General features: G+C 40.0%; 10 protein-coding genes across 15 annotated transcripts; 4 read left to right on the plus strand and 6 right to left on the minus strand.

The window, feature by feature from the left end:
- The first annotated feature begins 19,876 nt into the window (after positions 1 to 19,876).
- On the plus strand, positions 19,877 to 20,592 carry LOC108012145 (uncharacterized). The gene is made up of 4 exons (XM_070995555.1): positions 19,877 to 19,897; positions 19,992 to 20,147; positions 20,211 to 20,378; positions 20,437 to 20,592. The coding sequence occupies exons 1-4, from the start codon at positions 19,877 to 19,879 to the stop codon at positions 20,590 to 20,592; spliced, it is 501 nt and encodes a 166-aa protein (XP_070851656.1).
- A 4,423-nt stretch (positions 20,593 to 25,015) lies between these two features.
- Positions 25,016 to 33,769, plus strand: CanA1 (Calcineurin A1). Of its 6 annotated transcripts, none has more exons than XM_036819641.3 (13): positions 25,017 to 25,248; positions 25,576 to 25,933; positions 27,310 to 27,641; positions 27,730 to 27,841; positions 28,204 to 28,349; positions 28,419 to 28,636; positions 28,767 to 28,860; positions 29,117 to 29,242; positions 29,378 to 29,459; positions 29,698 to 29,772; positions 30,051 to 30,135; positions 30,204 to 30,301; positions 32,957 to 33,769. In XM_036819641.3, the coding sequence occupies exons 2-13, from the start codon at positions 25,765 to 25,767 to the stop codon at positions 33,307 to 33,309; spliced, it is 1,890 nt and encodes a 629-aa protein (XP_036675536.2). In that variant the 5' UTR covers positions 25,017 to 25,248; positions 25,576 to 25,764; the 3' UTR covers positions 33,310 to 33,769. The 6 variants fall into 6 exon arrangements, 5 of the variants coding, with proteins under 5 accessions (XP_070852399.1, XP_036675536.2, XP_036675537.2 ...); XM_036819642.3 differs by having other exon boundaries at positions 25,618 to 25,933; XM_036819640.3 differs by having other exon boundaries at positions 25,017 to 25,933.
- Positions 33,770 to 35,502: 1,733 nt separating this feature from the next.
- On the plus strand, positions 35,503 to 39,252 carry Alp4 (Alkaline phosphatase 4). The gene is made up of 4 exons (XM_017077454.4): positions 35,503 to 35,875; positions 37,344 to 37,585; positions 37,666 to 38,629; positions 38,691 to 39,252. Exons 1-4 carry the CDS (start codon positions 35,719 to 35,721, stop codon positions 39,116 to 39,118), a joined length of 1,791 nt encoding a protein of 596 aa, XP_016932943.4. The 5' UTR covers positions 35,503 to 35,718; the 3' UTR covers positions 39,119 to 39,252.
- Positions 39,253 to 39,307: 55 nt separating this feature from the next.
- Chchd3 (Coiled-coil-helix-coiled-coil-helix domain containing 3) lies at positions 39,308 to 40,670 on the minus strand. The gene is made up of 3 exons (XM_017077455.4): positions 40,613 to 40,670; positions 40,360 to 40,524; positions 39,308 to 39,968 (listed from the first exon to the last, which is right to left on the minus strand). The coding sequence occupies exons 2-3, from the start codon at positions 40,484 to 40,486 to the stop codon at positions 39,424 to 39,426; spliced, it is 672 nt and encodes a 223-aa protein (XP_016932944.3). The 5' UTR covers positions 40,487 to 40,524; positions 40,613 to 40,670; the 3' UTR covers positions 39,308 to 39,423.
- Positions 40,671 to 41,011: 341 nt separating this feature from the next.
- dco (discs overgrown) lies at positions 41,012 to 48,075 on the minus strand. The gene is made up of 4 exons (XM_017077438.4): positions 47,925 to 48,075; positions 47,234 to 47,331; positions 45,424 to 45,509; positions 41,012 to 44,809 (listed from the first exon to the last, which is right to left on the minus strand). The coding sequence occupies exon 4, from the start codon at positions 44,739 to 44,741 to the stop codon at positions 43,425 to 43,427; it is 1,317 nt and encodes a 438-aa protein (XP_016932927.2). The 5' UTR covers positions 44,742 to 44,809; positions 45,424 to 45,509; positions 47,234 to 47,331; positions 47,925 to 48,075; the 3' UTR covers positions 41,012 to 43,424.
- A 6,387-nt stretch (positions 48,076 to 54,462) lies between these two features.
- Positions 54,463 to 67,690, plus strand: Sox100B. Its single transcript, XM_017080104.4, has 3 exons — positions 54,463 to 54,833; positions 65,135 to 65,281; positions 66,344 to 67,690. Exons 1-3 carry the CDS (start codon positions 54,634 to 54,636, stop codon positions 67,593 to 67,595), a joined length of 1,599 nt encoding a protein of 532 aa, XP_016935593.4. The 5' UTR covers positions 54,463 to 54,633; the 3' UTR covers positions 67,596 to 67,690.
- On the minus strand, positions 59,565 to 61,232 carry LOC139353163 (uncharacterized). The gene is made up of 4 exons (XM_070996590.1): positions 61,173 to 61,232; positions 60,965 to 61,120; positions 60,747 to 60,914; positions 59,565 to 60,692 (listed from the first exon to the last, which is right to left on the minus strand). The coding sequence occupies exons 1-4, from the start codon at positions 61,230 to 61,232 to the stop codon at positions 60,537 to 60,539; spliced, it is 540 nt and encodes a 179-aa protein (XP_070852691.1). The 3' UTR covers positions 59,565 to 60,536.
- Positions 67,691 to 75,660: 7,970 nt separating the features above from the next.
- LOC118878128 (uncharacterized) lies at positions 75,661 to 83,102 on the minus strand. The gene is made up of 4 exons (XM_036819686.3): positions 82,736 to 83,102; positions 77,274 to 77,771; positions 76,647 to 76,734; positions 75,661 to 76,537 (listed from the first exon to the last, which is right to left on the minus strand). The coding sequence occupies exons 1-4, from the start codon at positions 82,848 to 82,850 to the stop codon at positions 76,342 to 76,344; spliced, it is 897 nt and encodes a 298-aa protein (XP_036675581.3). The 5' UTR covers positions 82,851 to 83,102; the 3' UTR covers positions 75,661 to 76,341.
- Positions 83,103 to 84,936: 1,834 nt separating this feature from the next.
- LOC108017084 (probable peptidoglycan muropeptide transporter SLC46) lies at positions 84,937 to 87,413 on the minus strand. Its single transcript, XM_017084043.4, has 10 exons — positions 87,197 to 87,413; positions 87,023 to 87,132; positions 86,819 to 86,969; positions 86,579 to 86,762; positions 85,893 to 86,350; positions 85,697 to 85,833; positions 85,448 to 85,637; positions 85,344 to 85,391; positions 85,179 to 85,287; positions 84,937 to 85,117 (listed from the first exon to the last, which is right to left on the minus strand). The coding sequence occupies exons 1-10, from the start codon at positions 87,309 to 87,311 to the stop codon at positions 85,060 to 85,062; spliced, it is 1,560 nt and encodes a 519-aa protein (XP_016939532.4). The 5' UTR covers positions 87,312 to 87,413; the 3' UTR covers positions 84,937 to 85,059.
- Positions 87,414 to 93,611: 6,198 nt separating this feature from the next.
- On the minus strand, positions 93,612 to 96,392 carry Mayo (mayo). The gene is made up of 2 exons (XM_017084044.4): positions 95,066 to 96,392; positions 93,612 to 95,010 (listed from the first exon to the last, which is right to left on the minus strand). The coding sequence occupies exons 1-2, from the start codon at positions 96,282 to 96,284 to the stop codon at positions 93,821 to 93,823; spliced, it is 2,409 nt and encodes an 802-aa protein (XP_016939533.4). The 5' UTR covers positions 96,285 to 96,392; the 3' UTR covers positions 93,612 to 93,820.
- Between the last annotated feature and the right edge of the window lie 7,822 nt (positions 96,393 to 104,214).

Consider the following 104,214-nt stretch of genomic DNA (forward strand, 5'->3'; position numbering starts at 1 on the left):
CCCTTTGAAAAGGAGAACGAGAACGCCGAGAAGTCGACTGAGGAATGTTGAAGTGAATTTATTGTTTGGCTAATAGCTGATGACTGCTAGATATTTCGCATTCAGAGTGCCCTAGGAAAGTGTCGAGTAATTTGTGGAAATGGTCAAGGCTAAATGTGCGGGTAGTGGGGCTTTCTGGCCGTTTTCTGACCGCATTTATCACTTCTGGGCTTCTCGGCTTTTTTCAACGACCTGATAATGCCACGTCAATCGCGTAAGTTACTGGCGATGGGCTGTCAGTCGCCGCCACTCCCTCTTCACCTGTTTCCCACTTCCCAACTCTGGAATTATTGTGAAACAATGATTGATCCGATGAAGAAAATCAGGAAAAATCAGAAACCAACGCCGCAAAGGAAGCACTGACAGATAGAGACAAAACAAATTCGCAACTCAACTGGAAAAGAATCATAAATAAAATATGCGCGCCAAGCAAACACATCAACCAGCTCCCAATCGGATCCCAATCGGAATTCCAGGGGCGGGGGGCGTGGGCGGTGTGCTGAGGAGAATCCAATTTGATTTATGATAAATACGCCATGATTTATGCCCTTTGTCCAGGCCTAAGCCGCCGATACGCATCAGTTCAGCGACCGCAAAATCATCGCTTTTCGCCGAGCGTTTTTCAATTTTTTATTTCGCTAAAACTCTTTTGGGGTTTCCAGATGCTCATCTCGTTTTTGGGTATATCATGTGAAGGATAAAGAGGGGGAGTAAATATAAAAGTTTGTGTATTTATAAAGAAAAATAATACGAGTATTGCAAGTTTCTTTAAGTATTTAGTATGTCATAATGGTAATTTAATTCTATAAAAAGTGTTTTTATTTAATGGGTTTATTTTTAAAGCAAGATTTAAAATATTTTATATTACCCTAGTTAAATTCTATAAAAAATGTCGTTATATAATGGGTTTATTTTTAAAGCAAGATTTAAAATATTTTATATTACCCTAGTTTAAATAGGTGTCATCTATTCGAATCCACCACACTCGCAGCCTCTGTAACCGAGGACTTTGTATTCAATTCATTGTTGATTCGTTTCAATTCGGTTTATTTTTTCGTGCATATAAATTGGCTGCGTCAGGAGTTTAAAATTTTGTTGCATACTTTTGCGGGCTCGAGTTTGTGTTTGCGCTGGTATATATTTGCATTCGAGTTTGCGGTTCGCCGTCTGTTTGTTGCTTATTTATTTAGTTGTAAGCGTGTGCGAAACAAATACGAAGGTAGACCCGTTCGACGCCCATTTCGTGTTCGAGAAACGCCCGCTTTCACCCAACTTGGGCCATATTTCTGAATGATAAATGTGCTGGCGGCTGGCAAATTGTATTGATAATCGCTGCCAGAACTTTTGGCGCCTCTAAATCGCTAATGGTGCTCAAATTTATGCACGTAGTTATGGTTTATGGTGGTGAGTCTTCGCCGAAACCAATTTAATGTTTGCCATCCCACAGTCTGCCAACTATCGGAGAGTCACGCACTCGGCAAGCCGAAAGAAAAACAGAAACAAAATTCAATTAACTTCTGCCTTTGAGGGGATATAAGGTCCAGAATCCAGCATCCAGAATCCAGGCGGCTTATAAATAGGTTCGGTGCGTGGCACTAGCTTAAAAACCCCTAAGCCTCACCCTTATCACATCCTTCTTGCGGGCCTAATTAAACGGACATTTCGACAGCTTGACATGTGTGTAGGTTTCGGGGGAGTGCTTTAATCCCCCGATCCCGACGGTTTTAATTCGGTTTAAACCGGGGGGTCGCATCAAACTGACAATGTTAATTGAAACTGGGGAAATAAAAACCGGGAAACCTTTGAAAACCCCCCAAAAAACGGCGCTGCAAACGCAAAAAGCTGACGGGCAATAAAAGCCCACTTCGACATCTCGTATACGCAACGTGTAACGCAGGGGACGGCGAGAATAAAACTTTATTGCTAATTTATTTGATTAAATTTCACACCGCCACTGCTGCTGCCATCTAAAATGTATTTTGTTTTGTTTTGCCGGATCTTTGACATTTGCTGACACCTGAGTGTCCCGACCTGAGATTCCCTGCCAATTGATAAGAGAAACACTCGCTCGACTGATTATCAGGCGGCCGAGATCAAAGCAGGTGCTTTCCCTCGAAGATTAAACTCCGGCTGAGCCTGCCGTTGACCTGGCCTCAAAGCCGTCAGAGCCGTCAAAGCAATTCAATTAGAGCCCCGTCAGACAACGTGGCGTGTGATTAACATTTGGCGCGCCGCTCAAAAGTATGCAACAAAAAGCAGAAAGAAAGCGAAATGCAAATGTCGAGCACACAGAGGCAATAAATGAAAAATAAATGAACGGAATGCATAAATAAGGAGCACAAAAAGGCAAGTGGCAAATGTAAAAAGGTATTATGACACCCACACACACACGCACACACATGAGGCAGACAATTAAAGCAGGTGAAAGGGAGAAATAGGAGAGAAAGTAAGGGAGAAAGGGAGCTAAGCCAAAACCATTGCGAGTTTCCGCAACGCTGACATTTCCATTTAAATGCGTTACACACTCGCACTTTGAAGAAGAGCGCGCCGGGAAATGGAAAAGTGTGGAAAAGCGGGGGCTGAAAGTAATAATGTCCTTAATTTGAATGACGCTTTTTATGCGTTCAACCTTCATTTGGCTGCCTTTGCAATTTCGCCGCCTGCCGTAAAAACTTTCCCTCAGAGAAAGTAAACTTGGAGTCGAGCGGCACTTGTTAATATCCAGCGAATCTAGTTTCCCGCAGCATTTCCCCCAGAATTCCGACATGACCAGCAGCATTTCGTGGGCGTGCTAAAAAAAACGTAACGCAGGGCTGCGAAATTGCGAATCTAATAAAAATATATAACTACATACAACAAGGAGGAAAATACAACTAATCACATTGGGCGGCAGCTACACGGAGAACAATTTGGTTATTAAATTATCGATTGGAATTGAAATTAAGAAATCTACCTATTTCCAGTTTTCTCTACGAGAAAGTAAGGTATTTTGGATTTATAATTTCTATTGACTTTTTCGAAATATTTAAAATAAAATGAATCACAATTTATTAAACATTTTATATTAATTAAGCCTTAAATGTGTTTTAAATCAGCGATTACAATTAAAATATTATCTTAGGTGATAAATTTACTAAGCACAAATTTGTATTAACAACTGAAACGTATATAAATCGAAACAATTTTTACCACAAATATATCCCTTACACATTTTTATGAGTGTTCCAATTCGCATACCATTGAACCGCAAGAAAAATCGTCGGGCAATGAAACACTTTGCCAAGGCTAATGCGCTGCTACCAACAATTTGATCGCCCCAGTATATAACCAATACCGAGGCAATAAAAAACTGTAACTAAACAGGCAAAGAAAAACACAAATTGCAGCGACCACGGGCAGATTGAATTTCCACGCATCAGTGGCGGAAAAGTCGGTGGCAGAAAAGAAGCGGCCATAATAGGCATCGTCCAAATGGCCAACGGCATTGGTATGTGTGCTTGTGCATGTGTGGGTGAGTGTGGGTGGCCACAGGCAAATCGAATTGACATAAATTGAGGGTATTTATGGCCATTTTAGATGAAAAAGGCCCGGCAAATAATTTAATGCTGGAATTTGCATGCAAATTTAAGAGTCAAAATACATAAAATATAAATCCTACTCATAAACAGCTTCATTTTCTTTCCAAAATAATGACAAATTGTCCTCGTTTTCATTGCAGGTGTTATGCTAAGTAGCCCCTAATCAGCCACTTAGTCTGCAAATCGCTGACTCTGTTTCCAGACAATTGAATGCGAGTGTCCGCTCAAAAAGAAGCAAAATGCAGATAATTGAATTGGAGAAAATCAACATGATTTGCGAGCAGCAGCATAAATTGGCTCGATTTTCCAGGCCGAGATAGAGCCAAAATCGCCATGAATTATGACACCCACATATGCAAGCCATGTCTGTGCGCTCAGCAATTCCCCTGGCATCCCCGACATCGGAGTGCTGGAAGAATTTCCCGGCCATGTAGATGAAAAATTCCAATTTAAATGTTGTTTTTCTAGCCACGAACAGCTGTAGCTGCAGCTCGCTTTATTAGCCAAGAATGAAATGTGGAACGAGAATGAGCTGGGTGGAAAGCGGTTAAAGGATGATAATCCAGCAGTCAATTATGTGCCATGAATGCAAGATGCATTAGTGGGATAAAAGAGCGTTCAAAGACCATCATAATCAATATTAATTAAGTGACCTTTCCACCGAGCAGTTTGCCTTAATTAAAAGACACCCAAAGGGGGTGGCTCACGGATAGAAAGTTAAACTGACACACAAATTGAAACTGCTGGGCCACATGGCAAATCAATTCGAATGCAATAAATAGTCGTTTATATTTACTTGCCAATGCAACAAGCAAATGGGAATGGAATTGGAAATGCAAATGTGAATGCAGATACTGCGTATACGACGTGTTGGCCCAGAAACCAGAAGAGCAAACCTGGCTGCCTGGCTGCCAAGTGACAAATCGTAGTTCGTGTCCCATTCCAGCTGTAAAATTTGATTACTTTTGCGGCTGATGCCCAGTGTTTGCACAATGGCTTCGACTTTGGGCCGAAATCCAGGTGAAATCTTGCATTGCCCCACTTTTGTGTGCACTGCGCTTTTGCAGCACTGTGCAAATAATAAAGACCTCGCCTTAAAATTGCATTCATGGGACCTAGGCCAATATTTGCCTAACTTTACTGGGGACACCCGAGACTTTTGCTCAAATCAAACTGCCTATTTAATTAGTTTTGCAACGAAAGGTCGTCCGGCCTAACTAAATATTTACAAAAATCAGGTCCCAGCTCAGAAACTTTTCCTCACATCCCCCAAAAGAGGACAGCTCCCCCATCTTTTCTGTAAACACATGTCCGACTTGTAGTTAATTAAGTATACGCACTGAGGCCTACGCAATTTAGCATTCGCTTAGTTTCTGCTGACTTTGCATAATGTGCCAGACGCTTTTTTGGCTTTCTGGCCGGTCATCCAGTAAATATCTAAAGTTAAACATGACCAGAGTACTTGCTCCAAGCTCCGTATGCAAATTACATTTAAAGGAATTTTTATATGTACACAAGTCGGTTGCCTGAAGTTTTCCTATTTAAATATTCACCACCCTCGTTTGTGAGCTTGTTTTTTGTACTTAATTGGAATTCCAGTTAACTTAAACATGTGTGAAGTTATCTAAACTCAAAGTGCTACTAAATAAATACTCGGATCATTGGAAAGAGAGCACTCCTTTTTATTATGTGGAAATAATTTAAAGAATGTTTTCTGAATTGAAGTAAAGTAATGATAAAATAGATCTATTTAGGACACATGTAAAAATCCTTCAGAAATTTCCTATTGTACCTGGCTCTATGAATACAATAGAAACTTGGTCACACGCATCGATCAATAAATGCTTTCACTATTTATAGACCATCGTAGTGGTAACTTTCCCATTATGTATTTCTTTCAAGGACTGCAACATATGCTCAACAAAATCGGAAACGGATACTCGCTGGCAACAAATGTTTGAACATTTAATGTTATATCAGAGCACATAAAATCAAAGCCATATTATCATAATTAAAATAAACAATTTTAATGAAAACCAGATGAATAATTTATCCTTTGAAGAACTCAATGAAAGGATGACCACCATTTAAATGAAAATCATTTGGCTGGCGGACGAAAACTTTTCAATTTCGAGGAACCAGCTGTTGGTACACAGTCGAATATCTCTATAAGTTGCCAACAAAGTGAAACAAACGCTCTAATTAATCTTGAAAGTATTTATAACTTTTGTTTCACCAATTTCAAACAATTGTAAATAATTAATGCACCATTATACTCAATTACCGAAAAACCTGCATACAAAATCCCCAAAGGAGTGAAAACCAGAGTCAAAAGTTTCACAAGTTGCAGCTGTTGAGGGAACTTTTCCGGCTGGAAAAGGAGACGGGGTCAGGGGTCACCAAGTGGAAACTAAACTCACTCTGAATTTAAGCATTTACCCGTGCTGCGGTTGGTGAGACATTAAAGTTGCATCACAGACAGGGCCATGTTCATTTTTTTGAACTTTGTGCTTAAATCTGAAGGGCCACTAGCTAGTGGGGTCAAAAACGCAAAGTGCTGTAAAAGAGTTCGCCAAACTGTGTTTTTCTAGTAGTACGAGAGTAAAAATGCTCTAGAATCAAATTACTTTGAAATAAAAAGTGAATAGCTAGCTTAAAAAATGTTCTAGTACAAGCTATGTCTATTCAATGTTAACGTTTGTTAAAGGTTGAATAAAAACATCGAAATTACCCACTTAATTTAATATTATTAATTTTTTATTAAGCCAGAAATGAAGTAAATGCAATAAAATGGGTAATACTTCAACTTTCCACTGCTGTACTTTGTTTTGCTAGTTTATGTTATGCAATTATACTTGCTAATTATTAAGCTTGGCTTAATGTAATGCTTGTGAATGGCCAAATTTCTTTGCTGAATCCAGAATTCCATTTAGCTTTTTCCTCCGCTTCGCCTTAACTTCCTCAGCTGAAATATTCGCCGGAAAAGGACAAAATGCAAATGCCTTAAGTTACAATTTGGTGTGGCATTGCGGGCGGGGCAATCAACTACAATTTGCATTATTGCAGCTCCGCGCGGATGCCGCCAACAGAGCTGCCCCAAAAGCCCCGAAGCCGACCGCAAATGCTTGCAGCAGCAGCAACAATAACTTGCAACAAAAAGTTGCAACAACCATTGCAACAACAATGCCGGAGGGCGAGGGCGGGGACAACTATGCGACTCATTCCCGGCGACATTGTATAAACAACAATTTTAGCGGATATTAAAAACAATGTTGCTGCTCTCGGCGGGCTTCCTCTTATTTCTGCTGGGGGAAAATCGGGGGAGGTGGAAAAGCGGGAAATGGCGAGCTAACGGCACCCCTGACTTTCCTGAACGTCAAATTTCAAGTCGTGTTTTGTCATTTTCCATTCAACTGTCTGCGGCTGTTTTGCTTTGTTTTGCTTCCTTTTATTTCGGCTTCTGGCATTCTGGTGTTCTGGTATTGGCCCTGTTTGTTGTTATTGTTCCCCTGAATTGTATTTTCCATTGAATGGCGGCCGGATATCCGCTTGTCGCACTTAAACACAGTCAGTCCGCCAAGTGTCCTCCGTTGGCGGAAGCACCACTGACTCGGACTCTTTTCGGCTTAATTAAGCCTTTGAAGGCGTCGCCATTCGACTTGATTAAAATTTCATTGGCATCACATTTCGCTAATGCGTCAACCGAGGAGAAAGGCGGGCGCTTGGAAACTTTCACAGCTCGAGTGAATGGCTGCTCAGTTCCTGTTCATTGAGGTTTTCAGAGGCTTTTCTTTGATTTATTAAAGTTTTAAGGAAAATTTAAACTACGTTTCGGTGTGTGTTTAAACCGCTGAAGTGTAAGGGTTACCCTTAAAGGTGTTTTAAAGTATGCAGTGGAAAAACGATATGTAGTCATCCGTACTTAAAATATTGTGTTGCACCTTAAGAAATAAAAATTGACTAATATCACTGTAAAAGTTAAATAATACTCACTTGACAATTTCTATAAATGTTAAAATAATCTTATTTTACGATTTTCCTGGTCTCTCTTTTACTGTTATTGTTTTTGCATTTTATTATATTGGCTTCTGGCCATGAACACGGTTAGATAACCTTTTTCGCTTACCCACCTGACAGGTCAAATATTGACTAATTAATTTGCAATGTTTGCTCGCTTGGTTGGTGACAATAATTAGGTGTGAATGGGAAAACATTAGCAGTACAATCAGCACTCCAATCAAGCCAATCGGCCGGCTTGTTAATTAAATGCTATTAATTTGAATTTAAACGGCTAGGGAGCTGAAGGGTCCGCAGAGATTTGTCTAAATTTAGGCAGTCGATGGGTCGACAGAATTTGGCGCAATTACCTGGCAATGGGATCGCTGGTTTCAGGTGCTTTGCAGCTCTAATTGGCACGTGTTATCGCGTGTCTGCGCCCCTCGGATATCGACAGCTAATCAGAGGCCAACAATCCCCACAGCCTGCCTTTGTGCGGTGTCAGTGACATTTGGCCAAGTCAATTCGAGCCAAGTCAAGTCAAGTCAAGTCGAACGTGGCCCAAACGTTTGTCTATCATTAGCCGCTCGTTCGGCAATTTGTGCAACTCGGCCACAGCCACAGCCACATAAAAGCTGTCACTCGCACGCACGGCCTTTATGCGCTTTTGAGTGGGCCAGCATGGCTTAATCAACTTACGACTAAACAAAAGCCCATATAAATTATTTAATTAATCCTTTGGGATTTCCCAGCGAGTCCATATGTGTGTGTGCCTGCGCCCAAGTGTGCGTGCGGGCAATCAATGTCATAAACGCACACGTGTAGGTGTGAACAGTCTGCCATGATTGTGATTTCCAATTAATTTTTGTTGCCTACTTTAGGGGATTCCAGGGAACTTTGGAACTTTCGGCATCAAATTTTGGGTGGGTTAACTTGGGGTTTGTGGGCTACGGTTATGGCACATCACTTTCGGGAAAAATGTGTTGGGCTAAGAAAAGCGAAAGGGTTAAGGAGGCGATGGCACTAGCACACTTTAAATGCCATCCACTAAATTATTAAGTTGAGTGATGATATTTTAAAATCCATAAAAAGAATACATTGCAGTATAATCAGATCAGAGGTGTCTAAAAGTATGCAAGAATATATTTTATATTCGTGATATCATTTCGTAAGACGACTTTCTTTTCTTGTTGCACATCTTTAGACCCCTTTATTATTATATTAAATATTATGTTAAGATTAAGTTTCTAGCAAATACATTTCTAAATAGACCCAATATTATATCCCCCCAAATAAACGGTAATGGCTTTCTAATCCCCAGATAATATTTTACGAATACAATATCCCCTTTAAAATGTCAGGTTTGTCAGCCCAAAATACCCTTGCTAAATGGTTCAATGCCAAGAGCGATACACCTGGTCCCATTTCTCCAGCCGCCCAAAACACACTCATGGATTTCCTGGATATTCAGGAGCCATAAATATTCATTGCCTGGCCAACGGCATGGGCTTAAACTCGCAACCGAATTGGCAAAAGATGTTTCTGGTAAGAATATCACAGGAATATCACTGTGTCTGCCCCCCGGAAAAGTCCAACAATACATCTGCAGACAATCCAAGTTCATGCCGACACGCACTAAATCTTTGCTTTCATGTTTGCGTTTTTGTTTGGAAACGAAAACGAACGAAAAACTAACCCTTTCTATGAGGCCGGGCCAAGTTTTCCCCAGCACCAGCAAACACACACACAGGGGGCACAGGGGAAAAGAGCCGAAAAACCTATATTGTAGTGGATATAAATCCCTGCCACATGCCTTTATGCAAAGTTTGGATTAAGTTTTTGGCGAGGCAAGAGGTCCTGGCCTTCCCAGGACCAAGGACCAAGGACCAAGGACCGCCCGCTTCTGCATGACTGCCCAAATTTGTAAACAATCAGAAAATGTGTCAACTTATTTTTTCAGCCAAATGCGAGCAGGCTGAACAACAATGGCAACACAATCTGATGCCTGATGCCTTAAGTAAATACATAGTTGGGAAATTTGTTCTGTGTGTTTTGTGCGTTGTCGCCAGTTGGAAAATTCGAAAATTCAGTTAAGCCGCTTACTGAAACTCGCCCCAACAATAATAGCATCATAATAGGAAGCGATTTCAACTTTTAAACGCTAAACGCATTTAAATTGCACAGGAACAACAAGCTCGGTGGCTCGAATTTGCATAAGTTTGTTGGACTTTGAGGGCATGGCCAAATGCTTTTTGGCCAATTGTAGTTGGCAGAGCGTAAAATGAAGTCCCAGTGCAGTTTTCAGTTTTCGGTTTTCAATTGGGAAAGAAAAGCAATGGCAGACGGATACACATGCAGGCAATTGATATTGATCCCTTCAGCAGGACAATTGTCAGGCGAATAAATTGGATTTTGTGTTATTTGACAGAGCGATTTGTCTTTTGTCTGAAACATTTAATTTGGCATCTACTCGGTTGGCCCTAACCGCCTCCTCGAGACAAAAGCCTTTCCAAATCGATTGACCAGACGGAGTCGAGCAAACAATTAGTAAACCAATACCGATTCAGCTCCCATTTCAAAGCCATTTAAATCAATCGATCGGCAACACTTTTCCTGCTTTCAGATAACCGAATCGAATCGAATCCATGGCAGCCACACAATAGCGAAAATTATTGCGGGTAATCATATCTGTTTTCCATCTGCATATATCCCGCAACAAAGACTCTTTAAACAGCGCTATGTCGCTCGTTTGACAAACAAGCAGATGGGTTTTGAGGGGTTTATGCAGGGAGATATATCCGAAATATTTCCCTGACCCTATATTCAGTAATGAAGCTTTTTGGTACGCCATAATTATATTATTATAACTAAAATGTAATGACTAAAAATGTATTTCCAAAAATCTTATTGTTTTTAAAATAATTTGCACAGTTAATATACAATTTATAAATAACTTGATATAACTCTTTAAAAAGTCTTTAAAATAGTACCTATTATATACATTAAGGATATTATAGTTGTTCCCTTTTTAGTTTTCCTAATACAACTTTAAAGCCTTTATAGTTTAACAAACTGCACTTGAACCACAGCACAAAAAATAAGTTTTAGATAAATTTCCTCAAATTAGCTATTTGTTTAAAAAGTTTTCACCTTAAATTTAAGAGTGCCAGCTACTTTCCCACATGATCCCGATTGGCCAACACCAAATCTGAGATCCAGGCCATCCCTAAGCTTATTTTATTGCAGTCACTAAACTTTTGCGAGTTTTCGAAAAGTTACTCTACTTCATGATATTCCGCTGGCATAAACTTTGGAGCCCTGATTCAGGATGTGAGGCTATAAATAAACTGCCAAATGTGTAAAGTTGCTCCACTCCGAAAAGGCAAACACGGACCGGAAATGCGAAGGGGTGAGTTTTGAATATGTTTGTCATTGTTAGGAGCAGCAATGCGGCAAGCGATACCGTTGTACTCGCATCACGAGCACGTGTGCCAGGACATTCCCAATCCACAATCCCGAAACCCCCGAGCCCCCGAAAAATGATTCGCTCTCGAACAGGACGAAATTTCCCCAGTGACTGACGGACAAATTTCACATTTTGTGTCAAAATGCCGCTGCCAGGAATCGCAGGAGTCGCAGGAGCAGCATCAGCAGCAATAACAGGACACATTCAATTGCGGCAACCGCAATACAGACACTCACTGAGTTTGGGGTTTCCAAGGATACGGCGGGGAATGTGCTGCTCCACCAAAATATGTGTACCCATTACTGGAATTGAAGGCATTTTATTTTCTTCAAAAAGAAATAATCATAAGCTTATTAAAGGTAATTAAGGGTCTGCATTTTTTTCGCTAAGTATCCTCAGTCAAAGAATCACTTTAACCACAAGCTTTCACTTTTCACAACCAAATTCTTCCAGGAAACACAATATAATAAACTTAAAGACTTTTTAATTTAAAAATAATTTAATACTTTAATCTTCAGTGCCATTGCATTTTCAGATTCCATTTTATAGTTACTTTTGAAATACATAATGAAGAAAATTTGCAAAAAGTTTATACTGATTCTGTTAGTAATACAACGACGGTAGGACTTTTATATTTTCCTATGGGTCCTCAAAAATGTTAAACTGTTCCCTAAAACACAGTTAGGAATTTGAACCCCGAGAATGGGTAAATAGAAATCGGTACGCTCATCCACAGAGCACCAGCATATTTTGCATATATTGGGAAACAATAAATTTTGCAGTAAGAGCTCCGCCGTGTGGGTGTCACTCGATTTGGGCAAATGTGAGCCCACGTCCAACGGCAGCTGACCTTCGACACGGCTGGGGAAAAGCGGAGGGAAATCCAAAGACAAAGGACCCCAAATCGCCAGACTGTGACAGCTGCGGGGCTCGGATAACTTAAATGGGTTAAAAGGATATGTTTCCCTGGTCCAGGCTTCCCGTTCTCTCGATTCCAATATCGAAGGCAGAAAGGAAAAGCTTATTAAACGCATGAGTTGCCGAAATTGAATTTTCCTGACCGAGAAGAGAACTATGTGAAATCAGAATTGAGTACTCTCCCCATGCAGTTTATATCTGCCACTCCCATGAATCCAAGTCCAGAGGGATTTGTGGGAATAACTTCAAATGTCGACTTTGGAAAACAATTTACAATTATAATGATAATCAATTTTATACTTCGCTTTTCTCTTTTTTGCAATGCAAATTGTTTCCTTCATCAGGCAAAAAGTAATGCCCAAGTATTTTAATGCGCGAGCGAAGAAATAAATGGAAAGTAAACCAACATTAGTGACTTGGCAGCAAAAAACTTTATCCTCGACTAGCTTTCTCTTTTGTACGGGTATAAGAGCAATTTTTTCATTAAAAATCGAGTGCCAAACTTTCGGCTCAAAACAATTTTAATAAACATTCAAAAAAATGTAATTATATGCATGGGCATATCGCTGATGATCGAGGAAATAGAGCCATCCAGCGGGGCGCCAAAGCAAACATGGCGAGATGGAAGGCCGGAGATAACTCGCACAGGAAAAACAGGAAGGAACCGAAGGAACAGGACCTTTAACCCGGCTGCTAAGCCGAAATTTAATATTGGAAGGCAATGAGCCAGCGCGCAATAAAAGCCAAAACCCCAATGGATTGGGATTGCAGAGTGGTAATGGGCGAGTGGGGGTTAAGGGAGCGGGCCTCTAGGGCAACTAGGGGGTTAAGGGCGGTGCTTTAGGGGCCATCGGCCCCTCATGTGCCGCATTCAAATGGGGACTCCTCCCGACTTCTTGTCTATTTCAGTGCCTCTTTGGTAGCAGCCAATAAAATACGCTTGTAGCCAAGATACTACCAATACACTGAAAGTTTAATTTATTTAAAAACAGAAATATATTATCACAAGAAGTAGATCACTTCCCTTGCTTAAATCTATTTGATTCTGTTGAAGTAAAGCTTATATTAGAAATAATAAAAAAAAAACATTTAAGAACTACATTTTTAGCATTTAATGAAGACTTGATATGGGAATTTTAGTTCTCGAAAACATTTTGTACTGGAAAATGATAGATAAAAAGTCAAAATAAATTCCCTTAAAACTGTTTTAATATTAAATGTAGATATATTTCCCCCAGTGCACCACTAGTCCGTGAGTCGATCGACAGGAACTTGGGGCGTGGGATGGGCAAAACGATGGAGTCGTTGGCGGTAAGCGTTCTGTTCAGTTCTGGGCTTTGTTACATAATAGGTGAAGTTTTATTGTCGAAAGCTATTAAACTTTTCCCATCAAAAGTGTACGATGTTGCCACATGGAGAAGGTGTAGAGCATTAAAGTTGCGCCAGTCGGAAAGTGGAAAAGCAGTCTGAGAATCGGAGAAGCAGAACTTTAGTTTGGAGAACACTCCGATGGTGATGATGATTTTGAGATGCCATAATACGGGGTTTTATACTACGCAAACAATCGAAGCACAACGTAATCAATTAAAGTTGATAATTTACTAATTTTTATGGATTTCGTTCGAGTTAAAAGTTTTAATTGCAATTGGTCCCTTGGTTATTCAGACGAATTGAGTTGAAAAGCAACCAGCTGTAGACCACTACCCTTGTTTTTTTAGCTGTTGAAGTAAAGCTTTTATAAAGAAATATTTTATAAAATCATCAACTATGATAACATTTCCTAACACAACTGAGATAAGTGATTAAACTTACTACATTACTTCAAGCAATGAAACCAAAATGAAGCGTTAAACTTGGAAGTTCCTTTGCGTTGGGTTAAATTTGTGGAATCATCGGATGACAATAATATTCTGGCCCAAGGGACTGAAAAACAATTGACTCTTTGCGTAGGGCAAGGAAAATCGCCCTTGTTTTTCCGTTTTTGTTGCCGATTGTTGGCATTCCACTCCATCTTCGATTTGTGTTTTTCCTGCCATGCAGTCGTGGCACGCATTGCGCATAAAATAGCTGCCACAGGGGGATTTCGAGGGGGGCTCGAAAGGGGTTTTGTGGCCCCCAGAAGTTCCACTTCATTTGGGCCATTCGCTTCGGGTGCGGTTGATGTCTACATTTTCAGCATGTTGGCTGAGCACTCCAGTAAGTTTGCTTGTTTTTCCGGTTTTCCGGTTCCACCGCTTCCGCCATGATTTTTTTCCGTTTTGGCCCCGCTGAAATTGAAAAAGTTTATGAGCAATTTTAAAAGTGAGTTTCCGACTTAACCGGACGACTCGTCCACCGAGATTGGGTTAATTCGGATTTTGTGTCGAATGGTGCTAATGAATTGGCTCGTTTGCACATGTGGTTGCACCCCCACACTTGACCTCCGACCCCAGACCCCGCCCTCAAGCACTTGAAATGCAATTAATCAGTGTACGAAGATGGCAAAAAGTGTTTGGCCAAAAACGATAACATGGGCCACACCGCAAAAGAAACCTCAAAGCCAACAAACATTTGTGAACTCATGCATGTATCTGTGGATATTAGAGTGGATACTCGTTTTCGAAGTAAAAGTCAATCTTTTAGGTAGGTATCCTTTGATTAAAAGGACATTTTGTTTTCACAATTCTTCCTTTACCAAAATTTTTATATAAAATCTCTACGGTCATAAAACTATTTTACGGGTGCCTGAAGATCCATTCAATTGGAAAAACAAGGTGGATATATTTATTGCATACACCTAGACACCTGTACAAGCGATTGACCTAAATCTAAAAGGTTCTTATATTTCCAAAGACAACAAGAACACGATTTGTATTCCCAATATAGTTGAGTCTAAATATGCAATAATGTGGCTGTAGACAATAAAATGGCTTTGAACTACAGATATTGGTCGGCTTTAATTGCTCTCCAATACGAACCATTAAAGTTAGTGAGAGTTATGGGTTCTAATTGTCGTTGGTACATGTGTTATGTTTCACCCTAATTCAAATTGTAAACATGCACCCATACCCGTGTATAATATGGCGCCCTCCCACGCACACCACTGCACTTTCGGAGGGGAAGAAATAATGTTGGTGCAATAACATGCAACTTTGACACCATCACAAGTGCAGGGGCCAAAGGACTTCCGGTGTGTGTGTCTGTGTCTGTGAGAGTTACATGCACTTAACGTTGATTTGTGCATCGACCGTAGGATCTCAAGCCAGCTCAGAGGCACTTGCGAGTCCTGCTTACCCCCCTTTTCGGCTCACAGGACCTCCCAGGACTCACAGGACTCCTCCACTTCCACTTCAGCTTACTTCGGCTGAGCGCAGCTAAGTTTCATTTGCAATTTTCATCTGCAGCTGTTGCAGGATTGTACGGCGTACAAGCCCAAAACACAGAAATATCTTTCCAGTGAGGCTGGGGGAAAATGGAATTGGAAAAGCAAGCTAAATTCGTAATTGAAATGCCAGGAGTCCCGCATGCTCTCACCCAAAATTTGATACTTATGAGGGCACGAAACGGACTGATATGGATAAAGAATGACCTTTGGCTTGGCATCCAATAGTCCCTAAGAAAAGGTCCTGGGGGATGCCTTTTACGTAATTAAATCAAAATGTTTGAAGACACATCCCTCACTTCTGAAATTAATTCATTTTATTTCTGGTTCAGATACATAGAAATATAGATACAACTTTCTGCAATACCTACAAATTGTACAATTTAAAATTTTTTTAAAATTAATTTGAGTATGTTTTGTTAAAACAATGTTTTGCTAAGTATATATATTTGAGATTTTACTTACTTACTTACTTAAAGTAAAACTAAAGGTATGATTCCGAGGAAAGGGTAACATAATAATAGGGGCCTTAACTTTCAGATGCAATAATGTTTGTTAGACAGACCACAGCTGCCGGCTGCCTTTCCGAGCGATTCCTTGGCCTCTCCACCTGGCCAATGCAATTAGAACTAATAAATAAATATGATTTGCACACTAATAGAAGACGCGAGACACGCCACAGGAAAACCCAAGCGGTATGGCTATTAAATTTGTCGGAGCCAAGAAGTGGAAACGGAATTATTACAACGCGCTATTAAATTACTTTTAATTGGCCGCCCGCAAGCAAAGCTCAGCGGGAAATTGAATCAAAATGCTGAAAACCACTCACTCAACCAAGGTCAGAGTTCGTAATTACATACATCGGATGTATTTGCGCTTGTGGCCATCCTTTATGGCACATTAAGTGCGGGGAGCAAGGATCTCGGCCTTTTAAACTGGTTGAAGCCACAACTTCATTGGGCCCAATGTCCAAGCAGTTGAACTTGAGCGATGGGACTGGTAATTATGACAACCGCAGTCGCCGGATTGGCCACTCAAAGGGCGTTCACAGGACCAACAATGAAGGTCCTAATGGTTAATTAATTGATGTGTTGACAGTTCAAAAACCACAAGAACTCCCCAAGCTGGTGGCTATTAAGTTTCAGACACATTTAATTGAACCTAAACGGCTTTTGTGTAATACAATTGGATGTGGTTTGCGAGAACAACTGTATCAGTTCTAAAAATTAAACTTAGGTAGATTGTTTTATTAATCCTGTACAATGTAATTATATAATAAATGAAAATTAAAAGAAATTAAGGATCAATGCTTTTATCGTAAATAAGCACTATGAAAATGCCTCCCTCATAAAACATGAATTGTACAACCAACTTGTCAAACCCTCCACAAATCGCTACAGTAATGGAAAACTAATAAATTAATCTTTCAAAGTTCCAGGACTCATAAATTTATTTTTATCATCAACAGTTCCACCCCATAAATCATAATCGGGGGAACTTTGGCACCTGCAAAAAATGGTGGAAAAAAAGCGTTCTTGGTGGAAATGAGAAGCAATAAAAATTATATTGCCTGTCAAGAAAAGCCAAGGACGAGCAGGGAAATCAATTAAATGCATTTTCCAAAGTCTCATCTCATTCTCGCTTCCGCTTCTTTACTCCTCTTATCATTTTATCTATTTTCCGGCTTTGCCTCGTTTACCTAAGCTTTAAGTTGTTATAATTTATGGCGGCTATAATTGCAGCAATTTGTGCGATGCTCCAGGTAGGCACCTGCCCTCAACCCCTTATACCTCGCCCCACTTAGACGTGCTCGTATTTGAGATGGGACTTATATACAACATGCTACACATGACCCCATGAACCATGATGTGACGCACTGAAAGAAATTGATACTAATTGATGGTCAATCTGGAATTTTTCTAATATATACATATTTATAAATTTTAAAAATAGATTGTAATGTAAAGATATCTTAAATCATTTTAAAAGGTGCTTAAAAGTATGCAGTAAAAATGTGTGCTTGTAGAGTTGATATAATAAATTATAATAGAGATATAGACTTTTTTTTCGTCCTCTAAGCATTTTTCGAATCGATTTCGAGTAATGGGATAACTTTAAAAAAACTTCCATCCTTAAGTAAATTAAATTTAGTTCCTATAACTCTAAATTAAAAGTATTAGGATTTGTTGCATGAATATCTCCGTGTATTTTTGCGGTGTGGAAATTGCTTTCCTTGCCTTCATCTATTTTTGTCGTCTCCGTTGCAGGCAAAATGTCAGCTTCGTTCAGGACCTGGTGCCCTATCGACCCCTCCCCCTGTGGCCCCCCGCCCCTGCTTTCTTTCTGCGGTCCGGGCTGCTGCTTGATTGCACTTTTAATTAACTTTTTTGCGAGCTTCACAGCTTTGGATCCTTCGGATCCTGCTCCTGTTTCAGCTGCTGCCAATTGTCGGCACTTTGTGCTTTATACTTTCGCCTCGTCATTAACAAAAGGCAAACAAGTCGCGTTTGGGGGCCATAAATAATGGCAATGGCGCCCACCACCCACGGCTCACTCGCAATATTATTTGTAGACAGTTTAAGCCATATCCAGAGCTCCCAGCCACCGGCACTCAGCTTCCGTAATTCCGCCCGGCGGCCAATATGTTAATTCAATTCACCGCATTGTAATCAGCGGCAGCCAAATTGTGAGTGCCGCAAATGTTTACGGATTCCCTCGCCTCGCCGGATTTCCAGATGCCAGATATATTTTCCCCGGCAGGTGAGTATTGGCAGTGCAGGCACGCGTAATGTTATGATTGGAAAATGAAAATCATTTACGTGAGCAACCAATTTGCAGCTCATATAAGGCAAATCTAGCGGCAAGCTGCATTACCCGCCCAACTTCAGGGGAACCGGTGGGTTTGTCGATGGGTTATCATGTGTGCAAATTAATGCGCTCCACGTGATGAGCATAACGAGCGATCCCAGTTCGTAGATATTGACCCGAGGCCCAAAACTGGTCAAACTGGCTGCCAGAACAAGATAAACGATTGAGAGGTTACCGAGCTTCAGCTAAACTCTTCAACTGCCTAAGCTGATATTAATATTTTATTTAATGTTTCCCAAATATTTAAGTATACCATTTTTGGTGCAAATATAAAATACCAATTTCACTGAATACGATAATACCTTTAACATATGTATTGCGGAATATATAATTCGTTTTTAATTGTTCACAATTCATTTCCACGATAGTGAATATCAATACTAATATTGGCCTGACGATTTTAGTATTTGTTAAATAACGAAGGTATCAAGATGTGCACTAGGGTTTTTTTTCTTGTCATAATTTTTTTGCTAGTCTATTTAGTCCTTCAGGTATTTTAACAATTCAATCAATTTCAGTTTAGTTAATTTAATATACTATTTAGATTGAATCACGATTTGAGTTTACGAATTTTATCTGCGAGTCCTTGAATAAAAACTTTGGTGAATTCGAGTATTGCTACCTAAAGTCTGTAAACCGTACATACAAATATATTTCCGGAAAATTTAATCCAAAGAAACTTCCTATAACTCAACTCAGGGTAAGTTCAGCTTCAAGTCCGTCATAAGATATTAATATTTTTTAATTTATTCAAGGCGAATGTGGCTCTGTGGAAACGATATAATGGATACAAGCCATTTATGTATAATATTACATTGGATCTTTGTTTTTTCCTGAACAATCAAAATTCGAATCCCGTACTAAAGTATCTTTACGACTCATTCTCTAATTACTCAAATATAAACCATTGTCCACTAACAGTACGTATTCCCTTATATGTTCCGGATGATATTCTGAATGATCTTATTTAAGCACGGTATTATATTGGATAAGCTTCCCATCGACTTTGTAAATCACCGAATCACTGACGTTCTTCCTTTTCCGGATGGTAAATATCTTTTTAGAATGTACTGGCTGATTGGTAACAATAGAACTGCCTTAGCCGAAGTTTATGGAACTCTTTCATAAATGGTGAAGGTTGATTTGTTTCTAGCGCTATTTATTCTATTCTATTAAAAAAAAAAATTTAAAAACTATACAAATTCGAAAGACCGTTAACAACACACCCAAAAATTTACTTACTTTAAGATTTTTGGGTGCGTTGTTAACGGTCTTTCGATGTTGTTTGTTATCATTCAGAATTATTAATTTAAGGGGAAAACTTTATAGTTCACTATACTTTTTTTTCTGAATTTAAAAAAAAAAACGGCATTTGTATATCTTATATTCTGAAACATACGAAATGTTGGCGCGTTTTAAATATGTAGAATGTAGAAGGCATATAATATAATAATATTATTTTGAAATTATTTATATGTGGTAATGGATTAGTATACACTTAATAGAATTCATCAAATTGCAATTTTTAAACTCTAAGCTTCTTTTAATTGTTTATTGCCGATGCTGATTTCAATTTTTTGTCAGTAATTTAGGTTAAAAGTGCTAGCTATCAAAAGCAAAGTTAGTATTGAGTTTTCCAGCAGCTGCAAGATGAGCACGAAAAAGATTTTCGTATTCTTTATTATTTTTGTTATTTATACAGTGGATAAAGTATGTACTATTTGCAGGATTTTAAATATATTGAAATATTTTATTTTAATACCAGATTAACTCCGACTTTAAGTTTACAAACTTTAACTGCACATCCTTTGATAAAAAAGTTGGAGAGTTTGAGTACTGCTACCTGAAGTCGATAAACCGCAGCTACAAATATATTTCCGGAAAATATAAGTTGTACCAAATCCCCTTTGAGAACATACAGGTAATCAGGGCTATTATTTAATTGATGATGATAGGTTAACAATAATTATTTAAAAACTTATAGGTGCACTTCATAATGTGGAAGCGTTTAAACGGATACAAGCCATTCCTCTACAATATAACGACGGATGTCTGCAAATTTCTTAGGAATCCGAAGTCAAACCCAGTTATGAAATACATTTTTGAATCGTTCATCGAATACTCCAATATAAACCATTCGTGTCCCTACAGAGTGAGTACAATGAAGTACCTTTTTTAATTATTTAAATATTGTTCATAATTTTAACCAGAACGACCTAATTTTGGAAAAACTTCCCATTGAATTTGTGAATCATCGGGTGACAAAAATTCTTCCCGTCCCTGAGGGAGATTACTTATTTGAATTTCGTTGGTTTTATCATAAATCTTGTATTGTAGTAATTAAAGTATATTGTACTATTTCATAGCAATTTTAATTATGTACATAAATAAAATCTATAAAATGTGATCAAAAAATAATTACGTCCACAGTGCCCTATTTTAAATTGTTTTTGCTCAATTACGATCAATGTTCTGGTTTAAAGTGATCTCACTGACGAATAATCCATTAGTGGCTTGAAGTAAATCAGTGGTACAAAATGTTTCTAAAGCGAAGTTGGCTAGTTCTTATTCTTTTAGTTATACAATCAGCCGAGGAAGTAAGTCCACTATAGCTTTTTCATTTTCAGTGTTCACTAAATTTTTTAAATGTATTTTTAAGATTGACTCCCGAGTCGAATTTACAAACGTTGTTTGCACATGTTATAATAAAACATATTGTGAATACGATTACTGCTTTTTGAAGTCTGTCAATCGCAGCTATAAATATACTTCGATGAAATTAAGGCTATATCAACTTCCCATCTCCAAAGCCGTAGTAAGTATTTAAGCAACATTAAAAGTTAATTTGAATTTTTATACAAAAAATACCAGATAAATTTCGCTATTTGGAAACGATACAGTGGGTATAAACCCTTTATGTACAACATCACGGTGGACGCCTGTAAGTTTTTGAAAAATCCGAATACCAATCCTGTGGCAAAATTTGTTTTTGAGTCGTATTCAAGATACACCAATATAAACCATTCTTGTCCATACAACGTAAGTTAAAATAAGTTTAAATTATAAATCTATTTAACTTTATTACTTAACTATTCAAAGCACGATTTAATCATGGACAAGCTTCCCACCAATTTCATCAATCAAAGACTGACAGCAGTTCTTCCATTTCCTGAGGTCGATTATCGCATTGATTTTAACTGGCTACACTCTGGTCTTACAGTATTGACGACCAAAGTTTATTTGACACTTTCCTGAGTTAATGTATTTGTAATAGCTTTTCACTTTGGACTACTATTTAATTTTCTTTTGACTATTTGCCAACATATCTGAGAAGGTATTTATTACAATTCAATGGCTCTGTTACAATCCCTAGTAAATCCCCGCAGACTTTCTCTTAGTTACTTTTCAATTAACTTGATTTTTATAGACTCGCATTAACCCCCCGATAAAGTTAAACACAAATTGGCCCCGAACAAAGAGGCCAAAACCGAGGCTGGGGAAATTGTATAAATGAAAACTAAATATTTATTTTGGGCCCTTGTTATTGCTGCCAGCTGACAGCGAGAAAACAAAGAAACTGAGAAAAAGGTTTTATCTATGAGCGTTGAGCGCCCAAATAAGTAAGTCAATAAATCAATTCAATAAAAATTTGTGCTGCCTTTTTATATTTGAAGTTTTTGGCTCTGGTTCTTTTTTGGGGGCTCTTCTGTTTTTGGCAAATCCCAAGCAAACAAATGTGAGCAGAAAAAACTTTTGGCTTGGCAAATGTTTGGCAGTCAGCAGAGAAAACAATGATGAGGAGGAAAGGGCTGAGTTTTCCCAGCGTCAAAAGGTTAAGAGGGAATGAAGGCCTCGGCCAGAAAGATACATAAACAATGATAACTGGAAAGTTTATCAATTTGTAAAATGGCAGTCGCAGACATGAAGAGTTTTCCCAAGGAAAAGTGTGGGAACATTTCTGCTGAGCTGTTTAGTTTGGAAAGCTTTTCGGTGGGGTTTCTGAATTGGCTAAGCTTTTTCAGAGCCCCAGCTTTCCAATTTATTTGCTTACAAATCAATTCAAATAATTAATTTAAATTAAGTTATGCTCGAGAGGAAGTGACTGCCCAAGTATTTCCTTTCCTTGGCCACTGAATACCCACAAATCGGCCATCATTCACACACAAGCCCATGCCCGTGGTCACATAACTCACATGAATTGTTTATACAGCACCAAACACTAAACAACAACAATGGGGATTGCCAACAAAAATGTTCAAACAATGAATGAAATGTTTGCGTTACGTGTCAATATTATCTTTTTATTTCAGTGGCGTTTTGTTTATGTGCAAAAAGAGAGGAAGCGGGCAATTTGGGCTTCTGCGTGCGAGCATAAAAAACAGTGTTTTAAAAATACTTGGCCAGTGCGCGGGCTATTTTGGCACTTCGCTATTTGCTATTTGCTATCTGCTGCTTCTAAAAAAGAAAAATGTATATCAGGGCGAAGACTTTGTGACATGCCGACATGACGAAACGGGTGTTCTAAGTGTCAGTCGCTGAAATGCCTGTGAAATGCGAACAACTTGACTCAACCTGACTGGCAAATTATTCAGCAAATCTTTAAGAATTGCTCTGGTTTAGCCGTGACGTTTTGCCAGCCTTTAATTTAGATAATTTAGAGGCGAATCAATTGCGAGTGTCGTCCACTTAATCTCGGCCAGATGACCGCAGTTGCCTCGTCTCTTAATTGCGCTTAAAATGTGCTGCCAACGATATTTTCGGCTTGTTTTAATAGCCACATATCGGAATATATGTTTAAATGGGAAAGTGCGGCAAAATGTTGAATTATGGGATACCCGGTAATTAGGTTTTATTTATTTCCCAATGCACTCATCATTAAATAATATTTTATATCAAACTAAATGGATAACCTTCTAAGTGTCTAAAAGTATGCAGTGAAAATAGAAGCGTAGCTTATTGAAATAATTCCATGGACTTTCAGAATAACGAAATACTCTTGCATACTTTTAGAAACCTTGACTTAATACCTTTGTGATTTTTGTGAAAGTGAATATATTTGTTGTCTAGCTGTACCACTTCTGTTAAAATACAAATATATTATCCATGAAGTGCACAAAAATATGATATATTATATTTTAAGCATTTCGGTATACGTTCCTTCTATATGCACACCTCCGAAAGTTTAATACACCTTCTAGGAGCACCTAGTATAATCATTGGATACCCCAAGAAGGACAGGGGGCTGGACTGGGTCGAGCTGTCAGCGCGTTTGCCAAAATTTCGCGACGAGAATGCAATGCTCTCATCGCTCTGCCCGAACCACCCACCCCGCCCCCTTTTCGCAACCACTTACAGCCCCTTAAGACCCCCAAAAACCCCCACAATCCCCATTCCCATCCCCAAAATCCCACCCACTGGTTAGCACCGGAAAGTATTTCTTTCTAGTCTGCGGCGGTCGTGTGACTCGCTTTTGTCTCTCTGCGATTCTCGAATTCGCGGGGGCGTCAAAGTAAAATCGTCTCTGCTCTTTGCCAAATCGAAAATCCAAGTGCCATCGATGCGCATTTCGGCTAGCTGCGAGTGCATTGGCATTGCAATGGATTCCGATTGTGAGACTCCGAGTGCCCGAAATCGGGCGACAACATCCTTCCCAGCGTTTATTATGGAACTATCTATCGGCGATATAGCGTTTCACCAGCCAAACCATACATATCAATTGACCATCGCGACAAACAACATTGACGAGGCAAACACACACACGCGGCGATACTGTTTGTGAGTGTGTTTTTTATGTGGCCATCCACACAGATTGTTGTTAAAATATTGCCACGCTTCGCATAAAAGTTGCATGAAATTGGTTCCACTAGCGAAAGACATAAATGGGTTGGGGGCCTCCAAATGCTCTACCATTTAATAGAAACCAAATTAACTAAGTAGAATTCTGTAATGTAGTGAAATACATGTATAGAGAGGGCAACATGTCTCTAAAAACTTTTAAGGTCTTTAAAACTTTTCATATACCATATTATTTTTAAAACCACTTTTAAAATATTCCAATCTAATCTACTTCATGTCTTTAGTTTTTAAATATTTTCATTTACTTTTAACACTTTATTAGAAATTAATATTTTACGTTGTTTGTTTAATGGGGATTACCCTGAAAATTTACTAAAGATCTTTATAGATTGATATGATATTATATTATGATATAAAACGATGTGATATGATATGATATGATATATAAGATATATTTTATTATACGATATGATTATACATAGCCTACATTATTTAAATTTTATCTGAACCCGAATACACCCGACTGATTGTAGAACGCGTATATTTTTGCACGAGGCGCGCACAAAGTCAAGACTATAATTATAGCGACACCCACCTATTGGCGCCCAATTTCTGGCAAACACACACAGACGCACCGCGCACGCACACACAATCAATATCACGGTCAAGTTGAAAATCATTGAGAGCGGATGTGGATGTAGGATGGGGAACCGGGGCATCGGGGCATCGGGGTGGACACATCGCAGATGTGTAAACGTCTGTGAAGGTCGTCGAATCGACGATCGCAGAAGGGCAGTTCTAGATCCCGAAGTGCGTGTGTCACATTAACCCAATAAAATAACAAAATAGACGGAACCCTAAGAGAGTGGGGTACATTTGTATTTTTATTTTCATCGGAGAGTGGGAGTCAAGGGCGTGAGATCCGCCGATCTCAGCCGATCTTCTTCGGGCTTTCAAATTGGGTCTTTTGAATGCCAAACGATGCCAACGAATTTTGCTCAGTTTCGAGGAAAATCGCGTCGCGCCAACTTGGGAAATGCGTTGCGTCGTGTCCCGTGAAAATTATCGAGACTAAGGCCCCCAAAGCCCCCGAAGGATTAGCCAGAAAATAATAATAATCATAGATAGCAATAAACAGCAAACAAAGTGTGACCAAAGTGATATATGTGTGCCTGTCTACCCGTCTATTTGTGAATCTATTGCTATTTTTGGCAGCTCTGTTGTGGGTAATTAGTACAAAGTGTCGAGCAATTTTCCGTCTCAATTGAAGTGCTGCTCGCCCTTTGCCAAAAAGCATCCGTTAAACAATGTGCTGTGATGACTTAATGAAAAGTTAATACGTCTCTGAATAATTGCAGCAAATTGAAATATTAATTGTTCAACATTTGTTTCGTGTGCGCTGCGGCAAAGTCGTCTCTATCTCGCTATATTGGCATTGCCTGGCTAAAAATACAAGAAAGTCCACAGCTATACCAGATATAACAACAAGTTTTATTTATTGCCTAAATATATTTGTGTATTTTGTGTGTTTTTGTGTCCCGTCGTCCATAAAGACGCTAGGCAAAGGCGTATAATTTTCTAAATTCTTGTGCTAGTAACACTTTCAGCACCAGCAAAAAGTCAAGCCATTAAAAAATATATATCGTGCTAAGGAATCGCAAAAAAATCAACACATCATCAGAACATAAAAAAATAATAGAAAAATAAAACAAAAACAAAGGCCGAATAAATAATCCAACAATATGTCGGCCTCCACGCGAAGTTCGGTGACGAGAAAGTCGTCGCTATCCAAAAGTTCTAGTACAGACAAATCCACAAAGTCCTCGCCGAATTCCTCGAAAACCCCGAGCACCGTCAGTGGAAACAAACAGAAAATGCAGTACACAAAAACCAGGGAGCGCATGGTCGATGGTAAGATCCCGCTTTATAAGTACGAGAACTACGGATCCCAATCAAGCATTAACCCAAACATGAGTCCCTCCTGCGATTGTATCTTTAATGACATGCGAGCATGCTTCAATGGCATTCTGATGTACTGACCGCCGACATTAATGTCAAAATTGAGGGTTTCACAAATTGCTTTCTTTGAACTATTCAGTGAGCAGGGGAAAACATTTCGAAAAAGTGTGTTTTTAAACCCAGGAAGTCATGCTTGTAATTTTCAAAACAATAGAAAAGCACTTGAAGAGTACCAAACCAAGCGTTAATATTTTTTGCTTAAAAAAAATTACGTGAATGGCAAATCATACAATAAAGAATGAAATATTAATAAATTAAAGAAATCTTTTTTCAAAGCATACGTATTTAATATTGTTATTATTAAATCAAACATCTTTTATCTTCGTTCATATGAATGTGTTTATTTATTTTGCAAAAATTTAATTTCAATGACATCGTTGCCGATATAAATTTACAAAAAACCGTTTTTTATAACTCATAAATTATTTACTTCCGCCATAAAGTTAAAATGTTCTTTTAATTAATCATTTAGTTGACATCGTTGGCGAAACCCTTAAGGAAATGGCGGTGCCTTCTTTGTTCTTAGGTTTATTGGGCCAATAAAAATAAATTTAATTATCTTTGAGCACCCATAGCAAACAACAACTGCAACACATTGGCATTTTATTGGCCATTGCGTCAAAATTTCAGACATTTACCGAAATTATGACAATTAAAAATGGCGTTCGCCCTGAGTTTGCCTGTGTGTGTGTGATTACGTTTGTTTGTTTTTGTGTGTGCCAATCAATTTTCGACTTTTATATTCACTCAGTCAAATTTTGTAATTAGCGTACGAACCTCATGTGGCTGCATCTGGCGGAATTTCGGTTTTCTTTATTGGCGGGCCAAGAAAAGCGGCCAAACCGAATATTGGCGCTAAGTTGCAGCACCTCGTTAACCCACATCGCCATCGGACAGCAATGTTTATTATAATTCTATCAATGCAAGCCTACACAGAAAAAATATGGGAACATTATTTAGAAACTAATTTTTCATATTTAGTTGCTATTTCGACTGTGTTTCATGTGTTATTTCATCTATTTAGGGAGCTAAATGCAAATATGAATGATAAGGAACTTTAAAACTTAAGCCAAAATTTGCTTTGTATATTTTCCGAGTTTACCACAGAAAACTTTGATTCCACTTATAAAGGCGTCTAAAAGTATGCAACAATATATTTTCGGAAACCGTCGTTTTTCTACTTACATTTAAGCTAATTTATAATTTAAGTTATACTAAAATAATCATAATTTTTAATACTTATATTCCTCTTAATGCTTCACTCTTAGACGTACCACTGCCCCCTGCCCACAAATTGACCATGTCAGAGGTATACGATGATCCTAAGACCGGAAAACCCAACTTCGACGTCCTACGTCAGCACTTCCTCTTGGAGGGACGGATCGAGGAGGCGGTGGCCATGAGGATCATCACCGAAGGAGCCGCCCTGTTGCGCGAGGAGAAGAACATGATCGACGTGGAGGCTCCCATCACCGTGTGCGGGGATATCCATGGACAGTTCTTCGATCTCGTAAAACTCTTCGAGGTGGGTGGTCCACCGGCCACCACCAGATACCTCTTCTTGGGCGATTACGTGGACAGAGGATACTTCAGTATAGAGGTGGGTCATGGAAGTGATCGGCAAATAATATCTTAAAAAGGGTTTTTAAGTTTCCATTTGTATACTAACAAGTACAAATTTTTTTCAGTGCGTTCTGTATCTGTGGTCTCTGAAAATAACCTACCCCACCACACTTTCCCTGCTTCGAGGAAATCACGAGTGCAGGCATCTCACAGAGTACTTTACCTTCAAGCAGGAATGTGAGTTTACGTTAAATATAAATAATCCCAGGGAAAACCCCTTTTATTAACATCGTAATCTTTCCACTTGACTTTTAATAATGTAGTTTACAAAAAATGTATTACAATAATAGGGGGTTTTCCAACTATTACAAAATCGATTAAAACTGAGTGGACTTAATTAGCCTTATTTACTAGTTTCCCACCCCTATTTTGCATTGCAAACTAAAGTAAGCGGTTAATCTGAAAAATTTAAAACATTAAAAGCGATCTGCCTCGCACATTTTACGATTGTTGTCATAGGCTTTAATTCGTTTCTAAATGCGACTGCAGCCAATAAATCTCCCTTCCATCATCAACCCATTAATATTACTCTGTTGAAGGCATCATCAAGTATTCGGAAAGTATTTACGACGCCTGCATGGAGGCGTTTGACTGCCTGCCCCTCGCCGCCCTGCTGAATCAGCAGTTCCTCTGTATTCACGGTGGTCTGTCGCCCGAGATTTTCACACTCGACGACATCAAGACGGTAATAAACCAGCGCTGAAATGTTTACAACGCACTATCCAAATAATGCATCTGCCTGGGGTATTCATAGCTAAATCGGTTCAGGGAACCACCGGCCTATGGACCCATGTGCGACCTCCTCTGGTCCGATCCTCTGGAGGACTTTGGCAATGAGAAAACCAATGAGTTCTTCTCCCACAACTCGGTCCGTGGCTGCTCCTACTTCTTCAGCTACTCGGCCTGCTGTGAGTTCCTGCAGAAGAACAACCTCCTGTCGATAGTCAGGGCCCATGAGGCCCAGGACGCGGGGTAAGATCCTCGCATTCTGTTTCTTTCGCCGAAAATATTATATGGTAGAAGATTCTACAGAGAACTCATTAATCATGTGATATAATTTATAACTATCCTATTATCTTCCTTTAACTAATATTCTTTCCAGTTACCGCATGTATCGGAAGAACCAGGTTACGGGCTTCCCCTCGCTGATCACTATCTTCTCCGCCCCCAATTATCTGGATGTTTACAACAACAAGGTATGATATCTCTCCCTCTCTCCCTCATCAGCTGTAGCTCCGTCTCTTTCTGGGTTGTTTATTTATTTTGCTGTTGTTGTCTTTCCTTTGCTATTTTTAAATAACGAAATCTTTTTTGGCTGCATTGCGAGCTGGTGCGAATTCAAATCGCGCTGCGTTCGTAATACCTTTCTTCCCTCTCTTTCACCGGCACTCGCCCCGTCCCTTTCTCCGCTCGCGCTGATATTGTCAACCCAACGAAAACATTTGACAAAAGGCAGCTGTGCTCAAGTACGAGAACAACGTGATGAACATCCGCCAGTTCAATTGCTCGCCACATCCCTACTGGCTGCCCAACTTCATGGATGTCTTCACATGGTCGCTGCCCTTCGTGGGTGAAAAGGTAGGTGCTAGACCAAGGGGTCGAATCAGATTATAGGCATACTTTTAAGTGGAATCTCTGGAATACATTAAATATAATATCTTAAATACATATGAAGATACTTTTTTGAATTGAAATCTACTTTATACTTCTAAGGTCACCGAGATGCTGGTGAACATCCTGAACATTTGCTCAGACGACGAACTGGTGGCAGGACCCGATGACGAGCTGGAGGAAGGTAAGTTTGGGGATTTACAGAGTGGTGTTCGTACTGGACTGTGTGTCAATGTCGTAGAGCTTTGGTTGTTGTGGGCCAATGCGGATACACGTGTACTACAAACTAATCTTCTATTAAAACTATTTTCCAAACAAAAAACCGAAATACAACAACTGCAATCTACTACCACCACCCATAATATATATAATATATGTACCAACAACACCAACCAACTTTTCCACCCAAAACACACAAAAAGAGCTCCGCAAGAAAATTGTGCTCGTGCCGGCGAACGCGAGTAATAACAATAACAATAATACGCCCAGTAAGCCAGGTAAGCCAGGTGTTAAGCGCAGGCCCAAGTTGAAGCCAACAAGTACGGCCAATGTCAATGCCACTGCCAAAACCGATACCAATGCAAATGCCGCTGCCGCTGCCAAATATGCCTGAGCCGCCAAAAAATAAACAAATTCCTGAGCCAAAGATAGAGAAGCTTAGTGATAGCTTTGCACCCCGCTTTGATCGGCTTTTCCGCGAGTTTTCCAGCTGATTTCCATTACATTTACCCCGTGACCCAGCGAGATTCCGTCTAATCGAGCCCTCAATTCGCAGCTTCCATGTCGGCGCTGCGCAAAGAGATAATACGGAATAAGATACGGGCCATTGGCAAGATGTCGCGCGTCTTCTCCATCCTCAGGTGCATAATGTCCCCGACCGTCCCCAGAAATTATTTGAATAATCCAATATTGAAATCTCCCCGCACAGGGAGGAATCGGAGAGCGTGCTCCAGCTGAAGGGTCTGACGCCCACGGGCTCCTTGCCAGTGGGCGCCTTGTCCGGCGGAAGGGATTCCCTGAAGGAGGGTAAGTCAAGCAGTCCTAACGATTTTTATAAGCTACTTCCTATAAAAGTGTAAAATGGGATTTGCAAATGATTTTAATCACAGATGTTAATTTAAGAGTCAAGAAGTGCCAAAGAAAGTGGCAGAGATTTGAAATCTCTTTTACACGCTTCGAAAAGTATTCATTACATGTTAAGGCCTTTTTAAATAATTCCAAACCCCAGGAAAGTATGTTGTGTAAACTTAATTTTAAAACCTTATAGTTAATCAGAAAAGAGTCCCATACATTTTAACAAGCGCTCGATCGATATCACCAACAATCCATCGTGTTATCACAAGATAATCGCCTTCTGGGAAGGGTAAGACTTTTGAAAATTGATTATCCACAAAGTTGGTAGATAATTTGTCCAAGATGACATCGTGCTGTTCAAAATGTACAGATTAGTCACCATGAGAGAAGTATTCTCACAAACTCACATTGTAAGGACACGTGTGATTTAAATTTGAGTGATATCTCAGGAAACTATAAAAGTAGTTTGCAATTGGGTTTGCTTGGGGATTTTTTAAAAATCTGCAGGAGTCTACGGTGTAATTATACATAAATGGCCTGTATCCACTAAATTTTTTAAAAAGTGCCAAATTAACCTGAAAATAAAATCTGGAATTATAATATGTTCATCGCGAACCACCACTATCTACTTACTTTTACTTTGGTAACTGGCTTCCTGTGTAAATTGGCTTTGAATGATAAATATTTGTAGCTCCGATTCACAGACTTTAAATAACAATATTCAAAATCAAGGAAATTTGTATCCAAAGATGTACAGATGATGTTGGTGAATTGAACTTTGGAGGAACTCTTTAAAAAATGATTGTAAGGCGTATTGATTTAACAAATTTATTAAAACAACCTTTAGAAACATAGAAACAACTACAACAAAGTAGATAGCCCGATTATTAGGACCCATCTTACACAACACATGAAACAACAAGGACTGGATTATTCTCTAAAAATACATTTTAATTTAAAAAAAAATGTTTTACTGGCAAAATATAACCAATCATGCAAATGACTGTCCCCCTTTTTAAACACGTAAATTACATTCAATTGGTACTCCACATTTCCGTGATTAACCTGATACGATGAACATCACAAAACTATTAATATTTTTATGTATGTCAATGGAGAACTAAGCCACAAACTTTTAAGCTTTAAAGTAAATTGAAACTAAATATGTTGGGCAATCACGATAAAGTGCCATACAAGTTGACCGAACCCCGATAGATATCGTCAGTAATCCAACGGGTCTTTATAAGATAGTCGCCCTCTGGAAAAGGTAAAACATTCGCAAACATATTATTTACATAGCTGTTGGTTAATTTATCCACAATGATATCATGCTGTTAAAAAAAATATGAGGATTAATCACGATAACACAATTAATTTCACACACTAACATTGTAGGGACACGTATGATTTAAATTTGAGTGTTCCCTAAGGAGACCATAGAAGAAATCCGCAATAGGGTACGCTTTCGGGTTTTTTAAGAATCTGCATAAATCCAATGTGTAATTGTACATAAACGGTTTGTATCCATTAAATCGTTTAAACAATCCCAAGCTAAGCTGAAATTGTTATCGAAAATTATAAAATATTTTTAACACACTACTACTATACTACTTTAGCTTTGGTAACGGGTTTTTTGAATAAATTTACTCTTCCAGAAAAATATTTGTAGCTCCGATTCACAGACTTCAAAAGGCACGTCTCGAAGTCGCAGTATTTTTTATCAAAACATGTGCATATGGCATTGGTGAATTCAAATTTTCCCGATACCTTTAATAAAAATTTTTTCAAAGAATTACTTTTAAAATTTATTACATTTTTTTAAGTTTCTAATTTTTATTTTGCAACCTTTACAACCATAGAAAATACTACAGCAAAGTAGAGAGCCCGAATAATTAATGCAGTACACATCTTACAGAAGACATGAAACAACAAGAACTGAACTTATGAGATATTTAAGCTATTCAGTTTAATCATTGATACGGTTTTTTACGCACTCAAATAACTTTAAAATTGTACTCATCACATGCGTGATATAACTGATACGACATTAAATATGGCTATTTTTAGGCTTGCTAATGGGCCTCTATTAACTGCTAGTTTCCGGGGCACCATTAGCTTTTATACAATTTTTAAACACATCAGGATCAGGTTGAATAGAATATCTTTGTAGATCAAAACCCGAAAATGGTTTATCCACAGAATTACATCAGATACATCTATTTATGTAAAGTGTGAAAAACAAATATGTGTTTTGTAATTACAGAAAACAGGCGAACAGAGACAACTTTTAGTTGGTTGGGCTTAGCACCATTATAACTCGATTTGTACAGATCAGGGACTGTTACTTTTAGAAAAGTAATGTATAATTTATTTGTAATTTGGAACATGTAAATGAAGATTTGTTGAAATTATTTTGGGCAACAAAAATGAACTATTTTATTTGCAATGCAATTTTCTTATTTTCTTAAATGATTTTACCAACTTGATATCTTTAAGAGACATATTTTCGTGTCAAGTAAACTTATTCGAACTTTCTGCCAAGACACTGTTATTGATGATTATTAATTGGACTCTTCACTGTCCTCCCACAATTCTATGTACCCTCAGCTCTGCAAGGACTGACCGCATCCTCGCACATCCACTCCTTTGCGGAGGCCAAGGGCCTGGATGCGGTCAACGAACGGATGCCGCCGCGCCGCCCTCTTTTGATGAGTGCCAGCAGCAGCAGCATCACCACGGTCACCAGGAGCAGCAGCAACACTAGCAACAGCAACAGCAACACTGGCAACGGCAACAGCAACAGCAACAGCAACACTAGCAACACGACGACAAAGGACATCAGCAACATCAGTAGTAATGACACCACAACCGTAACCAAAACGAGCAGGACGACCGTGAAATCGGCCACCACCAGTAATGTGCGGGCAGGATTGGGATTCAGCTCCAAGAAGTTCTCATAGTGGGTTCGCACAGTGCCCAACACAACTTTTTATTATTTTCGTTTCGACTTTCTGTTGCCCATTTAGTTGTACGTCTTGTTAAGGTGAGGTCCGGCGCGCAAATAAGCTCACACAAACTGGTATCAAAACAACTCTAAAAATTAACTTCAAAATCTATGTTAACGATTTCAAAACCTTTACAGAGTTTTGTATTGCTAATTATAACTATTAAAGTATGACACACCAATTGTGCTAATTTATTTGACTGTCTGACCTTAGCTTTAGCTAACATTTTATACAAAACACTTTCTCTAATGCTAGTCAAAACCAATAAGAAATGTGACCTGCGATTGTACAGCTTTCGATTGCAGGTGCACACTTTATAGAATCTTTCCGCGCAACCCCCAGGCAATATTAGTAAAAATTTATACGGGACACGAAAAAAAGTTCAATAAAAAGTGGCTGAAAATAGCTTAGAAAATTATTGTTTGTATCTTAGATAACTAAAATTTGGATAGTCGATATATTTTTATGTGTACCAAGTTTTTATTCAGGTACAAATTATACAAGTTCCCATCTCTGGTGCTTCGCTAGTCAAGCGTAAAAAATCAGCACGAGTCGATGTAATAACAATTAACGGAATGCAACAGCATGAACGGGTCCAAAAAGAGCGTCACTTGCAGTGGAAGATCCCCATATTTTTTTTCGATTTATCTGCTCGGCAATAAAGATACGTTCAGATACCCCGAGAGAGCAGATAAAGATTTACAACGCTCTGCGTTGCGAAGTGTCGACAATCTATCATCACCGGACCAAATGGTTCCTTGTAAGTCTTGGTAGCCAACAACGGCATCAACAGGTAAGGTTAATATTGACTTTGATCTTGAAAAACAAATGAAAACTCGCATAAAATGAGCACGTGACTTTCCGGAGATTACCAATGCAAACATTTATGATCTTGTCAGATTATAAATGGCTAAAAACATATGTCATGTAGGCGTTCTGTCACAAAAACACCACACCGTAAGGTAAAATCAAACAATAACAGTTTTACAAACAAATTATAAAATTATATTGTTTTTTGACAACTAAGTATATCCATATTCAGATTAGGATATTTTTGGTTGGAATGTTTAATGTCTTTTTTTAGTGTGCCAATCGGTCACTTTGACGTGATAGTCATACGCATAGAACTATGGTATAAACCCCTGACAATAGACCCCATTTAGAGACGCTTTCCATTATACTCCCAGTAATATAATGAAGAGGCCTAACTCTATAGCCTATAAAAAGATCTAAATAAGTGGCATTGAGGGGACGCCGACAGCAGAGTCCCTCGGAATGATAAACTCTTTTCAATGTTTGCCGAATGGCAGCCAAAAGTCAGACAAGTCCAAATAGCACGCATACGCAATGTGTGCCGCCGAGGGTACCCCTTGATGATTTTTATCAATTCCGAGGAAGACAAACAACGGCAGCGCAATTCCATCTGCAGACATCGGTGGAGATAACTACAAAGATACGGATAATGCCGACCAGCCACAGCTTCACGTGCCAGTTCCGCCGTAAATCAGCCCATCGACACGGGATCCGGCGGAGGATTCCGGGCAAGATTCCCGGACAAACAAATGATCGTTTAAATGTGTTTATGGTGCGGGGGCCCTTAGTTCGTAAACGCTTTGCACGTTTTTATGGATTAATCTCGGCGGAGCCGTAATTTTAATTGAGACAAACGTTTTGCTATTGCAAGCAGCAAACTTAATGGCTTCGGGCTGGGTTTTAGACTAAGAGTTATCCTGTAGTTGAACTCATTTGAAAATATCACAATTTATGCTTAGTATAAATTGTATATTTGTTCCATATTTAAAAATCAAACCACTAATCAATTTTTCCTCAAGTACAATAACACCCTACAAATTTGCAGATAACTAATAAATAGTATTTTACTAATTATTGCTATTAATAAATATTTTAACTATAGTTAAACATGTATTTTCAATTGTTTGCCTACAACACGTGTCTAAGAACCCCACGCGAATGCAAAATATTTCTAAAGCGCTGGATATAATCCGCAAGTACTGGGTATGATCCCCCAACCGCCGAAACGATCACTCCCTATGTGTGTGAGTGCTGGGACTTCGGGTCTGGCCGATCGGCTGGGTGGATAGTTAGTTTGGCTTGCCACATATATAACGGCGCTTGGGGCTGACTTCGGTGTTAGTCGCTAATTGGGATCCACACGGGACAGAATTTTAGACAGCCCCGAGACGACGAAATCGTTCCGCGCATTTTCTAATCAACTTCGATGGCCTGCTGAAAGAATCTGCGCCTCAAGCTGAGCTGTGATATAAATCCTCATTTAAATAGAAATCGCAACCGTTCCAAAAATAGTCGCCCTCAATTGCTCGCGTTTAGTGCGTCTTGAGGAAAATGCATTCCCTGGTTTTATTTGGATTGTTATGCGGTGGTCTGGTGGCTTTAAGTTGGGCAGCAGTCACAACCCAACCGCCTCCATTGATTCGAACTCTCAGCGCTGGAGGAGATATAGGACCCCAGTTTGAGGTGGAAAAACCCAAGGAACCCGAAGGTAAGACCCAGATCCCAGTTACAACGTATCTGTAACGGAAACTTCCTAACCAAACGTGCGAAAACCAGACTAAAGCATTACGCTTAGAACGTGAAACTATTTAAATTACTTGAACTTGAATGGTTCCCCAGTTCAATTATGCAACGAGAACTTAAACTTGGGTACTCTCTATCAAGGTTGCAAAAACTTGGGCACTTTAAAAATCACTTACGTTTACTTTTTGAATTGAGAGAGGTCATTGCAACTCACTGAAAAAAATCAATCACACAAATAGTAATTTTAGCTTCACTCTATATAATCTAGTGGAACAAAAAGCATCACAAATGGAGCTCTATTATGGAACACACACTTAAATGAAACTAGTCGAATTGACGACAGAAAAAACTGCTGTTAAAACAAATTTAGAAGTGAAAAAGTACACTAATTGTTTAATTTAACTATGATTGGATTTAACAATCAGAGTTAACAACGGCATAGTTATACCCTGAAAAAATCAACCGAGAGAAGTGATTATCAGCAGAGCAAAGCCCGATTAAATATACTCTTAATTTCATTGACAAGCCGAAATTAGCAGTCAGCAAATGAAGCTCAACTGTAACCTGTCTCAGTGTCGAGGTCGCTGGGCTGTGGGTGGTGGGCGGAATAGGTACCCCATACTTAAGCTACCTCAACTGAATATTAATTACATATCGCAAAATGATAATCATCACCGCAAGTAAATCGGTGAATGTACGTTCGAAATCGTGAATCAGAAGTGCAAATGTTATAAAAAGTCAAAAAGTTAGTTGTATTCTTCCAATTTATATCAAAATGGGATATAAGATCAGATGGTATGTTCTTCCCATGAATATCAGGAAATTTAATGTGGGATCGTGTTGTTCTTACATGAAATGATTTATTTACAAATTCACTGAGATTAGATTACTGGATTCTCAAAACAAATTTTTAAGAGATACTCATAAAAACTTTATGACTAAGTTAAATTTACCATGTACTGAATTTTATGACGAAAATCTAGGGATTATATTGCTACTACTAAAATAATTAAATGACCATGTTGTATAAATTAAGATTAGCTAAATAAATAAAGATTAAAACCTGAGAAATTAGAATTCAAGTGCATACATTAACTTAAGCAAACGTATAAATCAGCTGACTTACATTTAACAATGAACAACAAATTATATATATCGAGATGGGTTCGAGTGCATAAATCAAGAAATCTTGAAGGGGAATCACCTGCCACCAAACAGTGGAAAAGCTCGACATATTTTGCGACGTTCATAGGGAAATAAATCAGTGCGGCTAGTCGGATACTTAAAAAGTCGAACTAGAACATGTTCAAGTGCCAACTGGATCTCACTGGTGATGGGCAATTAATACGTGACATGGCTGTTGACTTGCTTGCCCCACGATTTCCCATCCGATTTAGTTTTAATTAGTTTTCGTTGTCCCGATCCAATTTCAGATGCGGAATTCTGGCACAAAGTGGCGCTTAGGCAGCTGGAGAAGACCATTAAGCAGGCGCAACGGGTGAAGGAGGATTCATATCAGAAGAAAGCCCGAAATATAATCATCTTCATTGGAGATGGCATGGGTATATCCACGATAAGTGCTGGTCGCATCTACAAAGGACAGTATCTGAAGCACGGTTATGGCGAGGAGGAAACTCTGGCTTTCGACGACTTCCCAAACACTGGAATGGCCAAGGTAAATGCAGGTTTCATAAGTATTTCAATGGAAAATGAATACTTTTAATGGAAATTTAATCGAAAACCCCCCTTTTACAGACCTACAATGTGGACAAACAGGTTCCGGATTCAGCGGGCACGGCCACGGCGATCTTTTCGGGTTCAAAGACCCATTACGGAGCCATTGGAACGGATGCCACTCGCTCGAAGAAGAATGCCCAGCAAGGCAGAGTCCAAAGCGTTATGGAGTGGGCACAGAAGGAGGGAAAGCGCACGGGAATTGTCACCACCACCAGGATCACCCATGCCACGCCCGCTGCCACTTACGCCCATATTTACGATAGAGATTGGGAATGCGACACGGAAGTTCCCGAAGAGTCAAAGGGCATTCATGTGGATATAGCCCGCCAGTTAGTAGAAAATGCTCCGGGAAACCGTTTCAATGTCATCCTTGGAGGAGGAATGTCCCCAATGGGCATACTTAATGCTTCGGAGGTTAAGACCACGATTTTCGAAGGACCCACGGAAACCATTTGTCGACGTGGCGATAATAGGAATCTTCCTGCCGAGTGGCTAGCTCATCATGCCAATGATACGGTGCCGCCAGCTTTGGTCCACAACCGCCAGGATCTCCTTAAAGTGGATGTTAAGAAAGTGGATCATTTGATGGGTCTGTTCCGAAACAACCATATTACTTACTCCGTGGCTAGAGAGGTGGGAGAACCTTCTCTGCAGGAAATGACCGAGACAGCCTTGGGAATCTTGGAAAGGGGTGACGAGTCCAAAGGATATGTGCTTCTCGTCGAAGGAGGCCGCATTGACCAGGGTCACCATATGAACTACGCCCGTGCTGCTCTCCATGAACTGTATGAATTTGATTTGGCCATCCAAGCAGCTGTGAATAACACCGACCCCGAGGAAACTCTGATCCTAGTCACGGCAGATCACTCCCATGCGGTTACCTTCAATGGTTATGCCCTCCGTGGAGCTGACATCCTGGGAGCAGCCAACTCGCATGAGAAAAACGATCCCATGGTCTATGAGACCATCTCGTATGCCAATGGTAAATATTATCAACAGCTTAATTACAATAAAAATATTAAAAAACCTTTTCTTCTTTTTAGGTCCTGGCTATTGGGACCACTTGGCCAACGATTCGAGACCTCAAAACAGTTCCAACATGTGGATGCCCCTAAAGCAGTTCACCGAGGAGGAGCGGGCTGCCCCCACTTATCGCCATTTGGCCACAGTTCCCAGAAAGGACGAGACCCACGGCGGCGAGGACGTGGCTGTTTTTGCTTCTGGACCCGGTTCCAGTCTGATTCGCGGGGTCTTTGAGCAGAACTATCTGGCCTATGTTATGAGCTATGCGGGCTGTTTGGGTCCCGCCAAGGATTTCGATGACTCCTGTGAGGATCACAAGGATGTGGGGAAAGAGCAGTCGCAGGAAAAACCCAACTTAGGCAAAAGTAGTGCCACCATTTTGGGAGCGTCTTTGATTACCATTTTGGCTACTGGCACAGCGGCCCTTCTACGCGGTCACATGCTGTAATTAATGTTGATTTGATTATATTAATTGTAATTAAAGATTATAGTCTTACGGATTGTTGCGTTGAATGAGAGTGAGCAAGAGCGGGAGAAAGGAGTGATTGTTGATATTTACCAAATAGATACACTTAACAAGTATGCAAAGCGTTTTATTTCAATCAGGAAAACTCCCGGCCAGTAAAACTTCCTTGGATTGATTCAGTTAAATTAGTTTACTATCGCTCGCAATGACACTTTCTTTCGCTCCACGTTTATACAAAGCCCATAAGGGGCCTTAAAGAAAAGATCAACAAATCAGGACAAGAATCTCTAGGCCGCCTTGGCAGGAACGGTGGCCTTGGTTGCCGCTTTCGAAGCCTCGGGTTCTGCATCCAGTTTCTGGACACGATGCAGGTCGATGCACTGCCGGAACTGGGCCACCTCCTCCATGCACTTCAGAGTCTCTCCGGGATGAGAGCGGTAGCAGGCGAGCAGCTGGGACTTCAGGTCCTGGCAGGGAGGCACTTTGTGCGACGACGCGGTGCTCACGAACCGCTTGTGCACGTTGTCCACCGCGTTGGCGTACTCCTTCTCCAGGATGGTGTTGGTCTTCTTGAGGTTTTCCTCCAGCTTCGCCATGCGTTCCTTCCACAGCTCGTCGTTCTTGACCAGCTCCTGGTTCATCTGGCGCTGCACGTCGGCCGCACTGATGGTGTGTCCGCCTCCCTGGACGTAAATGGGCACCGCAGAGGGGTATGAGGGCGCTTTGGGAGCAGGAGCAGTAGCTGGCGAGGATGTGGCTGTCTTGGCAGCAGCCTTAGGTAATGCCTTGGACGCTGGCTTCGAATCCTCCGCAGCGGCGGCGTGCTCACGAGCTGAAGTGGTTGGAAATAAATCAATATAAATCGAGTATGAAAATATGGGAAACATTCATAATAGGTAAAGGTAACTACTGGTTTGTATACCATTGACATAATATTTTGAAGCATAAGATAGTTCAATATATACTCAAATTGTGTTCTGATATTCCAGCTAACAAAATGGGTCAATAAAATGGAGATTAAGTCACAATTTATAGTGCCCACAAAAAGTAGCGACTTAATACTTGGATAGTGGCAGGTATATGGACCTGTCACCAACCTAGTTAGGGTGTTTCCACTGTATTTGGCATAAACAATCGCCCGTTTGGACAATTGTTGCATAACACCGGGCAGTGCGAAATGCGGATTTCCGGGTGGTATTCCCTAATACTAGTGGGTTTCTTACCCTGCTGGGATATTCCCGCCTTCAGCCGCTTGACCACGTCGTCGGATATATCAATAACGCCGGCAGGAGTTGGGTTTTCCATCGAAACGGACCGGGGTTCGCGGGATTGAGACTGTCGGGCTCCCATCTTTCAAGTTCCTCCTGCTCTTGATCCTGGCGCAAAACCTGGAATATGTGTAGCTGGTTAATAGGTCTGAAGTCTTCAGGGGTTCAATCCGCAATCCGTTTTGTTTATTTCGGCGATTTTATTAACCTTTTCGGTGAAAAACTACGGGGCCAACAAAATAAGATGTGCTCAGTATGACCTTAAAGCGAAAGCACGTAAATCCAAGTCAGCTGATTGGTAGAGCGACCAGCGTTTAAAAATAGGGTTGCCAGGCGGGTTTTTTAAAATTACAAAATCAATATACTTAGAAGACCTGAATTTCTTAACTTTCAAAAATATGTCAAAATCATTTACCAATTTACTTGAATAAGAAATCAGTTTAAAAGTTGATTAGCAATTTTTTTTTTGCCACATTCTCGATTAAGTTAGTAATAAATTAGAAAGTATAGATTCCTCAGGGTAGTCTGAGGTGTGTTCAAAACGTATCAAGGATATCCCAGGATCATTCCCCCCACAGCTAACTACCGACACAAAAACCAGTTCCAGTGAGTTGTGTTATTATTGTTTAAGCTTTTTAATGCCTCTTTCGTAATTGTTATTGTGAGTGATGTGGCTTATTTAGTGGCTGCTTTTATTCTGTTCACACATACATATTTCATGTTCAGTTTAATTCGAAATACTTGCTAATTACATAAATGTGGCGTGCGATACATCCGTCGATTTCCGATCTAACGTACTTTTCAAATGTTTCATGAACCGTTTCGATTTATTTGTGGTTATTTTGTATTCCATATCACTGTTGGTGGTTTTTTAATTTTTTCTCTCATATCGCCCTTGATATAATCGATACTCTGAGCTCGAACTCGATCTATGTTTAATTAGTCATTTAGTTCAAAATTCTATTCTCAATATACATATACAGTTAATAATACAAAACTTTCGAAATTACTATGTTTTCAATTTGTTAGTTTCTCTATTTTCGCTTATGCTGAATGGACTTTTCACACAAGATCGTTTAGTTCTCCATTTCTAGTGGCTCATAATTGTTATGAATCAGTTTGTCGGGCTTTTCGATTTCGTTTCTATCAATAAAATGCTAATGGTTTAGGTTTATTACTCTTGTATGCTAGGAGGAAAATCACACATATATTTTAATGTATTACTTTTAGGGACTTGGATATTTGGATATTTCGTATATGTACACTCATTAGGTTGTTTATTCGGATTTGGGAGGGGCTACTATATCCACGGAGGATCCCCCATTTCAGGCTGAGCTATATGGTCGTGTTTACAAAGTTGGTCGATTTGCAAGGCGTTCGCTTTGGATAGGGTTTTCGTTCCAGAAATAAGGATATTGCCGAACCAATGGGGAAATAAGGTTCAGAAATCATAAAACAATTTGTAAGAAATATCACGTAATGCATTTTTATTTAAGTTTTTAGTGGCTTCTGCGTTCAGTGATCCGATTTCGTTTTTTTTTTGTTTGATTTGTTAGTTTTAGACTGCCAGCCGATCGCTGTGGGGTTTTACATGTTTTACGTGTTCTCATAAGATATAGTTTGTATATTTATATATATTTATATTACCCATTTTCTCTTGGCGCATTTAGAATTTAATTTGTTTTTTTTTTTCATTTTTGTGTTTTCGTTTTTATTTTTACGGTTTGGTATTACTTATAAACAAATTTCATATTATAGCTATAATTTATTAGCTAGCGTTATGTAATTTACCTCTGAATGGGGCATTACTTCTTTCTTTAAGTCGAAACGTTAATGCAAATTGTTTTGTGTATGTCTATCGCTATTTATACGCTCTCTATCTTAGTTACATGATTTTGTTGCGTAAACAAAAGGGCTGCCCCACCGCCCATCCTCCTAATTTTCCCGGGGATTTACTTCCGCTTGAGAAATGCGCGCAATTAGTGTTTTAAAAAAAATCGGAAAATATGTATGAACACAGGCAGCGAAGTGCAGACCACGAAAGTATATATAGTACAAATATGCGGGGATCGTAGGCGTTTACAGTAAGATACATAGTATAACATAGGAGGGGCCTTAAAAGTCAGAGCGTTGCTTAAAGCTAAAGAACGTCCCCTCTACTGCACGTGATATATATCATCAAATAATCATCGTTTAATTGCGCCCCGAAATCGGCTTCAACTTAGGTTACAATGTGGGTGTTTGCTATACAGCATATGCTTTGTTGTATGGATTGGATTCGCTATCGCTAGTGCCTATAGTCTAGGGTTAGGGACACTCGCTGAACGGGGTGTCCTTTGTTTCTTTTACACAAATATTACACTTACAATCAAGTTATTATGTGTGTTTTATGATCGGTTCTGAATGTTCTGCTTGGTTTGGGGCTGGGATTTCAAATTAACAACGAAAAAATTGAGCCGGCCGAGAGCAATAGTCAAATGCGAAACAGAATTAAATGCCTGCGATTCCTGGCTCTTCTCCCAAATCCCCGAACCCCTCTTACTACCCTCCGATCTATTGGCTGCTCTTCGGGGATCTCAAATCAATTGAACAGTGCGGTTTGTTGCTGTTTCTTGCAGCCAAGTTGCAATCGTTTATGTTCTAATAGTATAAATTAAATTAATCATAGGCTAGTTAATTAATAATAAGCGCCCCAACATTCTAACATCTGGGAGCAGAAACCAAAAATGTCAAAAAACAAACGAAAATGTACACAGAAAAAAAAGAAGGAAAGCGCTGCGCTTTGCTCTGCTCTGCTCCTTTTCCTTCCTCACTGCTCTTCTTATCCTCCGTTTCTGGCAGGGACCTGGTCCTCCTGCCGTTTTGGATACATTCAACATGTGTTACCGCATATATAAAGCAAGTATTATATATATTAGGTATATATAACTATATATTCTACATGTATAGTTTTGCTGAGTTCTGCTGTTGTTTGTCTACTACTGTGTCGTGTCCAGCGTCGCAACCTAAACGATAAAATATTATTTGGCGTTCCCCACGCCTCCGCCTCCGCCCTGCATGCCGCCCACGCCCACTCCGCCGCCGCCTCCTCCGCCTCCCTGGCGCATCCGTATCGAGGGCCGGCGCTCCGGCGTGTCGTAAGGCGGTCTCGAGGAGTTGGTGGCCGCCATCGAGTCGTCCATGTTGAGTCCGTTGCCGCCGATCAGCTGGCTGCCGTTTCCGCCTCCGTTGCCGCCCAGCATCGCCAGCGCTTGGCCGCCCTGGAGTTGCTGTTGCGCTGCACTGCCTCCTCCGCCGCCAAGGGCCGCGTTGACCTTGTGCTGCTGCTGCTGATGCGAGGAGGCGGCTGCTGCTGCTGCCACCGCCGCTGCTGCGGCCACTGCATCGTGTCCCGCCTGGCCGTCCGCTCCATCCTGTGCCTGCTGAATGGCCTGGGGATTGCGGGGACCGCCGAACTTCAGCAGATTCCAGTCAAACACGTAGTCATAAGTGAAGCCCAGGCGGTGGAACAAGTTCCGGAAGAGCTTGCGCAGGTGGCAGTAGTCGGGACGCTGGTCAAAATGCATCTGGCGACAAAAGTTCAGATAGTTGACAAACTCGCTGGGGAAGCCCTTGCAGAGCACGACAATCGAGGTGGACAGCTTCTTCTCCGAGATCCTCTCGTACTTCTGCCTCTTGTTGGCCGCCTTCAATCCCTGCCAGGGCAGGGCACCCAGGTTGAAGTACATGAGCACATAGCCCAGCGATTCCAGGTCATCGCGACGCGACTGTTCAATGCCCAAATGTGTGTTGATGGAGGCATAGCGGGCGGTGCCCGTGAGGTTCTTGTTTTCCCGATACGGAATGTGCTTCAGCGAGCGCGCGTCCCGGAACTTCTTGGCCAGGCCGAAGTCAATGATGTACACCAGGTTGCCCTTCTTGCCGAGACCCATGAGAAAGTTGTCCGGCTTAATGTCGCGGTGGATGAAGTCCCGCGAGTGGATGTAGTCGATGCGGGAGATCATCTGGTCCGCCAGCAGCAAAACCGTCTTCAGCGAGAAGCGGCGCGAGCAAAAGTTGAAGAGGTCCTCCAGCGAGGGTCCGAGCAGCTCCATCACCATCACATTGTAGTCGCCCTCGCTGCCGCACCATATTATGCGAGGTATGCCTATGCCGCCCTGCATCGTCTTGTAGAACTTGGACTCGATGTGCAGCTGGGGGTGCTTGGTGCGGATGCACTCCAGCTTGATGGCCACCTCCTCGCCGGTGTTGATCGTGGTGCCCAGGTAGATGTCGCCGAACGATCCCGACCCGATCTTGCGGCCCAGGCGGTATTTGTTGCCCACGCGCAGCTCCATTTTCGGATGTCTGTATTTGTGGGTTTCTGTGTGCGGAAGTGGTGTTTCCTCGGATCTGCGTTGCCTTTCTGCGGGAGTGGAGAAAATTACTTTAGTTTTCCTTCTACGGTTCAGCTTGTAATGAAAATGAGGGAGGATAGGTATAGAAAGTTCCATACTCATTACAAATTTATTTCCAATCAGATAAGGCAGTGCTCAAATACTGTAGGCAATTCTCTGTTCTACGTCACATAAGTAAACAAGTTACTTTGTCATCCCGATAAGAATTGGAAAGGTTGCTTTGATGAGTTCGATCATTTCACATTTTATGATTAAATAGGAATCGGAAACGGGCTCTCAAATTGTCTATTGGGGCGTATATTTCTCTAGCCACAATTAGAAGGTATATTTAAAAATAACTGAGGTGTCAGGGGTTTTTACAAGTAAATATGAATCACGAGATTTTGAAAATTCGACAATTGACTACTAACAACCACAATGCGAGATATTAATAGGCAAGGTAAACGACAAGAATGATAGCAAGGTTTTTATCTAATTAGCGATTCCATTGAAAATACAAATTGGCTCCTAACGAAATTGGTAAAAATCGAAATAAATTTTTCAGGAATCATTGTGACAATTTGTTTTGAAAGGTAACAGGTTTTCGCTATAGTTTTCCCCCAATTATTTCTAGTTTTCTCACCTGGCGCTGCCCTTTCGTCTAAGCTCCTCTCTTCGTCTTGTTTCTATTTTTCTCAAGGCAGTCACTTTAGGCCGTATTGCTTGATTCTGAAAAGAGATAATATTATTGACGACATAAGCTTTATAGCGATATGTAGGTAATTTATATTCTTGGTATTCTCTCGATCTCTTGTTGATGGCCTACGTGATCGTAGGGAAATATCTGTTATTTCCTCTATAGCCCGAAAAGCGTGCCCTGTTCACATGGTGATCAGGATTTGTGGGGAATTCAAACAAATATACCACACACGGCAATAATCGATATCGAAAATAGAAAACAGTTAGCTAAGAATAAATGAAGAGAGAGGGAAAGAGAACTAAGCTTGGCTTACGTTGACAAACACAAACACAAATGCAATTCGGAAAGCAAAAAAAAAGAAATGAACGGGGAGAAAATAGGATAAGAACCCGAACCTCGCACAAAATAAAAGTTTATCTCGTTTATTTATATTCATGAGTGTGTGTGTCTTTGAATTCAGCTGTGTTTATTGATTACGGATGGGAAAAACAAAAGATGCTGAATAAACGATGAGTAACGATAATTTAAGTGCACAGAGAGAAAAATACGACAAATAATTGTCATCTATATTTCTTAATATTAACTTTCGCAAGACACAAAATGATAAAAAAATATTCAGACTTTGAGGTTTCACTTTTATTAGCCCTTGCTAAAATGCATTGTGAAATTGAAGACTTTTTTGCAGTGTACTTTTAACATGACGACACCAACAACAGCGGATAGTGATTCAGCAATCAAAGAAATAACAACGCAGAGATTAACAACAAATAGATAAAATAAACGTGTTTGTGTGTGCGTGGAGTAAACAATTGCCGACAAAAGGGATAGAAGACAAAGTAAAATAAAACGCAGCGACTGTGAAAATGCCACTTAAATGACACTTTCGGCGGTGAAAAGCTCAAACAAATAGCGAAGATAAAGCGCATGGAAGTGAGAAAAAGAAGCAACAAGCAGAAAGTTTTCACTTGCCCGGCAAAATATGACAAAAATTAGGCTTAATTGTTGTTTTTGGCGGTTTTCTCTCGCTTTTTACCCCTCTCCTTACCACTTTACATCTTTCTTCGCGCTTTCTTTTACCGCTCACGCATTTAGATCGCGCTCTCTCCCTCTCTCTCTCTCTCTCCGCCTGTTCTAACCTCAAAACTGGCTGCGTTTGTTGTTTTCGCTTTGACTTTGATTTATTTAACCGAAATGTACCGTTTTATTGGTGCCACCTATGTTCTACACTGAGAAAAACTGGGTACTGCGTGTGAATAGTGACTTTTCTTATTGGCCACTAGGATTTTTAGGGTACTCACCAGTTGTGACGGACTAAATAAATCGCGAATTGATTACAATTGCAAAACAGCTGCACGTTGCGTTGGCGGCTGCCGAAAAGCTTCCGCAAAAAAAGACGCAAAAAACGCACACGAGAACAAAGAAGAGACAAAAAACAGTTGTTCCACCAGGCGCCACAAAAATAAAAAGGTTAAATAAACAGGGAAAATGAAAAACTTGACAGGAAAAACTTGACAGGAAAACCACAGACGGAAAAACAAAAACTTGACGGTTCTATGTTTGCAATTAATTTTCCAACGTCAATGGCCTCCGAAAACTAACGGCACTCTCCCAATGCACTGCGAATAACGGGGCTGATAAGGGGCAGCCGATAAAGGCGGGTGGAAGAGGGAGACGAGAAAACATACAGTGGAGAAAATTCAAATTCCCCGCTTACATACAGTGGAGCAAATTAGAATTCCTCACTTGCACTTACCTTGCCTTATAATATTCTTCCTATTTTCCTTATTTCTTATTCTGCTTTGCCCACTTCCTCGCTGGCGTCGCTGCTCTGCTCTGCTTCTTCTAATTCGACTGAAATCGAAATCGAATTTTTTTAATTGGATTGATTCTGCCACAATAATTTTCATTTTCTTTGTTTTACAGCCCAGACTTTTGTTTTTGTTGTAGCTGGCCAGTACGGCACACAAACACACACATTCGCACTTTTTGGGGCCACACGCAAGCGCATTTTATGCAATAACTTCAATAATAATGCATCGCTGACATGTTTTAGTTAATTTTTTAGCTTTTTGTGTTTGGTTTTACTGGGGTGTGCAGCGAGTTGCAAGTCGAGTCAAGAAAGGCAAACGAATCGAAACGGAACTTGAAATCTTATAAAAAAAAAACCAAACTTATGCGAGTCGTTTGCCCTGGCAATAGATTCGTGTGCACACTGGTCGTCCCGCTCGCACTCGCGCTGTTTTTACCGCGAGCACGTTGCTATCCCTCCTGCTTCAGCATTTTCACACCAACACAAAGACGAGGGGCCTCGCACGCACACACACACACGCTCGCAGTGAGACACTAAAATGCTGCTGGGAAATTCGGGTTTTCTGCGCGTGGCGATCGCGGTTTTTCCGCCTGCAACCGGGTTTTTTCGATCCGAGTCTCTGCTCACCACTTACGTTTTGCTTTCGTTTCGATTGCCTGGCTATTTCATTTCACACATATTTCGACGATTTTACAAATTTACGCCATCTTGATATTAGTGTGAGTTATATTGTTAAAAAATTAATCCCTTCGGCTGTGAAAAATACCATTTGTGTTTTGGTAATATACCAGAAATTCCAAACGGTCACTCTGTTATCGGCAATGTTATCGGCTCTCCTATCGGCAAAGTAAAACTTTCTGGCAACGCCAGATAGACTTATGTAGAATGTAAAAAACCTTCCTACAAATTTTGGCGCCCTTTTTCAAATTCGAATAAGCACACAACTTAAACATCTCACTTTATGTTGGATACTTGGTTAAAAATTCGAATGTATAAGAAAAAAGAATTCAAGCACATACTCGTAGGGGTATGCCACTTAAAAATTGGGTTCTAATTACCCGAATTACTCGAACATGCAAATAAGTTAATTTTGTAACCCTCGGGTAAAAGAAAAATTGTAATGTAGATTACTAGATAATTCAACCACAAGCTCATAGAGATATGCCACTTTAAATCGGTGTCCAATTACCGAAGTTATGGAATTTAGAAGTGCGATTTTGGGTTCCCATTCTGAACTCCAATGTAATTTCGGAAAAATCGGACATGAAAATGGGTCAAAATTTTGACCCTGGTATAAAAGAAATATTTGAATGTAGATTATTAGAGAATTTAACCACAAACACATAGAGGTATGCCACTTTAAAATCGGTGTCCAATTACCCAAGTTATGGAATTTAGAAGTGCGATTTTGGGTTCCCATTCTTTCAGAATTCCAATGGAATTACGGAAAAATCGGACATGAAAATGGGTTAAAATTTTGACCCTCGTATAAAAGAAATATTTGAATGTAGATTATTAGAGAATTTAACCACAAACACAAAGAGGTATGCCACTTTAAAATCGGTGTCCAATTACCCAAGTTATGGAATTTAGAAGTGCGATTTTGGGTTCCCATTCTGAACTCCAATGTAATTTCGGAAAAATCGGACATGAAAATGGGTCAAAATTTTGACCATGGTATAAAAGAAATATTTGAATGTAGATTATTAGAGAATTTAACCACAAACACATAGAGGTATGCCACTTTAAGATCGGTGTCCAATTACCCAAGTTATGGAACTTAGAAGTGCGATTTTGGGTTCCCATTCTGAACTCCAATGGAATTACGGAAAAATCGGACATGAAAATGGGTTAAAATTTTGACCCTCGTATAAAAGAAATATTTGAATGCAGATTATTAGAGAATTTAACAAAAAACACATAGAGGTATGCCACTTCAAAATCGGTGTCCAATTACCACAGTTATGGAATTTAGAAGTGCGATTTTGGGTTCCCATTCTGAACTCCAATGGAATTACGGAAAAATCGAACATGAAAATGGGCTAAAATGTTGACCCTCGTATAAAGGGTATATTTGAATGTAGATTAATAGAGAATTCAACCACAAGCTCATAGAGGTATGCCACTTTAAAATCGGGGTACAATTACCCAAGTTATGGAATTTAGAAGTGCGATTTTGGGTTACCATTCTGAACTCCAATGGAATTACGGAAAAATCGGACATGAAAATGGGTCAAAATTTTGACCCTCTCTTAAAAGAAATATTTGAATGTAGATTATTAAAGAATTTAACCACAAACACATAGAGGTATGCCACTCTAAAATCGGTGTCCAATTACCCAAGTTATGGAATTTAGAAGTGCGATTTTGGATTCCCATTCTTTCAGAATTCCAATGGAATTACGGAAAAATCGGACATGAAAATGGTCAAAATTTTGACCCTCGTATAAAAGAAATATTTGAATGTAGATTATTAGAGAATGCAACCACAAATTCATAGAGGTATCCCACATCCAAATCAATAACCAATTACCCAAGTTATGGAATTTGGAAGTCTAGTTTTGGGTTCCCATTCTGAACTCCTATGGAATTACGGAAAAATCGAACATGAAAATGGGTTACAATTTTGACCGTCGAAAAATTGAAATATTTGAATGTAGATTAATAGAGAATTCAACCACAAGTTCACAGAGGTCTGCCATTTTAAAATCGGGATCAAATTACCAAAGTTATGGAATTTAGAAGTGCTATTTTGGGTTCCCATTCTGAACTCCGATGGAATTACGAAAAAATCGAACATGAAAATGGGTTACAATTTTGACCCTCGTGTATAAGAAATATTTGAATGTAGATTAATAGAGAATTTAACTACAAACTCATAGAGGTATGCCACTTTGAAATCGGGGTCCAATTACACAAGGTATGAAATTTAAAAGTGCATTTTTGGGGCACCATTCTGGAAGGTATTAGAGTTACGGAAAAATCGAACATGAAAACTGGTTAAATTTTTGACCCTCTGTTAAAAGATAGATTTTAATATAAAATATTAGAGAATTCAACCACAAACTCACAGAGGTATCCCCCTTCTAAGTCGGGATCGAGTTATCCAAGTTATGGAATCTAGAAGTACAGGAGCATTTTAAAAGCCCTAATAAAAAAGGCCCAACAAAATAACTATTTTGTATCATACAAGTCAAGTGTGTTTTAAATATGGTTTTGAGTTTATTTTATTTAAAATTATAAGGTAATAGTGCACTATATTATCAACTTTGGTATCAAGAATGTTGGGCTTTTTTTGAATTGAATTTGAATCCTTTTAAAAATCAAAATCACAAAATGTTTAAACTCCAGCTGTCTACTTCACGTGTTAGTAAAAATTGGATAGGAGACACGCATATGTATAGTCGGCAATATATTGGTAGTATGCCAATTTTGATGTAACACTGAGGCAACGAAATACCTGAAACGAATACTTTTATTGCTGCAATACGAATAAAGCAAAACACGTGTGAATTCCATTAGTCCGCCCTCCCCCGCTTTCCCCACACTCCCCATTTACCCCCCTTTCCAGCATTTTCCGACTGTGAAACCCAAGAAACGGTGACATAAAAAAGGAAGCAAGGCATGGATGTGTATGCACATATGGAAAAATGTGTATATTTTTTGGAGAGTGCCAAGGTGTGTTTTATTTCGAATGGGGGTAGATAAGCAATCACTCAAAATTGATAACAAAAAAGGGGAAAAAGCGAAAATAAAGAATTTGGTATTGGAAATGCCAAATTTAAAATGAAATGTCGACAAAACAAATCACCCTAATTGCAATAGCCTCCATGTTTTCTATTTATTACTGGCTTTCTAGCTTAACCATCTTAATACCTCCATTTCTTACTTTACGATCTTTTGAAAACCCGCCTTTGTTTCCCATTGGCTGAGGAAAAGAGAAACAAAGCAAATCAACGAGGCAATTGAAGATACAATATACAAGATACTCGTTAAACCGCTTCCACACACACCTACTCACACTATCGCTCTCCAACTCACACACTCAAAGACTCGCGATCGTTGGCGAATGAAAATGGTCGTTATTTCGACCGGTGGTCAGCAAATACAAATAAAAAATGGGAAAAGGTAAACCAAAAAGGTGAGAAACAATAAAAAACGAGGGAGTGTGGGTGAGACGCGAGTATGTAAATGATCCCAAATATTAAAAAGGGCACTGGAAAAAAATATGATAGCTTAATAAAATATATCTGATCTTATAAATCAAATACTGCAAATTGTATTTTCAATGTTTTAAGGAAAAGAAAATTAAAATATGTTCAGATAAATATTTAAGAAGAGTATTAGGAGTATCATTAATTTAAATTTAAACAAAAAAAACTGAATGCTCATACGAGTTTTAGGAAAAAACAATATTTTCATTTTAACAAAAAGATCAAATGAAGAAATCTTATAAAAACGCTAATCATCTCACATATTTGTAGTGCATAAAATAGTGAATATAAAAACACGACTGCTTAAGCATTAAAAAAAATCGTAAAAAAATTTGAATTTAAAGCACATGAGAGAGAACTTTACACCTTAATTTTCTCCCAGTGCCCTTTTGTATTTTTGCATATTTCCTGACTGCCGTCGTTGCTTTTCTTGTTTACAAAATATTTCCGCAACACATGTCGTTCTTCTGGGGGTTTCGACCCCCTCCAGCCACGCCCCCTTTTCCCCCTTACGCCCCTGGTCTTCTTCTAATGCAGCAGCTATGTTAAAAAAGCGCCATTTGGTTTCGTTTAGCAGTCGGCTTTAACTTTTTTTATATTTCTCTTTAGCTTGTCGGCGGCTTAGATCAAATAATGCGATTTCATGGCAAGTCGCAAATTGTCAAGCGGTCGTCGCATCCGCCGCCACGCCCCCCGCGTCCACCGCCCACCGCCATTCAGATGCATTTCGACCTTTCTGCTCCAGTTTGATTATGAAACATAAAAAGTCGGGGAAAAAATTAATTCGCCTCTGCTGATTTTTTTTCTATAAAGCGCAAATATTTTTAATTAATTCAAAATATTTTTTCGCTCGTTTTTTCCGCAAGTTGTTTATCAACAAGTTGCCGTGCTTTGAAGTTCGCCGGTCCAGAAAAAAATGTTTAAACGCGGACTGGGGGAATTTGTTAGGTGGTCGCCCATTAAATTTCCTAGACGCAAATCAATTTTCCAGTCGCTGCAGTTCAGCGAACTGTATTTTCTGTATTTCATTCGATTTTTATGGAGTATCGTATAATTTTCATTTTGATGCCTTTTATGACACTTCCAAAAAAGAGTAAAAAACGGGCGCTGCTTTGACGTCAGTTTCAGGTTCGATTTCATCTCCCCACTTGGCATAAAAGTATCTCAAACTGAAACGGCCTAGGTATTTATGATTTCGTTTATGCATTTCTCTGTTTTATTGTTTAATTTTGTTACTTCGATTTGTCTGCCCGTGCCGGCGGCGTTTGAAAAAAGTTAATTGAGTTGTAAAAATTATAAAGTTGTAAAAATCCCCCGAATTATTTGCCGGGTAAAAGTTATGCGATGCAGATACCGATTTGGTTTCCTACCATAACTTCCAGTTGAAACCAGCTGGAAAACAAAAGCGTAACCGAACTGTAGTTTTCGATGTTTTACGATCGAGAAATGAATAGCTCTCCGTTCCCCGTCCAACTCATTTCTTTTTCAAGGGTGTTTTCTTTGGTTTTTACGATTTCGGATCGTGTTGAGCTCCAGGTAAAATCTAGTGTAAAGTGGTTATGAAAAGATCTTACCAGATCACCTGATCTTGACTTCTATCCGATTTTATTAAACGGTTTACCAATAAACTGGTGTATAATTTACATTTTTCCTGGCGAGGAAGATTATATTGGTGTCTTTTTTAAGCTCTAACTGCCAAAGTAAAATAGGTGAACATTTGATTGAAATACTATATTTGCTGCTAGTCCTTATGACAAGTTTTCCTATACACTATTGATTGACTAAGACAACTTGTAACCAAATTATTTTTAATTTCCTTATATTAATTACTTATGGATGTGTCAATTTAATTTAAAAACCATAAATTGAAACCTGAATAGAAATTAATCACCGGTTATTATAAGGGTTGTCCTAGTACGTATTTTTAAATGTGTTATTATTCATGGATTTTAGTTTATATTTACCCATAGCTAGCTCTGTTAACCCTGAGAACCTATCGATCACTTCCCACCCCTACCCTCATTCAGTATCTCCATTCACCTCTTTTAACCCTTAAATCCTTAATACTCTTATCGGCTTCTCATTAGCCGTCGTTACTCCCCCAATCCTCGGTGTTTGTACTCATTCAGGACCGATCCTTTCCCATCCCCACTACCCGTCCAATATCCAAATACAGCTGCAACAAGTGGCAGGTCTCTAACGATCCCGAGACTCTACCCCTTAACCCAATGTCTCCGGAGGTGTCATAAATCCACATGTGGCTGTAAAGTGTTACTAATTTCTGTTTCTGTTTCCATTTCGATTTATGTCTCTCTGTTCTGCCCATCACACGGCCCTATCATTTTGATATCCTGGGGTCTTTGGAATTTGGGGTAAATTGTGTTTGTATTGCATTTGAAAAAATATCTAGCTTGGAAAATAAACTCCATACAAAACTAAATACATAACATTCAAAATTATATTTATAAATCGGGTACCCACTTTAAATAGATAAAAGGTTGCTTAAAATTAGGAGTGTTTTCATATAAAATTAATTTTTAAGAATTCAAAATTAAATATTTTCTAAAAAAAAGGCATAATGAAACATAATAGATTTGAGACAAAGATATTTCCCTATCTACAAGGTATTTCGAAGTCGAAATATGGAAATGCATTTTTCCCACTCGTTTGTCGGCGACAGTCGTCAACCCCCCTCCATTTTTCGATTCCGCTCTGGAACCACCTAATTTCACATGAACATGTTAATGTTTACACGCGTACCGCCGCGATTTTTATGTTCGCCCCCGCCGCGTATTACTGTCTCTCCGCCCCCAAAGACCCCACCACCCCCAAGACACAACTAACGATCCAACCAACCACCGTCTTTAGCTTATCGCCACGATCGTCTAAAAATCCGACGATTGCCGAGCTCGTCTTGGGGAAACAGCCCAGCGATCCCCAAGATCAGTCGCAGTTTGCTCGTCAACCTCGTCGCGTCTAGAGTTTATCCGTGTCGTAAGCTCTATTAAAATTTCCCGAGATCTGCGTGGGTGCAACTGAAGGATAAAATCGTGATTTGGTGACACGGAGAGTTTTATGACAGTGGTTGAACTAATTGAATTGGAGAACTTAGTTAAGTGCCGTTGAAAAATGAGCGAAAGTGCCAGCTCCAATTGTTCCAAGGATCGTGCAAAGCCGGTGGAAACTCTCGTCCTCGCCAACTATGCCTTGAAGGCCGAACAGAAGAAGGCCCAAGGACAAGGTGGCCGAAAGGAGGACGAACGCATCACCACTGCGGTGATGAAGGTCCTCGAGGGCTACGACTGGAACCTAGTTCAGGCCTCGGCCAAGTAAGTCCCCTTAAGAAAATCGAAGAAAATTAAATTTGTACTGTAAATCGGATGTATCATATTCTTCATCAGCAACACAGAAGTTTTACCGTCTTATCATGATTATAAAAGCGTTGATAGAAATTTATATTTAGACAGATGTGCTGATTAGGTATGATACAAATGTTTAAGGACAGCATTTTATTGTTATGATAAAGATATCTAAAACATCAAGATAAATAGGTTAAACTTGGAGAACTTATTTAAATATTTTAAAAGAAAACGATATCAAGACATTTCGAAAATATTTTTTTAGCTTATCTTCAAGCAATTCATTATTGTTAGAACACCCAAAAATCGCTTCCCATCTCCCGGCGAGCAAATTGAGTCCTCACTGGGGCCCCGAGCCACCGATAACCCATGAATGACTAACCAACCTTCGATGAGTTCGCTGATTAACACAATTTCCAGGCATATATGCATATACGTGGGTTTTCTTTTATTTAACTGGGTAAACAAACTTGGCGAACCGCAAAGGGAGAAAAAATGAGAAGTATTGCCATTGGAGAAAGAAGGGAAAACGATTGGGAATCTGCCGGCATATGTAAATATAAATGAATTTACACATTCACACATATTAGACAAACAAACCTCGGCAACAACAAATTGGCCAAAGGCAGAAATAATAGGAAGAGGCAATAACAAGCCACCAGATACAAAGATACAAAATACGGGCCTCAATAAATGTGTCTTGCAGAGTGGAACAAAAAGTGTTCGAGATGAAGACGACGACGACAAATCAATTCAGGCATAAAAAGCGAATAAATATGTTTTTAGCGTAAAGATGCTAACTGCTAACAAGGTGGGGGATGGGGTCTTCAGGGAAAGAGGGGTTCCAGCCACAGCAGATCTTAACTCAAGCGAACCGGGGAGTTGACACTTGACAAGATGTCGTATGTGGGTTCCGTATTTTGGAGTACACTCGTAGTACTTTGGGTCGTGAGAAAGACGAGTGGCAGCCGCGGCTGATCTTTCTGATCCCTCAGATTCCAGATTCTCCAGATCCTTGGCAGCTCTATCTCTCTGTTTGACCGGCAATTAGCAAATGCCGGGGCTTCCACCTCCGGTCTTTCAGCAGGGGTCCCAGTCTTATCTGAGTTTGTCGGCCGCCTCTGCTCGCTTTGTTCTCTATTTCGTCGACGTCGCTTATCACTGGGCAGAGATTACACTTTGAGCAGAATATTTAATTTTAAAATTAAGATCAGAATAAAAAGAATTAAACTTTAGTAAAAAAATTATAAAAGTGGATTTAATTTCACAAAGAAAGAATTTTCAAAAAGAACGGAAATAATACTGCAAAATTAAGAATTATTGTTTTAAAAAGTTGCTGTTTCATTTCAAGAAGTTTTAGAAACTTGAAAAATTAGCTATAGTAAAATAAGGTAACACATTATTGATTAACGATCCCTTTTCGCCCAGTGTCTGGTTCTCAGCGGTCCAGGGACAAACATCCTTGGGCACAGTTACCCCTCATTGCGAAATGCGCAGAAAGCGCTGTCCAGAGCACGTGTGTGTTTGCACAAGGATATGAGCGCCATTTCCTTTCCTTTATCTATCCGCTGTGGGGTGCCCTCAGCCCCTACCAACCCCTACCAAACCTTTCGAGCCCCCCTGCACTCACTATCCCCTCCACCTCTGTGGAAATTGTTTACCTTGCGCTTTATGAGCCTTGTTTATTTCCACTTAAAATCGCTTAAATGCACATCGCTTCCCGCAAGTCCCCGCTCACTTCACCGATTACCAGTTACTCCTGTCACCTTTCAAATTAAATCTTTTAAATGGTGAAAAAATGTTGTAAGCGTTGGTGGGAGATACGTTTAATTGCTTCACTGTTTGCGTTGATTGACAGCAGAAATTGATTTCCGTTTCCTCTTTTTTAAGCATTTTGTTTGGAAGAGGTTGAAGCTCATTGAAAGCTGTAAAATACTCTGACCTTAAAAATTGTATATAAAATTGTACCAGTTTCATACAGATTTTAAAATGTGTAAGCTTAAAGAAATTGTATCTTAAAATGATGCCTATTTAAATTAGTTTTTAAAATTCAGTTATTCCAATTATTTACCACAATTTTCGAAATATTTTATCAAAAGAAGCGCATAGCAAGTATCGACTAAATCTAACATTTTGTGGCTTCTTTTGCTAATTTTTTATGATCCACTTTTTGGCGAAGGGGAGACCGCAAACATTATATTGCTGTTTGATTTGGTTAAATGTGTTTCGCATGAATCACTTCAGAATTTTATACTTAAGACCAACAAAAAGTGCTGGGAAGCCACTTGAATAGTCTGATGATCGGCGTCGCACGGTATATGAGGTATCACCCATAGGAGGGTTTGGGTTTGTTATTAAATAATACAGATACCATGTGCGAACCCCTTCTTATGCGCCATGCTCTATTTACTTGGCTCGATTAGATATGGGGCCTCAATAAGGAGGAGGGAATGTAAGGCAGTCGGCAACTTCGGGTAGGACTTTGGCGACCCTATAAATACTTCATTGCTTATCTGCGTGTCCGGCCCGAGGTGTTATCATATGTGTATAGTTCTCCAAATCCAGGTGGGTAGCGCTCCTCCTCGATTCCCAGCCCTTGTTCCATCCGATAGTTCTTCTTTCGGTGCTGCGACGAGTCAATTTACATGGCCCCAACAAGTCATCTCGGGCAGCCTAACCAAACACTCTCCCACTTCCCCATGAAGGAAGCCCCAACCACAACAACCCATCAACGGGGGACAGTGGGTCATATCCACACATAGTAAGAGGGGTAGAACGATTCTATAGTGCATCTAGGCTTCAAAGGGAGTTATTAAGTTCTTAAAGACGTGAAAAGGGTACCATTGTAACCAAATATTTATATATAAGCATTTAAGAACATATGATTTCTGTTAAGTTTGCTTATTAATAAACATATTTTTAAATTTATGGATCTTAAATATCTTGAATCCTTTTTGTAAATACTTTAAGCAGAGAGATAAGTTATATTATAAATATATATACGTATATATAAGGTTATAATTAAACGATTTTTAAGATATGATTAAGATATTTAATCTTAAAGTTGGGAATAGTGTTATATCACTAGCTTGAATTTTTACTATACATTTAGCTTACAATTTTTAAAAGTATTTAAGCCCCTTAACACTATTTTTATTTCCACCGTGTAAGGGTTTTCGGCTGTTGGTGTTGCCAAGGGGGCCGGCAAACATGTTCCTAGCTGTTGCTCCACCTCATGTTGGTAAAATCCCCCATATGCTGGTAGTGCCCCGCCCCCGAAAGTCCGCCCTGAGGAGCAGCAACCTCAGCTCTTGGTGGCCGGTAAAAGTTTGTGCAGCGGCAACAACAAGAGGCAGATACACGTGCGGCTTACAAGGCAAATATTGATTTTGTTGTTGCTGATGCCGCTGTTTTTTTGTTGCCGTCCCATAGCCACAAATGCTGGCCAAAAACTTTTCAGCCTAGACTTTCGTTTTGCATATTTTTTGTTGCAGTAACAGGAATTTACAAAATATCGGCAGCTCAGCTCCCCGAGGTGTTGTCGTCGTTCTGTAGCCCCCATCGATGGTCCAATTTTATGACCAGGTGAGCGCGACAATGGCCGAAAAGGCTGCCAGCCAGCTAAAGTGCAAGTAAGCCAGGTCGGCGGAACGATGTGAGCCAAAGTCAGCGAGGCTCAAAGGATTTCGCGATTAAGGCCAAAATCTGTTCGAAGAGGAGGGAAATTTGGGGACGGAAATGAAGTGGAACATCGATTTGATGAGCTCCGTTTTTCCATATTTGTAGAGGGTCTTTCCATTATTAGGGGCATATCTGTTGAAGTATTGTTAAAAAAACTGATCTAAGAAATGGGCTTTAAATAAAATTCCGTTTAATAACAATATTACTTAACCATAAAATTTCTCACTAAAATAATTTTTTTTCCATTGCTTGTTGATTAAATAATTTTTATTATTACTCAGAATATACGTAAGTTTCCTTGAATGAATACAAAATAATGCCATAAACCATTAAAACCAGAATTTAAGGTTTAAATGGCCAAGCGCAGGCACAATATCAATAATGTAGATACAATATCTAGGGTATCCCAACTTTTAGTTAACCTTTCATATTTTGCTGAGTTCGGCGTATTTTGCCAAATGTTAAGCAACATTGGCGCATAAAATTGAGGGCGCATTTGATCCGGCCATAAGCTTTTAGCCGAAGTACTCGCACATTTTGGCGCAAATCCGCTCGATATGCCTTTCAAAAAGGGTTCAATGGCTCAGCGGCGCTGCCATTGCCCATCCTGTATCCTTTCGCTTTCCTGGGGGAATCCGAGTCCTGCGGCCGCAGTTTCCACGGAGGGTGTGCGCCCACGCGATTACTCCTCGGATGCCAAAGTCTACCGGATATCCCGCGCAGAAATACTCGATGGACGGACGGGAAAATCGCCAGCGGCAAAATAGGTGTGAAAATTCATAGCGAACTTTTCATTTTTGCGAGATTCCGCGATACACTAGAAAACAGGCAAACATTGCTGGGCGGGAAGTAATAAATAATATTTGGCGTAGACTTGCTTTGCATTTAGGTGAATCATGCAAATTCGCACGAATTCAAGGGGCTGGACTCTAAATATTAAACTGGCTTTGATTAGAAGTGAGTCATTCATGATTTAAAACCAGTTTACAAACATATTGTCATTTTAAAGATTTGCACATGTAAAATATTTACTTTCAACTCTTTGATTGGGTGTTTCCTTTATATGGAATGGGTCATAAAATAAAAATGTAGGTTATATTATTTGCAAAATACCTCCATTAGTTATCATTATAAATATATTCTCGGTATATATTTAGACAGTGTCCTGGCTGTGCAGTGTGCTTTTGCTGAGGGCTTGATTCAGGGTTACTACACGACAATCATCAAATGTCAGGGACATGTATCCAGCTGACAGCATTGATTGTAACTGCAGCCACCCACCAATCCACCCAAAAAAGAAAAAATCCACCCACAAAAGCCAGAATGATGCAGGGCTCTTTCCTCTACGCCACTTAAACTGTCGCTCTTCATTGCGTTCCCATCCCCGGCTGCCACGCCCCCTTTTCCTGGATCCTTTCACGCCTATCCAGTTGTTCCCAGTTGGTCAGTGGAGCAGGGGAATCCCCGAACTCTCTGTCACTTTCCTCGAGTGCGGCGCAGTGCGCTGTAAAAATAAATTGACTTGGAAATTGAAAAAAACAAGAAAATGAAAATGAAAATGAGAGTGGTAGTGGTAGTTGGATGTGGAAATGGTTGAGGACGTGGCCAAATGAAATGATAACAGAGAATGGGATCGGGATGAAGTGGCCGAGAGGCGGCTTAAATAGAAAGGCAAGGCTCAAAAGGCCGCTTCTCAAGAGGTCGCCATGTGTGGATGCTTCAGTCCGATAAGTTTCCAATAAGTCCGACCATTCCCATTGATCCCTGACCTAAGAAGAGTGGCCAATAACGAGATGTTTATCTTGTTACCAGAACCACACAAAGTTGTACAAGGGCACTGAGAGAAAAAAGGATTTCTTAAATGTTACTATCATTATCTGTTTCATAGCATATCGTAAAGCTTACTTATTTAAACATAGCAAAATTTAAATCGATATTTATCTTTTCAAATCTTTACAAGCTGAATAAAAAAGAAAAATAATACAGATCAATTTAAGAAATAGTGCCGTAAAATTTGAGCTCAGCCCTTTTTATATCATAAGCAATCCAATTGGTCTCGATAAGATAATCTCCTTCGGGAAAGGGCAGCACATCTGTGACTTGAAAGTTCACAGTTTCGACTGGAAGCTTTTCTAATGATATATCATGCTTAAAATAAAATATTGATGTTATAGGTACATAGTTGTCTGAAAAAATACTTACATTAAAAGGACAAAGGTGATTAAAATTCGTGTAGTTTTCAATAACGTTAAACCAAAAGTTGATAACGGGACTCGATTTTCGGTTTTTTAGAAATCTGCAAGCATCCACAGTGACATTGTACATAAATGGTCTGTAGCCATTAAATCGTTTAAACATTGCCAAATTCACCTGAAATTAAAGGAACATTAACTATACCACAGCTCTGATTGACCACTTACCTTTATTTTAGTCACTGGCGACTTAAGCAGGTTGTACTTGACTGAAACATATTTATAGCTTCGATTAACCGACTTCAGATAACAGTGCTCGAAATCCCCAAACTCCTTATCCAAACTTGTACACATGACGTTGGTGAATTCGAATTTAGAAGTTATCTATAAAACTCTTTTACATAACAATTAAATTTATTATTTTAACCTCACTGACCTCAGCGACTAAAAATAGAATAGCAATTAGCTGAAAAATTAAGCACTCTTTGTTTGACATTTTAAACCGTCGAAATCGAACTGAGCAATGAAATAAAATTAATTTACATTTTCGGATTTCTGCTTTCCACGCGATTAACCTTTGCGATCAAATTATGATTGTTACACAATAATATTTAGGGTCATTAGTAGGAAATATAAAATTTAATTTCAGTTCCCGATTAACGAAGCATTTAAGTTACACATTTGGTTATGGAAAACTCATTAAGTTTAAATGATTTGTAAATTAAGATCGAACATAATTTAAAATAAATATAGTTGGCAAATACATTGCACATTTTAAGAGGTTATTAAATAAATGTATTTACTTAAAGGATATACCTGTATCTGATACCATTTTCCAAGTGCAGCTGACAAGTAAGAGCCACACAAGCTGAGCAAACTCAGATGCAATCTCACGGTAGCAGATCCCCCAGATTGCGGTAGGAAAAGGGGCAGTACCAGCACCTTATCACCTTATCAGGGCTCCTTGGTGTTTGACCACCTTTTCGGACGAACTTCGAGCTCTACAATCCGAAAACATAAAAGAAGAAAAGCAACCGACCGCAGAGCAAACAGGCGACTGCATCCGTTGGATGCATTTTAAATTTGTTTGACAAAAGTGCCGTAAAAAGAGCGGCGGCTGCGTGGGAAAATGTGGGCACTGCCTAAGCAAATAAGAAAATGAAAACGAAAAATACAAAAAATACAAGAAGACAACGACGCCTGCAATTTGTTTACACGCGCTGTATCTGTTAGATACATTTCATATTTGTGAACTTGTGAAAATCGCTGGGACGTCTCCGCCGCTAATTAGGCGCATTTGTCCCCACTTTTTGACATGCGCTTACAAATTGGAAATGAAAATGGGCATGGAAATGGAAATGGGAATTTTCGTGCCATGTTTACAGCTTCGTGTTAAAGCTGTAAATATTTGGGGTCCCTCCATCTCCGACACCCTCACCCGTCGTAAAATTTAATAACAAAAGCGGCAAATGGCCCATTGCTGATAAAAGATGCGCAACAAAAGCCAAAGTGTATCTCACATCTTCGCATCTTTGTATCTCTGGCATATGCGAAAAATGGAAAGCTGCAAATTCAAAATTCCTTGCAGTCTCCGCTCATTTCTCATATTTGCCCATGAGCTAACGGCCACTTGAAGATATCACTTAATGAGATTTGCGCATCTCCGAATGCAACAACAGCAGCAAATAATGAAGACGTGCTTGAGTTGCCAAGTGCCCCGGGGATCTGCTATATATATATCACTGGGGGTTCCGAGGTGCACGTGGAAAAATGTCGTGAGTCACAGATATCTCTATATAGTATGTAAATATACCTTGATTTATTGTCGAGAGAGTATTTCCAATAAATTAAGATCTTTTTGTTTTTTAGTAACTATAAGAGGTTTAAAAAATATTTTGACTGGAACTCACTAAATATTACTGTTTTTTTATATCTTCACCATTTCTCCCATATCATTATTTTTTAATACGATCTAAAATTAATATTTTCAAATTTAATACGACAATTTTCTTTAAAAATACAATAGAGGGAAACATTTTCGAAAGAATGATATTTCTCACAGCTTGTTGTTTTATTTTTCTTTGAATATTTTTAAATAAAATTGAAACTCATCGAATGATACCTGATTTCTTCTAGTGTAGGCCTGGGAATACTGCACCTCCCAAGTCCCAAGAACTGAGTGCAGCAAAACGAACATCACTTGATTCTGATTAGCGTGCTGTCAAGCGTGAGAGTTGCATATATATACTGGCAGATACTTTTGAATTGCGGGGGAGGGTGAGGTATATAGGATGCTGGGCGGGTGGCAAGGGGGAGTGGCAGGGGGCGGGGTCACGACGCCGACGATACCAAAAGCCAGATAACAAACCCCAAGACGCTGTCCATTTGGCCTCCGGTCGCGTTTTTAATCGCTTAATAAGCTCGGCCGAACTTGTAATTAAGCCCAGGCAGAAAGCGGCTAACAAAAAATTATAAAAGGGAAACGTTAAATATTGATTTATTTTCACGCAACCTAAGGAAATTACATGTTTTTTACTTTGCCTTAATACCTTTTACTCAATGTAGAGTGCAATGTATATAAAACGCATTTAAATATTGTCAAGTACTTAATGCAACAAATAAATATTTTTACATGATGGTTATTTCTGTTCATCTAAATTTATTTCCGATTTTTGTTCCACATGACAAAACTTATTGTAAAATTTACACAATTTCGAAATATCATAGTTCATTGTTGATTTTCAGCTTGACACTTAAATAAACCATTTTAAAGCATAGAACAACAACGAACAGTACTTTTTTACGTTTTCAACAAAGAAGGTGAAGGTTTTTGCTTTTGTTCAAGTTTTTATTTCCACATGACTACTTTTTTGTTGATATTGATTCTGATCGAAATATATTTTCATAGACTTTAGTAAACTGCTGAACTGATATTTTAATAGATGAATATCTTAGTTGATTGATTTTAAGTATTTACTAAAATATCTACTTACATAAATTAATTATTTATAAAGTCCAGACAAAATTGCAACCCACGAGATACAATAAGGGTCCATAAATAAAAGCTGATGTTGACCACTTTTTTATATTTTATGTTATTCCTCTGAGATTCGTTTCAATTTGAGTGCTAGGACTTAGAAGGAACACCTGCCTGATGATTCGCTCTGATTGAAAACAGTTTCTCCCATTTTTCCGGCCAAGCATAGAATGCAGCCAGGCATATCGAATAAACTCGCCCACAAAGGCATTAGCACACGCACACCCAACTCAATTGAAAGATTTACCTAACAAATCTCTTGCCCTGATCATGTTTACTTAGGATAAATAATTCAATATAGGAGGCTCCTAAAAAGGTGGGCAGGCCAAAGGAAATCTCGGGCATTGTGCCACAGTGTTCCGCCCCCTTGGAAGGCCTATCTCTTTGATTGAATCTCTGTCTTCGTTGTATTTCTCGGTGCCCGACATGCTAAATAAAATGAATGCATAGATAAAAACAATGTAGGTGATGCGATGTGAGTTAGAGAGAGTTAGCACTGGAAAAAATATATAACAATTGTAAGGTAAATAACTTTACTATAAATAAAACCAAAATTTAACTATCGTTTAAACATTTAATGAGATGTTTGGACTCAGTTGGTATATTATCCGGAAATAAATATAAAGTGTGCAGATCAAAAGAGTGTGTTTAAATACAATAGATTACGGCTTGGAATTTATGGGGTCCGAATCGCAGAATGTAAAACTTAGTAAAGGAGAACAATGTTATTATTACTATTTATTAAACGTACTTAAGATCTCTATATTTTTCTTAATGCAACATATTCTGTTTTATATATGGTATGCCATAATACATAGAATGGAAACCCTGCCGGTTCTTTTTGAACGAGCTCGTATCGTTCCGTCAATGGAATTACTCGAAAGTCCCAGGAAAAGGCAAATGGATGGACTTGGATAGAGGAAGACTCGTTGCATACCTTATGCAAAGTCAAGAGTTGTGGCAGGCACTTAAAGGATTCCCAGTGCTATTTCGCATACATTGCAGGAATAGATATTTGGCCACCGACGAAAAGCCCACTGCTGTGGAATTTTGCACGATTTTGCTGATTGCTTTTGTTTGCACTTCACTTTTGTCGCTGCCCGTTGCTCATGATTCTTGAAAAATACATTTTTGACTGCACTTTATAAACTTCTCTGGTCTCCGGCCTTGGTGGCATTTCTTCTCTCTATTTACCACCGCAAATAAAAGTTTTAATTGCAAATTTCAGTTTGACATTACCCGTTGTTGTGCCGTTTTTCGGTCTGCGACCCCTTTTTGCAATTAATGAAAACTTATTTACCCGACCAGCAAGTCACTGCAGCTCCTGACTGATTTTCCTACTTACTTTTTGATCTTTTCAGGGCGCCCACGGACCGCAAGAAGGAGCACATCAAGCGCCCTATGAACGCCTTTATGGTCTGGGCCCAGGCAGCTCGACGAGTCATGTCCAAACAGTATCCTCATCTGCAGAACTCGGAGCTGAGCAAATCGCTGGGCAAGCTGTGGAAGTAAGTACCAGTCCTCCACAGATATAGATACTATATATACACCACTCGGAATGGGAAAAAGTAGAGGAGAGGCGAAAAAACGGAGACACGTCTCTGGCTGCGTAAACGCTGGGGCATGGACCACTTGAAAAGTGTCTTTTATAAGCTCCACTTCTTGGCCAGACAAAGAAGGCATCCGCAGGGAGCGGGGAATACCCTCCGAGTTTGGTTAAGGGCTTTTCGACGAGACAGCGAATTGCATCAGCAGACAGTTCTCAGGGTGCCAGGGAAATATTATCAGCCACTCCCAGGAAAACCCAACTGGAGCTCAGCAAATAAAGTCAGATGGATATCTAGGAAGCTGGGATAAATACATTAGGCTCACCTGTTGGGCATTTCATAAAGGCTACTGCTGATTTACTAGTTTAAACACTCTTAGTTTAACAAAATTAGTTGATATTTCTTTAAATTTAGCTTGACACTGTCAAGGAAAAGTCGAAATATATTTTGATTCCATTGAATTCTTTTTAAGATTTCAGTGAATCGCAAAGGGAAATACTCGCAGTGACAGTCAATTAAACAGGGTTTATTTATGGGTCCACCAAACGGTCCAGCTCGCATTCCCAATTAGTTAGGGCGGATGCTTCGACTTCTTATCACCAAAAGACTCCACTTCTTATCGCTAGTCGCCCGACTCACTGAACTGTGAAATTTTAATTTCAGACTGGACAATATTTTATTACAAACAATATATGAAAACGACGCCGCTGTGTCGCAGATCGCCTTTTGGCCTGACAGTTTTGCATTAATCATGAAAAAGAAGATCTGCGGCGGATTTGAAGCTTTTAAGAGGGGTAGGAACCAGTAAATCACGCGATCGCACATTTATATTTTAGTGGACATATTTCCGTTTCGTATTTAACTTGCCTAAATTAACTGATTGATTTCTGAAACGTTTTCGAAATGATTTCGGTAATTTAAATTGGTTATGTTCAGTTTAGCACAGATTTTTAAAGGTATATGTTTTTGAAGAAGCCCAGTACCCAAAATGTTATGATACTATTTCCCCTCTTCCCCTTGCAGAAATCTAAAGGATAGTGACAAGAAGCCCTTTATGGAGTTTGCCGAGAAGCTTCGAATGACGCACAAGCAGGAGCACCCGGACTACAAGTACCAGCCCCGGCGCAAGAAGGCGCGCATAGTGCCCAGCCAGCAGGCCGGAGAAGGGGGATCGGGATCCCCGGGCCCAGAAATGACTTTGTCCGCCAATCCGGGACACTCCGGGAAGCCGAGGAGCAGCAACTCAAATGGCCAGCGGCGGGCTGGAAAATCAAATGCAACTGGCCTGGGGAACTGCCCCTCGACCCTCTCGAATTCTAATATGGGCACGGGCTCCTCCTCGTCGGATGTCTTCAGTAATGAGGCCTTCATGAAATCCCTGAACAGTGCCTGTGCGGCCAGTTTGATGGAGCAGGGTCTCATCGAGGCTGGGATGGATTCACCCTGCTCCACCACCAGTTCGCTGTCCTCCCTGACGCCCCCGGCCACGCCCTACAGTGGAGCCTCCTCGGGAGCGAAATCCTCCTCCGCAGCAGCTGGGAATAACCCCAGTCTTTTGCTGCGGCAACTAAGTGAGCCAGTTGGAAACGCTGGTCATGATTACGGAGTGCTGCTCGAGGCTGGCCGGGAATACGTGGCCCTGGGTGAGGTCAATTACCAGGGGCAGGCGGCGGCGGTGGGCGGAGGTCAGGAAATGGACTTCCTGGAGAACATCAATGGGTATGTGGGTGGCTATGCGGGCAGTCGGGTGAACTACCCCGGCTACTCGTACCCCGCAAACGGGGGGCAGTTCGAGGAGCAGCAGGCGTCACAGGCCAGTGGAGCCTTAAATTACAAGCCAACAGCAGCGGCGGCGGCCACCGACATCGATCCCAAGGAAATTGACCAGTATCTCATGGATCAAATGCTGCCCATGACGCAGCACCACCATGCGCACCATCACCCGCTGCACCACCACCCCCACCCACAGCCCCACCCACCACTGCACCACTCGCCGCCTTTGAACTCCTCCGCCTCGCTCTCCTCGGCCTGCTCCAGTGCCAGCTCGCAGCAACCGGTGGTGGAGTACTACGACCACTTGGGCTACTCCCCGGCAGCCTCCAGCCAGCAGACCCCGAACTTTGGCCCCCAGCAACCGTATGCCACTGCCTCCCTGACCCCCACTCTGGGTGACCCCGCTCCACAGCAGCAGGAGCTGCAGTCCCAGCAGCAGGAGCAGCACCAGAATCCATCGCAGCATCATCTGTGGGGCACTTACACTTATGTCAATCCCTAAGCTACTTCATTTGCACATTTGTTGTTCGGCACAGGAAAAAAGAGGGGATACTTTTGTGTTCCAATTGTGTACAGAAATTCATAGGAACTAAGCACGACATTTTGGGGACTAAGTCTGCTACATAGTTTTTCAAAGAGAAATTGCATGACATTCCTAACTAAATTTTATATAATTCCTTTATTTTATATATATAATACTGAACCCCAAGAATCAGTGCACGGAAGAAACTAGTAAGGCTACATATTCAAAATTGTTATGATTTCTTTTATAATGGTAAATTTATTTACTGAAATGTTTGTTCTAATCTTAAATCATATTAGGCTATTCGAATATTAAATTAAATATTTATTCCATATCTCTTAAAGAAGTATCTGAGGGCCTTACATTATCCTATAGTTCTTCCATAATTTGTGCTAGTTAAAGCGTACGATGCGCTGTTATTTTTCTCAGTGCACCACCCCCTTTCACTTCCGTTTCCTGCCCCTCTTTATGGGTCACTTAGATGGCTTACGTTTATTGGTTTATTGTCTGTGCAACGTCTGTGTGAGTGGGTGATTGTGCATGTGTGTGTTTTTGGCTCGAGGGTCTTTTTGAAGATTCCCTGCAATTTAAGCTAATCGCTGCGATTTTCGTTTATGGCTGCATTATTCCATTTCCCATCAATATGCAATTGCAGAAAGAATCGAAGAATAAGCAATGGCCATTCAATCTAAATGGAAATGGCCAAAACTGTTTGTGAGAAGGCCAGAATACCGAGTTCATAGCTAATTGGAAGCAATATAAACTAGTAGTTATAATTTGTAAATGTAAGAACATATTTCCTAGAATTGGCAACAAAGTATACGGAAATGTATGAGCAATGTTATTAAAGTTAGTTGAAGTAAAATAAATATTATAATATAAAGGGTATCAAATTAAAACTTAAATGTTACAAGAAGCAAAAATATTAAATAAATATTTAAAAGTCTAAGCCAGTTACACAGAATTTTAATTCCAAGGAGAAAAGGAGCTTGCCAAGGGTAAGCAAATTAAATTTGTATCAATTTACAGTTCGACAGAAAATGGAATTAATACCAGATTTTCCTGGAAACAAGGCAACGCAAACTGGCCAATTTCAAATAACCCGGGGAGGGTAGAAACTCACTCGGTTTGGGCGTGGCCTATGACAGTTTCCCACACTCTGCAGTCCATATTTGGTTTTTAGTGTCTACACCTGGGCCGTGTGGCACCTGTAACCGTTGTAAAACCAAAATAAATTCCAATGAAATTAACACCCGTCCACGAAACGGGTGCTTCACTTCGTTTTTCGCCTGGCAAAACAATTTGAAACAAAATGAAAATCACACCCATCCTCGAACGTTGTTTTTTATTTGCCTGCCTCTTTTGAATTTTTTATTTAGCACGGCATTTATTTTATTTATTTAAATTTGGAAGCTTAAGTTCAATTTGCGCCTGTAACAAGTTGTTGTTAATTGAAGCGCAAACAGGAAGGGAAAATAAAAGCAAAATGAGTATTAGAGAAGAAGAAAACCAAAAAACCGTGCCAAAAATGGCCGGGAAAATAAAATGGCCGAGGGCAAACAGAAATTCATTTATATGTGTATGCATTAATTTCGAAAGTTGCAAATTAACACATTTAGCGAAGCCCTTGTTTATCATTCACATAATTTATGTACAGTATTTATTTTCAGATTTTTCGCCTCTTTTCATTTGGTGCCAGGCGCCGGCCGCTTTCTCACTAATTATGTAAATTATTTTCGCCGATTGGCCAGAAGATTTATGGAATTATTGCGCCACAAAAAGTTGCGAGAAAGTATCGAAAACTTCCCGGGGCGAAAGCGAGTAAATTTGAAAAGTCCTGAGCTGGTCGAAATTAATAATCAGCTAATGAGATTGCATTATTAATATTTCAATTTGTTTTGATTGAGGGGTCTTTCCATTTGGGTACTCAAGGTATGATGGAATTTTTAATGAGTTCATTATTTTAACAAGTATTTACTGTCCTTCATTTTAGATGAGAAATGTTATATATTAATAAAATTTTAATAATAAAGTATTTTTCCTAAACCATCTATTGCGTGTTATACTACCCCAAATCGATTTGCTCTCATCCAGTGATTTCTAGAATTTCCTAATTTAATTTCGATGTAAATTGCTTTGGGTTCTCAATAACTGCGCAAAGATGAGTCGGGGATAATTTAATTAACTCAATTCGGTGATTGGCATGCAGCCTTAAAGGATATAATCATTTTTGGGCAGCACGGAAGTCGGTCACGTGGCAAATCGGATTCAGAGCCGAGTGCACTCAACCAGCAAATGTGAGTGTCATTCCTCATTAAGTTCCCACAACAAATGTGGTGATGGCCCGACTGCCATTCACGTCCTGCCCAAGGACATCCGTTTTCGTTTGGGTTGTTTAAATATTATTAAAACTAATGACGTTTGCCGCAAACTTTGGCCGTCTCTACTTTTACGCCTGGTCATGCAACGGGTCGTATGCGTAATGCCATTTGTTGGCCTGTCCTCTCGCTGTAACTCGATTAAACTTTCCTCTGCGGTCTCAGTTTAAATTCACTTAGAACTTGGACGATCGGAGGACAGGGACACTCTCATTAGACGTCGGCTTAGCACCTGGGAAAATGTTATTCAAATTAAGCTGCACACGGGATCCGCCTAATGGCCGTTGAAACTTCTGACCCTCCCCGGGAAAATTCAACTTGCCCGAAATTGGAAAAGCGGGGCGGATAGGATGCCCGGGTAATGGCCGTTGTTTTTCCTCTGCAATTTCGTTTTTAACGGCAGCAAAATGTGAAAATGTCAGGCACTCAAGCAGCTCAAGTTATCCGGCGGGGCGGCGAACAAAAAACAAAATACAGAAAGGAAAATAATAATGTGGAGCCATTTGAATAAAATATAAGGCGAGAAAAGTTAAATGTAATGCGAAAGCCGCAGACTCGAAAGTAAATTGAAATTTCCTTTCGTTTTTTAATACTCTCGCTGGATGGCGATGGTGTTCACAAGATGGAGTCATAGACATTTCTCTAGATTGTACATCTTGTACTGGGTGTCGCAATAAATCACTGGGGGTCTTAAATTAAAATGTGTTAGTGCTTGGCAACATTGTAATATTTAAATAAATAATTATGATACTAAAAGAATATTCCCATATACTGATATCCTATTTCGTAAGTTGAAAGACTTTTATAAAATTATATATTATTCAAATACATTTAGTCATAATAATTCTAAGCTACTTTTTAAATTAGTTGTAGCCCAGTGTATCCCGAATTCGGTAGACAAACATTAAAATTGCTTAGTTGCTTAGTCAATGTTACCTGCCTCGTTGAACCGAAATATATTCGAATTTTTAATGCGACTCGCCCCGAAATGGCGAAAAGAAGGAAAGGTAAGATGATTTTAATGGCGAGGAGCCAGGTTTTTTTGGTGGAGAAACGACCTAGAGGCAGGACTGCCATTTCTTAACGACCCACTTATATTTACGATTGGATCTCAAAGATCGGTGATCCGTAAGTATTGACACAAACCACTTAAAAATGTAAAAATAAAACTCCGTGGCAATCAGAAAGACTGCTTTAATGCGCTCGCCTGAAAGTATGCAGCAGAATAATTTTGTTTGCACATCAATCAATGTGATTTTTGGGGGCAGCGGAAAGACGGTGCCAAATAGGTGGGCGTGGCCAAGGGGAAGAGCCAAAAAATCACTTTTGGAACAACGCTTTCGGCCCATCAATCAGCGTCACGAAAATGCTGCTTATCATATTGCTGGTAGACGGAAAACGCTGGCAGTGCATCAAATTGATATTTGTCAATAATCTTTTTTTCCAGCGGCGGATGTGTCTGTGTATGTGCTGCGGATTTTGCGGATACTGCGGATGCGGCGCCGGCTGCTGTGATAAATGTCAGCCGAAATGACAAAATATGCTCTGTGGTGGTGAAAAACGTGACGAGAGCAGTGCATCAAATGGCTGAAAATCACCAGTAAATGGCCACATCAATTTAATTAAAAATGCTTACTTTATGGTAAAATGCAAAATATTTATCCGTTTTTTACGACGCACTCACTTTGGATGCTGTTTTACGGACAGTGAGGCTAATTAAACAGTCACTTCCGCTGGCCGGAAACGGATAAGTGCTTGCAATATTAAATGCCATTACGAAATGGAATTGTAATTGAATTAAGCAATTAAAGAAGGTCTTTTTTAAAGTAATTTATATACAGCTTTCATAAAAGCTTAAAGCATAATTGTTACTAACAAGATTAGTCCTAATTGAAATTGTATTTATTTTATACATTATATTTTCAGTGTAGGAGCCCGAATCACATTATGGCCCTCACAAAAATTGTATCTCATGGATACACTTTTCACGAGACACAAATTCGCCCTAAGGTGCAGTTGGATTACCCATCAGTCGTTGCTCAAATAAATCAAATATTTGTCCGGAGATAGAGCCCCCCATCACAGTTAATATTTGCCCATGCCGTGTGCTCAGCTGAAGACCTTCTTAATTTGGCCCGATGCGAAACTATCTGCCCGATTCGAAGGACAACTTTAATGTACACAGCTCATCCATTAGCAAAGGCATCGGGCTGCTTTGAGCCCCAATGGATCTCTCTGTGCAGATGGATACTCGAGATGTGGATACTAGAACCCCTTGCAGTTGCTACTTTGCCAGCTCCTTGCCTTTCTACGGGCTTTTGCCGGCTTGTTTTCAATTATCAGGCATTACACTTAGGTACACACTTTGATACACATCATTGCCCTGCGTTTCGGTGTCCTGTGTGTGTGTCCTGGTCCTAATCAATGAACATTGAACAACTTCTGGCATGTGGATGGGATGGGATGGAGTGGAGCTTTTTATGAACACGTCTGCATTTTACATTCACGGAGTGAAAAGGACTCAGGGGGGAAACTGAAGCATACACAATGTATGAACTATATAAAAAGCCAGCAGTGATGGGAGCTATCTAGATAATCGTACCTGTATCTTTATTATGCGTATGTTCTGGTACTACAATATTTTAAGAAAAAAATATATAAGTAATTGAAATAAGAAAATTTAATATTAACTTTAAAACACATTAACACATCTTTTTTATAAGGTGTCTAAAAGTATGCAAAGAAAATATAATTGCCTTTCTTAATGGGCTTTTCGATTCACAATATTTTGTTGCATGTTTTTATGCTTTCTATTATATATAATTTCATAAAATATTTTTAACGTTGTTCTCTTATAATTTTAAACCATCACTATATTTTTGCAAGTGCCAGTGCGGATATCTTGCACACACTTCTATCTGATTAGCAACTGCACAATTAACCCCTGGAGGCCTACACGTATGTGCGAGAAAATTGAAATTGGCTTTTAACTAGATTTTCACACCACCCTTCTCTCATTTTCTCCCCGGCTTTCAGTGAACAATGACTTGGCATATTTTAATTAACCCATTGTGCCACAGTTCCTGCTTCGTGCCAACAATTATCATTTGCTAACGCATTCGCACTGCGCTCGACAAAACGGCAAAACGACGATGACAGTCAGCGGTTTTTAATTAACTTTGCAAGTCCCGCTGTTCCGCGAAAATTAAAGACTAAAAATATCTGGTTGTGGTTGCCTTTGATTTGAGCTAGCTTTGGAAAATCGTAGGGAAAAGGGTGAAAGCTTTTCAGGAATGTGTTATAGTTTGCTGTCTTTAATTTGTTTTCACTTTCAAATATCTAAGGTTTAGTTTTGGATGATATTTATGCAGATAACAAAATTCTAGGTATATTCGATTTCAAAATATATTTTAATTCCTTTTCACAATTTTCACTTACTATTTTATGTTAAAACTTTACATATTAATATAGGTTACCTCGAAAAATATACAGTTAACAGATTTCGAAAGGAAAGTTTATCTCTATTTTATTAATAATAAAGAAGTCTACCCAAGTTTAAAGCTTCTTCAGGTGAAAAATCTTTAGCAACAATTCACAGAATTTCGTTTACTACTGTGGGGTGTAAAAATGTCTACTCCCACTTTTTTATAGTTTTCTACCGTTTGCAGCATTTCCTCGGTTTTCCAAAGTTTTTGTTATGTGTGAAATTTTGTGCCCACCGCAGTTTTCCCTTCTGCTGGCGCCTCCGTGAGTCCTTTGTCTGTGGTCCCTGTAATGTGTGTGTATTTCATGGGTGGCTCCAAGGCGACTTGGAGCGTCTTAATTAGCTAATGGTTGCCTTGCTGCCACGCGGCCTTGCAGGCACGAAAAAGGGCTTAGACTGCTTGCCGGCTCAAACTCAATTTGCCACGTTACAAATTGGCCTGATTGGCATGCAAAAAGCGAGTTTTTTTCGCTCTGCTGCTGCACTGATAATAATGCAGGGGCTTCCCCACTTTGTTTGAGGCTTTGATGGCCTGTCAGAGGACTTACGGAAGCGCTGGAAATACAATTTTCCTTCTGCAGCCTAAAATCCCCCCACTGCCACTAATGAAGGCAATGCAATTTGAGGTGGATCAAAGCGAGAGGCCTTTGGCCTAAAGTAACATCTGCTAAGGGGACACTTATAGGTTTATGTAAATTCTGGAAAGCGAATTTTAATAGGTAGCCACATAAACATTGAGCTGGCCCTGTGGTTTTGTCTATCCGAATGGCTGGCTGGCTTTAATGTAAATGCCTGGCCAACAGTGCGGATGATGTACACATAAAATGTTTACGAGTGCCGTAATAAAATCAAATCAAAATTTAATGCTTGCACCAGACAGGAGTGGAGATCCTTTTATGGCTTTGCATCCATCAAAATGTCAAATGAGCTGTCCACACGAGGTGGTCCTGGACATATGCTTACCCCAGGATTCCCGGTACCACGATTCCTCGAATCCCCTTAGCCAAACCCTTTGTTTGCCTTCTAGGAACGCAGCTCCCTGGATCTGAAGCATCAATCAGGTTTCGGTGGGGAAATGAGTGTTGGTGCAGGAATTATGGTGGAAAACTTTCTGCTAATCCACTTTACGTGCCTGCGATGGATGTTCCAAGGGCAAGGCCACCTCCGGTACACTCGCTCCTCTGGTCGAGCATGAGAAATGAATTTACTTATCTGTTCGCGGAAAATTCCTGCCCTTTTCCCAGTTCCCCCGCTCCCTTTGGTGCTTTTCCGATGGCTGATTTCCTCTTCCGGCGAAAGTCGTCATCAAAAAACCCAAAACACACAATTCCTTTTTCGTTTAATGCATGCTAAAAGATAAGCGGAAGGGAGATTTCATTTGAAATACACACTCCTCTAAGCTGCTCAAAGGAAAAGCTAAACATTATTCAAATTTAAATGCTTAAATTTGATTACATCCTTAAAACAATACTTTTTGTATGAAAAAGCAGCCAGGTTATGGTTTTTGTGGATAAATATCTTTACCAAATAAACATTTTTTTGTAGCTCTATAAATGGGTTTATTACCAGTCGAAGGGATTTACTTTTTACTGCTTTTCGTTTTTTTCCAAAATTATATTAACATATAAAGATGTAATTTAAATTCTGCAAAGTAACCAGAGAATTCCCCTTGTTTTCTTCAGAATGTTCGTGCCAAACAGTTATCGCTGCTCGATGGCCATTAAAGCGAAATATGAACCCTTTTGGCCAAGGGAAACTGCTTACCAGAATGCGATAGACATTAGCAAATATGTACAGTACTTAGAGGAGCTCGTTCAAGGTTAATGCTGAACTTTTGCGGCGGAAATTATTTTTGCGAGCGGGCTCAAATGGCCTTGAAGGCGGCCAAAGTTTCGGCCCACAAAAGCACGGCGCAGATTTCGCCCACTTCATTTGCTCATCATCAAGTCAATCAAGTTTTAATGATGCCACAATAAGCCCCGCATCGCCCGCTGAATAATTTAAGAAATGTCCACGGGGCATTATTATTTTCTGGGTGTTCCTGTGTTTGTTTGTCCAGTCCCCCGATTTTGTGGCGAACTCGTGGGCTCAGTGGGAGAAATCTGAAATTTTAATTGCTTGCCATTTTCCTTAAGTGTCCGGCAATAATAATTGGAAATTTATGAGATTTTTAATGAACGAGTACAGATTGCTGAACAGGCTTTCGGTTTCGCACGGCTTTATTTATTGAAAAATACATTGGGTTTCCATTGGGTTTCATTTTCTGGTAAATAGTTTGCATTTGTTCTGGGGCCTGCACATATGCATTTAATGATATGACTTCCATTTATGGAGTTTCGTATTCGACTAGCTCAATATACACACACAGAGATATACATTTACATTTATATATATACTTATAACTTGGTTTTTAGACCCCCAACGAGGGTCTCTCGTAGTTGAACTCTAAAAGTACAGACAACGCACAGTCGCAAGTATTTTATATCTTGCGCTGGCGTCTCTATTTTGTTTTTCCCTTTTTGGTTTTTGGTTGGGTTGGGTTTTAGCCAACATTTCTCATTGTTTGGCTGGCGGCTTTGCGTTCAGCCAGATTGGGGTTTAATTCATTTTCATTAGGGCGACAAGCGGTCCGCCCCGCGTGTCAATCTTCATCAGAAGCGGAGCACCCAAGTCCCAGTTCCCCAGTCCGTTGTCCTCCCGAAAAAGTCCCTCCATTCCAGCCGGCGCCGCAGGACATTCCGCCCAGCATTAATGGGGATGGACGGCTGGCTACTTTTCGGCTGGGTCGGTTCGAATCCAGTCCTGCCCCTGCGCTCGCCATCCCTTCAGTCACTTTCCCATCCTTCGGTCCGGGGTCCGGTATCTACAACAGCCTCTCCAGATCCTCGCTCTCCGCGTCGCTGATGAAGGAGTCGGTGTCCGTGAAATAGTCGTCATCGCACCTGTTCCGCCGGCAGCAGACCCGCCGACCCATCTCCTCGTCGCTCCAGTGCTCGAACTCCTCCTTGTGGTGCTCCAGCAGCATTAGCGAGGGAAACAGGCTGTCGCAGCCACTGCAACTGGTGGAGGAGAGGTCGGGAAAACGCCAGGAAAAGCCGGAAAAGCGGAAGAAAGGCGAGAGAGTAGATGAAAAGTGAGAGCTAGCCTAATTAAGTGCATTTCCCTTACCCGAAGTGTCGCTTCTTCTGCTGGTGCGAGGCCAGCTGACGGTGACAATGGAAAGCCCGGTCGCACACGTTGCAGGTAAGTGACTCGTCTGGAAATTGGGGAATATGTAGCAAGAACTCGGAACAGTGGGTCCCCTGATATGGACCAATGAATATGACCAACAAAAAAATAACCCTAACAAACAAAAAATTAACTATTCATCGTATTTCTTGATCTGATTGGAAAGGATATGAAAATATTGCACATTAAATTAGAAAAATAGAATATTAATAATCTATTCAACCTGCTAATAATTAAAATATTTTATGATGGTATACTTGTACTTCATTATAAAAATATATAACCTTTTTCTCAAGAATTCACGTGATCTAGATAATATATTACTTTTGTAGTTAAATATACTTTAGAATAAATGGAATTTGTCTCATGTTCTTGATAAAATTCAATAAATTACATAATGTTTAGTGATTAAAAAATACATATAAGGTATTTCAATTTTTAGTGTAATATTTCATGAAGAAGGCAATTTGAATCTTCCTAAAACCCTATTCAAAATGTACATGCAGCTTTCTTTCATAGTTTACTTGACTTTCAGGAGCCTTTGTGGACCTGGCTCCTGGCACTCACCGTAGTCATCATCGTCATCGGCCATGGCCAGTGCATGCAGGCGACTTATTGTGTTTTCGTTAATCTCCTTCGATGTTGACGTGCTCCCTGCACCGAGGTCCTTTGAAGTCTTCCCCTTCGCCTGGCACAGGCCCAGTTGGCAGAGGGCGCTCTCCACCTCGTAGTTGCCCTGGCAATCGGCATCCGTGCAGGGCGACAGGCTCCCGTTCCCATTCCCGTTGCCATTACCGCTCCCCAATCCTCCGCCCCGGCATCCAGATCCCAGGCCCGATCCTGAACCTGAACCGCCGTTGACACTGACGTTGCCATTGGCTTCACCTGGCGGCTCGTTGTTGGCATGGCTGCTACAGCCTGCTGTGCCGGAGTGCGCTGCCAGCATTTCAAAGTCGTCTAGCTCATCGAACGGATCATCGATTTTGTGGCCGAGTGACACGGCATCATCGGCCTCGGCACTCAGGCGTCCATATGCCTTCCGTGGGGGCCGCTTCACATATTTGTCTGCCGCAAAATGAGGTGGAAAAATGCATGAAAAACTTTGCTAAATAAAAGCCTGCTCGTATTGATAAAACATTCTGGGGAAAATGTAGCGAAAGTCCTCAGGGGCTGGTTTTTTTCAAAGAGCTCTGTGGATTTATTTTGCCCATCAGGAGGTTTCTATTTATGGCTTACCATATGCGGGTATTTCTTTTATTTATTTTGTGTAAGGGAAATGTAAAACATGTGTGTCATTCGTATTGATTATTTTGAACTAACATATTTCAAACGAATTTCTATTGATAAATTCGGTGATGGTGAATAAAAACTTTGTTGTATCTATATATCTATAGATGAAACTACTTAGGAGTCATACGGATCGAGTACTAAAAGGTGTGTTTCTGATATTTCGTAGTTAAAAGTAATTTAGATCCAGTGCAAGAACTTTTTAAAAATTAAGAAATCTCCTCATTGAATGAGAATTTTAAAATGTTCCTGCACCTCTACCGCAATAAAATCATATTTCATTTTAAGTATGAATCGCAGTTACCCTGAAAATCCAACCCAATCACAATCGCTTTTTGATTGCTTTTGAATTGCTTTTGCTGTCAGAAAGACCTGAACATATTTTCGCTGTAATGCATTAGTTTTTCCAGTGCACAACTTTTGTTTCCGCTTCCCGGGCAACTTTCTTTGTTACTGCTCGGCGTGGAAATTGAGAAATGTTCCTCAATGCATCAGACAATTAATGGAGGCCTTTGTGCCGCTTTTGATATTTACAGGGCCCTGCCGTTGAGACAAAAAGTTTCCGTTTTCCTTGTTTTTGCCTGCATGTCCTCGAAGTTTCGAAGTGATAAAATGAGATTTATTGCGGGCTTTGTTTGTGCATTGTGTGTGATTTTTGGGAGGGAAGGACAATAAATATAGTGGACAGAGGTGAGATCCTGCGAAGTCTTATTTACGGTCCCCGAAAATAGATGGTGTGCTGACTGGGCCCCTGGATTTTTATGGCACACTAGCCGTCCGAGCTCCCATTAGCAGCTCATTATGTGGGCTCGTCTTTGTGCTGGCTTTAATTGCAATCGGGTTCAACAGTGCGTATACGTGACGACTCGAAATTGGCAATTCGGACGGCTTAATCGCCTTTAAATGTTCGAATAGACTAAAGTTAAAGTGCTCAAGCACGTTTCGATGGAAAGTCTTAAAATGTTGTGGTGCTTTGATTTTTAAATTGCAGCTGCTTCAGTAAATAAATAAAAGTATATTAGAGGAATGGTATGCCAAATATAAATGGTAAGTAAATCGTTTAAAAAGCTTATAGATTTTTATTTACCACACTCACCCACCAAATTAAGATCGCAAATCTTTTTAAAGACTTGTGGCCACTGTGTTATTAAGTCACATATAAAAACCATTAAAAGCTTCTATTATTGTGGCTGCCGAGGGAAAAACGACCATGAATATTAAAAGTGTGTCAGAAAAAGGAAATAAAACGCGCGTATGGGGAGCAAACATTCGCAGGAAATGACGGATAGAGTAAAAAGCTGGGGGAAAGTCAGTCCAGAGTGTTGTCAAAAACGCGGCAGACCGTGCGGCAAACTAAAACTCAATTTTATCGCCAAATTGTGGACCGCAGAGAGCGGCAAACATTTAACAATGTTTTCTGCTCGGCGACTTGGATGGAAATTTATGGCTAAGGGCTTTAAGTTTTCCCCGGACTCGTAATCTCGAAAGATAAAAGTTTCTCTCGACTTTACTTTAGAATTACAGCACAAATTATTACAAATGATGCCGCCCGCCGGCGAGCATATATAAATCATGGCCCGGAGAAAAGCTGGAAAGACAGGACCGGCGTTATTAATACGCCAGATAAATGCCTAATAATTCTTCCCATGCTGGGTCCAGGGATACACACTCGTTTTCGAAGCCTGGCCGAATGCCAACCGTAATTTATGATACATTTTGTTTGCCCCGCTGCTATTATTATTTCTGATGTCTGGCCAGGAGCACGAACTAATGATGCCGCCAGCTCAAGCGAGCCACATTTGATGCCCAGTGAGCAGAGCGTGGAAAACCAAGGCAAACAAACCTCTAAAAATGCGAAAAACCAAACAGACATGCTGCAGGACCCCTAGCTAATTGGCTGAAAAACACACAGCTGCGCTCAAAATAATAGAGCGAACACAAGAAATATTGTTTGACGAAGAAAAAAATCAACAATAAGGAAAATCATTTTGATCTGAGTATAGTATAGTATAGCATAGTATAGAATATTAAGTACAGAAGTGTATAAAAGTATGCAATACTATTCTTTATAAACAGGAAGTTTTTCATTTTCGAGTTCTAAAAGAAAAATAACAATATTAATTTACTTTCAAGCCATTTATATAAATATGTAATCCTTGTCTTTTCAATATTAACAGACTAAAAATATATACTGAATATTCACACTTTAATTGGAAACGGTTTTTAAATATATTTAAAATATTCTAAATATTTTTTTATTAAAAAAATAAAGAAATGGTAAGAAAAACATCATTAAAATTATGTATCTTTTCCATGCTATTATTTTGCGGCTATCTTTACTTGGACACAAACATCGCGCCCTTAACCACAGGCCTCGGCAAATGCTAATTGCCATTACTTGTTTTACAATTTGCCGCGCAGGACTCACAAATTGAATGCACAAACGCATTATTATCAATGACAAATGGCTGTCATAATTATCGGTTAATGCCGCAGCCATATGTTGCCCAGAATTTGCATAATACATATAAATCACTGCCCCGCCCCTTTTCCATTCGGGTGGCAGCAACAACGACAAACATATGTTGACAAAAGCTTAAGGGCGTCGTCTTGTTTTTGTTGTTTGTTGGTTTGTTCAAAAGTTGGCAAATTAAATTTTTTACGATTAAATTTCACGCCTGCCAGGGGTGATTGGGAAAAAATGGTGGTTGCTATTAATGTCATAAATGTTTGTGAATTTGCAAAGTGAATAATGACAATTTGCGAAGTGTGCGAAAAAGCTTTTCAATTATTGCCATGACATTAAGCACATTGTTTGCATATCCATTTTGATGCGTTTATCGAGGAATTTAATTAAATATTCCTTGTTTTTCTTATCAAGGCGAGAGTTCTAGATGGGGATCCTAAGTGGGCGGCACGAACTGAAGTCAACTTGTTTTTCTAGTCAGCAACATCTGCTGCCAGTAGTAAATCAAACGCAAGAAGCCCTTTAAGTAACTTTATATGGCACAGCTGTTCCGTAGAGTAAACACCCTATTTAATGCACTTGCCACAAATAATTGAAAGTTTCCGATTTGCGAATAGCAATTTCAATCAGGAAAATCAATACTGCCAAAAACTATCCTGTTTTGCGGGAAAACAAAGAAAGTTGGCAAACATAATTTAAAATTCGTGATTAACATTTTAATTGCATTTGGGCTGTGTTTGCTTTTAATTTAAAACGTGCATTTCTGCTAATTAATTAACAATATAGTTTAAATGCTGGTAAAAATGTGTGTATATTTCTGGGGTTATGATAATGTTTGCATATCATTAACATGGCTTGTTTTTTTGCAAATATAATCATATAGTATTTTTAAGTGGGTAATTATAGGTGCACAACATTAGATTTAAATGATGCTCAAATGGAAAAGAAGTGATTTTTTGGGGAGTAGGTATGTTGTTCTATTTACTGAAAGGCTATTGAGTATCCTGCTTAAAATAATGGGAAAATTGAAATGGCAAGTGCTCCGGTTCGCGTGGGAAAAACAACTAAAATTTTCAATTGCCAGCCTGGGGGAAATCCTCGCCGGAACCCTCCTTTGTTTTTCCCCCAGCTTTTCTAGGATGGTGCAAGACTTAGCGCTTAGACAAAAGCATCTTGGGACCGAAGGCCCAAAGTGTTTTCTTTCGACAGTCACATCCGCACCACGTTTTCTGCTCCACACACACGTGCGAAGCCTCATTATTACGTGGGTTGTAGGGCCTCGGTGTTATTTACTTTACTTGGTTTTTCCCCAATTTTCCCCAGGCTTTTCCCGCTTTTCCGCACGGCACAGATATGGGCTAACAATGGGGAGTATGCAGGCAAGTACAGTATGCGAATACTTGGAGCCTATATTCCACAAGTCATTCCGGGAATTTTAATTAACTTGTTTTGATAACAAGTGGGGGTTCGGCTTATGAATAAATGCCAGGACTAGACTGGAACATGTCTGGCATTATAATCGGGAAATTTTCGTGAAAATCTGAATACCCCCAAACATTGATCGGCCAATTGAGTGCGAGAAAGTCTTTATGGGAAAATGTAAACTGCAACTGTGATTAGTCAAGCCTGTCACCGGAAACCATTTGGTTTTCAAAACGATTAAACATTCTTCTCTATCAGAGGATAATTTATTTAAGTATGATAAATGATATTTTCAGTGAAATGCTATTTTCATGACTGACATATTGTAGTTAAATTGATTACAGGGAAGATGCGGCCAGCAGATTTAAAATCAATCAATTTAAAATGATACTCGATTGCTTTTCTTTTCTTGATGCAAAACATATTTAAGCTTTTGATAAAGGATCTTTCTGAAAAAGATTCTGGGGACAAATTATTTTTAAGCTTATTAAAAATTTAAAGAATCAAGAACTACTATACAGAAAGTTTTAAGTACGACATTATACTTATACACGGGGTAAGTTAAAAATGTTATTGTCTTCAAAAAATACATTTTTGGTGACTTTTTTGAATATTACATTTTTATTAGGAATGCTATTTATGTTCTTTTAATACTCTTCGTCAAATTTTCCCACCAATAAACACACCGCGACGCCATATCAGAACCTCAGCTATTTATGGTCGACTTACGCACAAGTTTGAGACTTAATCTGATTAGTCCGCTAATTATTGATGAATTATCCTAATTGAGGGCGGACTTTCGCCGGGGTGAACTGGACTAATTGATTGCCGGGGCCAGGTGTTGGGGACTCACCTTGTGTGCTGTTGCTGTGATTACCGCCGTTCGAGTTGCTCTTGGAAAAGCTGCAGTTGTTGTTGAAGGAGTTGAAAAAGTTGGCGGCTCCGGTGCGCCGTAAAATCCAAAACATGATTGCAGGTGTGCGGGGCTGGGATCCTAATCCTGATAAATGAGCTGTCCGGAAAATTCCAGTTGATATGTTGCAGCGCCCTAAAGTAGGCAACGAGTTATGCCAGCTGCATTTCCACCGACGGCATTTCCACGCGAAGCCTTTTTTGCGCTGATAAGCGGGCTACGGAAAATGAGACGACACGATAAGCTGGGTCGGAAAACTCCGGAAAAACTGGCGACCGTTTCGTGTGGAAGTCTTCAGCAAACTAACTCGACTTCGGTAGGTTCCTCGGATTTTATAGCTGCCGAAGGAAAACGAGAGCGAAAATAACCATCTGATGGAGAGAGTTCTCTCTTTATAACGTAATGTCGTAAAGACTTACGTTACAGCCAATGCTCTTTTGCTCTTTTGACGCTTGGTAGTTGGAAAAATCAACCAAAGCCCAAACTTGACCTTCGTCAACACTTGCATGTTGTTTGGCCCGCTGGCAGCTCATAATTCGCTTTGTTTAATAAACGATTACGTATGCGCCGTGTGGACGGGTCAGCTGTCTTGGCCACCGACTTCGAGCCACTAAAATGGCCATCAATCATCGGAGCACCGGAAGTGGTCGCTACTTTGTTGTCCTGTTTAAAGTTTTATGTGCGTCTTATCTGACTGGCCCAATTAGACAGCATCTTGGACTACTTTTGTGCACTGGGAGATATAAAAAGGGTTTTTGATAAAATTTGAAAAAATGAATATTTTTATATCATATTAAAATTGAGTGCCTAAACAACAAATAATTCAAAGTTTTATTCATTCACTCCAAGTCTGTATCAGCGCTTTAAAAATACTTTATACCAATACTATAATACCAACAAATTTGTTCATACAAATCTTATATATATTTATAATTTTTAAATTATTTATAACAATTATGAAAGTTATATCATACTGCACTTCAAATAAATATACGTCATTTTAAAATATATATTTTTTAAATATTTTAAATGGGTTTTCTGGTAACACTGGGGTATGTAGTTTTTATAAAAAAAAATTTCCCTTTTTCAGCACTCGCTTTTATGACATTTTTCCATCAGTGCTGGTGACGTGAAAAAGAGCGGAAATGCCGAGCGCTTAACAGCTGGCGGCACATGCATCCGCATCAAAGTTTTCCCCTTTACGGTTAACGCGTTTGGTAAGACAAAGACATCCCATCAAGTTGGCGTGTTCGAGGGCTGGGGTTCCATTCCGCTCCAAGTGCAAGTGCAGAGTTCATGTCCTGCGAATTCGTTTATTTGCTGCACGCGCGGCGGCATTAAAGCGTTTTTCAAGCACCCTCGACTTTAATGCCGCACGACAAATGCTTTTCCGCAGACAAGACTGTGATTTGATGGCTCGGATTCGGATTCGGTTTCGGTTCGCCGATTGCTGCTCCGCCTGCGGGGTTAGGTTAACCCGACACTGATTGCCGGGGCTTCAATGTGAATGTGGCCACGTGGAGCAGGAAGTCGACCCCGAACATGCGACATACCTTTGTGCGCATAATAGAGTCGCAATTTAATATTTAATCATCGAGGGCTGACGCCTAACAATTCAAATTGCTGCAAATTGTGGGTCCCGTGAACTTTTGGCATCGGCGACATTACGAATTCATGCTGTACGTGCCAAAGTCACAACGAATCCAAATGAATCCAAACGATGTACGTCCGATTCTCCGAATATGTTTGAACTTTGCAAATATGTTGCGCAAACTTTTGCCCCATAAATTATGCACTATTAAAAGCTCATGCATAAGGCATGGCCCCATCTCCCTGCAGCGCCAAAACAACAAATACAAAGGACGAAGGACGCAGGACCTGGACCAGAAATAATAATAACCACAACAAAGCATTACACATGGACGGCAATTAGATCCAATTTCGTTGAAAATGCATGCCAAAGTAGTCACTTATGTCCAGTTGATGTAATAAAATAGTTCGATAAACTGTTGGCCATCGGGTGACATGGCATTCTGGAATTCGATTAGTTAATCCTTCAGCACAATGTAATTGAAATGGTTGATAATTCCCCGTGCGGTATGCAAATTAAATTAGCCAGAAACACAGAGAAAACTCCTTCGTGCTATATAAATCCAGTTATTTAATGCTGTCCACACAAAGTTTTCGACTTGGGCATAAACAAAGCTCTAAAAAGTTGGCAAACTGGCCACAATCAATATTGATGGAAACTCAGTTCACTTTGGCTACTTGAGCGTCTCGGCGTAGAACTTTCGGTGCTTGAATTTAATTCGCATCACCCAGCTGCAATAAATTTATTCAAAATCACTTGGCGTGACGATAGTTAGATGGCAGCTATACTCACCCAATGAGGATAAACGCTATTAAGTAGAAGGCGGCGCTGAGGAAATTAAATCCGCCAGGATTGCTGGCCAGGGAGCTCTTGTAGATGGCCGTGTAAAGGGGAGCGGCGACTGGAAATAATATTGAAGATGATGGATGGGGAAGAACCAAGGGTATTACAGCTTACCAAAAGGGGCGAATGATTGTACTATGTTGCCAATTGCAAACAGTTTACCTGTGATGAGTAGAGAAGAACTGAAGTGGAGGTTGTTTTTTCCAATTATTACCTACCCGTATCGGAAGAGGGAACTATATTCGATACAATCGTGCGACACATGGGTCCCTGGATGGAGCGAAAGACTCCCAGCACCACAGATATGTACAAGTGCCAAGGTAGAAAGGCAAATCCTCTGGCAATGTTGCTAAGGATCTCAGAGAATAACGACAGCAAGGCCAATGACACCACAGACATTCCAAAAAGCTAGAAATACACAAAAATCAAATTTATTATATTGATATGTTTTATTTTTAGTAAATTACCTTTCTTAAAATAAGAATGCCCAAAAGAGCTCCCAGCATGGGCACTGATTGGCTGACTGTCTCAAAAATAGTAAACTCACGTACTGTGAAATGGAACTGCTGACGCACGAATAAATACATCACAGTCATGACGCCATCTGCATGGATATCATCACCTCTATCACTGGTGCCCCCAGGCAAACTTAAGCACACTCACCGGCAACGAAAATCGAGACAAAGCCGGCCAAAGTAACCAACCAGATGATGGAGTGGGCATTATTTTCCCTCCTCTTAAAGCAGGTGCTAAACATATCTTTAACGTGTTTAATACTGAACAAGCCAGCCTTTTCCTCTTTGTCTCCCAAAGGAGGCTTTTCTATGGTCTCATACTTGGGTGGATCGTCACGTTTCTCCAACGTTTCAGTTGACAATTCACTCACTTTCTGATCTGAAACTGTCACAACAACTTCCTTTTCCTTCTCGGGAACTTCGTCCTTATCTGGGCACATGCCCAAACTTTCGGGCAGGTAGAAAATAATAAAGAGTGTGGCCAAAATTATGATTAGACACGATATACTCTGTACAAAGGCAGCACTTGTGGCTGCATAAACAAAACTGGATAACAATGAGCCACTTGTCAAGGCCACGAAAAGTATCAACTCCATGAAGATCATTCTGCAAATAAAAAATTATTCAATTTAAGTTTTAATAGTGTTTTTTTGTGATAATATGGTATATCGTATAACCAGAAACTAATTATGAAATATTTTTGTAAACATTTTGTAAAATTCCTTTCAACTTCTATTCTTTAGGAGTTTAAGACCACAAATGGCCGAGAATAAAGTCTTAAAGCTTGTCACATTCCTTTGTCCCTGGGCTTAGCTAACAATAGGTGACACTCACCTGTAGGGTCTGGTTTTCATGTCGGTTGTGTCCGTAATAAAGCAAAAGGCAGCCACCGAAAAGACACACAAGCCACCGAGCAGGGAGTGTGGCACAGCTGCCAAGGTGTACCACCAGGGATTAACCAGGTAGTAGCTGGACAGCCAGCAAATGGCAGACGAGAGCAGGGCAGATGCGGAAAAGCCTAGGAGGAAAACGTCTTACTACCTCTTCAGCAAACGAAATCCTTTAAAAACTCACCAACCATGGACACAATCAGCAGGGGCTTGCGTCCATAGTGATCCGACCAGGATCCAATAAACAAACCACAAATGGCGGGGACAATGCTTTCGAAGAGGGTTCGGGTTAAAAACATATTGGCCACATATGCCTGAAGCTCCGTTTCAATGGCCTATAGTTCCTAACTAAGTTTAATAACTATTAAAAAATGTAGTATTAACAGACCTGTATTTCTGCTGTGGTGTTTTTGCTATCCAAAAGCATACAGTCAGATTCATTATACTGATAGATCACCGTACAGGTCTGAAAAATCAACTGATTGCGCATAACAGTACCTAATGGGAGGATCGTGCTGGAGCTTTTTCATATGTCATCATTATAATCTAAAGTTCCGCTTACCTGACAGCATGTGCGAAAACAACAGCATGAAAATCACCGGTTCTATATAGAACATGTTGAACAGACGCCCCCATTCCAAACTTTTTAGTTGGGCTAAAGTAGCCTTTTCCACCATTTTAATTGTGATTGGTAAAACCCAACTAAAAAAAAATTTTTTTTTTTATTTGTTTAACTAGTTTTTACTCACTAAAATTTTTATTATTTCTTCATTTATAATTTTTTTTTTTTATTTGTTTAACTAGTTTCCACTCATTAAAATTTTTAGCAATTCTTCATTTTAAATCGGTTATATATTTTATATTCTTCGTAGTATTTTATTTTATTTTTTTGATAACTTTTTTATAATTTCAACCTTGACTAAATATTTGGCACAAGTTTCGTTTATTTGCAGTTCAACTAATAATTAATTACACTGGAATCGGACTTTTCGCTCCGCTGATTTTATTGTTTACTCAGGCAACGCGGGACTAGAACTCCGAGTCCATGTCATTTGAGTTCCGATCACGAACTGAATTTGAATAGCTCGGGTTAATTGCTTAAATACATTTTAAATGATGTGCAGCTACGTATGTAATTATTTATTAAATCTAGTGGGGAATTTTTTGCTACCCCCTGTTTGGCGTTTGATAAAATCTACAATGCATGAGTTCGTAGGCTTATACAATCAGCGGAAAACTAATTTGTAAATAGATCGCGAGGGCTATAGCACCATATCTGTTGTGTGAACTTTCCAAAGCAAGCATAACTTTCTCAATTCTTAATACAGGGCTCTGCACTTAACCCTTTTATGCTGGAAAACTTTCCCCCCGACCGGCACAAGAACACACACACACGCGAATTTTAAGAAAAGTCTTTTCCGCCGAGAAAAGCGAACAAGTTTGCCTGTTCAAATTGCAGGCCAACACTTCCGGCAACATGTTGCCAGTGCCTTTTAACCCCTTGGCCCCTTAACCTCTTTTGCCCGCTTATTTCGCGCTTTTTACTACATCACTATTTTCCCCTTCATTTGGGGCTGCTCACGGCATAAAATATGCATAAAGATTTTAAGCTTGGCACGGAGAACGTTTACCAAAATAATTTGGCAATTATTTTTGGGGTTTCAATTTGGCTTTTGGCGAGGCGGATTCACTAAGTGCGTGCGGTTTTCGTTAACCGCTTGGCATAGTTGAAATATTTGAAAAAAGGCTTGCTATGGAGATTTTTAAAAATCCTTCTTAAAGTTGATTTATTTTGAATTTATTAGGTAATTATTTTTTCGCAGATAAACTTATTTATTCCATGGTTTATAGCCAAATACCTCGTATTGGTATTCCACCAAAAAATTCCTATTTTTCACTTATTTTGTAAAATAAACGACGAAAACATGTTCCAAATATGAAGTGTCATACCTTGTTAAACTCGTATTGAAATTCTAAATCAATTGGCATTCAAACCTAGAAATTTTTATTTTTACCCATTTTTCCCAAAAAAAAACAATGTAAAATTTTCAAAAAATGGTTAAAAAAAAAGTTTTTGAAACTTTAATGCCAATTAATTGCACATTTTATTACGAGCTTAAGGGTGTATAACATGTCATACTAGGAGTGTTTTTTGCATTTTTTTGGCGAAAAAACTATAAATTTTAATAAAAAGTCAGGGCGGGGATTTTTCCAAAAAACTTCTGCTAACAAGCTTTCTCTAAATTGTGGAACACAAAAGTCTGTACTATAAATAGTTTAATACTTTATGATCTCCTTTTTTCATTCCAATAAAATAGCCCCAAGCAGACTGGCTGCAATTATGAATACATTCCGAAAAACATAGGAAAATAGGGGTTCACTGCAGATTTCCGCCATCACGCATACGCCGGGTGCGCCGCCCATTGTTGACAAGCTAATTGTAAACTTTTCCGCTTTGCGTTTCATTGTTTCGGGAAAACTGTCGGGAAAACAAAGGACCGGCGGGGCATATTAAGCCCCAACCCCAAACCGACCGACTGGCAGATATGAATGCCCAAAGGAGTTTCGTCCTGCAGTGCAACATACATGCTAAGTTCGTGCAACTATTGTCTTGGATTGCGTTGCGCAACATAAAAACCGGAATGGAAATGGGAATGGGAATGGGCCAACTGTTCACGATGTGTGCGGCTTTGTGTTGTTGACACAAAAAACACACAGAACAGCAACAACTTGTGCAAACTCGGGCGAAAATTAAAAAAGAATGAATATATGGGGGTTGGCTGAAAGGAAACACCAGCCAAAACATAAAAGGCCAGAAAAGTCGGGTAAGTCAAGAGCGCCCCAGAGAATGGAGGGAAAAGCAATTTCTTAAACGCAGCACGTGCACAAATTCGGTTCTGTTTGCTTTAATTATTCCGAGATGAAATGGCAAAAGGGACGCAAGTACCCAGAAATGTTCCCAAGTTTCACTTTCGCGGATGATTTATGAATGTTTCGGCTTCCGAACAAAAATACCACAGAATCGCGACTTTATTGGTAGGCACTTGAAGCCAAAATGAGTTGGGAATCTGGGACCAGTAACATAAAATCAGATAAGACTTTTAAAGATTAGATATTGGCGGCTTCTATTTAACGCTGTATCTATAATCTCTAAAGCAACAAGTTTACAGAAATTTCCATAGGATTTTCTGATAACCAGGTAACCCTGATTTTCGTACAGTTTCAATTGCTCATTAACCCTTTCAATTTCCATCTCCCACCGCACTTGTGCATTATTAAATTATTTTTCCCTCGCCGTGGGCGACAATTTTAATTTGCCTTTTTGCCAATTAAAATATTAAAAAATACCTTCTTTGATGTCCTTTTTGCCTGTCAAGTGTCCCTTACAATTAGGCCGGAAAGGCTTAGCGGCCTGAAAGTTTATAAGCCGGCTTAAGCCGCTGCAGCTGCTGTCCATTTGTTTGATAATAAATTTCGATTCGATGGGATCGCACGATGGTTTTAATTGGTCCGGGGGATTTCGCATCTCACTTTTTGCGAAATTACAGTCACTCGATTTCGCTGGCACATTGTCGAGCATTTCGAGTGGGTTTCGCGGCCAGTTGGCAGCCATAAAACTGGCAACCGTAGTTTTGCGGTGGCATTAGTTTTTGGCAGTTTTAATTGCCTGGTCAAGTGCCTTTGGCCATAGTTTCTGGCTGCCCGGCGCTGCAGCTGAAATCACATTTCGTTATTGTGCTGGCCATAATTTTTCCGCAAATAACTCAACCGTGAAGATTGTATACATATTATTCAATTAGTGTATAAGCCCGAGTATTCATTGTTTTATGTTTTGGTTGAGGCTGCACAGAAACAAAAATGTTGACAGTATTACAGTACAAAATATTTAAAAATCAAAGACAATAAATAAATTAAACCAAATAAATTAATATACTATACTAACGAATCCAATTTTTTATAATATGCCTTTTACATTAAGTAGTATTATTAAGTCAAATACATTTTGAAAAATATACTTCATCCTTTTTCTTCCAATTGAAAACTGTTATTGATTTTCTACATTCTATAACTTTGTTTTGAGTCAAAACTTTTGATCCAAAGTTCATCCGATACTCGCCTGTTATGCCCATTAAATTTGATACAAATTCGGGAGGACGCAATGCCGCACATGCGGTAAGTCGCATGTTTGTTTGTTGTGGCAAGTGCTCTTGACAAATTTCCGCACATCCAACAAATTTGTTACGAGCGTTTTGCACAATTTTCGACACGCAGTACGCAGAATGGAGCCCACATGCCACCAGCAGCAGAATCGGGCGAATTTAGACCATTAGTCAGGCCAAATGGAGCAGAAACATATGGGTTCTACCAAGTTCGGGGAGTACGAACGCGAACAGTATATTCCGGGGGAATTAATGAACTCGTGATGTAGACATGTCTCACTCGGATTACAGGCAATTTCTCATTTCTGATGGGAAACTGGCAAAACTGGCGAAAATGGCGAAACTGGAGTTCTTCTTTGTCCGTAAGCCGGCTGCATTCCTTCGCCATTTGCATGTCTGGCTGCAATTTGCCAGCAAAATGCGGTATGTGAATGCGATAAATATTTGATAAACAACATTTCTGCAGCTTTGCGGTTCAGTGACTCTCCACGGCGTCGCAAATTGCGGCAAATTTCTCGCATTTATTTTCCATTTTGTGAGCTGTGAGAAGGGGGGCATTCCTGCTTCGGAGCATTAAAAAACTTTCATAATCATAACTCTGTCTTGGAGCTTGTGCCATTGTTGCCATTGCCGTTGTCGAAGCTCCTTCGACTCGAGGACTTTCCTTACTTTTCCAACCGACCGGCGATAAGGAGAATGGAAAATCAATACATATTTATGGGTTCATGTTGTGGGTGCACGTACGGAATATCAGTCGCACATACGGCTCTTCTATATGTCCAAAGGAATGGCTTTCATAGGGACTCCGACTCCGACTCGTCCTGCAGGCTGGCCATTTGCACGTTTCGAAATTCGAATAATAAAATACTTTGCCGTACGCCCCCAGGAATGCGCAAAAGAAAATAATTTTTAATAGTTGCACATGTCCTCGCCTATCCTTTTGGGTGTGCTCTCTGAAATGCGCAAAAAATGCGAGTGCAAACAGGTGAACTAATACGTTGAAATGGGTAAAAATGTGATTAAATATATTTAAGGAACCTTTGTTTTTAAAGTAACAAATGCCAACAATAATAAAGAGTAGGAAACGCCACAGAAATTATAGTTTTTAAATCATTTGTAATTGGGCCTAAAAGTATGCAGTGAAAAGATGAACATCTGTTATGACATACTTTTAGACACCTTCATATTTTCTTTTTATTGTATGTATTGGCTGTTATTCATTCTAGTTAGAAATATTATAAGTCTCTATATTTTTATTCCCTTTCTCTCACCATAAATAAAGGTTTGCTCAAACGGAATAACGCCTTTAACAACCTCTGTTGACAATCCTCTTACTTTCCCCTTTCCTTTTAAGTTGTTTCCCGGAAAAACTGCATTATTTAGAAACAATTAGTTTGCTGTATGCACCTTCCCAGAACAGGTAACAGGCAACACAGTGCCTGTTCAAACAGCTTAGTTATGTGCCACAGTTGGTCGCTATTGGCGGTAATCGGCTTAGGAGCTCTCATTCAAGAGTGCACTTTGCGGCAGAAATTGATTTGAAATCGCTCGGCACTTGCCACTAAGCCATTTCGAAAAGGACAGCCAATGGTATTAAGCACGACTAATTTAAAATGTAGTTCTTGGCCAACAAAAGGAAGTCGGGAATTTGATGAGCAGCCTTAAAGGTCGAGTCCGAAACCTTCCAAATCATTTCATTCCACTTGGCACCATTTAATTTAGTTTTCGAATGATTGCTGCTGCCGGAATAAAAGCAAATACTTCTCGAATAAAAAGTGCAGGGTTTCGGCACTTACCAGGTGCCCAGCTTCCATTGGCAGAAGTTTCGAGCCAAAGTGAAGTTCTCTACTGACTTCTCGAGTACTTGGCAGCTGCCGAGTAAAGCTGTAAAAGTGGAAACTGAAAAATCCCGGCTCTCTGGCTTTCACTTTCATTGTCTCTGCATTCGAATGCAGTCAAGGCTTCAAAGCTTTTCGCTTTTGATTGATTGCAATTGATATATATATATGCCATGTTGTTTGTGCCAATATGGCGAGAGTGGAAAATTCGAAATTGAAATGGGCGGTACCCTGCGAAAAATCGATTGATTTTCATTTCCCGCATCTGTGCTCTCTTGTTTAGCTAAGATAGAATGTTTTGGGGATATCTGGAACAGAATAAAAATCACTGGGAATCTAAAACGAGTATAAACTATACAAATCGCCTACGACTTTCATTCAATTTAATGTATAAAGCTAGTCATTTGATATATTAGCCAATCGATAAGTTTAATTGGCCAATAACTGGCGAATATGTGGCATCGCAATATAGTTACCAGAGTAATCGGCTTAAGAGCTCCCCCTTGGAAGTGCAATTTAGTGCATCAAATGGATTTGCAACGGCACTTGTGTCTAAGCCAGATTATGATGACAGCCAATGGCTTAAAGCACAAGTAATTTAATGGGGACTCCCTTTTCCGAGATGCCAGCGGGAGATTTAAAGGAAAACTATTGAGGCAGAGCAGTTGTAGTGGTAAATACCAATCGAGTTCGTTTCATTCCACATGACATCATTTAATTTAGTTTCGAATGAATGGCAATGGAATCAAAGTGCACACTTGTAGACACAGATGCCCCAAGTTTGCTTAAATTTTTATGGCTTCAATACTTACCAGGTGCTCAGCATTTCTAGGCAGTTACTGGGATGTTCGATGGCAGAGAAATTGACTGCCAACTGAAGTACAGCCTGAAGTATTTTGGAGCTGGAGAACGAAGCCATACAATTGGAAAATAGGTTCACACTTTGCCTGTTTCTGTCGTGGTTTTAAGTAAAAGTATGTTTCTTCGCTTTGAAAAACGGGACACTTGTGTGAAAATTGTATTAAGAAATAAAATGTTACTTAGTTATTATGTTACTTTTAAGTTCGAAACATAAATAGAGTGGTTACATCTGGGAGCTAAAAATAATGTCAAACTTAATATAGTAAATAAATTATTAATACAATGGTCTTAGACCCTTTGTTCGTTGCGCAAATGAAAACTAAAAACCTAATGTTGCGATCTGCTTGTGTAGTTCGTGGAAGAGGTGGTCATGGACTGGAGTTCAGTGGTGCGCTTTTGGACATCCATCTCCATTTTGGTGGGGCAAATCAGACCCATCCACAGCCGACGGTTTGCTGAATCCAAAAGGACAAAGTAGACGAACATCACAAATCCCTGCATGGTGGCCGTGATACAGAAGAGATATGAGAAGGCCACACCTGCCTGCATGAAGGCGAAGATTCCGAAAATCCAGGTGAGACCCAGCAGAAAGAAAAGCATTATAGAGAGTTTGATCTGCTTGGCAACCATTTTCTTTTCAGATTTGTGGATGGTCTGGCTCAAAGAGTGCGAAATGCTGTAGAAAACATACACGAAGATCACCAGGTTTGAAACTGTAATCATGGTCACGGGGAGGACCACTCCAAAAATCAGACCATATCCCGATGGATAGCAGATGCCAGTATCTGTCGATAACTGAGCAGCCGAGGGAAGGTACGAATCGGGGTCTATTAGAGCCACCAGCAGAGTGGGAACCAAAGGCAGGGACCAGGCCACAAGGGCAGCCTTTAGGATGTATCGTCGGGGTCTTTCAATTCCAATAACAGTAACATACCGCTGGAACTGCAGGAAGGCGATGATCAGCATCCAACTGAAGAGTACCAGAATAGAGTACTGCATGGCAGCTCCCAAAGCTACGCAGCGAACTGTGTCTCCATTTACTACAAGCGTTTCTGATATATCATCTGTGTTTAGGAACACGAAGAGCACCATCTGAAGACACATTGCCAGGCAAAGATGGAGAAGAACTTTCGTGGAGGCTTGACTGCGCCAACTTTTAAAGAGAGCTGCTGTGAGGAATATTCCCAGTATTCCCAATAGGGACAGACTACATCCCACGATCGAGATAATGTCCAGCACTTTTTCATTTATCGGAGTAATCAGAACCTCCTCGCCAAGGTCATTGGTTCGATAGCTGCCACCCACCAGAAATGCAAATTGTGTGAGATGGTAGGTGTGACACTCGATGATGGGATCATTCAGCAGATCTGAGCTGGTACTGGTAGATACTCCTTCGGTCGCCCAAGTCCGGTAGTTCCAGAAACCACATCCAGTGCCAAAACTAAAGGCCTTTGTATCGGGATCGCGAAGGTTCTCATTTCGAAGAAGAAATGGCAATGGCAAGGAAAGGGAGTTATCTGTTAGATGGAGAGTTGTTCTTATTCGAGTTCCCAATATATTAAATATACCTACCTTTCAGTCCTGGTATGGAAATAGAGATCACCTTACTGCGAGGCCTCCGACTGCGTTGGAGAGAGGTTTCCACGAAGAGGGCATCATGAGCATAGACCTTAAAGATAAGATAGGAAGCTCCCCTGCTTTTCACTACCCGCCAGAGATTGTCCGGCAAAAAGGCAGCTGTCTCCAAGTCTGATTCCCGCTTTATTTTATCCAAATCTTCTGAGAATCGTAGAAAGCGGTACCAGAAGCCACTGGCGGAAGTTCTTCGATTCTCAGCTGGGCCAGAGAATATAGCTATTCCAGTGATTCCGTCGCACTCGGGATTGGCGAAGAACACACTGATATTGCCGGTAATTAGAGCTTGGACTCCGACATCAGATAAGTTGTAGGTTTCCACTCCTGTGGTCGCCGTTTCTGTTTCATCGCTGGTGGGCTTGGCCACTACCTTTCCGCACCGGTCCTTGGGAACCATTTGCTCGGGGAGAGCATCCATGTAGTTCTCAAACAGGCTGAGTAGAGAGTTGGTAGCATTCAGCTGGGCGGATAGGCGTAGCACTCGGCTATCAGAGGACATTATCTCCTTGCAGACACTGACCAAATCCACACTGACCGCAGCATCCTTGTCCTCCTGCATCAGGGTTCCGAACATCTGGCTCGTCATGTGGACATCGGCGGGCAGTAGAGTCCTGTCCCGCTGTCGGAACATTTTCCTCATCGAGCCAGTCATGTTTCGACGTCCTTGGGAGTCATCGGTGCGCCTCCTGCCCTCGAGGACGTCATCATGCAGACTATTCAGATCTTCACTGATGGTGTGCTCCCTGAAATGCCTGAAACAGACCACAGGATCCCAATGATCGGTGGATTCCCATACAGCCCGGTAGTCCTTAAATTTACACTCCCTGGTGACCGGCATTCCATTTCGCAGTACGCAAACATCATGTAAGGTAGCTCTTTCTCCTATTCTTGCCCGTTTCCATTTGTTCTGATGAGGTGTCTGATCGTGGTTGCTGACTATATAGTCATGCTGAAATGCCTCCGGTTCGCAGAACATTGAATCACAGTAAATCAGGTTAGTTTCAGTGGATTCCTCCGGGAACCTTCCTTGCTCCTCTTCACACTGATTGTAATCTCCACTTCTCGAACACAATTGTCTCTCTTTTGGGCATTTGGAATAGCCTGGTGAGGCCAAGGCCAAGACTAAAAAAAGCCCTAAGCACCAGTAGAAATTCATGGCGAATGAATCAGCTGCCACAGCTGTTTGCAGTTCTCCGAAATTCTGTTTATAAGTACTTTTAACGTCCGACTCTCTTGAAATATCGCGGCACACTGAACTGAACTGGCAATCGATTAGATTTCCGTAGACCTCAAAGTAGTGAGTGGTATTTCTTATCAGTTGCCACCACGATCGCTAATCAAACTTTTGGTAGATCACTCAATACACCTAAAAAAAACCTCATGTTCACCGACCTTTAATATAATTTACATTGTGATTAACACGACTTTGGCAATTGAGGAAGAAATCCGGCGGACCCCTTTGAGGCAGGGAAGTAACATCAAACTTGTGACGTCGTCTTTATTTGTGCAAATAGCAATTTCACGCCTTTTTACCGGTATGGTGTTTAAAATATACCGGCTGATTCACTTGATGGGAGTTGGAATCATAAGATAAGAAGCTTTTACCTGGTAAACGCGATCGAAAAGTAATGACAAGTCAGACACTCAGTCAATTACGTTATTTTTAACAATGGTTATATTATCGTAACTAAAAAGAGTTTTAAAAGTTTAGTACACAAAAAAAATATTAAAACCTTAAGATACCGGTGGATATATCAAAATTAATTATTCATTTAAGTTACACCGCCGAAAAGTGACAACTTTTTGGTTTGACCGCATGCTAAATCAGTTTATTAAGAATCCCCCATTTTAAAAATCTATTATTTTTTTAAATAACTTTATATTCAAAGTAAATTTTCTATGGCTTGTGAGTATTTCTATAATTGTTTTATAAAAATAATTACTTAACGAAAACGGTAAATTAACATTTTTTTATGAGAACAAACAAGCTTATTTTTCCGTAGGTATACAAAAATATTAAATGCCAAAAATAATTTAACCTTGGTTGCATAAATTTCGATTACCGTTTGTATAGGCTTAGCGTTTTCACAGACACGTCCTTCGATTATAATCCACCTGTGCAGACTTCATTTTAAGGCAGTTTTTGGGCCAAAATGTAATTTTTATGGCCGACTTGCCTGGCACGTAGATGCGTGTGTTAGCGGAAATTGTTGGCTTGTTGACACGTTTTCAATTATCAGTCAAATGCCGCCGACGAATTCAAATACGAGTACTGAGCCCACTTGCTTTTAGCCAGCCAATAATCCACTTCCATCGGCAAAAATTGATTGGCCTGCATGCGTTCAATCAAATGTGTCACATCTTGACATGTTCGCTCTTCCTTTATTGCCACGAGGCTATTGGATTGGGATTGGGCTATGACAAACCTGCAGCTGCGGAGCGGATGAGTGTGGCACTTGGAAAATATGGGTGCCCTTCGTTGTCGATTTTGGAATGGGCAAAAAAAAGGCATTTTTATAAAGGTCACAGAAAAAGTGCCATGAAAAGTGTTGATGCTTTAGCTCGAAACAATAATAAAATAATTTGTTTATTTCTAGATATTTCTGGTCTTACTCTATTAAGTTATTCAGGTCAGACAGTAATCCCAAGGTTTTTTAAAACACTTAAAAGTATGCAATAGGCAAAAGAAAATGCTCTTTTATAATGAAACCATTGGACTTTGGTATCCAATATATACCGTTGCATACTTTAAGTTACCTTTTAAGTGCTTTTAGTGCGATTACTAACTTATAATTAAAAAGAAGTTAAATATTTTTTGATCAAGACTCAAAATAAATTTGTCCAAGTGTGGTGGACCAAGATATTCGGATTGTGCAATTCCTAATTTATGCCCCACCGAAAATCCAATTAGTGTCGTTGCCGACAAAAGCATAACGAACTCTTGGATCTAAGCCAGCAAGTAAACTTCCTCGGGGGCAACAAGTGACTGGCAGTGGCAGAAAAGCTCGGTTTTGCCTTTTCGCCTTGGCCAAGTTAAGTCAACGATGCAGCAGCAGCCAGGAAATCATTCAGCATTCAACTAAACTACCAGCTCTGCGGTCCTGTGACCGCCAACGATGGCAATACATTTTCCAGGGCCATTTTTTCCATCAGCCGGGTTGCACTTGTTGTTGGAGGCGATGGGGAAGAGGTTGTGGGTCAGGGGATAAATAAGACTAGGGTTGGGTCTCGAGGCTTCCAGGTTCTAAAGGTTTCGAATTCAGACGGTGGCCAATGAGCCGTGGCGACATTAACGCACTTTTAACGACTCTCCGAGGAGGACACGCACACATTTTGTGCGTTCAATAAAAATTGGCAAAACTTGGCTTTCAGTTTTAAGCACTTAAACGCCTCGTTGACGTGGCCACCGCTCATAAAAAAGGGAAAGGAAAAATGGCAATCTGTGGTGGAAGTACAGAAAATGAAAATGAAAAAAGGTGTATGCATATGCGCTTAAAACCGCTACAGATGGCGGCCATTAAGCTCATTACGCGCTGCCATTCTTCATTCCTTTTCTTGGGGAAACAATTTTCCGGGGAAAAATGGCGGGGCACCACAGAAACCACATGTTAGCAGGTCCTCCATCCTGCCATCCCTTTTGGGCCATGTCAATTGCAGCCAGAAGAAATTCATTTTGGCTTGCGGGCAAAGTTAAATTGAATTTTTTCGCCAGAACTCGTTCGGTTCGCCTTCCTTACCCTCGAACCGGCTCAGACAACAGGTTGTGGGGATTTAATAAAATTAGGCACTGACGGAGGCAACGTGGCCATCGTCTAAATAAATACTCCCTGGGGTACAGGGGGACCTAAGCTGCAGCTCACTTAAATCACCAAAAACAAAGTGCAGTAAAAATGTTGGCAACATGAATTAAGTTGTATCGTTTAACGATCGGAACCAAGTTATTCCTCGATTCCAAAATATTTAGAAAACTGCGTATCTTATAGAAAACCCCTAAGAATTTGTGGGACAAATATCTCGACTGAACAAATAATAGTGCGAATTCATTAAATAAGAGATCTCATAAAAATAAATTGAAATAATGATTAATTACATACATAGCATTTTTATACTTCAAACTTGAAAAATATTTCCAATAACCATACAAGTAAGGGGACTGAGCGATTTATTATTTGCCTATCGCACCCTGTTTGCCTAGTCGGATTATGTACACATTTTTTAGCTGCTTTCATTTTGCACAATTGCCAGGGCAACAAATATATATGCTCGTGCATGCAGATTCAGCGTGAACTTTGACACGGCACATGTGGCCCAGGATGTTGCTCCACTCCCTCGCAAATCCCCCATCCTCAACCTTTCAGGACTTGTGTGTTTTATGCCAACTTCGAGCAATTTAATTTAATTACAACGTCTGGTGCCGCTGCTGCCGCTCCGGCATCATCTAATTTCATTTGGAACCGGAGGCCGGGCAACAGTTGCCCCATAAACACTGACACATGATGCCGTGTTTCTGGCCTGGGGTCCTTTCAGGATTCCGGCTCCAGTCCCTACAGCATTTGCATAAGCCTCGATTAAATTTGATCCTGACTTTTGCAGCTTATTCACTGGCATCGATTGGAAATCCAGCAGGCAGTAGAACCGGAAATTGTCAAGGAAATGAAATGGGTTGAATGCCTGGAGTGGTCCCCATTTAATTAAATAACAACAGTCCGTACATATAGTGTTCGGCCTGGGTTCGTTCACATATCACGCGGCAAAAAGTTTCCAATTACGATTTCGTTGGCCGAGTTGTTTGCTACATCCGCATCGAGTGAAAAAACTTTTGCCATGGGGAAAAGTTTGAGCGACCAGAGAGAGCGAATGCTTCTAATGAAAAACCACTTAGGCGGAGACAAAGAAGTCCACTTAGGCTGCAGGACATGTATCCCGCCCTGGTCCCTCTCCCTGTTCCCTAGGAAAATCAGCTTTCTGATGCCGAGAAAACTTTCCTCCGCTGCACATGCATTTTGTAGCGTGCCTAACGATGGAAAAATAGCCAAGGACATGTCCCCAGAAGACATCACGTCTGGGGATTTTCAATTTAATGTGCCTACTTACAGAAATAACAAACTTTTTAGCTGCAAAATGTCACCCAAACAGGTTAAATAACTCAGACTAAGAGCCTTTAGCCCAGTCTCACTGTAAGTATAACGTTTTATGGGCCTACGTGGGCCTGCTCTTAAACTTGTCACAAACATACAACATATGGCTTACAATATGTCACAGGCGTAATGTGACTTTTGTCGCCCATATTATACAATTAAGCGGTTATTTTTATTGCAAAGCTGGACAAATTGGGTTGCAATTAAATTCCGTTTGACCTTGAACGATTTTAATATATATTTAATTCGATTCTTTTCCCTCGCATCCGTTTGCCATCAGTAAAACAAACATCAAAAAGAGAGGAAAAAGCCCACGGCGAAATGGAAAAATGTGGCATAAAGCTCGGGCTTAATTGCCGGAAAAAAGGGTTAATTGCCCGCGTATTTGGATTGTGCATGCCAGGAAATACCCAAGAGCCCTCAGAGCAAACATAAAAAGATTCGTTAATGGAAAACGTTGAAACGGCGTGTCGTGGGATTCGCTGTAGATACATACCACCCCAAAACAATTGAAAATTTCAATATTTCCTCCAAACAAACTCGAAAATTAATTCAGACAGCTCGCTGGGAGCGCTTTAAGCTAGAGCTGCGTTCAAAATGCTGCCTCATAACATTAGCAATCGCCCTTGCCTCAATTTTGAGTGCCTGCAGCGGACTTTACAAGCGCTTGATGCATTTTTTATGTTGCCAGCATTACGGGGCACTCTTCGTGGCCACGAGAAGTGCACTGAACGAAAATACAGTCAAGTATCGTAAGTCGATAGTATATTATTAGACAACAGAATAAGAAAAAAACAAAAATTAAAAAAAAAGTGTTTGCCTATTGGTTGGTGTCGGAAACCCGCATTTGTGTACTACCGAAGAGACCGAATGGAAAATTGTGGCACCCTCCATCAAGGAAGTGCACCATGAAATGTTTTTTAATATGTCAAAAGTAACATTAAAAGAAATCATTTAAAAGTGACTATACTTTGCATAAAAGTCAATCTTCTAACTAACATTTTCTCCCCGTGTTCGTGTATGTGCACAACTTTTATCACTTGTTTGCTTTGCATTTTACGAGCATTTAAATACAATGAGTGCCAAGCGGACAGCTGTTGCATGTGCTTGTTTTCTTTTCGAGGGCGGCGGAGGACACAGTGCAGCATCACGTTTCCCGGGGCAAAGGACAAAAGGCTAAGCAGACATGCTGTAATTTGCCATTTTCCGGCATGAAGCTGGCTAATTAGAGGGAGAGGACGCCGGAAAGGAGTGCCGATTCGAGTCGAATTCGGGACAAGTGTAATTAAATTCAACTCCGCATATTGCTTCTCGCTCGACAAAGTAATGCAATGAACGTTATTTGCCCAGTGCTCGGCTTAAAACTCATTACGCCAAAGTGCCCGCTTTTATGGCTCATTCGAGTCCACTATTGTTCAGTGCTGAAAGCAGCTCATGAATGCCAAGCAGCAAACTGGCAACTATTACTTAATATAGTGAAATATGGAAAATTTATAACCCAGCAAACTCGCACACACAGAGTTCGCAGTTCAAAATGGCAGGAATGGGAGGGTCACGAACATGCTAAACTTTTCCATATTTGAGCTTGAAAACGGAATTTATGTGCTTTCTGTGCTGCGGGCAGGAAAATTCGCCCACTCTCCACATAGTTATGCAGTCAGTTTTGATTACTGTTTGGGAAACACAATATATTAAATAAAAGCGCAAATAAATTGCATTCGAACGATGGTAAAATATGAATGTGGAAATTTATTGTCAGTTGGGAGAGAGTTAGGATGCATTGATAAAAAAGGTGGGACGGGAGAAAAAAACTAATCAAACCAGGGGGGTATTTTCATAAAAAAGATTTTAGCCTCGGGCCGAATATCCAATATTTATATGTGGCTGTGATTTTTGAGATTAAATTATTTTAATTGACATAACCAATGTAAGTTGCATCATTTGTTAGGGAGTATTTACCATCGAAATATATATTTATAAATATCATTTGACTCAAATAGGGGGAAAAAGCACACACATATATTTTAATGAATAGTAATTTAAAGTTATTTTTAACGAAATGCATTTTTCAAAATGCTAAGCGACTTAAAAAAATTATTTTCAACTAGTTATAAGTGGTTTAGTATATTTTAATTGACATAACAAGCTTAACTTTGCGGTTTATCTTCAAAGCAAAATATGAGCTACGGAATTTGCATTAATTAGTTACAACGTTGCTGTGACATATCTACGCCGAAATAAATCCAACATTTAAATTGGCTTAGGATTAGATGAAGCAGAATTTTCTAGCGAGTACCAAAGCCAAACATACGTGTATGCAAATATAAAGAGACCCACTTGACGTTCTCCGACAGAATATATATGCTGATTCCGTTGGGTTGGGCGAAACAAAATGCTAATGGCAGCCAGACAAACATACGGACAGAGAGACACTTTCCCGTGACAGGTAGCACTTTCGGTATGTCAACCCTTTTTATGCATACTTTAAAATTTAACAGCACTTGCTTCATTAATTTCTGAGCACTTTTACGCCCTTTGACTTTGCCACATGACAATGACAATGCCAAAAGCGAATCTGCTTTGGCGTGTGGAATGAGTAAAAGCCAGAAAATCTCAAAATACTTTGGCTTAACCCCTTCATGCCAGCCGCACTGGCTGTCCTGCACAGCTTAACTCTCGAGTCGACTCGACTCAATTTCAGTTTTGTTTACTCTTTTTTTGGCAACTTAATTTGCTCACATTACGTATACGACATGCAGCCTGGCTATGTGAAAACTTTTTGTTTCTGCTGGACCGAAAGGCAAGGAAAAACACGTGAGAATAAGTGTCTCGTCAATGAAATACCCTCGATTGGATTTTGCAGATATCTTGCCAACTTTTTGGGGTCGGGGTATCCGCATTTTAGTACTACTGATGCTAGTGTGTACAAGTGTTTTCTTATTTGTCATTGGATTTATATTTTACACCTTTTTACTCCACCTATATACCCTTGAATTATTCTATTACGTGATATAACAAGAGAATCTGTAGTGCCCCGTCTGCATTGGAATACTTTGCTGTGGTCTCGGTCTGAAGTCCTCGTATTTGGCATTCTGGGAAATTCATTTTGGCTCAGTTGTTTGCCCATTTAACTGCAAGCCACAGCAGCATGTAAATATTGATTTTTTTCCAAGCCTGTCCGCTGCAGAAAAGCCAGCATAGAAATGGAAAGTTGTTTGAGCGATTTGAGGTTTGGACATGAGTGCTGGATTGACATACTGAGCGAGTCGAAGCCAGAAATTAGGGGCACACATATAAATCTTGCAGTTCGACAGTGCGAAAACCATAACCCACACCACACCAAGAGTAGAGCCAAAAGCCAAATGGGATTTGCTGGATGTGAAACTGTGCATTGTAAAACCAATTCGTTTCCATTTGTCCTCGGCGTCACATGCACTCCACACACAGCCGCATGCTCACACAATGCAATTGAACTCTGCCCCTTAACCTCCACTTCCGGTTCCTGTTGGAGAGCCGAAGGAGAATGGGAAGGAGCAGCTCTGATCCTGTTGCTGACAATGCGAGTGACAGTAGGAATGCAAACACAATACACAATACGGCAGCACAAAGGATGAAAGCAGAATGCAGAATGCACACTACGAACACAATACAGGTGGGCTACGGTGGTTAAGGTTCTGATTGAAAAGGGATAATATAGCAACAGTGGGGGACCTTTATTTCGAAGAAATTCTATTTTTAGAATTCTGTTAAATATTCCACAGTGCGAAAAAATGATTATGATATGTTTGACCATTTACAATTATGCTTGGAAATAAATAAATACGTAAAAAAAATAGTTTAAGCATTTTCATTGTTAGAGTACGAAAAATAATTAATGCCATTTTATTTTGCTGTAACTTAGATATTATTTTTATAAACGGTTTTTGAGAGCTTACTTGCATACATTTT

The sequence above is a fragment of the Drosophila suzukii genome, chromosome 3 (genome assembly GCF_043229965.1).
Source record: "Drosophila suzukii chromosome 3, CBGP_Dsuzu_IsoJpt1.0, whole genome shotgun sequence".
Taxonomy (NCBI): Eukaryota; Metazoa; Arthropoda; class Insecta; order Diptera; family Drosophilidae; genus Drosophila; species Drosophila suzukii.

What these genes read in the sequence shown, in the direction of transcription:
- LOC108012145 (XM_070995555.1), top strand. Translation starts at nt 19,877, where the DNA reads ATGAGCACGAAAAAGATTTTC. An exon ending in TGAGCACGAAAAAGATTTTC is followed by an intron (nt 19,898 to 19,991) that starts GTATTCTTTATT and finishes TTTTAATACCAG; the next exon opens with ATTAACTCCGACTTTAAGTT. An exon ending in TCCCCTTTGAGAACATACAG is followed by an intron (nt 20,148 to 20,210) that starts GTAATCAGGGCT and finishes AAAAACTTATAG; the next exon opens with GTGCACTTCATAATGTGGAA.
- CanA1 (XM_036819640.3), top strand. Translation starts at nt 25,765, where the DNA reads ATGTCGGCCTCCACGCGAAGTTCGGTGACGAGAAAGTCGTCGCTATCC. An exon ending in CTTTACCTTCAAGCAGGAAT is followed by an intron (nt 27,842 to 28,203) that starts GTGAGTTTACGT and finishes ACTCTGTTGAAG; the next exon opens with GCATCATCAAGTATTCGGAA. An exon ending in TGGATGTTTACAACAACAAG is followed by an intron (nt 28,861 to 29,116) that starts GTATGATATCTC and finishes ATTTGACAAAAG; the next exon opens with GCAGCTGTGCTCAAGTACGA.
- Alp4 (XM_017077454.4), top strand. Translation starts at nt 35,719, where the DNA reads ATGCATTCCCTGGTTTTATTTGGATTGTTATGCGGTGGTCTGGTGGCT. An exon ending in AAAACCCAAGGAACCCGAAG is followed by an intron (nt 35,876 to 37,343) that starts GTAAGACCCAGA and finishes ATCCAATTTCAG; the next exon opens with ATGCGGAATTCTGGCACAAA. An exon ending in GACCATCTCGTATGCCAATG is followed by an intron (nt 38,630 to 38,690) that starts GTAAATATTATC and finishes TCTTCTTTTTAG; the next exon opens with GTCCTGGCTATTGGGACCAC.
- Chchd3 (XM_017077455.4), bottom strand. Translation starts at nt 40,486, where the DNA reads ATGGGAGCCCGACAGTCTCAATCCCGCGAACCCCGGTCCGTTTCGATG. An exon ending in GGCGGGAATATCCCAGCAGG is followed by an intron (nt 39,969 to 40,359) that starts GTAAGAAACCCA and finishes CAACCACTTCAG; the next exon opens with CTCGTGAGCACGCCGCCGCT.
- dco (XM_017077438.4), bottom strand. Translation starts at nt 44,741, where the DNA reads ATGGAGCTGCGCGTGGGCAACAAATACCGCCTGGGCCGCAAGATCGGG.
- Sox100B (XM_017080104.4), top strand. Translation starts at nt 54,634, where the DNA reads ATGAGCGAAAGTGCCAGCTCCAATTGTTCCAAGGATCGTGCAAAGCCG. An exon ending in CTAGTTCAGGCCTCGGCCAA is followed by an intron (nt 54,834 to 65,134) that starts GTAAGTCCCCTT and finishes TGATCTTTTCAG; the next exon opens with GGCGCCCACGGACCGCAAGA. An exon ending in TCGCTGGGCAAGCTGTGGAA is followed by an intron (nt 65,282 to 66,343) that starts GTAAGTACCAGT and finishes TTCCCCTTGCAG; the next exon opens with AAATCTAAAGGATAGTGACA.
- LOC139353163 (XM_070996590.1), bottom strand. Translation starts at nt 61,232, where the DNA reads ATGTCAAACAAAGAGTGCTTAATTTTTCAGCTAATTGCTATTCTATTT. An exon ending in TTCTATTTTTAGTCGCTGAG is followed by an intron (nt 61,121 to 61,172) that starts GTCAGTGAGGTT and finishes AGAGTTTTATAG; the next exon opens with ATAACTTCTAAATTCGAATT. An exon ending in CGCCAGTGACTAAAATAAAG is followed by an intron (nt 60,915 to 60,964) that starts GTAAGTGGTCAA and finishes CTTTAATTTCAG; the next exon opens with GTGAATTTGGCAATGTTTAA.
- LOC118878128 (XM_036819686.3), bottom strand. Translation starts at nt 82,850, where the DNA reads ATGTTTTGGATTTTACGGCGCACCGGAGCCGCCAACTTTTTCAACTCC. An exon ending in TCACAGCAACAGCACACAAG is followed by an intron (nt 77,772 to 82,735) that starts GTGAGTCCCCAA and finishes ATTTTGCGGCAG; the next exon opens with ACAAATATGTGAAGCGGCCC. An exon ending in CAGAAGAAGCGACACTTCGG is followed by an intron (nt 76,538 to 76,646) that starts GTAAGGGAAATG and finishes CTCCTCCACCAG; the next exon opens with TTGCAGTGGCTGCGACAGCC.
- LOC108017084 (XM_017084043.4), bottom strand. Translation starts at nt 87,311, where the DNA reads ATGGTGGAAAAGGCTACTTTAGCCCAACTAAAAAGTTTGGAATGGGGG. An exon ending in GTTTTCGCACATGCTGTCAG is followed by an intron (nt 87,133 to 87,196) that starts GTAAGCGGAACT and finishes TCCTCCCATTAG; the next exon opens with GTACTGTTATGCGCAATCAG. An exon ending in GCTGATTGTGTCCATGGTTG is followed by an intron (nt 86,763 to 86,818) that starts GTGAGTTTTTAA and finishes TTTTCCTCCTAG; the next exon opens with GCTTTTCCGCATCTGCCCTG.
- Mayo (XM_017084044.4), bottom strand. Translation starts at nt 96,284, where the DNA reads ATGAATTTCTACTGGTGCTTAGGGCTTTTTTTAGTCTTGGCCTTGGCC. An exon ending in TTCCATACCAGGACTGAAAG is followed by an intron (nt 95,011 to 95,065) that starts GTAGGTATATTT and finishes TCCATCTAACAG; the next exon opens with ATAACTCCCTTTCCTTGCCA.